The sequence below is a fragment of the Microtus pennsylvanicus genome, chromosome 3 (assembly GCF_037038515.1).
Source record: "Microtus pennsylvanicus isolate mMicPen1 chromosome 3, mMicPen1.hap1, whole genome shotgun sequence".
NCBI classification, from domain to species: Eukaryota; Metazoa; Chordata; class Mammalia; order Rodentia; family Cricetidae; genus Microtus; species Microtus pennsylvanicus.
In genome coordinates this window covers 56,895,113-57,013,592 of record NC_134581.1, presented here as the reverse complement: position 1 = coordinate 57,013,592, position 118,480 = coordinate 56,895,113, and the positions used below count along the sequence as shown (strand labels likewise).

Sequence of the window (118,480 nt, the reverse complement as noted above, 5' to 3'; positions counted from 1 at the left end):
ATGTATGTCTTTAGTCTGTATACTACAGGTATACAGTGCCTGTGGAGGCCAGAAGGGTACAATGGACCATCTGGGACTGGACTTACAGATGGCTATGAGCTGCCACGTGGGTGCTAGGAACAGAAGCCAGGTCCTCTGGAAGGGGAGCCAGTGCTCTTGGAATGGTCTCCGAACAATGACCATTGAGAGAACATGAGGTATGCCTCTTGTCCTGCTGTGACATGCTGTAGCAAGCAGGAGGATCGTGGTGGAAGGGTAAGATGTGGGCTCTGAGGACTATTTTGAGCATGGGTGTTGGCTACTGCAAACTAAATTTAACGTATCTAGAATGGTCAGGGGTTCTGGCTCATTAGTGCTCTGCTTGAAGGAGAGCTTAAGCAAGTGTTCTGATGACCCAGATTTGCTCGTCACACACCCATCTACTAGTGTTAGATCATTATCAGATAGTACCAGAGTGCAAAGGGAGAGAAAATGCGAATGCCTTCTCCAGTGTGCTGAACCGGGGATGGGCCCAAGGGCTGCTCCGTCTCTGCACAGCTCGGCTGGTGTCTGCTCAGTGACCCACCCCACACCTCTGGAACACACACTCTGAGTCTTGTGTTTCCCGCATCTGCTCTGTGTTTTTACTAGGAGTGAAGCAGGTTCCAGTGTCAAGAGAAGTATCTTGCTTGGTTCTGGATGGATTGTTCCTCTGATAGTGGGATGAACAGTTAACAAAAGAACCAGTGGCAGTCATGTGCACCTTTCTTTAGAATGTTAGGGAGCCCCATTCCTGTGTCCAACTGACTGAATGGTTCTACACCCCCCACCCCCGCCTTTTTAAGAAAAGAACAGATTCAAAACCTGGCCTTAAAATTATTACTGTATCTTTGGAACACAAGCTTGCTTGTGTTTTGTCATGGTGGTGATCTGAAAACCTTTGTGTGGGATTACCTTTTGTTATGTGTTCATGTGGGTGCTGCTTTGTGTATATGTATGTCAGAGGACAGCTTGAAGGAGTTTGCTTTTTCCTTCCACCATCTGGGTTCTTGAGATGTGGACTTGTCAGGCTTAACAGCAAACACCTTGACCTATTGAGCCATCCTGCCAGCCTTTTTTTTTGTTTTGTTTTTTGGGTTTTTTGTTTGTTTTTGAGATGGAGTTTCGCCATGTGGCTCAGACTGGCCTTGCTTCAGGCTCCTGAGAGCTGGGATGACAAGTGTGCAGACCCACGTGTGCACTGTCGGTGGCTCACATACCCCTTCCCTTGCCACCAAGAACCTGAGCAGCAGAGGTCAGCTTGCTAACCAGAATCCTCCCTGCTGAGCTTGTGAAAGTGGCGGCCATCATGGCTTTTGTGCTTCTGTTACCGGCCAGGTGGCTTTCGTGCTACAGAGATGTGGGCTCATTAATGCTCAGGTGCTGTGCTTTATGAAGGTAAATGTTGGTGGGAAGAGACATTGATTCAGCCTCAAGTTCAAGGACGTGGACTGTATCAATGGCCCATCCCTGGAAATCTCCAGGCATTCATCATTAGCACAGTTTGGTGGCCTCAAACTTGTCTTTCTGCCCTGCTGAGGCCGAAACAAAGACTTGGGAACCAGCCACCATGGGCTGTGACTGCTGGTGCCAGAACCAGAATGAGCAAGGACGAGGAGGAGTCGGTACTAAGAATGAAGTTTCTTTTCTCCTGGTGCCCAGAGGCAAGCAAGACGAGGTCACAGATGACAGAAGGCCAAGCAGAATGAGAAGAGGTTGGTTGCAGGGAGCCTACACTGCAGTCATTTCCAAACACGGGCCCATTCAGAACCACCTGAGAGGTTCCACCCTGTTCCCGGTGAAGCTGGTGTGTGGTGGGACCTGAAAAGCCTCATTTTTAGCATCTTAGGTGATACTGACACTCCTGGAGCATGCTTTGAGAATCAGGTAAGTAATGCTGGACTCCAGCTAAAAGGAATAACGAATTTGGGCACATAGGTAAGTAAGAACATAAAGATTCTTCCTGTAAGTCATGGCATGAATAGAGGTATAGAAATGAGAGCCCAAACAAGCATGCCGGCAAGTCCCAGGGCAGTCCCATCAGAAAAATGCTGGTGGCAGAGAAGAGTCCGCCTGTACCAGAAGGACTGAGATGCCACAGGCTGCAGGCAGAAAGGGCCTCCACCACGGGTGTACTCCAAGAAGGCTGGCAGCAACCTTGTGCACAGATACCTAATCAGCTGCGTGGAGGGGGAGTCTGGCTGAGCAGCCTCAGACTGTGACTAAGGGTTGTTGCTGTAGACAGATACGGGATAGTAGTCCTTGTGTCACAAGTGTGCCCCTGAATTAAAGGGACACAAATTAGAGTTATGGGACAGCTGTAATAGCCAGTGACCCGGAACTGGATTTTGGGTTACACAAAAGACTCACACTGAAGTAGCACAGTGGAAAGATGCAGAAGGCACAGCACTGAGGCAAAACCCAGAGCCCCTGGGTACACATACCCAGCCACAGGAAGCCAGGGACGGAAGGATACTGCATAGCCCTGCTCGCAGGGGACTTGGCACTTGCGAGGGGTGACAGGCACAGGTAACACACTGTAACAGAGGTCCTGAAAGGCTTCCTGGAGGAGAGCTGAGCTGAGCTGCAAGGCACAGGCACAGCGGGCTGGCCTGTGTGGGTCAGAGGAGCTGCAGTCAAAGGTAGACGGTATGGGAAGGAGGAGCAGCACAGGCAGGCATGGAGACAGGGTGAGGCCGTAGGCCCCACCACTGCTGCACTGGAGTTAGAGCAAGGAGTGGAGAGCTGGGCAGGAACAAAGGTCAAGTATCATAGAATGACCTTAGAATTTGCCGTGGGCAATGTTGGTTTGGGTTTGAAATGCTGGCCCTTAAAGAGCCGTGTGTTAAAGGCTGTCGGGCCCTGTTGGGAACTAGAGGGATATTTGAGATAGGCCTGACCGCACAGTCATGGAGGCCATGCCCTTGCTCTCTCTCTCTTTGCCGCCTTCCATTACAGGCCCACAACAGCAGGGACAAATGACTGTGGGCTGAAAGGTCTGAGACCATGAGCCAAAATGGTGTCACTACTAAGATTATTCTCTCAGGCATTTCATTACAGGACAGTTCTAACATAGGCTGTGTGGATTGTTAGAGCAGACTGGAAACCGCAACAGTCAGGGTGCTGGGGCGGGGTCCAGATCTAGGAGAAGCTGGCATGTAGGGCGGTGGGAGCAGGGGCTGAGCAGGAACTGGGAAGACTCGAGAGCAGATGGAGGTGGGGAGCCCCAAACAATAACTTTTGCCATACAGTTTACAGGGTGATGGTCTGCAATGATCATTTTGTAAATCTGTTTTCTGAATTGTGAGCATGAACAATTGATGGACCAGCAGACCTCTGTCCCCAAGTTGGAAGCTCAGGGCTGATACAGGAGACGCTAGCATTTATGTGGCTGGAAACCCTGAGGCTTGGTGAACTCATGGAAGATCGTCATAAGCACACACATAGTCTGGGAACACCCAAGAACAAAGGAGATGCAAGCTCAGGAAAAAGGCAGATCCAAGGAGAACTAGGAAGGCTCAGGGGGCAGGGCCTTTGCAAAGGGGAGGGTTGTTCAACTGTAACCTCAGAAGTAGGTGAGGGATGAGGCAAAGAAACACAAGGAGCTGCTGAGGGGCTGAAGGATGGGGAAGGTATTTTGGTACATCTCCTGAAGCCTCAGTCGGGACAGAAGCTGACGTCTCATTCTTGTTTTGAATTTAGGATTCAGAATGACATCTTGGGAGTTACAGGATTCCTTGTAATTCTTGTTTTTGGTTTTTCGAGACAGGGTTTCTCTGTAGCTTTGGAGCCTGTCCCGGAACTAGCTCTTGTAGATCAGGCTGGCCTTGAACTCACAGAGATCTTCCTGCCTCTGCCTCCTGAGTCTTGTAATTCTTGTGTGTCTCTGTGAGGATATAGTGGCATGGGGGACACAACGACACTATGGCAGAGGACAGGCTGGGGTAGTAGCCTGCAGTCACTTGCCAAATGCCTTGGTGTAGAGGGGGAATAGAGGGGTATGTATCTGTGGAACTCGTGTCATATCTGAGGGACCCCTGCTGGTCCTGTGTGGTCCCTTGGTGAGGAAGCGAGGGCAGGTATTCCTGGAAGACCATGGCAGTGGGGTCAGGCACAGTGTTGTAGTATTTGCGTTTGCTGAGTTCTGAAGCCCCCAGGACCTCACCGGGGCTCCCTTTTAAGTCTGTCTATCCAGAGACAGCAGCAGGAATAAGACTACTCTCCTGCCCCAGGAGCTTTACAGTGAAAAGTTTATTAGAAGGGCGCTTATAAGAAGAGGGGACACGGCTCTTTAACATTGGGGTACAATGCTGTAAGATACAAAAGTTAGAAAAATCTAAAACACTATAAATACATGCTTTTTACAAAGATACTAAAGGCCTGGATGGCTGAATAGTGACAGCGACCTCAGCCTCCAGGCATCCCCACACGAGAGTCCACACCAGCCCACCTGCCCTGGCAACAGCAAAGGCTTCTGGGATAAAGATGGCTCCGATTTCTATGTGAAGTTTTCAGCGCAGAGGACGTGCTCGCTCTCGAGGGCCTGGGCTTGACTAGAGCGGCCTGTTCGCGCATGCCATCACTTGTTGACCCAGTCTGGTCTGATGTTTGTGGATCAGGAGCCAAAAAAGCCACTGCAGCCTCCATCCGTGTTCAGGGCTGGCTGTGTTCCAGCTCTGCCCGTCGCTGTCCTGGGGGAGAGACCTTCACAACAGTCTTTAAGAAATTAAATACCTATCCATCTGAATGGCTTTAAAGACTTGTTACATAAATATGCAGACAGCAGAATGCTAAACATCACTTTTGTCTTAACACAAGCCAGCTGCAGGGGCTGTTTCGAAGGTGATAGCCATGCATCAACATGTTCCTCTCCGTCCAGTACCCCGTCAGCAATGCACACCTTCATGTTTGACCCGCATCCTGGTGTGTGGCTTCCTGCCCACTTGGGAAGTTGCTGAAAAGAGGCCAAGTGATTGGAACACTGACCACTCATGAGAAATACGAGTGCACTCCAACCAGGCTCCGGCTAATGTAAAGGCACAAACATCTAGCCACTTAGTCACACAGTGAGAAATACAGTGCAGCGCTGTGGCTGTGGCCCTCCTGGTGCAGGCGCCTTTCCAGCCTCTCAGGGACTTAGCCCCAAGCTGCCATTTCTGATTTTTTTCTAAGAATGAAGTCGGATATTTGCCTCTGCCCCAGACAACTCAGGCACATGTGTGACCACACACACTACTTAAAGAAAACCTTTCTGTGGTCAGAGTGAAGACATCAAGCCCTGGAATATATCCCGTCTCTGAGAAGCAGGTAGAAGAGCAAGACCACAGCACCCTGAAGCACCGCGGCTCATTTCAATACATTAACGGGTAGGCAAAGAATCACTGACTATAAAAATAAATACAGCACACTCTCAGGACAGTGGAGAAGTCTGCCAGCAGCCTTGTTCTTCCTAAGAGAGTCCCTGCTGTGCACTCCAGGCTTTTCTCGAGATGCCAGGTCTTCCACAGGCCTCCTGGCAGGTGGCCAGCTGCAATGACATGCCGGCACAGGCCTGTAATCCGCACGGCTGGGCTACCTGCACATGCACCGAGTGAAGTTGGAGGAGCAGGATACAGTTAGCTCCCTGGGCTGCTGAAGAGGAGGATCTCTGCACAGCGCCAGCAGAAACCCGAGGCTGGCACAGCACATGCGGTTAGGGCACCTGAAGGAACCACACTTCAAAGGCCACAGCAGCCAGCTGCACTGCTTTCCTCTTGACTTCCAGCTGTCCTTTAGAAGTGCTGTCCGTGCAAGACAAGATGGAAAGGTAACTTGGGAGGACACTTAGATTACTCGTACCCAAAGGACCTGTATTCTCCACGATGGAGTGGCATTTTCTAGATTCCAAAGCCTTTTATTTTCCAGAATGCAAAGAGTACTTGCCTAGAATTTCTTTGTACATCCTCTAGCGACTGGCCAATAAAGCAAGGGGGCCAAGGAAGTAACCTTTGGCAAGAAGAGAAAATAAAAAGATACTCTCAACTTTGTGCCTCCCAGGAGCAGCAGAGTAGCCGTCCGCTGAGCACTGCAGGCTCCTGTGCATTTCCAGATACAGAGCAGGCTATGGATGGCTCCATTTGTGCTGCGTGGAGCTCTTCTCTGGCCAGGCACCTAGGGAACTGGGCAGCAAGTAGACAAGACAGGTCCCCATGAACCACCGCCTATGGCTTCAGTAGGAGCCATCAGAACATCCTTGTGCTGGGCCTGACTCAGAGCTTGGGTGACATGCAGGCAGTTCCAAGGACTTCCTGTGTCTGAAGCAGCAGTCCACAGACCGTCTCAAGCCTGGCACAGCGTTCACACCCACTGTCTGTGCCCTCTCGGGAGAGGAGGCATTCAGGACTGCCTTTGGGTTCTGTAGCAGCAGCTTGCGGAGGAGGTGTCTGAAGGAGGCTTGGGGAACAGCGTGCCTACTGGAAACATCTTGCCCAGAGCTTCAGAGGCCAAAAGAGTCTGCAGGAGAGACATCAGAATGTGCCCCAAAGTCTCTGAAGCATCAGAAGATTGGTCACATTGGAGGGTGCACTTTCTTCCCTTCTGGAACAAGACAGGACTTCCACAGGAAATCCATACGAAAACGTGGATGGTCATTTCACAACAGAAGCAGCAGCCAAGAAGAAAGTACCAATTGCAGGTAGCGATCCTGTGTGCTGTGTTCTACAAAAGCAGGGAAAGGGGCTCTTTTTCCAGTTGAAGTAATTTATACTCATTTTCTCTGTCATTGCCACTGGGAACAGTGCTCACTGCACAATATCACTGCAGCAGTTTTCGGTGACAGTCCTTTACCAAAGTTGGGGAATCTTACATCCCAGAGTGAAGATGACAGGCCTCTCTGTGCCAAGCCTGCAATTTCCCAAGGTGTAAAATAATTGTAATAGCCCTTTTTCATCTGCCCCTGTCGGATTGCCTAGGGATGTCTTACCTTCTGGTGAATTGGCTTCTGTAAATCTCAGCTTCCAAACCTCAGGGCAAGCAGCAGTTGGTGGGTCCGCTCTGGTCTTCCAGCCAATGTACACACACAGCATTGTCTTTATAAAACAGAAGACATTGCAAAGAGCCTGTGCTAGGTGACTTCATTAATGCAACTGGCTCTGTAAACCAGCACACCATATGCATCCAAATACAGTGCCAGCTTTCAGAGACACATTCAGTGTGGTGCCACCTCGCTCGGACATGCGCTCCACCACTGCCCTCTCCGCTTTCTGGGAACACTTGGACAGCATCCGTATCTGAGAGCACTGTGACAACAACAACTATTCATCCCATCCAGCAGAGCTTCAGCAGGTCCTTCCGAGGGAGAAAGGACAATGAAGAAATGGCTCTCACCAGCTTTTACGCACTGGCATGTTCCCATCTGCATTCTGGGGGCGGGGAGAGTGCCACTGTAGGCCATCCGGTTCACCAGGCACACCCTCTGTGTGGAAGTGGTGGCACAGGGCATGCTCCATTGAAGTTTTTATCCACGGATTCCGAAAGCCAGGATGCTCTTCCAAAGGTACACTCCAGCCCTTGAGAAAGGCACTTCCCTCTTTGACGGTCACATCCCAGCTCTCTGACATTGAACAGGAGTCAGATGGCGACGCACCACCTGCTAGCTCAAGCCACCAGATCAGGAGCCACGATTTGGGCTTCAAACTGGGGCACATATATGCAGACACAGCTGTTCATAAAATCATCCCTGGGAATTTTTTTTGTTTTTTTTTTTTGTGGTTTCAGAAACAGGTTGGTGCCTTAGTTGAGAGAAATTTGTTGTCTTCTTTGACAAAAACAAGTTGGATGGAGTTCTCTTCCAAGGCCATTTTCCCCAAGCCCACCCTCCCCCGCCCACTCCCTCCATTCCCAGTATCTCTAAGACACACTGGAACAGCGGATACTGGGGGAGCCCATCTGGGTGAGGACCTTGTCCAGCCACTGCAAGGGCCCATTCAGGTGCAGCTCGATCCAACAGGGGGTACTGGTCACTGTCTGTCTTCTGTAGAGAGAGGGAAGAGATGGGGAGACTTTAAAATATTCAGAAGGACACATGTACATCAGGACACTGCTTTTTGCCGCCTCAAGCCAGAGATCTTTTCATGCTAGATACTGCCAAGAGGTGTACCAATAATGCAGCCAAGGAGGGCTTTGAGTCAGGTTCTGCTGGAGGGAGAACTGTGACAGGCCCCCATGTATGGCCTGCCTGAATGAAGGTCTCCCTGGCTCCCAGCTCTGCCCCTGGGTAGGTACCCTGCAGCCCCTCCCCAAATCCGGGCCAGCCCCACAGTTGTCACGCCTGTCTGTCTGATGGAGGGTGTTTTCACAAAGTGCTGACAGCCCACATGCTCAGGCCCCAGTGTGCCGCTATAATCCCATCTACAGCTTATTTTGGAAAATCTTACCAGCAGAGCTAGCCGGGGAACAATTACTGGAAAAACCAAGGCACACCACACATTTCTTTTCCTCCAGAGCACTTTGTCTAAATTCAGACTACTTGGTGACGCAGCTCGCAGGCAAGCTCCCAGAAGCCTCCAGTGAGCAAAGGCTATCTGCTGTGGCCACATGCGGGTGCCAGCTGGAGGTGAGGACTGGGATGCAGGCCCACTTACAGCTGCTTTAGAAAACCGGCCTGAAACCTTACTCTGTTTGGCCCACAATGCAGGAGGGCATGTCTGTTCTGGGAAGGGGCCGCACCCGCCACTCGGCTGCTGTGCCATGCTGCCAGGCGGCAGTGACGCAGCGAGCTGTGTAGGACGGGGTGTGCTGCCATGGTACCCTGCATGGTGATACAGTGCCCTAGAGAGGGGCTTCTGCCAGCACATCCAGGGCCACTATCCCGAGAGTCCCCCTCTTTGATCATCAAGTGCTTCGCCTGAATACTTAGGGAGAAGACCTAAGACCTGAAGACCGTGGACCTCCCCAGTTCTCTGCCTTGGGGGATTTTGCTCTAAAGAATTAGTTTTCTAACCTTTCACTCGCATTTCCTAAATGATGTAAATCCTGAACTAAAAGGTTGGCTCAGGCAGTTCTCCAGCCAGACCTCTGGGCCGGGTCATCAGAACATGGCTGGAAGTTCTTCCACAGTCTGACCGTTTGGGTTCTTGCTGGTTGCCCTCTCTGGGTTTCAGATTAAAGGGCCCAAAGTGCTTGGCTCACTGACACCATGAGGCATCCCCAGAAGAACAGCAGCTCTGAGAGCTAAACAGAGAAGGTGGATTTGACCTCCATCCTCTGCTGGGAGTCCGACTTTCCATAAGTCACGCTCATCGGGATTTCATTATGCACGGTGGCCCGGAGCCAGTATCGAAATGGGTTTGGCCAGGGTGCAGAATGACTGCAAAACAACTGATTCCAAACATCTGGAAAAATGGAGAAGGGGCGAGGAACTCGCAAGGCGCTGGCTGCGGCTGATGTGTGGGTACCTCTGTGTCCGTCTGCTTTGGGAGCTGGGGAGGAGGCATGGAACAGAAGGGCATGTGGCCCTGCCTCCGAGAATGCTCCTGTCCACTATGGGGAAAGGAGACTAGATTCTCATTAGCCCAAGTCTAGACGGTCTGAGGGCCTCGTGAGTAGACCAGGTAGGCCTGGCTGTTACTGGTGCTAACTGGAATGTTTTTTTTTTTTGTTGTTGTTCTTTATAAACACTCAAATCTCCTCCTTTGTTGAGTTTAACAGTGATGGAGCCAGTGGTAGTGTCAGGGAGCCAGTCACCCTGAGAGTCTGTCCCCAGAGAGACTGAAAACACAGGAGAGGCCAGGATGGAACATGTCTTTTCCACTTAATGCATGTTCTTATCTCTCTATAGGCTTTAGTTCCCACATCTCTATAAGAACAATTCCAGTGTCCCCACACTGAGCCCAGAAATGCTGAGCCACTATGCCACCCCACTATGCCACCCCACCATGCCACCGTACCTGGCCTCCATACCTGGCCTCCCTGATCCCTGAGGACCTAGGCCAATGGCCTAGAGTTGGCTCCTCCCCAACACCTGCTAAAAGCAGCTCAGTCACTGACCTGTACTCGGCGCCCCAGCCTTTGACGAAGCTCATTCGGATGGTGCACATGCGAGTCAGCTGGTAGACAGCCTCAAAGCCCTGGTTGACAGACTGAGCCAGGAGGGCAGCGAATTCCTGGTTGTTGAAGATCTTCAGGTTGCAGCCTGCCAACCACAGACAGTCAGATACAGCAATCCTGGGCCCGCCCAAGTGACCCGATTCACTCGCCTCAAGTGGCAAACGGTGGCTCCACTTGGTGGCCACCTGCTTTGTGCTCACGTAAGGATGGGCCTTCTCCATTCCTACACTTGATCTGCACACCCCTAGCAGGGAGATGCACATGCAAGGGGCACCAAAGGCTGGCCCACAGATGCCACCTCCTCCCGCTCTGGGGAGCCACATACTAAGAAGGAAGCCTGGAAGTGGGCTTGGATGACACAGGGATCGTCTGGAGAGGCTGAGGCAGGACTCTGGTTCAGAGAGGCAAGGGACCTGAGCCTGGTGGCCAATGCCTTGTGGTGTAGTAGCCACCTGGACACAGGTGCTCCTTCACTGGTATAGCAGCAGGGCATGGGCAGCGAGGTGGGTGTGGGGCCTACTGACACAAGGATGGATACTCTCTCGAGTCGAAAGCACCTTCCTCTAGGCTCCTCCGATGGCCCTGCCTCATGCTGGGGTGGAGGAAGAGAGCTGAGTCACATGGTGACCTCTCCATTCAAGCTTGGGCCAATGTGACAACAACAAAGTACCTAATTCTCTACAATACAGCTAGAAACAGGCACAAATAATACTGAAAATAAACCTTGTTTGAAATCCTGCTGCCCAAATGCCAAGAGAGCATGACCCAGAAAATAAAGGCCAAAGTCCATGCCAGGAACCAGAGAACCAGCAGAGACCCTGTCTGCTGTGTGACTCTGCTGCCTCTCCTTGTGATCTGGTGTGTCTGGTGGGGGTGGGGAGTTGGGTCCTGACTGTCCCTAAGCTGACAGGACACTACCAGAGACCCCTCAGCCTTCAGGGATGGAGGTGGACAGGGTAGGTGGCAGGCTGGGAATACCACCCAGCTTCCACCTCCACCCCTGCATGCTCCCAGGGGGGTGGGTAGAACAAGGCTCAGTCCACACCCATTCTCAGGGCTGCACCCCAGCTGAGCCAACAGACTGAACACCGGACTAACTAGTCGGCCAGCCTTCCGTGGCTTCTTCCCAGCTCTGGGACTTAGATGCGTGGTTCACTCTGAATTCTCTCCCTAGCCTTTCTTCGAGCCCCAGGGGCTACTGGAGAGGAAGAGTGAGTTCAGAGGAGTGAGTGTGCTTTGTGAATGAAACCACAAAAGCTGCCAAAGCAGAGCTCCATTCCTAGCTGAAATTCTCGGCGTTCTTTGGTTTACCTGGCCACAACCCACCACTCCACCATCACCTACTAAGCACAAACGGGAAAAGGAGCTAACTACACATATCCCAAGCAATGGCCCGGACACACAGGCCACGTGCTATATATATGAGGATATATATATATATATGAGGAGTGTTTTGGCTTTCTGCCGTGGTGGAGTCCAAGCCTAGACATTCTTGGGGTCCAGGAGACATCCTCAGAAATCCCTCAACTCCCCAGAATAAACCCCAAACTTCCTCCCTTCACCCAAAGCCCAGAAAGCCTTTTAAACATCTCCTGCCTTACATGGCGCCTCCAGCCAGTATCTCGCCCTTCGTTTCTATGCCCTTGTTGTGGTGTTCTTCCTGCCACTTGCCCTCAAAAACTTTACCCCACCTCTCCTGGCACCTAATGTTTCCTCCAGGATGCCCTCCCCGATTTCTCCCTATCAGCTGCTGGCCTGGGTCTTAGCGCCCTGTGTCACATTCCCCGTCTTCATCTTGAATAGCCTGGGTCTATACAGCTGTGGTGCAGGAGCATCCCTGTCCACTCTTCATCCTGCTCCAGTTCCTGCCACAGACCCTGCGTCTCCTCTGTTTGCTGATGGAAAGACACCAGTGCACACCCGTGGGTGTTGGAGGGTGCCCTGGGTTAGAGATTAGCTAGATAGCACCTCTGATCTCGTGAGCTTCCATGGTACAGGAGGACAGACAGGTACAGAGTGTCAACAATGCAGACACCAATGTGGAGGAAAGGCAAAAAAGCCCCAGGGGCCATGGCCCAAGGCAGCACCTCAGGGGCTTACCTACCTGGGGGGATCTTGCAGACGGTGGCAGGGTGCCAGCCATAGCGCTGGTTGCAGTTGGGTGACTGAACAAAAATCGCGCTGTCACTGAGGCACTCTGCAAAGACCTCCCCTCCAATGTAGTAGAGCCGCACGCCTCTCCCTAGGAAAGTCAAGAGACACTGGGTCAGAGAGACCGACCCACAGGGCAACAAGGCTAGCTGGGGAGGGGGCTGCTCCAGATAAGAGAAGCCCAGAGCCCAGCCCAAAGCCAAGTGGGAGAATGTGACGGGCAGCTCGGGGTTCCTAAAGCAGCTGAAATAGGTGGCAAGGGAAGGAGCCTGTGCCCAGTCCCAGCCTAAGCTCCTGTGTAGAGGACAGTGGTAATCACCTACCTCAGTGGTGACTGCCACAGTGTCTGGTGAGGACAGCTGCTGCCACCCCACTGCTCTAGTCCCACCCCAACAGCGGGCACAGAAGTGCTCTGGTGAAGCTAGGGTGCTACTGAGACATCACCCCTCTCTGGCTCCTTGCCACAGGGCCCTCGCTTCACGTGGTTCCCTAGTGCAACTCTTGCCTTCCCTTCATCACCTAAATCCAACCCAGATGGACAGAAATTAATTTTCAATTGGCTCAGCACTCCAGCGGTTATATAAACATTGAGCTCTGCCCAGTGGGGGATGCCCCCTTATGCTTAGGAGAGGCCCAGAGTGCCAGGAAACAGCTGGACTTGAAGACCAAAGTCCTGTGTGTATGCTCAGGTGACATATCTATACACTGCCTACTCCACACTCCCACCTCCTCTCATCTAGGTCCCATGGCACTCGGTGCTGGGGGCGGGTGTCTCCCCAAGACGCAGCCGTGGGTGTGGGGGCCCATTACCAATGTGCCGTCTCGTGAGCTCCACAGCTGCGTTCCGGTTGACATTGGACAGCAGGCCCAGGCAGAAGCGCTCAGAGTTGGAGGGATCAGTGAAGCCATCCACTGTCATGGATGGCTGTGAGGCGTGGAATGTCTCCCCAACTCGCTGGTTTAGCTCATAGTAGGAGATGGAGCACCAGAAGGCCGGCTCGCAGTAGGTCACTGGCTGTAGGTCTGCAGAGACATGGAGTGTGCCAAGTCAGATGGTACCTACAGAAGCTCTAAAAGACTTTCTCCTCCGTTGCCCCCTCCTCCCAATTTCCATTGCCATACCAGGGACTAAGGTCCTCAGGGTCTGAGGGAGACCCTGCCAGATTCCAAGGGAAGCAGTACTGGGTTCTTTTCTTTTGGGCCTACACATACCCTGCTCCATAGGGTTTAGCCTTCCTGTGAACAGAAGCAGCCTTTGGAGACAGGCTAGCTCAGACACGAAACAGGTCAGGACCAGCCAGCACCAGGTGCAGCACTATGAGCAGCCCTAGGTATGCTCTGGATGTGGTATGGGGCCGTGCCACCTTCAAAAGTCACCTCCTACTCTCTCTTCTGGGATCCTCAGAGGAGCCCACGTCAATCTCTGCCTCCAAAGGGCTTTTGTTTTGGTGCCACTTGGCCTGAGGAGCAGCAGTTTGTTCCTCTGGCATCTGTAATGACATGGCCACAGTGGCCTCACGAGTGCAGCAGCACCTCATGTGTGAACATGCAGACCAGGGTCCGGAACAGGACTGGCCATGTGTCACAGCAGAAACCAGGGCCCATCTTGACGTAGCTGCCAGCTGTTGGGATGACGGGACACAAAGCAGCTCTGAGGATTTTGTTGTTTTTGTGGTTGTACAGCCTCAACTAGGTGCTCCTCAAGGTAAGACTGACCACATGAGGGCCGACTCTCTCCTATGACAGCTGGGGACTGCTTCAAAAGAAGTCAAGTCCTCTCAATAGCCCAGCTTTCCACTGGAGCTCACGAGGCGGCACATTGGTAATGGGCCCCCACACCCACGGCTGCCCTGGGACCAACAGCCCTGCCCCAACCCGCACACCTCTACAGCATGCCGCTGGCAGGGTCCCCTCAGCAGGCTGGCTTCTGCCAGCTCTTCCCTCAGAAGCCTACAGCCTCCTGCAGGACTTCCTGCGAGCTAGGCACCACCCCCAGATGCTCCTCCCACTGTAGCTGCCCTGCTGGCCCTGGGGAGGAGCCTCAAGCCCTGCTCTTCGTGGCCACCCATCTCAGACCTACACCCCCAACCTGGAATATTCTCGTGTTCCTGCAACCACCTGGTGATTGTGTGTGCCTTTGTGAGGGCTAATATCCGTAAGTGACTATCTCACTTGACTGTGAGGTCCTAGAGTCCCCTCTCCTCCGGTGCATGGGGCTCTAGTAAGAAGGGAATAGGGATGGCTCAGCACTGGCCTGAGAATCCTGTCTGCTGAAGTAGAGAGCTGCTGGGACCTGTGCTCAGTATCTCCTAAGTGCCCAGTCAAAAAGAACAGCAGATGCTGTGTTGCCCACAGGGGAGGGCCTGGATGGCCCCTAGTGGTACAGTGGCCAGGATCTCTTGCAGTGCAAAGTAAATGATCCTTGTAAGAGTGAGGCGGGGACATAGCCCCCATCTTCACATAGTGCACACTGCCAGAGCCAGCTGCAGGGTCAGCATGCCCTAAGCTAGGGCAGATGACTGCTTGGGAGAAAGGTGGGCCAGGTATTATGGGATGGTCAAATGCATCCTCAGCCTCCAAGCCACTGGATACTAATAGCATATATTTACCTCATCCTCCCAAGTCCTGACAATAAAAACCATTCCTAGACACTGCCAGATGTGTTCCAGGGGTTGGAAGCACTCCCCACCAAAAAGCCACCACCCTTTATGTTGAACCAGATCTCGGAATAATTCATTCACGCTCCCTGTGTCAGGCTCTGTATCGCCCCTGCCCATGGTCACATCCTCTATGCCACTGGAGCTATTGGTGGATTCCCTGAGCTAACTCTAGTAATAGATGGGCATGCAGCAAGCAGTATAAGGTACCAACAGCGATAATAACCTTGCCTAGGAACCTGGGAACACCCTGGTCCTGTCTTGACCTTCCAGATGCAGATGGGCAAAGCTTCCTCCCCTCCTTCTCTTCTCACGGTGGTTGAGCGGTTGAGCGAGAGGCCGAGGGGAAGGAAGCAGAGGATCAAAGCTACCGTGCAGAGAAGGGGAGCGACGAGACAGGAGCAGCTGTGGCCTGTGCCCCTGGCTCCTGAGGCTGGACTGAGCCACAGCAGCCACGTCCGGTCCTGGCCTTGCTCCACGCTTCCACATTCCAATGAGATAAGCTAGATTCTAAACAATTTAGCCACTAGAATGTGAGCTATGCTGCTTTGGACAATTTGTTAATAAAAGAAAAAGAAAAAATAAAGCCCAGTGCTAGCCAAAGTTTAAAATGGGCAGGTGACCTGTTGGTGCTGCTAGCTGCTACTGCCCAAGGGTCACCTATCTTGAACTGTGTCCCTGGGGACATGACCTTCCACTCTGGTCTGTTTCCTCATTTATATCAAGGATGGTTCTAGAAGATAGCTAAAGCTGGCCGTGTTAGTCCCTGTGTTTCTGCCATGTTTCAACCTAAAGAGGCAACAGCTTTGGCTGATCCAGGTCATCCCTGGCTTCCTTAGTAACGTGTATAACAAAGTCCTCACCCCCAAATTCCAAAGTCATGCTTAGGATTTCATAGGCTTAGTCCAGGCACAAGAGAGCTGGTGTTAAGGTTCCCAGGAACACTGACACCACCGATCCAAACAAAGCCTGGCACCCCCCCCCCCCCAGAGTGTCTGTCATACCTGGAAGAGCAGTGTTCTGGGGAAGGGGAAGCTTCATGGAAGGCGGCCCTTCCAGGCAGATCTATACCCTCTCTCCCCCAAACACCTCTGTGACCCCTCCCTCCAGGCACCCTAAATAACCCAGTAGAGAATCTGGACTCAGATGGACACGCCTTCCGGACTCATAGCAGCTATGTAATGGCACCAGGGCACAACAGCTCAAAGGTTGCCACTTCAAAGGGTGCCTGTCTCTCTGACTCAGTAACAGGGCCAACTAGGGTAGCCCCCTTTTAATTCTCTGCAAGGCTGTGCCTTTGAGTTCCCTCTCTCCCTCCCTCCCCACATATCAGCCCTGGCTTTTTCCTTCAGGCACTTTTGCTACAGCGGGTGTATAGCAAAAAATATAGTTACTATTTCCCCCTGCAATGGTAGCCCTTCCCACCCCCCACAAATCTTTTCTAGAAAAAGTCAGGACTCTGGAGAGACAAGAGCCATGGCTGGTACAAGAATGTGATAGCAGCCACTGACCGCACTCAGCTCGACTATGAGCTTCTTAGAAGATCAAACAAAAAGGGAACAGAGTTGTTAAGGTTTGGGCCTAAAATGTGCCCCCTAGCCTCATACAATTGAATACTTGGTCCCTAGCTGGCGGTGCTGTTTAAGGAGGTTATGAAACCTCTGGGACACAGGGCCAAGCTGGCAGATGTAGGTCCCTGGATGCAGGCCTGGAGGGTTACAGCCTGCCCTGAGTTCTGGTTCCATGCTCTGCTTCCTGATCTACCAAGGTTTGGACAAACTGTGCTTCAAGATCTAGCCAACATGGGCTTAGCTGCTCCAGCCACCATGCCATTCCCTCCCCGAGTGAGAACACCCCAGGTCCCAGAGTCCCCCAATAAGTGCAGAAGTGGTTTACAGAGGCCCTGAAAAGCTACTGTTCAAAGGCCCATCTGGCAGCAAGACTGCAGGAGATTGGGGGCTCCATGGATGACACCCCAAGGAATATATATGGGTTTGCTCTGCCAGACCAAGGCTTCCACACACCTGGGATGTTAGAGGAGACCTTGACTCCATTCAGCCCAGTCCCTGCTAATCTCTTCCCAGAGCGGAGGTGTTGAAGACACGAAACCTCCGCACTAGCCATCAGGGCCGCCACCTCCACCAGCATGGTGTCAGCCAGGCTTCTCGACTGGCATGGGCACTCAGTTCTCCGCTGGCCCCTGGCCAGCCTAACGCATTGGCTGGCTTCAGTTCTGAGCCCCATTCCAAGCTGGCACAGACTCTGTGTTTTGTTTAAGGAAAAGAAAACAGAATAAAACCCAGAAGGCGACACTTGGATTAAGGGGTGCCTATTAAAAACATGTGCAAAAGATTCCAGTCGGCAGAAGCAGAGGAGAGGAGGGGGGGCACGTCAGCTTTCTCCTGAACCTCAGGCAGGCGATGGGTAAAGGTCTGTACGGTGGGTACCACAGTACTTGAGGTCAAAGCAGAGATGTCCTGGCTAGTCTGGGCCCTCCCCACCCATGAAGGGTGACTCTGCCTCAGTCTTGAAGATTCTACCTTCTGACCCCATAGCCCTTCTGGCTGTTTCTTCCTTAGCTGTTTGCTTCCACTGGAGAGTCCATCCCCATCGTATGACCCTGACCTGCAAGGGCCAGTACCGGTGACATGAGACATTCCTCTCATGAAAGTAATTCATGCCCAGCAACTAGAGCATCTCCTGTGCTGGGGGGCGTTGGCCTTCCGTGGCCCCAGCACCTGGGTCCTCACTTCACCCTGCCTCCCAGGTTGAGGCAAAGAGCTAGGACATATGGAGGAAGGAGTAGAAGCTGCTCTGACCTCAGACAAGTTTACTAAGTCAGGCAAACAGCAGGGGCTGAAAACCAGACCCCTGTGGCAGCTGATTTCCTGCCATCCTGTTTGTGTGTGTGTGTGTGTGTGTGTGTGTGTGTGTGTGTGTGTGTGTGAGAGAGAGAGAGAGAGAGAGAGAGAGAGAGAGAGAGAGAGAGAGAGAGAGAGAGAGAGAGAGAGAGAGCGCGAGCGATATGCGCATGTGCCTCAGGACAAACTCAGATGCCAGTCCCCACCTGTCTCCTGTTCAGCTGGCCAGGAGTCTCTTGCTGTAGGAGCGCTGGGAGTGCAGACAAATGCTCCCACATCCAGCATTACATGGGTTCTCGGGGTCTGAACTCAGGTCCTTGTGTGTGCACAGCTATACCTAGCAAGTCCCTTACCCAAGCCTCTGCCTGTGTTTCCATAAGCCACTGAAGGCTGCAGCTGGCCTTTAAGAAGTACTGTGTCTGGCAGCATGAATCCTGCTGGCTTCTCGTCATTCCAGGGGGTGAGGAGGTGAGGGGTGGGGGGAGAGGGGTGAGCTTCGGATCCTGCCACCCAGCCCAGACCTAACCCAGCAGAGGAAGGCTCACCCTGTCATGGGCACTCCTGGAAGCCATTACCACAATAGGCTCAGCTCTCTGTTATGTTGGGCTCTTACAAGGACCTCAGTTTCCTCAGCCCAGGCACACCCTACATGTGTCACTGTGACAGGGAACAACTTACTCACCAGAAGGTCACCTTTCCCTAACCTGCTGCTTCCTTCCCCTGTTTTCCTCAATCTTCCTGACTTAGACACTTGGGAAATTTCAGGTGACCCACCCAGCATGATGTGTCTGAACAGAAACATGCCCAGCCCAGCTCACAGCCCCTGCTCTGCAAAACAAAGGGCCCAGGGGTTCCCCAGGGTCAACCTCTGCGCACCATGCCCGGCTGGGGCTCAGTCCTGCCTTTGGGCCTTGTCTCTCATGTCACTGCACCGCTGATTTTGAGAAGTTCATTCTTCCCCAGACCTGAGCTGGGGCCTGAGCGGGGAAGAAAATGGAAGCCATAACCAGATGTGGTACATTTTCTCTGCATAATAATCTCATAACAAGACCTTTCAAAGACATACCTGTAATCTTGAGATGTCCCCATCTTTTTCTAGAAAGCACCCTGCTGGCTAGAATTACATCAGCTTGATATAAGCTATAGTCGTCTGAGAGAAGAGAACCTCAGCTGAGAAAATGTCTCCAGAAGAGGCTAACCCTGGGGAACCCCTGGGCCCTTTGTTTTGCAGAGCAGGGGCTTTGGGCAAGCCTGTAGTGCATTTTCTTTCTTAGCGATGGGTGTGAGAGGGCCCAGCCCATTGTAGGTGTGACCATCATTGGGCTGGTGGTCCTGGGTTCTCTAAGAAAGCAGGCTCAGCAAGCCATGAGGAATAAACCAAGTTAATGCCCCTACATGGCCTCTGCATCCACTCCTGCCTCCAGGCTCCTGCCCTGTTTGAGTTCCTGTCCTAACTTCCCTCAGTGATGGACTATGATGTGGAAGTATTAGCCAAACAAACCCCTTCTCCCCAATCTGCTGATCATGGTTTCATTGCAGAAATGGTAACCCTAACTAAGACAACACTCTTGGTGTTCTGATCTCCATTCTGCAGTTTGGGGTACCTAGTCACCAATCACAAAGGGTGCGGCTTTTGCTACCTCAACAGCCCCCTTCTGCATGCCCTTCAGCCTGCGGCTCTCCTGCACCACATACCTCTGACTGTTCTGTGACGGTTGCTCCCAAGCTCCTGATGCCCCTCCTCAGCTCTTCTGACATCTCATTTTGCACTCCTGAGAAGTCTCCTCTGCTGTCACTGGCTTTCAGCACCTCTACCTCCTGGCCACTGTGCCCATAACCCTATCCTCCTCCTGGCCTCAGGCTCTTGTCTTCTGTCCCCAGTGTCCCCTTCCGCCTATGTCTCTGGCTCTCTCCTGAGCCAGGGTCCTCTCTCTACCCAATCCACCCACTCCTATGATGTCAGCCAAACCTTCAGTGGCATTCCTGAATGGACTTGCTGGAATGGTCAGTGGGTAAGGGAGAGAAGTACCTAGCAGTCTTTGTGGGAAGGACAGGAGATGGACTGGACCCCTTCCTATGGGCTTCCTGGAGGTCTTGCTATGCTGCTCACCACAGAACTTGGGGGTGGGGGGCTTCACACAGGTAGCGTGTGCTCTCTATCAATGCCTTGGACTAACAGCAAACACAAAGCAATGGTTACAACTTACCTGCCTTGGGCCCCTGCCTCCCAGACTTCCCAGGGAGGTTCCATGGAGCATAGAGACCTCTGGCAGTTCTCTCTAGGCCCATCACACCTCATCAGGGCAGGCTTCCTTATGGTCCCCGTCCTGTGCGCACAGGTCCACAGCCACTTCTTGAAACGGCCTTTCGTATTTCTCTAGCGTGTGAACCTTAGCTTCCCTTAGGACGCCCACCAACTACTTGGGTTTCTTTCTGGTTTTCCTCCAGGAACGCCTCATCAAATTTATAGGCTACATAGTGGTCAGATTTCCTCTATGATGGTGCTCTTAGGATCTCACCACAACCCCTCCAGCACACCCACAACCTCCTGCTGTGAGGGCAGGGAAGCAGAGTGACATTGCATTCAAGACGCAGCTGCACCTTGCCCCTGCCCTTCCTGCTAGCTGATAACCACATTGGTGACTTCCTCGGAGCACACCTGCTCCTCCATCTGCAATGTCCCTCATCTCTCATCTCGTTCTATTTTCCAATGTCCACCTGGCCCAAGGTGAGTCTGGGCTGAGTCTGCCCAGCACATTGCTTATGGCTTCCTCTTGGGCATAGTCCCCGCTTCTATGCCTGCTCCCTCAGCTCCATAGGGAAATACAGGTGTGGTCATGTTGTGACCATGTTTCTAGCATGGCTCTAGACCAGTGGTTCTCAACCCACGGGTCTCAACCCCCTTGGGGGGGGGTGTCAAACAACCCTTTCATGGGGGTCACCTGAGACTATCAGGAAACACCAATATTTATATTACGATTCTTAACAGCAACCAAATTACAGTTATAGAGTAGAAACAAAGATAATTTTATGGCTGGGGGTTACAATATGGCGACTATATTATAGGGCCACAGCATTAGAAGTGTTGAGAATGACTGCCCCGGATCCTAGTATCTACACAGGGTATGAATCGAGGAGGCTCTCCTGAGCTGTGACATGAAAAGTGACCACGCTTCTGCCATGGTTATGAAGACCAGCCTTCAGGGTACCCCGAAGGGCCCCCAGGAAACACTTGTCCCGTCATTATTCTGCCCTGGCTCACCCTCCTCCCAGCCTGCACCCCAGGTCGAAGATTTAAATGCACATGAGGGATCCTAAGTCAGAAAATTCTAGCCTGAGGCTGCTGCCACCGGCAGACTGGTCTGTGACCTTGATGGCTTTCCCAGTGGCACCTGCCTGAACACTTAAGGTGAAATGGCTCCAGAAATAAATCTAAAGCAGCTCATCCCCAAAGCTGGACGCCCCTGATCGGCCTTTAGTGGCATCTAGTCTTGGTTTGTTTTCAATAACTCGGGCCTCCACTATCAAGAATGTGACCTTCCCTCAGCCAAGCTCGAGATTACACTCCAAAGATTTAAACTGTATCTCAAAGTCATGTTTTGCTCCGCCCACCCGTCGGCACTTTTCAAAGACTCTTTACGTGTTTCCCAGTATTCCGAATGAGGAGTTTTCGCCAACATTATCGGCCAAGGTCTTGAAACAAATGGGCACACCAGCCTGTCCAGTGTGCTCTGCTCCAAAGTGTCCCACCATGATCAACTGCTTTTCCTGGGCCAGAGAGCAAGTGCCAGCCTTAACCCCAGCCCTGCCCCGCCCCCAATGAACCCAAACTACAGACCAGAATATCCAAAGCTACCTTTGATAAAAACACAGACATCTCATCTGTTCTGAGCCCTTCTGCCGTTTCTAGCCCCAAGGACTCCTGAAGAGTCTCCCTCCCCTACGCTGGAAGGATTCTGGCAGGCTGGCAGGGTGACCCTCAGAACGCTGACCTGTGTCCAACAGCTGAAGATTGTTGTGGGAACAGTGGGGTCAGCTGATAGAAACATCGTGAGATAGTACAGTGATAATCAAGACTTCCAAATGGAGAAACGCATTTGTAGAGGATCAGACGGGCCATGGCTTCAGTGGCACAGTACACATGTATACACTGCCCCACAAACACCAGACAGACCATGATAAAACAGTTGTGCTGGGCAGTGCGATCGTGGGCACATTGCTTTTCCCCCAAATTCCTTATATGTTGCTGCTTTAATAACAAGTTATTATGAGATGATAAACTCAGCTGAAATCCCACCGTGTGTCTGAAACAAGCTTCTGGGAGCCGGGGGCTGAGTCTGGGCAGCCGCCTGTGGCTTTGCCCCAAGCCACACACATGCGTTTGGCTGGCTGAGGCCCTGTCTCCTGGGCCTGAGGTCTGGGAGATTTCGTTCACTCACGTCTGAATGCCGCCCAGGGGAAACACGAACCCCAGCATAGGCTGTCTTTCCTGACACCACTGATCTCGGGTTTCCCTGTTCTGAGGTGACCCCAGGATCACTGTAACCAGAAACCCCATGGGTTAAGCTGGGCTGGTGGTGACGGAGGGGGTCAGGGCTCACCTTCACTGTCCCTTCCCACTCAGGCAATCAGCTGAGCTACAGCCAGGAGTGGAACGGCCCCCAGCTTACCGATGAATACTCACCCAAGTTATTGTGTGCTGGGGACATCGGATTCGGGGATAGGTTTGGAGAGCCTGCAAGGTGATACGCAGTTGTAAGATGTTGTTGGAGTATTCTACAGTCAAGACAGGATCCCTCACCATGTCATAAGGAAGCCCTGGACCAAACCTTAAGCAACCCAGCCTTGACCTGGCCTCATACACTCCCCGCCACACATCTAGGCAAGCTGCCCTCTCTGTGGAATGGGTGGGTTGAGTAACCAGCCTTAGAGGGCCCCTCCAGCACAGGCTGTGGTGGGCTCGGCTAGGCCAGCACACACACCTGCCCTCAGGGACAGCTGACTATCCTGAGGAAATGAAAGGGTAAAGATACACATTCCTATGCCTCACAGCCCGGTACTGTGGAGGGGCAGCCTTCCTCTCTCCCTCCCACACTGCCCAACTCCACAGTCTAGCTCTAAGGTACCCGAGATCACCTCAGGAAATTCACAGACCCAGCCTCAGAAATCCTGCAACTCAGCAACTGACTTGATACTTTGTGCAAGGCAGGATTCTACCGAATTCACACTTTGATCTTCTCTCTGCCCCAGCTACCAAGAAAATTTACACACGCACGCATGCACGCACATACACACACACCAGTCTTCAAAGAAAGCTAGTGGCGGCCTTTCCACAGGGCCCCATCCTACCCTCCTTTGTTCCCGTGTGCCTTGGAGTGCAGTTACTTATTTATGAATGTCTTGCAGCCTGGCCCCACCCCCTGACATCCACCAGACCTTGAGGCTGAGCCCTGAAGTTGCCTTGAGCTGTCCCTGGGGCTCTTTTATTTCACCCCAACAGAAGAGCTCTGAACTCTGAGGGTAAAGACCAGGTCACAGGCTTTCTCTCCTCCCCTGTGGCAGCACCTGACCCGGTGGAGATAAGAAACAATTCTGGAGGCCATAATGGTGCTTGAAAAGCTTGCTACATATAGCCATAACTTTGGCTGTAGTTTTGGTAAAAATATATTACATTATGGGGCCTTAATTTTTCCCCTGGTACAAAGAAGGGAATAATCATCTATTGAACTATATAAATTAAGTATAAGATGGTTACATTAAAAAAAAAGATTAATGCCAGGATTGGCATACAGGAAACCTTCAATAGTTGTTTCCTATTTTGCAGTAGCTCAAATCATGAAGGTCAAGGTTTTCTGAAAGGGCACATATGCTGCCAGGCAAGACCTGAGGGTGACTTTGGTGACCCTCAGACCAGAGACACCTCCACACCTCACCTGATAGAGAAGACAAGCCCATTAGCAATTGGACTAGGAGCCAAACAGGCTACTTTGAGGAAAACCAAGGGACAAAGAGAGACCTTTGCCCATCCATGCCTAGGTTAGCTGGGTACACAAACCCTGGCCCCCCAGAGCTTTGCATGGAGAAAGAGAGAGAGATAGGAGAGGGGACACGGTATAATGGGACAGAAAGACAATGAAGGGTGCAAGCAGCTTGGAGCCAGTGAAAGCATGCCTGACTAGTCCTTCCCACATACAGACCTCTCTGATTATGTTTGTTTATAATGGTCTTTCTACACACAGGGGGGGGGGGGCTGAGGAGAAGCTCTGCAGCTGGAGGGAGGCTGCCTAGCTGGCTCACTGCCCGTAGCTGCAAGTTTGCAGTGGTCACTTGGCACTGAGTACAGGAAGGTCTCCCGTGCACTCAGCTGGGTCCATGCTGCCAGCCACAGGCCTGGATGGGTATGTCTGGGGGCATGCTTGACCTAAAAGCACAATACCCCCGTGACTGTGCTTCTGCCGCATATGTAACCCTCTTCTACCCTCCTGTGGATTGTGTAAACTCTTGTGGTCTGTGCGTGAGGCAGCCCGCCATCGTGGGAACATCTGCTCTCTCCCTCCTCACCCACCACACAATGCCGAGCAGGTCCCGTGTGGCAGCTGGGGCTCTGTTCAAGAAGCTGCTCGTTTGGAAGCAATTTGGTCCCATAACATATGACACAGGAAACATCTGGGACCGCAGCAAGAGAAAACTCGGCCCAGTCCCTCCCAGCAGGGGCTTGCCAATCTCATTTGTCCACTACATTTGAAAAAAAAATAATAATAACAGTTGCTTCTGGTGTCTTTGCTGGCCACCAGAAAGGGCTGTTCCTCCACGCAGGTTTTCCTCCCTGCTCACCTGCACTGCTCTGGGTGTGGGAGCCCTTCTCCCACCCTCTGCCAGCACCTCACCCACATGGCCAGGCTACACTGTCAGGAAAACAACTTTGTGCCCCTGTGTATCTCCAGTGACGTACGAGGCACACGAGGAGTGCTCTATAGACAGCAGGCAGGCAGGAAAGCAGGGGGGCAGAAGGGAGGGGCAAGTCACTACTACTGACCTGCGTCCATGCTGTGGTTCATCTGGTGGTCACTAGTTTCTCCATCTTCACTCAGGTAGCCAGGGGGTGGGGTTTCTGGGGATTAGAAGGCAGGCAGTCCCATTAGAAAGAATGTAAGGCCTGGCCCTGGCGCTCCATTTGCTGGCCAATATAGCATGCATTCACTTTACCGCTGAGTGCAGAGGGCCTAGAAGAAAGCTGGGCCTCAAGGGCAGGTGTCAGTTCCTGGACTCTGCCATGCTCAGGCCTTTTCCAGCGCTGCCCTCTGCCTCCCAACCTGGATCCTAACACACTGACTCCCAAATCTGAAATGCCTTGCTCTAGGACCACGGTTTAGCTGGCTTGTCCCCATCCTTCAAGGTCAGGTAAAGAAGGGAGGCTTTAGGACATGCCTACTTTACCATCTCTGTCCCCTGGGAGCTGTGGCCTTGAGGCTGTCCCTGTGCAAGCTGGCTGTTCCTGCCACTGTTGTCTCTAGGGGATGTGGCTTAACTCCCCAGTGAGGCTGCCGTTCAGTGGTGGCGCCCTCAATGATCCATTTCTCGGAACTCGACCTCACCTTCCCACCCTGCCTTAGCCCTCCAAGGTCTGCCATCTGATAGGGAGTGGACAGCTTAACCACCCCCCCCCCCGAGACTAGCACTACCTGCAAGGATCTGAGAAGCCAGACAGCTGGCCTCTGCGTGCATGCGTTCTGACCCAAGACACGGGCCACAGCTAACCTCAGCCCAGTAAGCCAACCCAGAGAGCGAAAGCCACATCCAAATTAGAACACTCTAAAAGGAACACAGCTGGATCATTGCCCCAAAAGCAAAAAGTGGCCCTGACTGGCCCTAGCATGGCCAAGCACAGCTTTCCTGGATGCCCAGAGTGCCCGGCAGTGATTCACACATGATCTGCATGTAGATGAGGGGCTTCCAGAAATGCTGGCACCATGACAATGAGGCACATTCTATTTACTGCCTCAACTCCCACTCTGCCCAGTCCAAAGCTCAGGGTACTTACAGGGCCCTCTGCTGCCTCATTCCACACTCTGCAGCCTGTACCCCTCAGGGACCCTGCCTGTATGCCAGCCTTGTGGGCTGGGAGGGAGAGCAGAGACACAGTGTTGCTATTTCCGCTTTCAAAATAAATGATGGCACCGGAGCCCTGCACAAGGGTCACAGGGTCTCCCATGCCAAGAAAAACATCGTTAGGGGAGTTTGGGCCACCGATCATTCCCGGTTGGGATATGGTTCATAATCAGGGCCCACGAGCCTGCTGTACGCACGATGACGTGGAGAGAATGGGGAAATGGCGCCATCCCTGCCTCCTGGCTGCCTGTGCAGCCGCCAATGCCTACCTGGAATATTGCTTTGGGGCTCAATGCCAGCGGGGAAGTTAGTGTTCTCAGGGATGGAATGGCTGTAGTCATCCAGCGGGGGGAACTCGGCCGGGATCTCGGTGTGGCGTGGTACCAACACTGGAGGTAGAACTGTCCCCAAGGAAAACACAACAGAGGTGGGTCAGTGCCAGGACGCTGAAGTCCCAGTCCCTGAGGGCCCCTTAGACCCTCCAGAGTTGGTAGGACGGGGAGGGCAAGGCCACACACACACACATACCTGGTGTCTCTACTCTCTGATAGTGGTAAGGATTTACGCACACTTCATCCTTCTTCATGTTGAAGGCGAACTCACACAGCTCCATGGCCCGTAACTCATGGTGGCTGTGCAGGTCAGGCCATCGCCACAGGCGGCAGTAGATGACGTGGGGGAGCCCCTTCCGATGGGACACCTGCAGCCGGCCATCCAGTGACCTGCCATGGCAGAGAAGGGACAGGAGGTGTCAGTGGTAGAGGCTTGGATTGCTGTCTCCCATCTCCGGCCCCCAACAGCTCCTGGGGAGTTCAAGTTTGCTGGCAGACACTCTCAAGTTCTTTCCTCCCCCACACACAGGGGACCAGGAAATCAAAGCATCACAGCTAACTGTTCTTACTGGACATGTGCCCAGCTCCCAAAAGCAGCAAGGAGGCCCACCAAAGAAAGCCGAGGCTTCCCAGGACAAAAGAAAGGCCTTGCATCCAGCAGACCCCAGAATTCTCCAAGCAAGTATACCTGCCACCAATCTTGCCCTTGTAGAGACGACCACTGGACGGGGTAGAGGCTGCATAGAGGAGGTTGGGTGGCAGGCAGAACGAGTCTGACTGTTCCCCAGAAGCAGCAAATGGCCTCTGAGATGTTTACATGGGCTGTGTTCATGCACATGGATGAAAAAGGCAAATACTGTGATAAGTCTGACTGCGTGTGGCCCACAGGTTGCGGGGCGGCGGGGGGGGGGGGCTAGAGTAATGGAGGTAGGACTGCCTCTTCCATAAGAAGGCTTGTCGTCCTAGGAGCTCCAGGTTAGGGGCATGATGCTTCTAGTAGCTGAGTCAAGCCAGTAGAGGGCCACTGCAAACTGATCCAACAGATTTTATGATGCTTTATAAGAGAGGGGGCTGGGTAGATGTGCCAACCAGAACCAAACAGGGTCCAACCAATCTCCAAGGCACTGGCCTGAAATGGGGAGGGACAAAGGTCAGTGCTGGGCTTGGTCACAGGGACTGGCCGAGAGCTGCTGACTAAGGGCCTGTAGAAGGATGTAATTACCTCCCCACCCCCCTGAGGCCCAGACCAAATAGCCCCTGCAGCTGAAAACAGTAATTACTGAGCCGAACAAGAGAGGACAGCCTGAGACTAGTCCTTGAGGCACAGAAGGAAGTCAGCCGGATGTGCTGCCAGAAGACCTGGAGATGTGGCTCACGCTCCTGACTCTGCAACCCTGGGCACCAGGACTCTCAACTGCTGCATCTGTTATGATGGGGACAGTCTCCCTCTTGCCTGATCTCTACTAGTAACTGCTTTACAAAGCTCCAGCCCATGGTGAGCATTCCTCTCAGTCACTGGTGACTGTGGTCATTCTCTAAGCCAGCCCTAGGCAAAGCGGCTGAGCTGTGGGGTTGACAAAGAGAAAGGGTGAGGGGAAAGTGAAGACATAAAATCCTTCAGCTCTCCTCTCTTTCAAAGCTACTGAATTCCCCCAAAGATAAGGGAAGAGGCCACACTGACTCTTCAGGGTATGACAAAGGCCCTAGCACAGGACTGGCTAGATGGTGAGGTCACCTCTCTGGTGGGAAAGACGAGGACAGGAGAGAAGTGGCAGGAGAAGGACCATGCCAGCAGTGAGGAAGAATGGGCCCGACAGGCCCACCTGGATGGTGGGAGGGGTATCCTCTTGCTTTAAAAGTAACAAAGAGAGCTAGGGAGATGGCCAGCCAGCTGTGTCACAGGCGCGAGAACCGGCGTTCAGTCCTCGGAGCTCAAGGAAAAACAGCTGGCTATGGTAGCACACTGAGGAGGCAGAAACGGCCAGATCGCAAGAGTCTGGTGACCACCCTGCCTCACCTTCCTGATGAGACCCAGGCCAATGTGACCCTGTCTCAAAAAAAAAAAAATAAAAAAAAAACAAAGTGGACAGCAGCCTGACCTCCACAGCCATACACAAACATGTGCATAGGTACTGCACACATCAGCATACCTGCACACACAAACCCATACAAATACATGCATAGAAAATATAGTTCCAAAAAGCAAGAATGCTACCCTCATCAAAGCAATGTGGCAATGCACTCAAAACTGACCAGCATACCCATGGGACCCAAGAAAGGCCATACACAGTCACATATACATGAAGGCTGACTTTCAAAGAAGGGCCAAAGACACACTAGCTGGGAGAGGTGGACCTTTCAGTAGGTGGTGCTGGACCTACTGGAGAGCCACACCAAGAAAAGTGAACTTCAACCTACACCTTACACCTCTGTAGGAATGGAAGGTCAAAGTACAAAACTCAAAACTACAAAACATCAAGTCAAGACAGCCAGATGGTGGTGACATACGCCTTTAATACCAGCACTCAGGAGGCAGAGGCAGGTGACCTCTGTGAGTTCAAGACCTGGTCTACAGAGTGAGTTCCAGGACAGCTAGAGCTGTTACACAGAGAAACTGTCTTGAAAAACAAACAAACAAAAAAATCGAACAACAAAAAAGTCAAGACAAACTTTGTAAGATCTCTGTGACTTGAACAATAACTTCTCGGTTACTACACCAAAAGCACAATCCATTAAAAATCCAAGTTCATATATCGATAACTAGGAAATCAGGGTAGAGGCTCCTGATCTGCAGACTTAAACAAAAATAACAGGTGACATTGGCAAAGACTAAATCTCACAGAGCTTCAGTTTCTAGGGTAAAAAATGCCAAAACAACCGGATCTGGAATTAACAGGTGAATCATCTAGACAGATGTGAGTCTGAGATGACAAGATGTTCTATTTCATTACTAATTAGAAAAGTACCGGGGGCAGGGGACTAAAACTATAAATCTGTACAGTGGATTAAAACTACCAAGGGACTCTCCAGCTGGCTCAGCAGCTGAGAACACTTGCCATTCTTGCGGAGGTCCTGGGTTTGATTCCCAGCACTCATGCAGAGGTTCACAACCACCCATAATTCTAGTTCCCGAGGGTGGTATGCCTTTTCCTTGGGCCATGGAGCACACCATCGTACATAGACATGCGTGCAGGCAAAATCCCACACACGTAAAATAAAACTACATATGATGAGATGCCACCACACAACTATGGGAACAGCTAAATTAAAAGGACTGTGTGTGCCTCTTGGTGGCAACGGTGTGGAGCAACCGGAACTCGTATACATCACTAACGGGAAACAGTGATACAGTGGCTTTGACCATTGGGGAGTTTCCTTCAAAGTCCAACGTAGAAACCTACTATACTAGTTTCTTTTTCAGTTGCTGTGATTAAATAATCTGACATAAATTGTGATGGTCTGTCTAACGGTCAGTTTGACAAATATAGAGTCCCCTTGGGAGATGGGTCTCTATGTATGCCTGTCACAGGGGTATTATCCTGACTGGGTTAACTGAGACGGGAGACCAGCCTGCTAAGGGTAGCACCATTCTCTGGGATGGGATCCTGGACTATTGAGAAGGAAAATGTGAGCGGGGAACAATCTTTATCTCTGTTTTCTTCCTGACCGTGTCTGCACTATGACCAGCTGCCTCAAGCGCCTGCTTCATTGACTTCCCACCGCGATGGTCTGCACCCCACTCCTGGTGCCAGCTTTTGTCTTAGCTAATTAGTGGCTGTAATAAAGTACCTTGACAAAAGCATCCTAAGGAACAAATAGCTTCTTTTGGCTTCCGGAGACCTACAGCCCCTTCACTGCAGAAGAGAAGACAAAGCAACGGGAGCCCGAGGTCAGGTGGTCATATTGTATCTGTACTCAGGAAGCAGAGTGAACAGGAAGTGGGGCTAGGCTATAGGGCCTCAAAACCTACCTCTAGGGACTTACTTCCTCCAGTGGGACTCTCCCTCCTAAAGGTTCCATATCCTTCCAGTGCTGTCAAAGCTTGAGACCAAGCATTCAGACATGTGAGCCTATAGAGTATATTTCATACTCAAGCCACAACACCTACCATAGGATCTACCTATTCTTCTTCTAAGCATTCCCCCAAGAGAAACAAAGCAGTACGCCCACAAATGTACGGACACCTAAGTACTTTGCTACGTCCACAAAGAGGATGACTGACAATATTGGCCTCTGGAGCAATGCATGGATGGATCAAGGTCATGAGTGAAAGGAATTGGGTCGTTCTGTGTATGTAAAATTGTTATTGCTTGGTTTTTTATTTTGACACAGCTGTCACTCTAGCTTTGGTGATGGCAGATACGGTATAGTCCCTGGGCCAATTCAAACTTGTATGATCCTCTTGCCTCAACCTCCTAAGTGCTTGAACTACAGCCATGCATCACCACCATGCCCAGCAAGCTATGCCTGGGAAGGTGAGGCATGCATGCAGAGATGGGAGGGATGGAGTTAGCAAGGGAGACCTTGGCGGGATACAGGCTCTATTTATTATCTTGACTGTGGTGGTATTATGGACAGACACGTGCTGAAATTTACCAAACAGCACACTTTGGGTATGCACAGTTGATTTGTAAATTATACCACAATTCCAAGGGGAGGGGGTCAAAGAAGACTTTGGACTTGCCTAAGCCTGGATTTGCCATTTCTGTGTCCAACAACTCTATAAATTTGAGCAAACCTCAGCCTTCGTATTTTGTCTGAACTAGAAGTACCATTGACAGCCTCTTGAGAGGCCTGGGTGACACTCCATGCAGCCCCGGCGCCGTGAGAACACATCAGACATCAGCAGGTTTCTGCATTAGCACCAAGGCTCCACACTGCCTCACTCCCGTGCATGATGCTAGGCTAAGGAAGGAGCCTAGCTGCTCAGAAGTCAGTCCTTCCTGGCTTGGGTGATCCAGGAGCGTAACAGGAGCAGCCACCATGGGGCTTCCTGTCTCCCTGGTGCCTGTTCCTGGTTCATCTTAGGTGGTCTCCACCAGCACCATGCTGTATGGTTCATAAAGTAAGTCTCCAATGCTCCTGGCTCATTAAATCCAACCTCTTAGACCAGTCCAAAGCAAAGGTGGGACCCTAGAGCCACGCAGTCTGTACCAGGACTGCAGCCAGAGGCCAGCTCTCCTAACTGCAAGGCTCTTGAGCACATGACCACCTAACCAGACTTTCAAGAAGTCATCTGGTCCACATCCCTGCTTCGAAGCCATAAAATCATTATATATATCCATATATCCCAAGATGACAAAGGCATCTCATTCATTCTTCACAGACCATTGTGGCAGCTCCTCTTGATTCAAAGTCTAAGCCGTTCTTTCTCCCTCCCTTTGTCCCTCCCTTTCTCTTTCCCACTCAAAATGCTTACCAAATAGTATGAGTGAACTGGGCGTTCCCGCTGCTGGGTTTAACACAGCTGATGTGTCCAGAACACGCCCTCCCCAGGCATGGCTTGGGGCCCATTAAGTAAATCCAGTAATTAAGTCCCCATTCTGAGCTCATATTGCCACGAGCATGCTCAGTAACAGGAAAGGCTGTCTTCATGGCTAGTTTCTCTCTCTAAAGCAGGCCTTCCTTCCTCCCAGCGGCCCACCGATTGATGAGAAGGCAGACCTGCTCCCCAACTGTGACTGAGTTCTCTTTCCACACCCAGTGTCTTCCTCATGGTTGACCCCCAAACCTCTTAGCATCTCCCTCCAGCTCCCTGGACAGAAGGTTTTAATCTTTAAACATATTCTTCCCCAGCCAAACAATTTCCTGTGGCAGGAAATGAAGCTTCCTCCCATTGGCTCCAAATGAGACCCGTAAAGTGTCCCAAAATGGTGGTGGGAGCCACAGCCAAGGATGTGGACTTGCCAGAGGCTGGAGCCAATGGTGAGGAGGGTGTCGGCCAGAGCGCTGCCTCGGTGAGAGGGCTGGGCTGGGGTCCACCTTAAGCCAATACTACTCCTATCTATGGTCCAGTAGCCATGTGGGGAATGGCAAGGGGTCCCAGGTCAGGGGCAGAACACGCAAATTCCAGAAACATGTCGGTACCTATTCAGCATGGACAGGTGCCAGACCCACCATGTGAGAAGCCAACACGGCAACCCGTCGTGAATCCCTGCTACTGCCGAGCTCAGACCTCCAGGGCCTCGCCTAAAGCCACATAGTTTGTGGAAGGCAGAGGCAGACTCAAGCCTAGACCAGTGCTGAAAACAGAAGTGAAACAAGGGTTGCTCCATCACCCTCAGAAAAACTCACCTCAAACCATTACTAAACTCCAGCCGCGTCTCAGAAACCTGTGCCCTGAGGTGAGACGATCTGAAGGAAGTGCTCGCCTCCCTTCCTCTCTCCCGCGCTCTCATTACTGAACTCTGGCCTCTCACAGGCAAGCATTCTCTTTTTCGTTATCCTGTGGAGCACTAACAGTGACAGTGAGGGAGATCGCTGTTCTGAGCCTTCTCAGGATCCTGCCTCATGTATACGCATCACCAAGAGGCGATGCTGGACAATGCTGGTCACTGGCGACTGTGACATCTGACCCAAGTACCCTGCCCTGTGGCTCTGCAAAGCCTGTCACGGGTATAAATACTGTCTTGTCCCTTGACCTCTCCCAGACATCAGCAGAGGCACTGTGCACTTCCTCCTACTCCCCCGTACCTCTGCGAGCACCATGAAGCACCAGGTGGCTGCTGCCCCATGGCCTGCTGGGGGATTGGCATGGATTCTCACACAGCACTAGCTGACTAATACATTGACTCTGCCACTGACTGGTCTTCTCAGTCAGCTCGCAACACCAATTCCTTCCTCTTCTGAGAGGCTGACAGACTTTCCTATGCTCTACCCCCCTCCCCCCAAGTTCACATACAGCCTGTGGGACTCACCCCCAAACCCTATTCCAACTGCATGATCCAAGCAAGCCTTAGCTATTCCACGGGGACTTATCTTTAGTGTGTGGAGAAAGACTTTCCTCTGGGCCTTCCGGGTTATCTACAAGAAGCACGGACTGACTCTAAAGGTTCCTGTGAAGGTTTTGAACTTGACAAGAGTAGAGCGTTCACCTCACAGCCAAACCTCCACCCCCACCCACCTCATTTTGGTTTACTTCTCACAGTTTCCCCAACACCTGCTAGGCTTTGGTATAAAAAGGAAAAGGCTCTTTGCCATTTTGGATTTGCCAGTGAAAGGCACACCTATCTACCAACTCCCAGGTCATGCCTGTGCCAGCTGGAACACCCATTTGTCTGCACAATGTAATTCCCAGCATGCCTCAGAGCTTCACTAATTTACATGTTTTTCTTGAATTTTGTATTATCTGTGGGTTTATTGTCTCCTCCCCCCCCCCCCACCCCGCTTTCTGGTCCAAAGAGCAAAGCTAAGTGACTTCAAGTTTTGCTTAGATGCTCTCATCAGATAACAGGGGTTGGGGTGGAGGGTGAGATACTGGTGCCTTAAACAGCTCCTTGCATTGGTCTTGGGACTATGGACAATCAGTGTGGGACCTCTCCATAAGTGGCCCTTGGAGTACTCATATCAGAATTTTCCTTCTATGCAAAAGACCGCCCCAGCAATCCTGGGACCCAGCCTAGCTCTCTCAGAAGTGGACCCCACACACAGACCGATCCTCTAGCCCTTGGGCTAGCCTGGGGGTAGGCTCAGGGTACGGCCTTTCAGGAAGAGGGTGGTCAATGGGATCTTTGGTCCTGGCTGTGAATGAAACAAGCCCAGCTTCCCATGTGTGAGCACTTCGGACATGGTGGCCGTGGGATGGAGAAGGAGGGGTGTCGTCACTTCCTGTGTCCTGCACAGCAATCAGCAGCACCCTGGCCTCACAGGAAAATCTAGACATGAGCAGCAGCAGAGGCATCTGCTTCCCCACTCCCCTGGAGAGCCCAGGACTAAGGGCGAGCCTACAGGTGGGCACAGGTGGAGGGAAACAGATGCAATGGAAACCTCAGGGCGGACCTTGTCCCAGCAGTTCTCATGAAATTCAAGGGTCCTAGGTGTGTTGGGATGGGGGCCTTATTCCTGTTTTTAAGTGAAAACCATATATGGTGTGAGGTGACATCCAAAGTCACCAAGAACAAGAGGAAAGCAGAGCCCGCTAACCTCAGCACTACACTGCAGAACCCACTTTCGATGACTGCTAAATAGTGTATTTGAATTGCAGATGACCTCCTTTGACTCTGAGAAAATTGTCCTTGTCCCCTCTCTTCTCCACAAGATGCAGGGTAAAGTTTGGAGAAGAGGAGGGGGGAGAAAGAGGACAGAGAAGGAGGTGGAGAGGCTGATTCATGAGACCTGCTCAGGGTTCTGCTTTTTATAAGCCGGCTTTCCCTCCGAGCCCTATGGCAACAAGCATGCAGCTCTTCCGTGCTGCGGGGACTGCAGACCTTTCTAGCTACGGAGGATGCTGCTAAGAACCAAGCTAATTCTGCTCACTGCAAGCCAAAGGAATGCTGCCAGGCCCCGGGAACCATCCGCATTTTCACTGTGTTGGAAAACTCTGCTGCCTGCACTTGATCCAGAACTGGGACTGAGAATGCTCATTGGTCTTTTAGAGATAACTCACAGAGTACCCAGGATGTTCCAGCCCTTGGCAACCTGGCCGACTCAGTCTCTCTCTCTCTCTCTCTCTCTCTCTCTCTCTCTCTCTCTCTCTCTCTCACACACACACACACACACACACACACACACACACACACACACACACACACACACACACACACCCCACACCCCTTCCAGGCAGGAAGATAGGAGTTCTGAACAGAGGCCTTCAAACAGCCAGATGGACAACCTGTAGAAAGAGAAATGACCACGCCACCCCATCCAAGCTGGCCTCCTGCTCAAACAGTTTCCTGGGCAAAGCCTGAGCTCCCAAAGCAGCCACTACAAAGGCAGAATGACTTTAAGGCAAGGCTCCCTCCCTTGGCTCCAGAACACTCCATTCCTTCCAAAGCTGCCCGTCCCACACTGAGGCCTCCACAGCATCCTATCTGTGGTTCTTCCTGCCCAGTGGCCTCCCGCCAGCCTCTTCTCCTGCATCTTAAAATCCCTACTACCTCCACTATTTATCTTAGCCCTCGTGGCCTCGTGTGATCCAACTTCCTGTCTATCTAGGTCAGGAACTCCTGGCTGGCAAGGAGACCCAGGTGACCTTCCCCTGTACCTGGAAGAGGGGTACTAATGGTTACATCAGAAGTATGTCACAGACATAGTACTTAAACTCTGTGTATGAGCAGCAGGCTGCACTCCATGTCTCAGAACATGTAGAAGATACACACAGATCTTAGGCCATCCTATAGCCAATCGAGTCCAAAGAAACCACAGACACACAACACAGGCTGCCACCAGAAGTGATCTTTCAGCAACAGCTAGTCTGAAACTGTGGAGGAGTGACATGGAGGGCAGCCGAGAAGGACCGGAGGCCGCAGTTCTCTTGACTGGGGAAGCTGACCTGGCAGACAAAGTCACCTGTGGCTAAGGTGCAGATAGACATTGGACAAACTAGCAATGCGGTCAATGCCTGGACCCTGGCAGTCCTGAAAAGCCAGACTCAGGTACCCAGTCACGACAGCCAATCACATGAGTAGCGAGCACAGAGAAAGATTGCTTCCATGTGACCACATTGGGAAGAGGAACAAATTAAGATGTCTTCCAGTGACCTCCCTTCCCCAGTCCATCTTCAGAGACTTAAGCAGCAGCAAGACAGGTACACAGCTAGGCAGCCCCGCTCAGGGTTTGGCCCCACCTGTGACTGATCTACCATCAGCTTCGGGCTCTCCAACAAGGTGGTCGGGCAAGCTGTCACAACAGCATGACAACTCTTCTTTCTCTGGCTGGCACCAGGCTTCAGCCTCTTCCTTCTACCAGCCTGAGACCTCTGGGAAATGTCAGTTCCTCAAGGTCTGCTGTATCAATAGCCTGATCGCCAAGGGAAGGGGCAGAAGTATTTCTTTAGATACCTCCATTCCTGCCAGGATGGTTACAGAGGGCCGTGCAATCATCAACCTACCCGGCATCATCTACTGGACCTTCGTAAGCATCAGACTCAACAGCCTAGAGCGCAGAGCTCTGGGCCAGCATCCTAGGGCAGGAGCAAGGCGCAGGCCCTCCCTAGGAGGAGGGCTCAGTGTTTTCCTTCGGGCTGTGCCACCCACTGAAGCACTAGTCTCGAAGCGTGGGTCATCTAGTTCAAAAAGCAACATGTTCAACTGATCTCCAGGGACTCTACTTTCTAGAACATTATGGCATTCCAAGTACCAGGGAGAGAAACTATTTTGTAGCATTGTAGACTGTAGCTCCCCGAGTCTGCCCCTCAGTGCCTGAGACAGAGAGGAATCAGCCCTAAAGTGGAGCAAACTGGGGCAAAGAGTGAGGACACCTACAGAAAGGCCTTTCTCTCCACTAGACACGAACAGCATATTGACAGGGAAGCTTCGTGACTTCCACCACTCCTACAGGACAAAAGCAAAACCCAAAGAAATCCAAAGTGCAGCAACAGCAACGAAACCTGTCCATCAGCCTGCGTGTAAGAGGCCAAACTAATACTAACCGCTTCCTGGAGCTGAGGCTACCTCATACCAGAAGGGTGAACAGGGTTACCTAGGGCTAGCCTCAAGTCTGGGCTCTTCAATTGATGGGGTGGGTCAGACGAGCTCATAGCCATGGATGGCTTTGGTGGAATCTACTCTGTGTCTGAAACTGAGCAGAAGGGGACCTGTGAGATGTTTCAGAGCTTGGGAACCACGGGACTTTGGAGCGGGGGGGGGGGGGGGGGGGGGGACACATCTCGGCATCACCATAAGGAAAGGAGCCCATGAGTGGATGTCTACCGAAGATAGTTCAGAGGGAGGTCTAATGTTTTCCTTTACTCCAGAGAGCTATGACCTGAAACCATCAAATGTCCCAGAATTGAATACATTGAAGCACCACCACAATGGCTAAGGCCACAAAAACGCAGAGGCCCCTTGCAACCACTCATCCCCATGGACCCTGCTATAAGCCCTTTGTCACTGCAGTCTGTCTCTCAGGAACGCCAGCTGCTTGAGAACAGCCTCTCAGACCCTCTGGCCCTCAAGGATGGGTAACAGTGGATGGGAGTGTTAAACACCAGCTGAGAGAACCACACAGGCTGGGAAGAAAGGGGTGAGTGATGGAGGAAGGTCATTGGTTAAAATAAAAGAAGCTGCTTGGCTCTCATTGGTTAGGAGATAGGTGGGAGGAGTAAACAGAACAGAATGCCGGGAGGAAGAGGAAGTGAGGTCAGACTCGACAGCTCTCCTCTCCAGAGCAGACGCCTTCAGAGAGAGACGCCATGCTCCAGGCTCCTGGGCAGACACATGCGATGAAGCTCTGAACTAGAATCTTCCCGGTAAGACCGGTGCTCACAGATTGTTAGAGATGGGTTGATTGGGATATCAGAATTAGCCAGTAAGGGCTAGAGCTAAGGGCCAAGCAGTGATTAAAAGAATACAGTGTCTGTGTAATTATTTTGGGGCATAAGCTAGCCGGGCAGGCGGCTGGGGGTTGGGGACGCAGCCCCGCCACAGCTCCAATATTACTACAGGTGAGGGGCACCCTCTTTCTTCCTACCCAAGGACTTCCTCCAAACTCCTCCTGAGACAAGTGGGGTGGCAGCTTTATGGGTCAGGAATGGTCCCTTGAAGCACCCCAGTGTATCCCACACTACCCAGTGTTCTGTTACCTGGGCTGAATGGGAGGTGATGTGGGGGAGCTTGTCAACGAATTCTAACCCCGCTGTCCCCATACCCCTTAAGGAGGCAGCTACTGGCTTTTCCTGAAGAGAGAACAGGCCCTGGCATGGAAGCACCTGCTTCTTTAAGGAAGTGCCCTCTGCACACAAAAAACACAGACTTCATGGGAAGAGCAGCAAATACCAGCTCTCCTTGGACTGGACTGACCCCTCTCGGCCTGCGTCGTGAAGAGCCCTCCAACCTCACTACCTGTGACCAGCTGGCTGCCCTCACCACCCTTTACGAGGAGAGCTTGATTATTGGGTCTGTCTCCATTAAAGTACCTACTATGTGCAAAGCACTCAGTGCCTGTGTCTTCCCAACTTCCTTTGCTTGAGATCAAGGACAACAAATAATCCTGTTTTGTTTCCAGCTCTTTTGAAACTAGCTTTCCCTACCTCACCTCCTTAAAGAGATAATCGGAGCAGCTGCTTCACAGAGCGAGCACCACGCCAGGAATTTTATAAATAAAGTAGCTTAAATACATTAATTCGGCAGGACGAGGACCGCGTTTTCCGAAAGAAGATCATGAAGTTGAGAGAGACTCAGCGTCATCCAGAGACCACATGGCGAAGGACAGCAGACAGGAAGCCTCCACTGTTGGTCTGCAGGCAGACATGGTGGGAACACAGGGCTGTGGACCTGGGTTCCAAATCGCGTTTCTCTCCTTGCTACTTGGCGGACACCTTAAGCAAGGTTTCCCATCTCTCTCAGGAAGTTTCCCCGTGGGTAAGAGGGGCCATTTGAGAGACCTCTCGCGCAGGCCCTTCCTTGCCTGAGCAGTGTATGCCGGCATAAAATGCCACAGGTTACTTTTCCCTTGCCTTCTAGAAAATACCATCCAACGGTGAGGATAAGCAGTCGCTCTTGAATGTCAGTTATTCCTCGAACAAGATCAGGGGACGTGAGACTATTCTAGAAACACTGGCATCTGGGGTCAATTTAGTCTTCTTTTTCTTTTTTTAATGGTGCAAGCAGCTATGAGATCAGACTGAAAGGGACACCATGTCCTTCACCGGCTTGCCAAGTTCTGCCACACTTTCTTGAAATTCTCACCTTTTACCAGGCCTGTTGGTACAGGCTTGTAATACCAGACAGCCTCTTGGGAGGCTGAGGCACGGTGATTGGAAGTCTAGAGCCAGCCCAGACAACTCAGTGAGACCCCGTCTCAAAGTTTAAAAAAGTAAAGGCACGGATGGGGGGCTGGGGAAATGGAGATCAGCGGCAGAGCATAGGCCTGTCCTGCGTGAAGCCAGCGCATGGAAACCATGTCTATGTCCTACAGGGTGGCAAGACAAGGCCAGGCGAGGGGTCAGGAGCGAGATCTCAGCAGACTGAGAACGACAGAGATCACAGGTGAGCTCTCGGGCTATGCCACACAGACGGCCAGGTGTCACAATGACGGGGTTTCATGAACCAATCGGCCAACAACGGGGACATGACTTCCTCTGGCTCAGAAAGAGCCACCCAGCCTGGCACTTACCAGACACAGCAGGCAATGAACACATTTCCTCAGTGATTTGACCAAGTGAAAACATGGGGATAAATAAATGCTAAACAAATATTTGGGTTTTTTTCAAAACACAGTTTCAGAAAATTAAAAAAAAAACACTCCTATAGTAAACTCTTTTAAAATGGAAGCAAAACACCCCCAAACTCAAATAAAATAAAAAAATTTAAAGTCCCCAAGTGTCAACATCCATTTTTTAAGAGATTTTATTTTATTTTTAATTATGCATATGACTTTGTTCATACACGAGCGCAGTGTCCACGGAGACCACGAATGGGCATCAGATTCCCTGAAGCTGGAGGTACGGGAGGTTGTAGCTTGTCCTGTGTGTGCTGGGAATCAAACTCTTGTCCTGTTAAAGAGCTGCAAGGGTTCTCAACCAGTGATCCTGCTCTCCAGCCCCGGCTCATCCCTTTGTATCCCTGTGATGAAACGTCACCCAGCCATAGAACAGAATTCACTACTCAACACACAAAACATGGCCAGATCTAAAAGTACGCCAGGTGGAAGAAACCGGACAAAAAGAGAATGTGTCACATGACTCAGCCCCTACAAAGTTTCAGGAGACGCAAGCTAGACGCAGTGACAGGGCACGGGCTACCTGGCAGGCAGTACGGCAACGGAAGGGCGGTGGCACCAAAGGCGGAAGGCTACCGCGAGCAGTTCAGTGTCTTGATTGTTGCGATGGCTTCAGGTGTGTACACGAACATGAAAATCACCACACTGTGCGTTTTAAATGTGTGCCGTTGACTGCATGTCAATCACACCTCAATCTAGGCATCTAAAAGAAAGACTCCCCAAAATTCTGTTGGGGGCCAATGAGAAGCCACATTTTAAAAGGCACAGAACAATCAACGGATTAAGCCACAAGTGCCCCCACCCTTTGCTCACTGCATGGCCAACTCCACAAAGAGCCAGAATTGACCCTCTAGTGATCTGGAGGGAAAGGCATATCCAAGAATAGTGCTGGGGGTCTGAGGATTTCTCTGAGGGATGATCAGGGGTCGGATGCTGTGCTGTCCCTCAACATGAGATGTCCCCTACCGACCCACAGAGCTTCTTCCATGGACGCCACAAACCCTGCTGCACAAGATCTTCGGTTGTTTGAAGGCTGTGCTTTCGAAACCACATGGAACAAGAGTTACTTGGTGCGGCAGATTTTAAACGTCGTAAGAAGCCACGAGCTTCTGCAGTCACTCTGGCCACTGACACCTCAAGCCTGGCCTCTCACTCTAAGCCAACTAGACAGTGCTCTCCTGTACATCAAAAGCCAGGGTCAGCAGCTAAAGAGTTCAAATAACTCCCAGTAGCTGCTGGAAATCTGGCAAAAATAAAACCCGAGGCCTTGGGGAGAGGGTTCGGTAGAGGAAGTGCTTGCCATCCAAGCACGAGGACCCAAGTTCAATCCCCAGAGCCCTGTTTAAAACAGCAAAACCAAGCAACCAAACAAAAAGGCCCAATAATGAGTCACACTTGGCATAGAAGCACCAGGGAGACAGAGGCAGGCAAATGTCTGAGACTCCCCAGACATCCAGCCTGACCTGCTCAGCAAGTTCCAAGCTAAAGGGGGGGGGGGGCCTGTCTCAAACAAAACGAGGGCACCTACAAAATGGCACTGGAGGCTGACCTCTGGCTTCTACACAAAGATGTGCACACATACAAGAGGCACAGGCACACGTGCACATACGTGTGTACACACACACAGGAAAGAAAGAAGTGGAAGATGAGAAGAAGAAAGGCAGGCTCAGAAACCTAAGGTACCTCTTCTGAGTGTAGAGCGTTCTGGGTAAGGAAAGAAAGCCGATGGATTAGCAACCTAGCAACCAGAAGACACAGGGCACAGGTGGGCAGATAGACAAAGTGCAAGAGTGAGAGACTTGGGGACATCTTCATCAAACCCATCCCTTCAAGGCTCAGGGATCTATGCAGAAGAGGAGGTAGAAAGACTTTTAAGAGCCAGAGGTGATGGATGACGCCAAGGAAACAGTGTCTTCCACACACAAAAGAACTGATTGCACATACGAACTCAGAGACTGTGGCAGCACACACAAGACCTGCCCAGGTTCAAACCAAACAAAATCCCAGCCCTGGGAAGGGAGAGTGGACACAAAGTCCTACTCCTAACCAAGAGGCTATTTACGATTGATACCTACTGGGAAAGGAAAAATCCATTTTTTCCAGTAGAGTGTCACTGGGTGTACTAACTACACTCCAGAGCAGGCCCCATGGCCAATATAAAAAGGACTCCATGGTTGTTCTGTGAGTGTATGTGTGTATGTGGTTGTTCATGTCCAGGAGTAGTTGGCCAATATAAAAAGAACTCCATGGTTGTTCTGTGAGTATATGTGTGTATGTGTGCACAGGCATGCCATGCATTTAGTTTGTTTTGATCTTCAGTTTTTGTGTTTTAGGGAAGTTTGCATTTATTTTTAAGAGAGGGGCTCTTATTTTTAAGAGAGGTGGGGATCTGGGAGGAGTTGGGGGAGAAGAAAGAATTTATTCAAAACATTATATGAAAAAAATGAATATAAAAGTAATTAAAAAATAAAAACCACAACCACACAAAGTATAGCCCACCCCATGCAGTGCTGAATGTTGTTCACTTCTCTTCCTCTGCTCCTGACATAACCTCCATGACTTGCAGGGAAGATGTACCTGGCAGGTTCCCTCTGCTTCATTCCAGCCCTTTCCTGATCAGAAGACAATGCCTACCCTGGGGTTTCTGCTTCCTTGCCTGGGCTCCCAAGGGCCTTTGAGGGCTGGAGACCTGGTGGGTCCAGGTTATCCCCTCTCCTGACCTCCTGAGTCTCTTCCTGCTGCCTCCATCCTAGCTATACCCAGAGAGAAACACAGAATCTGAGCCTGCCAGCACGAACAAGACAGGACTCCCCCTAAAGCACCAGGCAGGAAGCCGGAGGAACAGAAGGGCTTTGAATACAACCCATCCAATAAATATTTATTGTACAAATGGCTGACAGGCCGAAGCCAAGCCAGAATGGCCTTTCTCTCCCTCACCTCACCGCCCCGCTAGTGGTCAATCCTGGAGACTTCCGGACGCGTCCCACTGCCGGAAAAGGACACACAGAAAAGACAGCTATCCATTAATTGGTCTGGGCCGGAGGTCAAAAATAGGCAGCAGCCCACAGATGTTTTGTTTGGCCTGTGAGTGTTTTTTTTTTTAATTTTAAATTATTTGCCAACTTTTAAAAGCTGGAAGATTTCATATGTAAACCTAGGCTTTGGTCTCAGAAAATGGAGATCTGGTGAGATGCTGCACCCACTGGCTGATACCCAGTTGCCAGTGCTCCCCACTGGACTTACGATGAACCTCAAGTCACATACCCACTTCTGACAGAGGGCCCCCACTTCCCACCCTCTGCTCATCCTGTAAGCACCGTGGTTTGTAGCGCTTGCTGGGTTCCAAACAGGGAGTCCCCACTCCATATGAACAAAATGGAACCCAAAGAACTGGTAAGGCAGCTGTACACACCAGCTGGTTCACAGCCGTAGGAGTCGCTCTTCCTGCCCTGTGGAACCATCAGTACTACCCTCTTCTCTTCTGTCACTGTTCATCTTGACTGGCAGCTTCACTGGACTTTCAGAACTGCTCAGTAGGCCACTCTGGAATAACTGTAAAGTACATTCCTAGAGAACTTTAACCCAAGAGTGGGCCCCGCCCTGAAAGTGGGTGGTAACCTCTGAGGGGCTGGGGTCCCCAGGTGAACGAAAAGAAAGTGAATGCAATAAGCCTCCCCTCTCTCCCCCATCTTCCTGATTTGATGCAGAACGGCCAGCCACCTCATGCTCTCATACTTCCGCCCCCACAATTCCTGCCATCCTCAGATAAACCCTTCCTTAACTTGCTCTTGTCACGAGGGGGGGGGTACCAAAGAGTGGGGCTGTCACTGTGACAAACCTGACCGTGTGGCCTGTGAGGCGAATGTGCAAAAGTAGGAAGAACGCTAGAGAAGCCCTAAAACACTTTGAACAGAGCAGCATAAGGGGCCATTCTGATGGGAGCGCAAGAGAGCAGAAGGCCAATAAAAATGTAAAAAAAAAAAAAGCTCCTGGGCTTCAAAAGGGAGCAAGGACCTAGAGAACCAGACTAGAGACTATTCATATGGGTTTGAAGAAACCTGCTGTGTTTCATCCATGGCCCACTCACTCAAAGGAAGCTGAATTCAAAAATAACCGGCTAAGTTGTCTGCTGGAGGAAATTTCAAGATAGTATAACATCCAGGCTGTGCTGTGGCTACTGTCCGCAGCCCTTTCTCACACTTAGGGTGAGTGAAAAAAAACCAAAACAGTGTGAAAGAGTTTGGTGAGGAAAGGAACAGAAGCAAACTTAACACTGCGTGCAAGGTGGACACAGCGAGAGAGGCGGAACTCTTAAAAAGGCTGGCACTGTTTATTAGAGAGCCCTCAGTAATGGGAAAATGGGAAAGCCACCCCCAGGACCAGTCCCCAACCATCACAGTTTCTGCTTATGACAATGCAAATGTATTTGAGAGGAGAGACCATGGGCTGAGAATGTTGCTGAACTCTGCATCCTACAAGATTCTTCACAAAGGTCACTGCTATCCAAGCAGGGCTGGCTCCATCTTGAGCTGGGAGCAGAACTTAGTGTCATCTCACTATGGTGTCATAAATGCATGCACTGGAGTTTCAGAAAGCCACTGAAACCAGGCAATACTTGGCAGGGTCAGATTCCTTGAGAGGTGTGACGGGAAGGCCTAAGTTTCAGTGGAGACCCCAGGACACTAAAGATGCCTAGACTGTGGGATGTAGCTGAGGAAAGCTGCAGTCTTCACAGAGAAAGGCAGCCTAAAAAAGTCTGTGTTTGCTTTGGTGAAAGAACTACAGGAGTGTGGTTGCCCAAGTCCAGAGGCAGAGCCCAGATGATTCCACCATGAGCCCCACATGCTGAACATGGAACTACAAAATTCCTTGCCCTGCCCCCATTCCTCCCTTGAAGGATGGGAATATTCACTCTGGGCCACTGTGTATTGCAAATATATAACTTTTTATTATTTTATAGGGGCTCACAGTTAAAAGAGTTTGGACTTTGAACTTGTGAATGTTAGAACTGTTAAAATTTGGGAGACTTTCAGAAATAAGCAAAACACACTTTGCATTCTAGGAGGAACATTAGACTTTAGGGGCCAAGGTAGAAGGTTATGATTTAAAAGTGATATATTTAGGTATGAAGTTGACAAGGGGTGTATTTGCGACAGTTAAACTTGTCAACAGAAGTATGTTTAGAATTATATATAAGACACATCTTTGATCATGCCTATGAGGGTATATCCATAGAGAGAGGGCTGAGACTGGAAAGCCCATCTTGAATGTAGGCAGCACTACCCTATGGGCTTGCGTCTTGGACTGAATAAAAAGGAGAAAGTGAGCTGGGCACCAGCATCCATCACTTTGATTCACAACTACAGAGGGAAGATGACCAACTGCCTCATGTTTCTGCCGCCATGCCTTCCCCAGCATGACGGACTGTATGCCCTTAAACCTTGAGCCAAAATCAACCCTTCCTTCCTTAAGATGCCTTTGTGGGGTCTTCTGTCATGGAAATGAGAACTCCCAAAGGCCCCTCTGGATAGTAAGTTCCAGGGCCTGAGCTCTGCCAGGATTAGACCAGGTGGCTCATGCCAAGGAATATGTGGTCAGAGTCCTCCGCAACTGTGCTGCTCTCTGGGGTTGCACAGCCTGCCAGTCTCCTGATGTCGCCTGGCAGGGTTCTCTCCAAATACCCTAGCTCTAGACAGCCATGCTGAGCCTGTGGCTGTATTGGAGACACGAGCAGGCCCATACATTTGAGATGAGTGAAGGTAAAAGGGGAGACAGAGAGAAAGCAGAGGAAAGAAAAGGGCAAGAAAAAGGAGCAGGAAACAAAGCTGTGCACATCCACACACCACACGAGGGACATGGTGACACACGTCACCAAATCTGTCCCCACTGCCTCCCTCGCTCCCGCCCTCTTCTATCAAACAGTTGTCACTTAGGGAGCAGTTTCTACCCACGCCTACCTCACGCCTGGTGAGTCAGGGTTAAGGGAAAAAAACAAATGGTCCCAACACTTTGGATTTGTTATCCTGTCCAAGGCCTCAGCTGCAGGTGAACTCAGCTTCAGAGGGAATGCCTGAGAAGGTTCATGGAAGGACACAAATAACAGGAAGGGCCTCTCCTATGGAATGTAAATTCTAGCTGCCACCTAGCTCCAGGGCCCTCTATTCTGGCCTGGGGCAATAAGGACTCCTGTTGTTAACACTGAATCCCTGAAGGCTTAAGGACTAGGGAGAGATGATTTCAAGAGGTAGCACAGTAAGGAAACACTCTGCTGCCCTCGGTGAAAGTCTTGGTAAAAGCCAACAGGGGTAAAGCAGGGCAGGTAAACCACCTTTGCTGTCCTGACGCTTTATCGGAACGGCTGACGACACTGGAGTGCACAGTGCATCTGCTGCTTATTTCTTCCCCAGATGCTATAGAAAGACATCCAGTTCTTAGCATCTTTAAGGTTCAAGTGACCTTAAACCCCTAACCTTCTTCTTTTCCAAGATGAGAGCATCTCAGTCAGAATGAGTGTTCAGGTCTCCTTGGGTACCCCAAGCCTGCTTTACTGGGCAGCAGAGACCTCACACAAGTCATGCTCTATGCTAACTGTTTTTTCAACCCAGGGCTTCTAAAGATTATTCTGTAACATGCAGGGGATCTTTTTGAGGTGGGATGGGAGGGCTGTAGTTATTTCAACACTACCAAATTCCACAAAAATGTCAAGACAAAACACTGAAAAGCTAATACTGAGGCCTGATAGATGATAGCCACCAAGCCTGGGGACCTGGGTTCAGTTCCTGGGACCCACACAACTGAAGGAGAAAAGAGACTCCCCACTAAATATTCTCTGACCTCCACCAGTGCATTTTAGCATCCATGTGCAACACACACAGAGAAAAAAATGCAAAACCAACAACAACTAATATTTCACACCTTCCCAGATGAAGTCAACTAACAGCCTTGGACTGAGACCCTCACGCGGTACTTCTCACCCTTTGAAGGAGGGGAGTTTAAAATTTCAGCTGGGTTGTCTCTGGCTGCTGTTCTGTATGCAGATCCCAGCACTGATGCATGAGACATGACCTGTGTGTGCACGTATCCATCTGAAAATATGATGCATGTGCATGTGCGCTGAAAACAGTCCCGGGTCATGCGAGGGTGAAAGAAAGGGGAAAAACAATAGGCGAACAGAACGCCCGGCCCTGAGGAGTGGGGCTGCAGCTGCTGAGCAGGACAGCTCCTTCAGTTCCCCTGGGCACAGCCACCCCAGGGAAGCCCTCAGCAGCAGGGAGGATTCCCCTGAGGACCCTCCCTGCCATGTTGTTAACTAATCTGCATTACCAGAAGGCTTAGCTCTAATGTCCTGCGAGGGAGCAGGGTCCCAGGGGCCAGCAGTATGTATCAAGTCAGGAATAAGGCTTCCACTGCCCACGTATGAGGTTTCCTCCAGGAATAAGGTTTCCTGGCTTCCAAGAGTCTGCACCCCACCCACAGAAAGATAAAGCTTGGAAAATTTTTAATAGCCCTCTGACCAGCAACTCTGAGGACAGATGGGTAAACAAACCCCAAAAGATGTTGTGTACCTGTGAGGGGTTTCTGACTCCCCATCCGCCACAGTTCTTCCTGTGAGAGCCTGGAGCTGCCCTTCTGGAATTCAGCCCCTGGGTGTTTGTACATCTAAAGGGAGGGATTGCCATGAAAAGGCAGCATAGCACTCTCTAGAACCACACTGGACCCTAACAACCTCTGTATTTCCTCTGCTGTGTCAGGGAAGCTCTGGGCACACAATCTGGCAAGTTCTCTACACTCCAAGAAGAAGCAAGACAAATGGGCCAGATGGTTCAGGCCATGAAGGTCTGAAGGCTGAAGCAGGAGGATCACTAAATCAAGTGTCACTTGAGCTAGAGAGCACCTTCAAGACAAGCCTAGGCAAAACTGTCTTTAAAAGTGAAAAGACGGGTAGGGATTAGCTCAGTGGTAGGGTGCTTGCCTAGTATGGGTGAGCTCCTAGGTTCAATCCTCAGTAATACACACACACACACACACACACACACACACACACACACACACACACACGCGTGCGCGTGCACAAGCACGGACATGATAATCTGGTTCCATCCTGGCCTCTTGAACATTCTGACCATATTACCCGGGGGGGAAAAATCAGATGAGAGAAATTAACAACCTCAAACAAGACTGGTAATGGCTAAAATTACACTTCTTAAACATTTGTTGAAAATAAAAAACAGACTGAAGTAGCAGATTTCTTGGCAACATCAAAAACTGAAAAATTGACCAGAGAAAAAATAAATTCCACAAGGGGGAAAAAAAACCTCAACATAAAAATAAAACAGCAGTCACTGAGAGCTACCGCCTGATAGGGACAAAAGGAGCCAAGTCACACAGAGATGGGCACACGAGATGTTACCAAGGACAACAGGATTCCCGTTAAAGAAAATCTCACCCTCCACGCAAAACCCTCTCTTCCTCTAGAGTCCACCATTTGTTCCTCGGGAGGAGGGCAGGGCATAGGCTGCCCAATCCCATCTCCATGTTCCTAGCACAGCCCAAAGATGACATGTCCCTACCCTACAGGACACAGGCAGTCTCTGAAGGGCGGGCAACCAGCCAGCATCCCTCCCCACCCTACACACCCCACCACACACACCCCAGCTCGGGTCCTTGTCCACAGAGAAGGTCTTACTGCCTACTGCCCACGTGGCACATATGCGGTGCACAGCACAGTCGGCTCTCCGCAGGGAGAGCACAGCATCAACTTAAAGTCATTACCACTGTGGGATGGTTTTCCGTTGTTTTTTTTTTGTTTTTTTCTTTTGAGATAACGCCTCACTGTGTAGCCCTGGCTGGCCTAGAACTTGTTGGGCAGACCAGGCTGACCTCAATCTCAGGGATCTGCCTACCTCTGCTTCTTAAGAGTGGGGATCAAAGTCATGAGCTATCCTGTCTAGGGTCAGTGGTTCTCAACAGGAGCCTATAAACCCAGCTCTTCCTAATACCTGGCTCACGGTCTTTGAAAGCAAGTATACACGTGGAGACCTCCACTGCCCACTCCCCACACGATACTTAGTACTACAGGGACTGAGCTACAGTCAAGTTCATCAAGGAAAGAAAAACCTTCAAAACCTTAGCATGGCTGGGAACCAAGGCCACGCTAAAGTTTTGAAGGCATTTACCAGGAAGTAATAAAGACTTGTAAACTCTCAACACCGGTCACCTCACACTCACACTCCAGGGTGACAGGGCACAGCCATTCAGGGGACAGGGCTGCCAAGGCCTTTGCTGTTGCCTTCTAGTAAATGACTCTATGACAACAAAGGCTTAGGATATCAGAGACCAGGGGACAGCAGGGACCACTAAAGCCCAAACAGAGACAGAGTCTCAGCTAATGAACCCAAGGCCAGTTTCCTTCAGAGCAGCAACAGGAGGCTATACCTCAGGAAGGGAGAGGCAGCCTGGGGGATAACCAGTCTGCTTAAAGAAGCTGGGACCTCAGTGGGCAGCAGATGTGGAAGGCGGCAATGTGACGAGTCATTCCGTCACCCGCACTCACAAGAGGGGCACCATTTTACACATAAAACCTAGGGCTAACCATACCAGTCACATACAGGCCAACGCACAGTGGGGCAGCTTGTGGACAGTTGAGCGGTGACAGCTGGAGACCACGGTCTCAGAATCCCTGGGCTCCAGCCCCAGCACCGACCTTTCTGGCTGTGTGACTCAAACCACGCTGTGCACCATCCCTGAATCTTTCTGTTGCCGCATCCAGAAGATCAGAATATTGGGCCGGGAGTGGGGAACAGGTTAGACTTTGAAGTGCTTGCTATGCAACAACGAGACCTGAGTTTGATCTCCAGAGCCTGCTTTAAAAAAGACAAAAGCAGGTGCAGTGTGTGTCCGCCTGTGGTCCCAGCAATAGAAGGAGACAGCTGGATCCTTAGGACTCCCTGGCCTGCCATCCTAACTGAGAATTGACTCAAAATACAAGGGCGGGGGCTAGAGAGATGACTCGGTGGTTAAGAGCACCTGCTGATCTGCAGATAACCCACGTTTAGTTCCCAGCACCCACACGGTGACCCACAACTGTCTGGAAGACCAATGCTAAAGCTCAGATGCCCTCTCCTGGGCTCCAAAGGCACAGGCGCTCACACAGAACATAAATGTACATGTAGGAAAAGCATTCACGTACACAAAATAAGTAAGTAAATCTTTTTTAAAATAAGTAAATCTTTTTTAAAATAAGTAAATCTTTAAAAAAGAGAGAAAAAAAACCCTAGCTGGTACCCAGTGATTCACAGTGAAGCTGTCCTCTGACCTCGTGTTAATACACACACGTGTACGGCCTCATACAAACACGCACATACACACAACATAAAAAGAAGAAAATGAGGAGGCCTCACAGAGCACTGTGAGGTCCCTGCTGGTTTTCGGAGCCTTGTTAGCAGAGTGCTGTCTTCTAGAGAGTGCCTAGTCTGTCTCGTACGTACCCCGAAAGCCACAGGCTAGGGGGAACCAATGCCGCTCCTGTGCCCCCTCCCATCTGCTTCTGTTAAGAGTTTGGCGTGTGCATTCCCTCAAAGGTCCTCCCAGCCCTTTTCTAATTTGTAGTTAATTACAAGGAACCATACTGACATTCATTTTTTTGGGGGGTTCACAAATGGAAAACACTAATGACTTTGTAAATTAATTTCAGATTTCCCCCATCATTTCTGGCAATAAAATCATATTCTGTTTTCCCTCTCATTGTTTTCAGAGGCAAATGGAAACATAGCCCACCCCTAAAAAATACATTAAAAAATTCCAATTAAGTTTTTCTGGAAAACCAACAATATCTTATTGACATCTGGAGCAAACCTTACATCACCGTGAGGAACATCACAGCTGTAAGCTGGGAACCGCCCAAATAGACCAAATGGGATGTGGCTTTCCTCTGGCAAGAGCAGAGAAACATCTAGAAGAAGGGCTTTTCCGATGTTCACGGAAGCTCGGCCAATACTCCCATAAAGACAGCTTATCGCAGACAGCTTCCACACTGGCTAGTGGGGAAGGTCCCCAGACCGCTGGTGGGGCTGTGGCATCCAGCCCTGGTAATCAACTGGATGGGCTGAAGGTGAGCGGGACAGTGATTTAGGTGAAAGCAAGAGCGAGCAGAAGGGCAAGGAAGGGCTGCAGCGCTGCCAGGGAGAAGAGAGCCGCCCCAGCAGACAGCACAGGACATCCCAGAGAGGAGAAGCTTCGTAAAGCGTAAAGCGCTGGGTCAAGAGTGGAGGAAGTACACACAGGGAGGCAGGCTCTGTTCAGCCCCAGAAAGAGTGTACTAGAACAAAGAGAAATCACTGAAGGTTGCCAGGAGTGCTGAATAGGGGTCCTGGCAGCTTACAAAGAGCTGGTCTTTCCTATGAGCCACGCTTCCAGGTCACTCAGAAGGTTAAGTACAGATCCACAAGGGCAACAGCTCAAACCCTATGTGTGTGTCCTCTTCCTAGATACAGGCACAGGAGCAATGCTAGCCATACAGCTAACAGGTAACAACAGGTCCAGTCAAGGAGTTTCCCACAGTGCCCTCTGCTCCTAACCCTGATAGCCTGTACCAGAAGAGAGCGAGGAGCGGGTATTCCAGTGCCCTGCCAGGCCCCTGCAACAAACACTAGCTGGGATGTAACTCGGTGGTAGAGTGCTTGCCTGGCAGGGACCTGGGTGGAGGGAGAAGGGAAAGGAGGGAGGGGTGGGAGAGAGGAAGGCCGGAAGAGGAGGGGGAAGGAGAGAGGAGGGACTAGAAAAGGAAGAGAAGGGAGAAGAAAGGAAGAGAGGAAGGGAGGAGACAGGGAGGAGGCAGGAAGGAGGGAAGGGAGGGGGAACAGGGAAGAACAAGGAAAGAGGAAGGGGAGGAGGAAGAAAAGGGAGGAGGAAAACGGGAAGGAAGAGGAGGAAGAAGAGGAAAGTGAGGGAAGGTGGATGGATGAGAAAGGAAGGGAGAAAAGGAGGAAGACAGAAGAGAGATAGAAGGGGAGAAAGAGAATGAAGAAGTGAAGGAGGAGGGGAGGGAAGGGAAGGAGGAGGAGGGAGGATGAAAGTAGAAGGAAAGAAGAGGGAAAAGTGGGGGGAGAGGAGAGGAGGGCATTCCACTGCTATTAGCTGCTCTGCCTTCAATTTTGTCCGTGAGAAGGGTCTGAGGGTCTGAGAAAGGGTGAGGGCACTCTACAGTATGGATGGGTTAAGTTTTCATCTAAGCAGAAGTAAAATGGTGAACTATCCACAAAGATGCTGGTGAGGGCTGTGGGGACAGAGTCATTCGCCTGGGGAGTGTTTAATTCTCAACATCCACTTCCTGTTCCCAGCAAAGAACACTGCTCCTGCTCCATATAGGAAGGTAAGGTAAGCCTCGCCATCTCCACAACCCTCTCACAGATCCAAAGAAAGGCTCGCTCAGCTAAGACGTCTTCCTGCCAGGCAGTTGCTGTCTCTAAGTGCAGGGCCATTCGTGGGCATCCGTCTGAGAAAGGTTTTTTGCCAGTTGGCGTAGGCTGTTAGTTCCATGAGAGATGACTATTCAAGGTCCTCCAATAGCTGGGGAGGGCTACAGCCGGAGCCTGCTCTGCAGGCAAGGGGAGAGAAGAGAAATGCCTTAAGGGTGTGTGAGGGGAGGGGGTTCTCACCCCATCTCTGTCCCATTAATGCAAAGGTCTTAGGCAGGAAGGCCCTGAGAAAAACATGCAGGCTGACTCCTGAAGAGGAGGTGGCTCGGCCACCCCCGCCCCATTTCACACATGGCAAAATTGAGGGCCAGACCTCTGTGGTCCAGGACACTGTGTCAGGACCGGTATTCAACCCATGGCAGGTGTAGCTGGGGTACAACAACTTAGTCCAGGCTCTGGAGGGGCAGCCAGCGAGTTGTGCAGGCTTCAGAAAGTCACACATCCCTGAGCACCGGTCAGTCCCCCCACCACACACACACACACACACACACACACACACACACACACACACACCCCTCACATTCAAGAGGACTGGGAGGAACCCCTCAACTTGTCTCTGGCCTCACATCCAGACTAATTGTTGTGATGCTTCTTAAAAACCAAGCAGGCACAGCGAAAAGCCCAGAAGCCTGAGAATGTAGCTCAATGCCCAGACTTCCTGTTGGCTGATAGCTGTGCAGAAAGAGAGAGAGAAGGACAAGTGAGTCAAGGCCCTTAGTCCTGAAGCCCCGCCTCTTCCAGTCAGTGGCCATCAGTCCAGCAAGGGTTGGCCACTCTAAGCTTCAGCTTCCCGCACAGTATTAATGGAGTCGCTGTGGGCCGCTGTGAGGCGGAAACACACTGGGACAATGTCTGCGCAGGACACGTTAACAGGCTGATATTCCTGCCCAAAGCACACAGTCATTAAATTCTTGCTGAGTGAGTGGATGGTTGAGTGACCGTGCAAATACACGCGTTCAAGGGCTTGCTCAATCCCGCCTCCCACATTCTTGGAGGTTCTCCAAGCAGAAAGTCCCACCGTTCGGAGTCTCATGAAGCGCTCAACACTCTCAGGTGTCAGGGGAAATACAGCCAGCCTTCCAATGTCTGCCCCTGTCTACTACACCCTCCTCACGACTGCCTCCTGCCCCACCTGTTACCTCTAACCAGCCCAAGGCTGAAGCATCAGGAGCCTTAATCAAATGGAATGCTTTGACCTGCCCACTGACCCAGCCAGCCAACTCGGGCTTGGACCTCTGGAAACAATACTCCAAGCTGCTGATGCCACAGGCTCTCCACCTCTTAGTCCCTAGCCTGGGAAACTGTGTGCAAACTCTCCTCTGTGGAGGGGATATCTGCTTTGGAGTCGGGAGGTCCTGGTCCAGGTCCCAGCTCTTATGTGGCCTTCGGTGATCTCGAGGGTTAAAGGGAATCCCGGAATTGTAGACCTCCACTCCTAGGACACAGGAGACACTCAGCAAAAGTAAGTTTCCTTTCTTCCTTCCTGGAGAAAATAAGAAGTTCCAAATTCCACCATGTTCCTTACCGGCTGTGTAACTCAAACAAGTCACAGCCTCTGGGAACTTCATCGCTACCCTCCAAATAGCAGAGGACGCTAGCTGGCCCCATAGATGCTATGGAGGTACTACTGCAGAGTACAGTGACTCAACGCCACCCCCACCACCAGTCACATGTGGCTACTGAGCCTCAGTTTCTTTGGCTAAGGCCAAAATACTCAAAATGATTCTACAACTCATGATAGATAGATAGATAGATAGATAGATAGATAGATAGATAGATAGATAGATAGATAGATAGATGGATGGATGGATGGATGGATGGATGGATGGATGGATGGATGGATGGATGGATGGATGGATGGATGGATGATGGATGGATGGACGGACGGAAAGACAGACAACCCTGGTCCAGAATGCCTTTCCCCAGATAAACTGCAATGTCTCCTTGAGAGAGGACTCCGGCTGGTTCCTATTTCACTTTCCCTCTGGCCCGAGCACACATCAAGGCACAGAGGAACCTTACAAGAAACTCCAAACACTTCAGAAATGACGAGCAGTCGTTACACACCTGAAGAACGCTCAAGGGCTTTACGCACACCAGCCTTGCCAATCTTCCCAAAACCCCCACAAGGAAATCCTACCCGTTGGAGACTACAGATGAGGAACATGACCGAGATGGGAAGGCTGGAGCACTTGTTCCTGCAGAGGACCCAGATTTGGTTCCCAGCACCCACATGGTGGCTCACAACCATTCAGAACTCCAGTTCCAAGGGATCATATGCCTTTTTCTGACCTCCGCAGGCACCAGGCACAGACGTGGTTTGCATACATATCTACAGGTAAAATACTCATATACATAAAATCTGAAAAAGAAAGAAACCAAGGGGCTAGAGAGATGACCCAGTCAGTTAAGGGCCTGCCACACAGAGTGGGGGCCTGAGTTTGAACGTCTCCAGCTCCCCACATCAGGGCCAGGGGCTGCACTGGGGCAGACATGGGTGGGTGCTTGTCAGCCTAGCTGAATTATATCAGTGTAGCTGAATTAATGTGAATTAATTTCAGTAAGAAAGCCTGTCCTAAACAATATGGGGGAGAGTAAGAATGGAAGATGTCTGACATTCATCTCACCTACACACACATGCACAATACACATACATGCATACACACCTACACACATGCATAATACACATACATGCATACACACCTACACACACATGCATAATACACATACGTACACACCTACACACACATACATGCATACACACCTACACACACATGCACAATACACATACATACATACACATACACACCTACACACACATGCACAATACACATACATACACACATACATAATACACATACATACATACATACACACCTACACACACATGCATAATACACATACATACATACACACCTACACACATGCATAATACACATACATACATACACACCTACACACACATGCATAATACACATACACATGCACCTACACACACATACATACATACACATACATGCATACACACCTACACACATGCATAATACACATACATACATACATACACACCTACACACACATGCATAATACACATACACACGCACCTACACACACATGCATAATACACATACATACACACCTACACACACATGCATAATACACATACATACACAGAGAGAGAGAGAGAGAGAGAGAGAGACAGAGACAGAGACAGAGACAGAGACAGAGACAGAGACAGAGACAGAGACAGACAAGAGTTAATGACTTGGCCAGTGCTATAGAATAGATCAGGAGCAGAAGACTGGGATCCAGACTCGGCTCTGAGTTCTGAGTCTTACCCACATGCTCTTCCGCACAGCCCATTTAACAAGCGGGCAGCCAGTGCACCATTCTCTAACTACACACATCCTAGTAAATCTTCTACCCAGAGAAAGCCAACACCCACCCACCCCCACCAAAAGATTTCCCAGCAGGTCAGGAATAAAGACCGTAAAACAGAGTCCATGGAGAACCGTATCCACGTCCAGCTGGGCCTTGGCTAGTCCAGAACTTGTCAAAGTTCCAAAGCGATGGGGAAGGCAATTTTATTTTATTGCCTTTGAACTTCCTGGCCAGCATACTGGCCAGAACCCAAAGATAGAAAACCTGTGAGGTGTGAGTAGATACACAACCAGCCAATGAGCCACGATCCAATCAACTCTAAGGCAGGCACAAAGGACACGGCTTCCAAGACTAAGACCAAGGATATCATACACAGGACAATGAGAACCTTGCAAAGAAGTCACTGTCAATGGCAGGGGGAGGCTGAGACTGAGCAGCCTGCTGCCCTCTGCAGGTCGCAGCTCCGAGAAGAGCAGGAACAGGTGGCCAGTCACCTGCCTCAAGGAGAGGACCTGCCTGGGGAGGGCCAGGACTGAGGATTAAAGACATGCTTTTTTTAAAGGTGTCCAGCCAGCCAACAGAGAGGGAGGAGGCAGAAAAACAAAACGCCAGTAGACGGTTCCCATTCAACCTCAGACAGGGTAAATATTTGCTCGTCCACTGTGAACTTGGCTCTGAGAGCATCTTCAGCTTGGCTGCCTGGGTTCACACTGGCATCTGGTCTTGATTTGAGGCCCAAGGCAGCCAGTGTTTAGCCCATGGCACAGAGTCCAGTCTCCTGCTTTGTCTGAGAGCTAAATGGATCCCACTGGACGGCAGTGAGAGAACGCCCACCGTAGTGACCCTGTTGCTCACACACAGGCACCAGGCCATGCTGGCAATTGGGGCCGCCCATGAGGACTGTGCTCATCTCTTCCCCAGGGAGCAGCATGGGAGGTACATGGCCTTCAGACCACGATGGAACCACGCCACCACTGGGGCTTATCACACTCTCCACAAACTGAGGGAGACACCAACACACCAACGCACAGTTCCCGAGGGCCTACTGTGTGCCAGATATTGTCCAAAGTTCTCAATGACAGCCGTGGATAAGACAGGGAAGAGCCATCCTTAGGGAGTGGCCATTCGTTCAACACAGAATGGCAAATTACAGTAATTTCATGGCTGCCACAGATTGATTGCCTGGAGGGTTCAGCTCCAAGGGTGGGGCATCAGTCTCTGGTCTACTTGAATACAAGCCCTAACGATCACTACCATTTATATTCAAGATGTATATTCCCAGACTCTGCCCGAAGCCTAAGGAGAAACAAATAAAATCAAATCCCTGCTGCAGCTGCCTGGAGGCAGAAGGTTCCAGAGCCCTGCAAGTCTGGGGTCTGGCCCAATGCCTCGGTTGTACCCCACCATACTCAAGGAGCAACAGGAGGCAAGAATCACAGTCCACGCCTCAGTCTCTGTCAGAACACCTGGCTTAACCCACCTGACAAGATGGAACTAAGCCCCCAGAAGGCCATCAAGGTGACCTGTGCTCACTAAAAAGTGAGTCACGTAAATTCTGACACCAGATCACCATCGAGAGCAGAGCTAGGATGGGAAAGATGAAACCCAAACAGCAGCCCAGGGACTCAGGCTGTCCATCAAAGGTTGTTTCTCAGGGACGACCGCCCCCGCACACTGGCCCTGCCAAGACAGATAACTCTTACTCAAGCAAGTTGCTTAATTCGGCCTGTGTGTGGGTTCCCATGCCATGGTCCCATCCTGTGGGAACCCAGAATGTGGGGCTCCCGCTTAAGTGAGCGGCTGGAATCAATCACCCCACGGCCGCAGCTCTTACCCACATGTTGCTCTTCTGGTCAGCGCCCTTGAGCCGAGCGGTGACCTAAGCCAGCTCAGTGGGCTCTGCAGCAGCCTCTGTCATCCTCCTTCGGTGAGCACAAGGCTCATGTTTCAGGCCATTTGCTCCCTTGGGCATGACTCAGAGGAGTCAGTTGTCTTTAAAAAAATGCTTTTCATATTTCCAATCAAAAATAAATACCACGCACTCTGGAAGCCAGCCATCACAGATGTCTGCAGAACTATAAAAGTGAAAGGCCCAAGGAGGCTGAGAAAGCAGTGGGTCATGCTCCCCTGTGCTGACGGCCTTCACCTACAATGGGCTGGAAGAGCGAGCCTGAAGCCCAGGTCCCAGGCTAGTGCCTGGTGTGACCAGTGACAATAAAGGCCAGGGCACACGCATTTACTAGCACCAGAGTTAGGAAAACAAGGGCCCTTTAGGCTTGTCCCCATGAGAAGACATTGTAGATCTAGGTAGACACCAGAAATGCCAGCTCCCAGAAGACCCCTGCATTCGCACTGACAGCAACAAGCCTCAGCCAAAGTATACAGATGGCACAGGAGCCTCCAGGCTGAGGGTAATGATACACACAAATAGGGTGTTGGGGGAGGGGTGAGGTCTAGCGACAGGGCCTGGGTCTGCACTGTGCACAGAGGTGTTACCAGTTATCCACCCACAGCCGCTCACCAAGTTTACTTCTGATGACTCTGCCTCCCTTCACTCCGCCTCTGTGCCCTCTGGCTTCCCTGGTGGGTGCCCACAAGAGCCCATTGTGGTGACACAGTCATGGTGACACACGATCTGGGAAAGGCTTGGCTAGGTGACTGAGGCTGAGTTACAGCCTCACATCTAGGCTGCCTGCATTCTCCGCTATACCGACAGGCTAGGAGTGACGTGGGAGCTAGGCACATGAATGCGATGGACTCCAGCTTCTCAGGTTACAGTGAGCAAACTAATCAGAGATTACATCATACTCAGGAGAAAATGGTATAGCCGAGAGATGTATAAACACGGGGTTTTTGACTCTGACAGCAGAGTGTAGAGTCATTTGTAGGCAATGGTTGCTCTCCGTCTCCCTCAGTGAAAAAGCTTGTGGCTTCATTTGTGCTCCGGCTACTTGATGGTCAGTGGAAGCCAGCACCCCTGTTTCCAAAACTCACACAATGAGGCTCCAGATCACTAGGGAACACTCTCTACCATAATAAAAAATATAACAAATATGAAAAAGGGTAATAGCCACGGACTATCATTCTCAAGTTTTGCGTGCTGTGTAGGATTATACTACTCTGCTTTTATCCTACTGGAGAGTAGGGTTTTTTTCACGCCCACATCACCTGATATGTGAGTGCAAGATAGTATGCTATGACAGCCGTGACATCACTGCTCAGTGCTAGGAATTTCTTCAGCTCCATTATAATCTTCGGGGACGGCTGTCACACATACAGCCTGCTGTTGACCAAACATCATGATGTAGCGCTTTTCAGTGACCACCTCATGGTCTGACTTGTCCCTCAACTCCTTGCTAGTCAGTGAGCACCAATCACCCTGATTCCGAGTCTTCCAAAATGAAGTTTCTGAATCTTAAAGACCAGGCCCCGGGTTCCTACATTTGTCCAAGTCAGGGCATCTGGCCACCAGCCTCCCTGGCTGTCCTTGACTGACTCTTTCCCAGGCTCGTCAAATGCCCTCACTTGGGGGCACCGAGCAGTGAGGTTTTCAAGGCCACATGGAAACCAGAACTGTACACAGCACTTTCTACTCCGGCATTCGCAGGCAAGGCTCTGAGGCTCCATGGGGCTTGCTGGCTGAGCAGCCTAGCCTACCCCAAGAGTATGACTGGGTAGAGAGAAACGTATCTCACTATCCCAGCAACAACTAGGCCCTTTCTTTTCTGAATTCACTGTGAAAATATTTCTAGAATATACCCGTCTAAATTTTTCTCAATAAGTTTATGTTTTTTCTGAAGGTAATAGAGTCTTAGATTCTCTCTCTCTCCCTCCCTCCATTTCTGCCTGTATATGTGCACACACGTGCACATGGTGTGTATGTTCCTATTTGTGCATGGGTGTATATTAGCACGCATGTGCACGTTGAGAACGGAGGCCAGAGGCCAACTTCAAGTGTTGTTCCTCAGGAGCCAACCACCTTGTCTTTTAAACAGGGTTTCTGGGGCTGGAGGGATGGCTCAGTAATTATGAGCAATGGGTGCTTTTCCAGAAGACCCAGGTTCAATTCTCAGTAGCCACTTGATGACTCACTACTGTCCTCAACTCCAGTTCCAGGGGATCCGATGCCCCTTCTGGCTTTGTGGGCGCCAGCCATGCACACAGGGGGTAGACTTACAAATATGTAGGCAAAACACCCATACATATAATTAAAAAATAATCCTTACAAAATAAAACAGGACAGGATGTTTTTTAGTGGCCTGGAGCTTGCTTCATAGACTAGACTGGCTAGTGGGAGCCCAGGAATCCACCCGACTCTGCCCCCCAGCACTGAGATTACTGAGATTACAAGTGTCCACCCAGCTTCCATATTCCCATTATGGAGTAGAGCAATTATTCTAAACCTTCCTAATGTTGTGACCCTTTAAATAGTTCCTCATGTTGTGATGACCCCCAAACATAAAATTATTTTCGTTGCTACCTTATAACTGCAATTTTGCTACTGCTATGAATCACAGTATAAATATCTGATATGGAGGATATCTGATATGAGACCCCTGTGAAAGGGTCGTTTGACCCCCCCAAAGTGGTTGAGTCCATGCCTGGTTAAGAACCACTGGAATAGAGGCTCTAGAGACTGATGCGAACACACAGGCGCTTTGGGAAGATCCTGAGAGCTGTTGGAGGCAGCTGGGGAGCCGACAGCCTTTTGTGTCCTTTCACTAATGTTCTTAGCAGCAGATAAGAGCCTCTACCAGACCACACTCTGGAGACTGAACTCAGGTCCTCACCCCTGTGCAGGAAGAGCCTTACCAGCGAAGCAATCCCCCTGCCGGGGATAATAGATTAGTTTATCCCCCCCGCCCCGAGATTATCAATCCTCTGTTCCTTGAGCCCAGGATGAAGGGAATATTTTCACTGCAAGCCTCGAGTCACCCGGCACCCTGGACAGCCACTGGCCTCAGCTTCTGTCTGTCACAGGACACAACCTCTAAACAAAGCAGACAAGAGCCTAGCCACCATTTCAGCTGTACCTACAGTGTACCTACAAGCTGGAAAATGGGGTGCACTCTCTCCTCTTTTTTTTCCAGGCTTGTTGGACACCATGGATGCTATTCCTGTCATACTGTCTCATAAGCGGTGGGACCCTCTAAGAGTCTGCTACCCAAGAAGTCCAAGAACTACAGCAGAAACATACCCGGCCCCATTCTTTAGGGCTCTCCAGGGAAAGCTCAACCTAACCACCCCACTTTGGGGTACAGCACTGTGCATCGGAGGTGGTGCCATGAAATGACTGCTGGATGAGGGAGAGGTGACAACAGCATTATGACCATGGTCACACAGATATCCTGCAACAAGTGCTTACAAAATGCCAGGAATTGGGCCGATCTCTGAAACACAGAGGATTTAGCCCTCCAAACCAACTCACAGGGTGTGTCATTCCAGAAATGAAAAAAGAGGTCTAGAAGGCCAAAGTCACCACTGGCAGTCTTGTGACCTCCTCTTCATAGAGCAGGGTCTGGACTGTGAGCTGCACAGCCCCCAAAGCTCTGTTCCCTTCCTCAGATTATGAGAGAGACCCCAGTCTGAAAGCAGCCACTGGAATCCTTGGGACCTGAGTGGACAAGACCTGCCGTCCTGTCCTGCTTCCTTCAGGAATGTTCTCATCAGCAAGTAAAAGAACTCGAGTATAGCTGCCCCTGACTGAGCATAGCCATCTCGTGCCCCAGCTCTCCTCCTCCACATACCCTCCCATGACTTCCAGGAGCCGCCTGCCCATCTATGTCAGGACAGAGGCAGAAGACACACACTCAGAGGGAGCAGGGAACTAAAGAGTCTTTAGAGTTCAGAGGCAGGCTGGTGACTGGGGCCGGAAGTGCCCTAGGGCCCTTGCTGGCAGCCAAACTGCATCACAGGCTGACAGGAAACAGGAGAAGACAGTACTGAAGCCGCGTGGAAATCCCCACTGGGCTCCACGCCGGGCTGTGACTCAGAGTCCTAGGCAGCCAGAGAGCTCCCCTCCCACCCCAGCCCCCCAGGCAGGGTGGAGAGGCAGCCGCAGGAAGTAGGTCACTGCATCTACACACCAAGATGCAGGGGCTTGACATCCACCAAGCTACAGACACTGAGATGCGGGGCACAAATGAAGGGCATGAATCTGGGGATCCTTGGTCTTGTTGCGACCCCAAGATGCACCGTTCTAAAGGAAGCACTGTGTCAGCAGCTGCAGGGACCCACCCCTCTTTTCAGGCCTGCTCTCAAGGGGCAATGTAAAGGATGAGTCCGACCCCTCAGATGCCAGGCAATTCCACTACCCAGAGTAGAGCCCTCTTATCCCCTAGGCTGGGCTAGCTGGCTCCCAGATCCTTGGGGCATCTCCTAGGAGATTCTGCCCAATGACAGTTACCGTCCTAATCAGGTCCTCTCCCAGGCCTCCCATTTAGTCACAATGGCTGTGTGTCACAGAGGCCACGCCTTTCGTTTCCAAAAAGGAAACAAAGGGGCTCAAAAACAGAAACAAAATGTGTTATGAGACTGCATGACAAGGCAGGGGCTCGCGCCACCAGAAACTCCTCCCCATCTCCAAACACATCCTCCGACACATTAAAGAGTTCCAGGTCCCTAAAGTGCCCAGCATCCCACAAGGGCTCCTGACTGAGAGTACCATTTTTTTTGTTTTGCCTTTTTAATTTTTTTTCGAGACAGGGCCCCCACTGTGTAGCCCTAGCTGTCCTGGAACTCACTATGTACACCAGGCTGGTCTCAAAGTCACAGAGATCCACCTGCCTCTGCCTCCTAAGTGCCTGGGGAAAAGGCTTGTACCATCATATCTATAAAAATAAAAGTAAAACCTCAGCATTGGGCTGGCAGGATGGCTCAGTGGGTAAGGACAGCTGCCCTATTGTCACCTAGTGGCCTCTGTGTTATCTTGAAGTCTTACCATGCTGGGTCTCCTATGATTATCAGCCTGTTACCTCTGACCTCACTTCTGACCTCCAGGAGCTCTATGTGTATCCACTCAAGGCCAGATGCCCCCCACCTTTTTAACCTCAGAGAACACCCTGGTGAATCAGAGGCAGGCCAGACCTCACCTGGCAGGAGATCCTGAGGTACTGGGACACTGGCGAAAGGGTTGAGCCTCAAAGGCCGGCTCATGACAGCAGCACTATTAGCCCAGGGAGTGGGGTGCTTATTATAACCTGGTACCCACAGATACAATGCTGAGAACAAAAACCTCTCTCTTATTGGTTTTGTTTTGAGATGGAGCATTATTGTACAGACCTATCTATGCTGGAACTTGTGACCTCTTACATGCTCTGTCTGTCTGGTCCCACACCTGACAGCCAGCTGTTTTCACAGCTGTATGCCAACCCACACCAGGTGACAGATGCCTAGGAAAATGCAATCTTTCTGACCAGAGCTCTGTTTGGTGTTTTTGTGATCATGGTTGATTCCTTTTTTTCCACCCAAATTTTAGTTGAGCATGACATGGGAACAGACCTGAGTCTGTTGAGCCCAGTTCTCTACATATATCCATCAATATCCATCAATAGGACATTGTTTTGTTGGCAATCATCAAACCCAGAATGGCCATTTGTCACCAAAAGGCACCTTAGAGCCTTTATCTTGTTGTGGTAAGGTGCACTAATGGTGAGATTGTCTCTATAGGAGCTCCATCACACTGTCATGACCACGCCTACTGGTATATGGGATCTCCTACTCCCTCTAGGCCGGTAGCCTGGCCCCTGGCTAACCCAACCTAAGCATGCTAAAGAATGAGTTCCAGACACTTCCTTGGGAACCTCAAGCATAAATGAACCCCCACCTGCATACAATGCTATTTCAGACAAGGTTCCATGAGTCCCGGGCTGTCCTCAAACTTGGGTACATAAGGAGCCAAGGAAGACATGAACTTCTGATCCTCCTGCCTCCACCTCCTGAGTTCTGGCATTACTGACGTGTGCCACCATGCCCAATTTTTGTGGCCCTGGGAGCTGGACCCAGGGCTTTGTGTATGCTAGGCAGTATCATCCCAGACAAAAGTATCACTAAAACAGCATCCAGCACATTGCCAGGTCTATGGATGCTGATACAAGATTTCCATAGAGAAAGTTCTCCCCCAGGGCTTGGAGAGCTTCCTAGCAGGAGGCAGGATATGGGCATAGAACCTCAGTCTCTCTCCCTGGTCCACCTGCTCAAAGTCCATGGGTGATCGGGAGGCTATGCAGAGAGAATGGCACAGTGTGAGGCTTGGGGTGCTGCTTTGGGGTGTGATATTGCTGGACCAGCAAGGTGGCTCAGTGGGTAAAAGTGCCTTCTATCAAGCCTGAGTTCCATCCCCAGGACCCACGAGGGAGAAGGGCAGGAAAAACCTATTCCTCTTCAGGCTGACCTCTGACTTCTACACAAACACCTGCACACATTTGCACATAGGGATAAACATAATTTTTTAAAAAGGTGGGGGGCTTGTTGTTGTTTTTGTTTTAATGAAAGAGATGGGCTTACTGCTCTTGCAAAGAACAGACTTGGTTCCCAGCACCCATATCGGATGACTCATAGCCACCTGGAACTCCAGCTCCAAGGGATACGATGCCCTCTTCTGGCCTCTGTGGGTACTGAATGGATATGGTACATATACAGACACATAGGTACACATACATACATAAGTAAAAATCTTTTTAAATGAATGAGTTGAACTTTTGAGAGCTAGGATCCTGCTGGTTCTCACATCCAGCTCTTTCCGACCTTCCCAGTCTTACGTTAGGATAACTTGGGGTCACCACCACCTGAGTGAGAAGAATATCATCTTGGAAGAATATCTGGCTTGAAGTCAAAAGATCCAGATCTGTCTGCAGTTGGGCCTTTCGACTTGTGATTCTCTATAAACACTGTGCCCTCCAAAGAGACTATTATTTTCCCCTGGAACCCATCAACCAGCCCATTCATAGCCCCAGTTCTCAGAGGGTGGGCAGAGATGCATGGAGACGGATGCCAGTCTGACTGCCGGGAGGTGGAAAGCCCAAGCAGACAGAACTGGGTGTAGTCCAGAATGGCTTCCTGGAGGAAGTGAGCCTGGGGATTTCCAGGCAGCTCACAAGCTTTATCAAGATAAACAACCCTGACATAGGCGACAAGCCATGTGTCCTGTCACAAGGTTTGACAACCATTACATAGCGAGCTGGCTGGCTTCCTGGTGGCCGAGAAGCTACCTAGTCCCAGCTTCCTAAACACAAGTCCATGTCCTGCTTGCCTAACACCAAAGGTAATCGTTTCCTGGGGCCGAGAATTCCAACCGCTCCCGAGAATGCTCCCCCATGTCCCGCAGCACCTACTGGGACCAGACAGATCTGAAGGCATTCCCCAGTAGCGGGTGCTTTATTCTGAGTTCACCACAGCACTCACTGTCAAAATTTACCTGCTATGAATAATGTCCTGAAGACCCGTGACCATTCCACTAGCCTGGCACCCGTTATGTCACATCACAGACATGCCCATGGCAATGCCCATGACACTCTACAAGATGCATGTGTTGGGCCATTTTTATTAACTTGATCCCAACCTAGGTATCCCTGGAAGAGGGAGTTTCAACTGAGGAATCTCCTCCATCACACTGACCTAGGGCCACTTCTATAGGCATTTCCTTAACTGCAAACTAATGTAGGAAGACCAGGCCCACTATGGGCAGTGCAGTCCCTAGGCAGATGGTCCTCAGCTGTCTAAGAAAGGTAACTGAACAAGACAGGAGAACAAGCCAGTACCAAGTGTTCCTCTGCGGTCTCTGCTTTAGTTCCCACCTTGACTTCCCTTCCCCGCAATCTGTAAGGTGTAATAAACCCTTCGCCCCAGGTTGACATAGTCAGTGTTTCATCGGTGGCAAGAGAAAACAAACTAGAACAATGGGGTTTACTGTTGGGCCTACTGTAGCCAGAGTGGATGGAAAAGCCCAAGACCTGCGACTGAGGCCACATGGCTAACCTATAACCCTTATAGAAGCGGAACACTTCGAAGTACCTTGCAAGGCCAGCTGTGGACTTGCACTCTAAGGCAACACCCTCCGTGATGCCTGTGCCCCCGCTGTGGGCACAGAGCCACACAGCCATGCTGTGCTTGCGTGGCTTCACTGCTGCTGGGCCCGGGTTGACCTGGAGGCTACTCTTGGGCCCTGTGGATCCCTGCCATGCTCAGGCCCCAGGACCTGAGAATGCTCTGGGACCCAAGAGAGACTCAGAAAAGGCCTCCTGGGGTATAACTCGATTGGCAGAGAGCTTGGTCAGTGTGCACAAAGCCTTGGGTTGGTCACCAGCAGCACAGAAAACAGAATGTAATGATGCACTCCTCTAACCCCAGCACTCAGCAGGATCAGGAGTTCAAAGGCCAGCCTTGACTACATAGCGAGTTTCAAATCAGCATGGACTACATGAGAGCCTGTCTCAAAACATAAAAAAAAAAAAAAAAAAAAATGAAACGGAAAGACCCACCAGACTAAATGGAACAGGAAACAAGAGAGAAGGATGCTCAAGATCCTGAAGTCCTATTTTCTGGTGACTCCTCGTCCCGTGCTATGGCTCCAACCCAGTGTCTCTCACCAGGCTCCCTGTCTTGCTGTCACTCCGTTCCTGCAGTCTGCCATGCCACTCCCAGAGACCCTCCTCCTCGCTCACCGCTGTAAGCAGCCCCCAGCACCACTCAGCGGTCAATAACAGCAAGGCCTGTGAGTGAACAGCAGATCTGATGGCTGCCACCCATCACTCTAGCAGGGAGGCTAGCCAGATGTCACCATCCCCCAGGGAACTGTGGTTTCAAGGTCACATGTCCCTCTCTGGGCTGGGGGACATCCTTCGAGATGATGACAGAAGTGTCCTCAGGGGACAGGGACACTCATTCCTTGCTAGATTTGTGTGTCAACCAGAAGAAAACTCAGAGGTCTGCCCAGTGCTCTGAGGGCAGAGGCCAGACAGCTCGCTTGCTCAGCACATTTCTGTAAGAAGCAAGGCTGTGTGTACCGTGTGACTTTCCTCTCGGACCCCTGTTCTGAGAACACCACTCAGTGCTGGAGAGACACAGCGAAACCTGTGGGCGAGACGTGACTTGCGTGGGAGAATGGGTGACTTTCCTACAGTTGCGTCCTCTGAGTGACACCGAGCTAAGGTGTCCTACGGGCATTCGTCAGGGTTCCAGGAAGCCCAGACTTGCCGTTGTTACCTCACACCCATGCTCAGTGAAGGACCGAGACAAGAGCACAGGCCCAGGACAGCTTCCTGCATGGCCCTTGACAATGGACTCCCTGTGGGGACAGGGGTTAATGACACCTGCTCTGCCTTTTACACAGGGCTATGGCCAGGCTCCACGGAAATGGGTGTGAGCGCGCAGTCACCAGCTGTGGAGTTATTATGAGACTCTGCCAGCAGAACGTGTCAGGCCCCACATGGGGGCAGCTTTGGTCAACAGCCTCAAACATGGAAGAGACTCTACCTACCCATCCTAAAGTCCCCAGCAAGGACGAATTCTGGCTCCTCACAGGACACAGCTCAGTTAGTTGGCACAAAGCCCTGGGATCTGTCCCAGGAACACAAGCCAGGGCAGGGGCCATGGTGTGCTGCCTGCCATTCTAGCACTTGGGAGGTAAAGGCAGGAGGATCAGGATTTCAAGGTCATCCTCAGCTATATTTTAAGTTCATGGCTAGCCTGGGGTACATGACAGACTAGGATTTCTTGTTTGTTTTTTGTTGTTGTTTAAAAAAAAAAAGAGGCCAGCCAATGAGTCCATGGATTCCAACCAAAAGACTCAAAGTTAGATTCTTTACTGAGGTCACACTTTTCTTCATGTCACTAGCCCTGTGACAGACCCACATTCTATCCATTTCCTCAATTGACAATGGTGAAATAATGATACGCCCCCAAGCCCCGCTAAAGATCTATCATCCTATCTCCTAAGGATGAAAAGAAGATGCTACTGAGAAACAGCGAAGCCCTGTTTACTGGGGACTGGGCCACCCACGATGACAGATGTAGTGAGTTAAAGGCTGCTTGTTCCCTGCCCCCCGGAGGCCTGTCTGGGTGGCCTCTCAGCCAAGTGCCATGCCCGTGCCAAGCACAACCAGAGGTGGCAGTAGCCCCAAATCCATGAGAAGTTGGCTAGCTTGGGCCAGGACCTCCCTCACACACGCTGGCTTTTTCCATAAGGTAGGGAAAGAGCAAAGCATGGCAAAGAGCCACACTGATGACCCTCCAGTGCAGGGGGGGGGGGGCGACAGACAGGCAGAGCAAGTCACCACTGTCCCAGGACAAAGGCGCACACACCCAGCTGACAGTGTGCCCACTGCTCAAGGTAAGAAGTCACTAAAGCGCAAGGAAAGGCAAGGTTGCCACTTGTACCTCCAACTGGTCCCAACTGGTCTCAGTTAGCCTCCACCTGAAGACGGAAACAGATAGAGAGGTATCTGTCTAAACTGTAGAATTTAGGAAAGATACTTTTTTTTATTATGTGTATCTGTGTGGAGTTGTATGTTTGTGTATGTGCTTGTATGAGGTACTTTTTAGCATTTGTGTCTATGTGTGTACTTGGGTTCATGTATTTGTATGCTTGTATATGTGCGCTTATGCATGTTGGTGTGAGTGAGGGCATATATATACCACTGTGCATGTGTACAGCTCAGGGGACAGCCTCGAGTGTGGCGCTCACCTTCCACCTTCCTTGAGACAGGGTCTTGTGCTGTTGGCCACTGCTCATTCAGCTGCCCTACAAGCATCGAGGGATGCTTGAGTCTGCCTTCACGGTCACCGCAGAAATGCTGGGATGACAGATGTGTGTCCAGTCTCGGCTGAACGCTGTTCTGGGGACCTGGCTCAAGTCCTCACCTGTGGCAAAGCACTGTCTTGAGCCACCTCCCTACGCTAAATGCTTAGGTTGTTCTGTGCCCTGTCCTAAGCAATATGGGGCACATGCGGGAAATAAGATAGGGTCCCAGAGCTGTCAATCTAGAGGGGTAGAGCTAAGAAAAACATAGCAATCGGTGTTTAAGAAGGTCTGAGTCCAGATCTACAGGAGAACTCTTGAATCATCTGATTCCTCCCTAGAGGGAAACCTTTTCTAAAATTCTGAACAGGTATGTATAACTAATCACAAGTCACATTTCCATTTTACCTTTGGCTACTAGGAAGCTCAAAGCCAAATGTAAGGACCTTCTCCAATAATCCCACGAAACATTACTGTAGCACTGAGTGCTAACTTCTCGGGTGTCACCTTTTCTCCCTAGTTCTCTCCTTCCTTTGACTACACTATATATGTGTGTATGTGTGTATACATATATTTATATAAACACACATATACACATACTACATTTTTAAAGAGTTTTGGCAATTTTTGTGTATCTGGAACAGGTAGGTTAAGAAAACATACTTAGGGATTTGGGAGAGCACTTGTTGCTCAATTATGAAGACCTGAATTTGAATCCCCAGTACCCCAGAAAACCAAAAGCTAGGCATGGCCATGGGCTCACCTGGAACCCCAGCACTGGCAGAGACAGGTGGATTCGAGGAGTTCACTGGCTGGCCGGCCACTGAGGCAGAAACAGTGCGATCCCAGTTTAAAGAGAGGGAAAGAGAGAGAGACTCAGTGTCTTGCTCTAGCCTCCATGTGTATGCTCTCACATACGTACACACATACACACACGCCACACGGCAAAACAATGAAATAAAATGCTGCACATACATGAATACACCAAAGTAAAAAAGTTATATATAGAGAGAGAAAAAAGTAGATAGCTAGCTAGATATATACATATACATACATATATATATATATATACACACCACACAGGAGGGGTGTGTGTGTGTGTGTGTGTGTGTGTAAAACATACATATACATGCATACACATATATTTTAAAGTTGATCAGTACTATGAAGCTACAATTATTGAGACTGGTGGAGGCTGTGGATCACTGAGGTACCTGAGTGTCCAGAAATCAACTCCAGCATTTGCTGTCAACTGACTTTCAACCCAGGGGCCAAGATAATTGAGTGGGCAAAGAATCATCTTCCTCAAGCACCTGAGCAACTAAATAGACACTTTTCAGAAAGAAGCCGAGTTCTGGCACGGCACATTACACAGGGACAAGGCTAAGATGTAAGAGCTGAGTCAGAAACCTCTGGGGAACGAATCTTGGCGACTTGTGCTCCCAAGAGCATGGCTAGAAATGTGAAAACAATTTTATCTTCATTTTATCCAAATCTCTGTGTGTCAAAGCTTACCAGGGAACTGGAAGAGAAAATCCACAAAATGAAGGGAAATGATGGATAGACACAGGGCCCCGAACACACAGGGCTCCGGAGCATCAACAGACAGACCCATTTAAAGTGGGCAGCAGTGAGAATTGCCCAGCACTTCAGCCATCAGGAAATGCAGATGAGAACGGCTATAGGATTCGACCTCACACACACACTAGGCTGGCTAAAATAAGAGACAGACAACAGCAAGTGCCAGCGAGTCTGGAGAGACTGAAACTCTCACACAATCCTGATGGCACAAAAAAAAATGTAAATGCCGAGTAACAAAAGATCCCGTCAGTCCACTACTTGGTATCTTCTGAGGATAAATGAGAACACATTAAAAAAGAAAAAAAAAGCTAGACACATGATCATTACAGCCTTATTCATTAAAGCCAAAAGAGAAAAACCAACTCAGACTGCAGAACGGACAAATCAAAGGTGCTCTCTCTATGTCCCAGAGAACTATTTAGGCATATAAAAGGTCGAAGGGCTGGTGAGGCCTGCTGCAGCATGCTACAACAAAGAAGCCGGCCAGAAAGAGCACATATTGCTGAAGTCCATCTATATACACCATTCAGAAATGGCAAAGCCACAGAAAGAAGATGAAGTTCCCAAAGCCAAGGACAGGGGTGGGGGCATCTTCGGGGGTAAGCGTTCTTTCTGTGGTGATAAAATGCTCTAGAATCATCCACGCTGGTGGTTTGTACAGACTCATTAGCACATGAACGCCACGCTCTGAGAGCGTTTTTCTGGGAGGTGGGGTATGTCAGTAAAGCTGTCATTTTTTAAAACCTTGTGTGCACGTGTGTACATGTTCATTTGAACGCAGGCACATGTGTGCCAAGGTAATCGTCCAGAGGTCAGACGGCACCCTGAGTGCAGGTGCCTTGTTTGAGATGGTCTTTTGTTGTTTGGTGCTGCCTATGCCAGGCTACCTGGCCTGTGAGTTTGCAGGGACTGTTCTGTCTGGCTCCACCTCTAATTTCACTTTGATTATATGTGAACATTGCATCTGTCTGTACATGGATGGGTTTGACGTATATGAACTCAGGTCCACACCTGTGACATAAGGGTCATGAGTTTGAGGCCAACCTGGGTTGGATAGCAAGACCTAGACTCAGAAAAGCAGAAGCCCATGGTACCAACACCCCACAGGGAACCCCGTAAGGGAACGGTTCTTCTAGGGCTGCTCTTGCGAGCATGAACACCACACTAAGGGATGAACGGATGAGTGACAGCTTGTTTTCCAAGAAGCTGAGATGGGTCCCCCTCTGACTGCCCTGCCAGAGCTGTGGTTTCATGTGTGGAGGAGGAGCCGGCCGTGTTGAGCCACGCTGATGGCAGCCCTGCTTCCTGTGGGGCCACGGCCTGCTGACATCACTGAGCGGCTGAGAGTACTCAAGGGGCATTTGATGTCGCAACTGCAGGCAGCACGCAGGGTCATGCGAAGTTCAGAGCTGGGTTTTCTCAGTCCATTGACTTTTACTCATCCTGTCCATGAAGCATGGTTTTTTTCTTTCCTCCTCTTCCCTGTCCTTCTTTGTGTACATGTTTTAATTATCCCGTAGCTCCCGGCTTCATTTTCTCACCCATGCAAAGGCATTCTACCTACTGCAGAGGATCCCGGCCCTGTGTACCTGCCCCTTCCTCTCCCCCCTCCACCACTCTGACCAGAGGTCAGAGTCCCAGGAAAGAGATGAGGAGACTTCACGTACTCAAGAGCCCAAGGCTGCCAGAAGTCCCTGGGGCTGACCCTGCCTCCACCCACTTTACAGATAAGGGTCAGGGGTCCCAGGCACTTGCCCTAGGTCACCCAGCTTCCATTGGAATAAAATGACTCCATTTTTCAAAACTGCTACCACAAAACAGTTTTTTTTCCCCCTCCAGGCAAGCCTCCAACAGGAAAATCAGTCCCCACGTGCAAAGAATTCACAATGGAAATCGTGTCTTACCCGTAAAAAAGGCTCGGGAAAGTTCTAACAGCCAAGCAGTCAAGTCTCCCAAATGACATGCACCCGCCTTTCCTTCAACAAACAATCACCCAGCTATTCTTCTTGAGCAGACGCCTTGAAGGTGAACAAGAAATCAGTCCCCTTGCTGAGGATGGGACCAGCCAACCCAGAGATCTCAGAAGTCAGTTTCCAAAGTGCTGTGCAGGGCTGGGGAGATGGCTCTGCTGGTAAGGCGCCTGCCACACAATCGTGAGGTCCTGAGTTCAATCCCCAGCAACTACATAAAAAGCCAGGTGTGGCAATTAGAGCCTTTAAATCCAGCACTAGGGAGACAGACACCAGGGACCACTGGAGTTTTCTGGCAAGCACACACGTGTAAGCGTGTAAGCGTACAGAAGGCAGTGCCTTGGTCTATGTGGTATTTATTAAGTTCTTTTCCCCTTAGCATGGGTTTTTCTCAACCTCAGGGTCACTCGCATCTCCATAATTCCAGTTTTCTTTCTCCAACTGAAGCCTGACTATCTTTGTCATCCTATGAAGTCACTGACCACAAAACAGGACACAAGAGCTCAAACACTGGATTTTAGAACCAGAGCCTCATGAGAAACAGAGCTTGCAGAGGGCAGGGACCTCCCCGAGATCTAGATGAGAGACAGGAATGGCTGACCTGGGCCAGCCTCCCACACAGAGGTCAGTCTACCACGTCCAGCCTGTGAAGGACTTCCTGTCTGGGACTAAGAAGAAAGACCACACGCATTATTTTAATACACTGTGGTACATGCCAAGATCCAGGCGTGCTGGTAGACAGAGGGGACACAGAGGCAGGATGCTAAGTGGTGACAGCAGAGTGGAGGACATCCGGTCCCCTGCTGGAACCAAGGAGGGGCATTTTGGAGGCAGCTGGCTGAGTGGTACTCCAGGCTGCTCACCACAAAGCGGAGGTGAGAACAGGCTAGAAGGGGTGTCGGGGGAGCAGGGTTCAGCATCCATAGAGAAGTGTTCTTGGCCCCTTTGGACACAGTGGCTATTTTGAGCTTTGTCAGTTTTTACAGACCTCTCTTAGAAGGTCCTTGACATCATTCACCCCCCAGACTTACAGAAAATCGGAATTTGAGTCTGGGTGGAAAGTCATTCATCAGGGCCACCAAGGGTCAGGTCAAGTGACAGTTGACACAGACACAGATACAGCGCGCAGGGCCAGAAGCCAAGGGATAGGGTCTGGGCTGGGAAGGGCTGAACAAGTCCTTTACAGAGATCACCCCAAGAGATGGGATGTGCCTCAGTTGCTTGCTTACCATGTGCAAACCCCTGGGTTTGACCCCCAGCAGCATATGAACTGAACAAAATAGAGCGTGCCTGTATCCCCAGCACTTGAGAGGTGGAGGCAGGAGGATCAGAAATTCAAAGTTAACCTTGATTTTATATTTGGTTTAAGGCTAGCCTGAACCATATGAAACCCTGCTCAGAACAACTGGGGCATGGCGGGGGCAGGATGACAAGGCATAGAAGAGGCTTCCTCATGTAGAAAGGACAGTCATCAGTGGTGTGAACCGGTCGCTGACATGCCCTAGCAGTGCTCAGAGGTGGCTCGCCATCAGGGACATGGAGGCCATGACCTGAGGGCTTCAGGGAAAGCAAGTGTGCAGAGGACACCATGCCCCTTCCTCTGGCACCTGGGAAACCAGAGGTCCCCTATCTCATCTTCAGCAAAAGGACAGAGTACATAGACCATGTGACTAGGTTGGTAGGCCAGCACGCCTCTGTATTCGAGAGTCTAAAAGACCAGCACCCTCCACCCAGATGGCACGCCCCTCTCCTGGCCCATCAGAGCCACTGTGCCTACCTTTCCCACCGCTTTGTCATGCATCTGGCATCTGGCGCAAAGGCCATCTGGCTACTCTGAGGGAGCTCAGTGAGAATCTGAGTCACCATAACCTGTTCCTCTTAAATCCACATGGTAAACACACCAGGCGCTGCACTGGGCACGGGGCAAGGGGGAGGAGGTGACTAAGGCTTACAGAACCCTCGCTGGGGCCATGGAAACCAAGCTTCTGGAGAAAGGGCTGACTTGACCCACCGGAGAAACCCCTGAAGGGTTTTAAAGCCCAGAGGAGCGATCTGTTCTGATACCATCATTATGCATCCCCTGGGGTAATAAACACTATGTCATTAGCACCATTAACACCGCAGTGTGAATTAGGTAATGAGATGAAGTGTCACCTTGCAAAAGACTGAGATGGGGACTGATAAAGTTTTGATGCCAGGGGAAAGGAAGCCAGAAAGAGGCAGGCTTAGTGTCTGATCAATGGGGAGGAGGGGACAAAGACCCAAGGAACCTGTTACAGCAGGGTAAGCATCCTACACATATGATCTGTGCCTGTGAATACTGATTGTTCCCAGGGGAGGAAAGACAGGAAACAACCCTTCAGGTCTGCAACTGCAAGCTCTGGTAAGACCTGAAGGAAAGGAATGAGCTTCTGGGATGCAATAAAGGCAGCAATCCCATTGGCTACCAAAGAACTTCCCTCACCCCCTACACCAGCCACTTCTCAGCATCCCAGACTCGCTGTGCCCCAGCCGGGGGATGCCATGATCTCATTACCCCTCTACCTGAAGTCCCTTCCACAGGACAGGGGCAGCTCACTCAAGGCAGCTGGCAGCCATGGCAGAGCACCTCGGCCAACCTTCTGGTTTTCTAAGGAGCAGAGACTCAGGGAAACCAAGTGTCTTTCTTAATGTCACTCAGCAAAACAGAGGCAAAAATCCAGGTCGGGACTCTTCCTTTGCAGTCCTGGCGATAAGGTCCAAGTTGGCAGAGGCCCCTGACAGACCACGCCCCCTTGATCAGGAGGGTAACTCGGTTTCCACACTGAAGCCCTAGAGCAGCATCACCCTGAAGCAAGACCAGAAGTTCTGCAAAGTTTGTTTCGCAGTTGGCCACCCGTCTATCCTTCCTGCGCCTGGAAAGTAGGGGTTCGTGTCTAATGCTGGGCCCCAAGGCTCCTCCCAGGAGTGCTCACAGCAAATCCCAACTCTGACAGAAACAGGTTCTGTCACATGATAGGGGTTACAAGTTCATTTGGTCTCTGAGAAGGGAAGAGGGTGGGTGACGCCCGTGGAGGAAGTACTTTCTGGTGTGACAATGACCATCGAGGAAACAAGAAAGCGAGATAGCAGGAGTACAGTGATCCAGTATAAACCTGGCCACTTGTGCCAGATCCCTCGCCAAAGTCATCTGCCCTCCGCCACCTGCCATGACGAACGGGATTAATGGGAAAATGGTTGGCGGGAGGACACTGCCCACAGTGCACATGGATGCTCACAGTGTCTGCGCAATGGAGAAGTGTCCCCTGTAGAAACAGAGGGTAAGAGGTCCGCATACTTCTGAACCGGGACCCAGGATGGGTGGCATGACCCACTGAAGACACATCAAAAGACAAGCCTTTGTTTGTCCCATTGGTTGGCTTTCCAGATTATATATCTCAAGCTAGCTTTGAACTATGAACTCAAAGCAATCCTCCTGCCTCAGTCTCCCAGGTGCTGGTATTACAGTCATGAACCACCAGGCTTGATTTGGTTTTGTTTTAGTTTGGTCTGGTTTGAGACAAGGGTCTTACTCTGACTTGGAATTCAGGATCCTCAAGGGCTGGAATTACAGGTACGCCCCGCCTCACCCAACAGGACCCTCTCTTCTTCTCTGATGAGGCATAATGGTTAGCACGCCTCACCTCCCCAAGGGTGCTGTCACTCAGTGTGCACACAGGCACCTGCCCACTCCCACGAGAATGGGAAACCATGAGCTCATTCATTCACCAAACTCTCCCAGAACAAGGAAGTACCACGCACTGTGCTAGCAGCAATACCCACGCCTGCCCTGCCTGCCCGCCCTGGGTGACACTGTGGGCTGTTAGAGGCGGGGGAGGGTGGGGGCGAGCAGTCTGAAGTCGGATCTTATCTACTTTCCTGCCTTTGAACATTGCCACAACAAACCCAGCAGGCCAGGCTCTTTGAAAAGCAGGGCCTGTTACACACAGCTCAGCCCTGGCCCTGGCCCTGGCCCCCTTCCTTCCTCCAGGTCTGTCTCCCTTCTGTACAGTCACCTCCAACAGCCTGAATGTCAACACCTTGGCAAAGGTGAAGCTACTCACACCTGAAACACAGCACAAGGCCTCACTGATCAGCCCACACTGAGGATTTACTGAGGTCCAGGTACAAGCTAGACACAAAGAAAGGGGTACGTACACTGCGGCCCCTCACATTGGTTACTGGAAGTGACAGGGTGCCACAGCCTCCCCAGAGGGATTATCAGGTAACAAAAACTCTCATTGTCAGCTTGGCTCTGGCCTAGCGATGTCGAATAGATGCCTAGGAAAACCACACAGGAGTGAAGAACAGACACTGGGCCTCCACGCACAGACAGTGCAAAAGCCACCAGCATCCCAGGTGAGCTGCTGAGATGGAAGCCCCCAGCAGGGAATGGACTTCTGAGTTCCTATTCCTGGGCCAGTAGCACCCCCAGGCTCCCACTTGTTCCACTTGTTCTGGGTACCCTAAGCCATCACCAACCCCAGGTCAGGTCACAGGTACAGACAGCTGGAACCCTAACTCACATCTGCACAAGGCTCTGCTGTTTCCTCAGACTCTCTCCCATCCCCAGCCCTGTTTCCTAGCCACAGCAACCTGGACTTCCCTGAGTCGTGGGAGGGAGGCAGGGAGTGGAGAGCGGAGCAGGCCGAGACAGGGCTCCTGAACGGAGGAGGCCAGCCGTCAGAACTGGGCGGATGAATGACACACGGGCAAGCTACCTTCGTGGAGAAGGGCCAAGTTAATACATTCAAAAAATACTTACGGACCTCTGTGCCCCAGGCAGGAAGTGACTCAGCAGACATTCTGAGAAAGGAAAGGTGGCCAGAGAGAGCTGGGGGTAACCAAGGCAAAGGGGATGGAACCATTCTGGGTACGAAAGAAGTAAAGAAGGGTGCAGACAGGACCGGGATGCAGCCTGAGAGACGTGAAGGGTAATGAATGTGCCTGCAGGTGCACAGAACATGCCCAGGGCGGGGCGTGGGGGGGGGGCGACGACCAGGGTGAGTCCTGGAAGGAGTGACAGATCTAGACAGTGCTAGGGGCCTCTGTATCAGGCTGGGAACAGGTTAAGTTCAGGTCCTCCCAGCCACTTCCATCTGTCCCTGCTCTGGACCAACCAAGGCCGTGGAGAAACCCAGATTCACACTTGTGTAACAGACTCCAGGGCTCGCTCTCCACTCGCATCTGTCCACAACCACCAGTCAGCACCAGCCCTGACCAGCACCCCAGGCAGACCCCAAATTCCTGCAGCTGAGGAAGGCCCTGAATGTCCACAAACATCCCACTGGTTTAGAGAGGGTGACTGGGCCGCCTCACTTTGAAAAGAGCGGTCTTTGGATATTGTAAGTGGTTTTCACACATTTCTGAGCAAGGGTGTGGTGGCTGAGTGTGTGAACAACACATTTCAAAAGGGAAAAAACGGTGGTTCCTTCTGACTCACACTACTCTCCTGGCTCTTTGTGGCACAAGCTCCAATGCGTGTCTCCAGCGCATGTGCACGTGCGCGCACACACACACCGATTAGCATGGCAGAGCTAGAGGACCCTAAGGTCAATGCCACTCACTTGCAATACAATCACCTCCCAGATGACCCATGAGAATGCAACTAAGCCAGTCTCTGGCCGTACCACCCTGAGTGCACCTAATCTCGGGTTCATCCGCTATAACTAAGCAGGGGCCAGCCTGGTTAGTACTTGGATGGGAGAATATGATTGATCCGGAAGCCTTGAAAAGAAGGAGCTGAGGAGCTTTCACTACTACCTTCAACAGAGCAGGCACCGCAGACCCTGCGGACTCAGGGGCAGAATGGATCCCAAGCACTCCGAGTCTAGTTTCCCCTGAGAAGACCGACATAAATCATGGCACTCTGGACCTTCTTACAACCTCCCCCATCCCCCCCTCGGTTCCACCATCCCACAGGTAAGAAAGCCTTCCGAGGCCATCACCTCACATCAGCTCCAGGTGTGTGGCCGGCATGCTGTTCACCCTCAGAGTAAGACAGCTAGGCTTGGGTATGAGAGGTAGCGTCCTCAAAGTGCCAGGGCTAAGAAGGCTCGGCCTTGTCACTCCTTGTCCCTGGATCATACTTCAGTAAACTTCCCTGGAATAATGAAATTTCCGAGATCCTGGAACCTCCTATTGATTCTTCTAAAGATTAAGTAGACATTCAGTTCAACGCCAGCTCAGTCTCTTCAGATGATACCATCACAACTATGGCCATTGTCACCAACCGGGGCAGCATGTCAAAGCTGCTCCTGAGAGGGCAGAGCCACACGGGGCTGGTTCAGTTTGAAGTCCTCTCCTGACACAGTGGCATAAACAGAGTTCACTGACTCCCATGCATGTTACTGTAAACAGATTCATCCACCCTGCACCAGGGCCACAGAGGTCTCACAGAAGTGAGTAGTAACTGGGCCCTAGAAAGGCCTGTTTCCTGTCATGTTTGTAGTCAAAAAGAAAAGAGCAGGGCTGAGGAAATGGTTTGGTGAGTCAAGAGTCGACTGCGCAAGCACAAGAACCTGAGTTCAATTCCCCAGGATCCATGGAAAACAAGTGGGCGTGGTAGCAAGCAGTCATGATGGCAATACTGAGAAAGAGACAAGAGAAACTGGAGCTCAGCAGGTGCCAGCCTAGGCAATCGGCATGTTCCAAGTAAAAGTGTCTGTCTCCTCCAAAAAGCAAAGTGGAGAACTAACTGAAGATGACATCTGAGGATGATCTCCGGCCTTCATGGGTACCTTTGCACACATGCACACACACGCGCATGCGTGTGCAGCAACAGCAGACCATAGAGATGTCCCATTATAGCCTATGCACACATTCATACATAATCAGTTCCTTTGTTCAGCACCAAAACTGAGCAGTGCTGCTAGAATTATTCTAGAACATTCATGCGGACACAGGCCAGGATCTCCAGAGCCAATCCAGGGCATAGTCTCCACTGGCAAAGGCAATATCCCCAGCATTCTAGGAAGTCATAAACCAATTATAACAAATGTGCCCAGCAATGTAAAAACAAAACCTCCACTTCGCCCCCTGTGGTATTCCCAGTGCAGACTGAAGCTAGAACCCAAAGATCAACTCCAGCACCTTCCTCTGGCCTTGGGCAAGTCACTAGCCCTCCCTGATCTCTGGTTCCTCATAAAGGTAGGCCTGAACAGAACTCAGTACATACACACAACCCCTTCTTCCTTTAGCAACACACCTGTCACTAACCAAGGCATCAGAAGGATACCAGGAGAGGAATGTGTTTGGTCTGGGTAGAGAGATGATAGATAAAAAGCTAACGTTCTGGAACTTGAGACAGGGTTTCTCTGTGTAACAGCTCTGGCTGTCCTGGAACTTGCTCTGTAGACCAGGCTGGTCTCAGACTCAGAGATCTGCCTGCCTCTGCCTCTTGAGTGCTGGGATTAAAGGCGTGCACCACCACCGGGCTTCTGAAGCTTTAACATACACAGTTTAAGTGGTGTTTAGCTCATTTGCAATGTTGTCAATAATGACCACTTGTTTGCACTTGCAGGGTAGGCACACTACCCCTGCCCAGAGCAGTCACTCCACAGGCCTCCACCTCAGGTCGTGTAACCATCCACCTGCTTCAAACCTGGATACCCTGTGTGCACAGAATCACTCAATAACAGCTGTGAGGAGTCCGGCTTCTTTCTCGGCCCATTTTCAAGGTACACCACAATACAGCAAGTGCTCTTTGCTTCTTAACTGAAAACATTTTATGGGATATGTTTGGGTTTTTGGTTTATGTTTTGTTTTGAGATAGAGTCTCACAGAGCCAAGGATGGCCTCAAACTCATTATGTAGATGGAGACAACCTTGAACTTCTGATCCTTCAGCCTCCATCTCCCAAGTGCTGGGATGAGATGTGCCTGGTTTAAATGGCCCTGGGGATGCTGCCCAGGGCTTAACACATGCTAGGCAAGCAATCTACCCACTAAGTCACATTCCCGGCCCCTAAATATCCTTTTCAGTCAGTAAGTAGATCATCTGCAAACTTTAGAACTACTAATTACTAGAAAAAATTAAAGTGAGGGTGAGGGTTCATTGGCTTGGTCCAGCATCAGTATTATATCTCAGGGCATATTCCACCTGCAATCACATCTCATTGGAAGTCACCGCCTGGGGTCCTGTTCAAGTCCTAACCTCCATGCAGGTGAATGGAGCCTCTTCCTGCACACGAGTCTTACCCTCCTCCCAGTTCTCGGCCAGTATGACTCGAGGCAGAAGGCATCCCTGTGTAATACCAACCATACGTACAAACATACAGGGACCAGCAGGGCCCCTCTGCCAGCCATGACTGCACATGAAATTAACCAAAATAAAAATACTATGGGGGCAGGGGGCTCTGATTCATTTGCAAAATGGCTGGCAACAGGATTTTTGTTGTTGTTGTTGTTTTGTTTTGAATGGGTTTCCTGGCCTCTCTCAGACAGTGTCTCAGCAGCTTAGGCAGCTGTGTGAGCCAAAAGCTCATCCCCGGCAATGGAAGTTAGGAACTGAGGGTGGGTTTCCCTTCCCTGCAATGAATGTGCCTAATCTATCAGCAACCCGTGCCCCAAGTCCTCGCCCCTGCTTTCCAGTCACTTCTGGCTTGTGGTCCCAGTTCACTCTGAGGAACTCAGAAGTCACACCTACTCTCTCCAGGCAAGACTGAGAATGGAAAGGACATGGGCCTTGGAGCAGAGGAGCTGGGAATGTGCAGTGGTGTGCAGCTTCCCCGAGGAACATAAAGTCCACATCTGTCAATATTTCAAAATGTTAGCCCCCCTAGAGCCTAAACTCCCTCTACACCGGTCTTCTCGGAGACAAGCACACCTCTATCCCACTGTACACCCACAGTCCCCCCCCCCCCCGCCCCCTGGGTACACATCGGTGCCTACTTCTACCTGGTCTATGGGGGCTACCGAGGCCTCTCACTGCCACAGCCATCCTCCCCGGCACTCTGTGGCCGGTTCTCCCAACTCCCGAAGCTTGTTTTCTTTAATTAGCTCACTGTGGCAGGAGAAAAACGCTGCCCCACCCTCGAAATGAGAGACTGAGGCCTCAAATGTACTCTGTGGTCTGCCTCTGGGCTGCCGGGCCTGAGCCAGGCAGAAAGAGGCCTGCTTGGGAGGCCAGCAGGAAGAAACCCCCGCTACTCACTCTGGCCTCTCCCTTCCCACAGCTGACGCTGGCCATGCAACCGCAGGGCTGCTCCCTTCCTGAGGCCCCAAAACCTGCCATTGTGGCTCCAGCCAGGGGACAAAGCCAAACCCCATCAGCTTTCTCTCTTCCTTCCTCCCTTCCTCCCTTCCTAACCTGACAGGGGAAGTTGGATGGTACAGGATCTAGTCCTCCTCACCTCACAGATGCTACAAATAATTTGAAATACCACAGTTCCCTGCATTGGTACTCAGGGTATTTTTTTTTTCATCAGTAGGCTTTATTATGACATTTTCATACATTTTGTTTTGTTTTGTTTTGTTTTTTCGAGACAGAGTTTCTCTGTAGCTTTGGTGCCTGTCCTGGAATTAGCTCTTGTAGACCAGGCTGGCCTCAAACTCACAGAGATCCACCTGCCTCTGCTCCCAAGTGCTGGGATTAAAGGCATGAGCCACCACTGCCTGGCTACATACTTTGCTTTTAAAACTACTTTTGAATATTAACATGCACACATATGGGGGGTGTCCACATACACGTGTGCACATGTATGTTGATGCCAGAGGTCAGTATCAGGTATGGCGAACACTTCACCATCCAAGCCATTCCTCCCCCCCACAGACCTCATTCTTCATCCCTCTCCCCATCCCAATTCCCCCACAGCCTTTCACATTCAGATTTCGACACAGCATCTCAGCTAAAACCTCATCCCAGAAGACGGGCCTACCCCATCCTCACTTCTCTTCACAGATAAAGAAACAGGGGCTTTCCTGAGGAATGGACAGCTGAAGGGCACGTGACTGGCAGGGACAGAGGCTGAGGGAATGAGGACCTAGATCTTCAAATCCCAACTGTTACAGCAAAAGGACAACTTGAAGAGCTGTTGAGGGGGCTGGGGCTGCATCCCTCAGGACAGATACCATCTCTGAAGTTAAAGCTCGGAGCTGGGGCTCTGAGGGGACCCCAGTGCGATCTGTGTCCTCCCAGCCTTCGTCTCCATGACCACTGCAAGCATTTCTGTGACACCACAGCTGGGGCCTGGTGCCCTTCCCTGCACTTACCTCATCCTCAACACCACACTAGGCAGCAGTTACCATTGTCTTCATTTTACAGATGGGGAAACTGAGGCTCCGGGAGAATTCAATGACCTGTCCCAGAATAGGCAACCAGTGAGAGAAGGAGCCATCCGATCCAAGGAATTCGGCCTCCATGTGGCCCACGCTCCTAAAAGCCACAGAACAGCAGACCTGTCCTGATGAAGTGACCCACCCAGGGAGCCCACGCTGGGGCTGGGACTCAAACCAGAGCTGTTCTCAGCTTCCTTCTGCCCAGGCTTCCACACTAGACAGTGCAAAAGCTCCTGAAAGTGAATGTACAATACCCCCAAAATGCCTTCCCCAAGGGCACGTGGGTAACCTTTGAAATTCTCAGCTGTGAGGACACCATCACCACTGGACAGCAGTGCTCGTTTGCCTACGAGCTGTCTTTCAGTTCAACTAACCTGTGAGCAGAGCCAGGACCCAGCAAGGGCCTGTGTGCACAAGACCAGCCCGGGACCTCACTGTGTGTTTCCTAGCAGAGAGTCCATGAGCTGGGCCTGGTGACACCTGCCCAACATCCCAGCACTCAGAGGCTGAGGCAGGAGAATCACCAGAAGGATCCAGGCTAGACTGGGGCAAAAAATAGTGAATTCCAAGCTACGAACACACACAAAATTCAAAAAAAAAAAAAATTTAAAAAACTGGAAAACCTGCCACCCAAGACACTAAAATAAAGCTTTTTCTCCTTTTCAATTTACCATTCACCAGGACGTGTGATCTTGTGTGATGTTGATTTTACATGAGCGTGTAACTATAGAATCACTGTATGCAGAAATAATATTTTACCCCTGCATTTGCCCAGGGTCAACCTTAGTTCGCCATTTTCTCCTTCACATCAGCCAGTGAACACAGTTCCCTGAAGAGCCACAGGAAGGGAGTTCTTGTGAGGAAAGGCCCTTAGGGCAGCCCTGTCCTTCCTCTTCCTCCTCACTCTCACTTTCAGAGTAAGTTGTTGGCTAATGGTGGGAAGAAATATGAGGGAGGAGACAGGCTTGCCAGGTCAGCGAGTATCCCAGAGGTGACTCGAAGTCTTTTCTTTTCCGCTCCAGAACAAACTCTGGTTTAAGCGCTACAGGTCCAGGCACAGTTGTGACGTTTTACCTAGCACTCCGCTCCAATCCCCCGCACTGTGCATCTGCCTGAATCCTGTGCTCACGAGATGTGGCAGAAAGAACTTTGTGTTCCTTTCCCTTCCCGGTTCTGCGGCTCACTGACCATCCCCTCACAGAACATTAATTCAAATAAAATAATCACCAGGAAGAGGTGGAAGATGGTGACCACAGGGCACTGAACCAAGCAGGCCTGCAGCTGCCCACGACAGCCCATACGGCTGGTCACGCCTGCTAGAACACACGAAAGTTGCACTCTCCGGCTGGCAAAGCAGCCTGTCTCTGACACTGACAACCTGAGTTTGGTCCCTGGGACCCACAAGGTGGAGAGAGAGAACCAATCCCACCAAGTTGTCCTCTGATCTCCACATGCTGGCCTCGGCATACCCCCACACACGCACACGCTCAGCACACACACAAGACTAAGTCTCACAGCTGCCCTTTACTGACTGGTCTAGCGTGTATGTGTGTCCAGCTCACACCTGCATGTGCCCTGTAATAACTATGAAGCCTAACCCAAAACTTACATGAATTCACTTAAAGCAACATGAGGCCCTTGGCGCGAGGTTCTTTGCGTGACTTCTGTGTGTAACTCAACTGTGTCTGTCCCTGGTGTAAGCTTTACAAACAACAAGGTCAGGTCATAGTGTCAGAAGTTTGGACACTCAGAAGATTGTCCACCTCAGAGGCCCAAGTCTGAGAAATGCTAGCTAAGACCTCAAACACTGAAAGGGGAGAAAGACTTGGCCATAGGAGAAGGGACTGGCTTGGCTACTTCAGTACCTGCGGACTGGGAGACCTCATGGGCCTTCTTTACCCTGGCTGAGGCTGACACACTGTCAGGTAACCTGCTCGCCTACCCAGCTAAAGTAGTCACATTGGGGAGCATGGAGATGCTGGCTCAGTGGTGCACTGCATGCTCTGTAAGGACCCAGGTTTAGTTCCCAGCTCACAGCTATCTGCACTCCAGTTCCAGGAGATAGGACATCCCTTCTAGCCTCAGCAGGCACCAGGCATAGACATGGTACACACACACACACTCTCTGCAGACACTCATAAAAATAGATACCTTTAAAATACAGACAGATGTGTGAGCCAAGTGTCCACTCACATCTAATCATCAGCGAAGGATGGAAGGATGGGACCAGCTACTTCCTGGCTTGTGAGCAAGGTGACAGATACAAGCTAAATGTGTGTGCATTAACTTCCTTATCACAGCCCTAAAACACACTTACCTGTTGGAGGGAAGATAGCCTCAGAGAAGTGACATGACTTGCCCATGGCCTTCCCAGAGAGCTAGCTTCAGGGTGACTATCACCTCCATCCCCGCCACCAAGCCTCTCCCGCATGCAGTACCTCAGGCTTGGGCTATCCGTATGGTCAAAACACACATGTACTTAACTGCAGAGAAAATGACAGTGACTCTGAGTCCACATGCTGTGGCCGACCGAGGCAGCCACAACCTGCTGGGATTTAAATAAAACGTTCAAGCACGAGTCCCTGAGATCGCAATAAGGGATGCAGTCACCTCCCTGCCTGCATTAGTGTAGCCTGTGCGGCAGATCTCGGGTAATTATGAGCTCCCGATGGTCGCGGCTGCATGAGAAGTAACGTGTGTTTATTAAGTTCAAGGCCCTGCTTCTAACGTGGTTATTTAGAGTCATTAGGACCTGCTGGAGCAGGCCCCTGACTCCACGCTATCGCACTGCCGCACCCCGCCACAGCCCTCTCCGCAGGGCAGCAATTTTGAGCCAAGCGTGAGGATTCTGTGCTGAGTCGGCCTTAGAAGGCAGCCAGGTAAATACCTGTACCTTGTGTAGGAGCAGCAGCTGAGGGGACAGGGCCTGCAGACCCCAGGGGCAGGGTGAGCAGGAACCAGTTAGTCTCTTCTTCACCACTAATCGCAATGTCACCTCCGACTGCAACCCAGATAAGTGCCAAGGTCTGAAGCTGCAAGTCCAAGCCTGTCCAGGGCTCAGGCTGGATTTTCTAGGCCCATTCCCCATGGGCCACGGTGCAGGCGGCCTCAGAAGGTTCTGGTGCCCAAAGCTTTGCCAAAGGACGGATGGGCAAGAGCTTGGAACACTGTAGGGGAGGTGCTTGAACAGCTGAGGACCAGAAATAACGTGACTGGGGCCGGATTCTTTGCCGGACTCACCCCAGGTGAACTGTTTGCCATCTCTGAGCCGTGCGGTCCTCAGTCACTGAGGAAGGCTCCGGACAGGCAAGGCACTAACCAGCCTCACTGAAGCGTACACTGCGTACTAGTCAGGCCTCGCATGGGTCCCAGCGGCTGTGGGAGTCAAGAAGACAGTCACAAGTAGCTTCCTGACGTTCTATGGGGAACCAGCTCCAACCGGCCTTGCCAAACTCATCGTCCCAACATATAGCACGCGTCAGCAGAGTATCTACAGTTCCACTTCCCCTTCTTAGCAGCAGCCACACAGCACATGGCTCAGAAGCACAGTGGCCTTTGTCTGCCTCTGGGGACCGGGCTAGCTCACATCCTTCCTCCCACACCATGGAAGCCTCTGCTGTTTCTTGTCAAAGACACTCTGCTTGACAGGATTTGAGCGGTAGGCCTGCAGGACCACGAGGGAGGGGAGGGGGAGGAGGAAGTCAGCTCAGGGCCTTCCCTGGTGAGCACCTACACTGGGCAAGGCTGGAAGTACACAGAGATGCCCAGGCTAGTCACAGACTCAGGAGGAGTATGTGGGGGCCAGTCGTGGGTGGGGTTGACAGCAGTTTCTTGTCAAATGTCCCTCCTGATCCACACCATGGCCAGGACGGGGACGGAGCAGAGGTCTGACAGAGAAGGCCAGGGCAGTTCTGGAAGCTCTGTCAGCATGCCTTAGGGAGAAGGGTGCCTGGAAACCCTACTTTGGGAATTAGCATCAGAGTAACAACATTAACAACAAAAGTGGGGGGGGGGAACAGCCTAATTATGTGTGAGCACCCCAGCATGGGCTCAGCTTCCCATGGCTTGGAGGTCAGCCGCTATGACCATACTTCCTTCTTCCTTCAACACAGCACTGGGCAACCCCAGCATAGATGAAGCATCATGTCTATCACCAAGTGTGATCCTTGCTGTCTTTAAAAATTATGTGCATGTGTGTATGAGTGTGTACACATGTATGTGTGTGGGTGTGTGCATCTGTGCACATGCATGGAGGCTGACTAACCTCTTCTCACTCTCCATCTACTCCTTTGAGGCAGGGTCTCTCTCTGAACCCAAGGCTGGTGTTTTCTCTACTAGATTGGAAGCCAACAAGCCCCAACCACTTTCTTGCCTCTCTCCCCTCGGAGTTGGGGTTATAAATATAGACAGGACACACAGTTTGTGAGATCCCTGCTGGGATCCGACCCCGGTCCTCATGGTTACACTGTGTTCTCCATCTCTAAACCATCTCCCCAGCCTCTGGTTTGCCACATTTAGCTGACAAAAGAGGAAAGATAAACTCCATCCGAGGCTATCCGAAAGGCAGTCTTGACCTGGGAGGTGTGTGGCTCTGCAACCATTCTGTCGGCCACAGTGCATTGCTCTGGGGAGAGCCCCGACCACCAGCACCTTCGGTTTCCACCCTGCAGCCTCATCTCTAACTGAGCTTCTCAAACAATCCCCTGAGGGACTGAAGACGCAGGTGGCTGGGCTCCACCCCAGAAGCTGCTTTTCCAGCCAGTGTCCCCAAGATGCTGATGCTAGCCAGGGACCATGCTTTGAGAACTGCCCACACAAACAGCAGGGACTGGTTGGATTAACTGTGGGACACCTATCTGATGCAACAGCATGGAAATTCAAAAACCACAGGAAAGCAAGGGAAAGGGGGAGGGGAGCCTAGAACTTCAGGCCTGTACCTTAAGCCGGCCTTAGTTCTATTTGCTCTCTGATCCCTCCCTTATTTCTTTATACTCTGTTTGTCTGTCCAGGGCTGGTCCCTGACCTTCTGGACCCTGCGTGGAAGCGTGGAGGGGGAGGGGTAAAGAAGTCAAGAGGCTTCTCTGACCCGGGCCTTCCTTTCTAGCATTATCTCCAGAAAGGCCCACGGTGAACCTGACCCTGAGCACTGGGAACACCTCTTAGCTTTGTCCTTCCAGCTAAAAGGTGGCAGTGGCCTCCCACTGAGCTCTGGGTCACCTTGCCTCCCTTGTTTGGCTCTCGGCTCCTTTCTCGCCTGTGTAGCCAAAGTCCCGTATTAAATTCCCTTTGTGGTAGTACACAGCACAGTTCCCACTTCCTAGTTAAGACTCCGAATAACACAATCTACCTACTAGTTACGGCAATCTAGAAACACTTATACAAGTGGAGGGGCCTGGAAGACCGCAAGTAAGAATTTAAAGATGCAAAATGATAAAAAGCATTCTTACCCAAAATATCATTAATATCTGAAACTGGTGCCAAGTACAAAGCAAAAGGGATGGCAAGAAAAAGGCTGGGAAGGTAAGAATCCATGACAACAAGAAAAGACAACCCAGGTCTGTACTTTCAATTCTTAAAACACCTTATTTTGTTGAAACCATGGCCACAGCCACAATGACACCAGAGGTTTCTCCTGAAAGTACCTGGTGGTTATCCAGAGGTGAGTGACTCACTTGCTGAAGAGGTCACACAAGTATCACGCTGGGCCCTTAGCTGCTGGGGAGAGCAGGTGACCAGCTGAGACCCCGAACCCACCCCTTCTAGCTGGAGACGGGGTCAGGTTCTGGTCTGGAGGGCAGTCTGGATGCCCCTGCAGACAGGGTGCCTCGTGATTTGCTGGGATGTGAGGGTAACGGAAGGGGCTGGGTGGCAGAGCACCTGTGGCACACACGTGCAAGGAGCCGGTTCATTTCCCAGAAGGGGACAACAACCATGGTGACAGAGCCCAGCCAGGGTACAGAGAACCAGGAAGCAAGCGGGAGAGAGATTTCTAGCTCTTCTCCCACAGGCATAAATTAACACCAGAAGGAGCTAGACTGAACTGGGCATGAAGTGCACATTTGTAATCCCAACACATGGAAAACTGAGGCAGGCTAGCCGGGACTACAGAGTGACCTGTCTCAAAGAAGGAAGGAAGGAAGGAAGGAAGGAAGGAAGGAAGGAAGGAAGGAAGGAAGGAAGGAAGGAAGGAAGGAAGGAAGGAGCAGGAGAAAAATGACTCTGGAAAGCTGTCCTCTGATCCAAGCGCACCCATGCACACACTTGATCCAACAGAGTGGTGAGAGGAGGACACACTTGATCCAACAGAGTGGTGAGAGGAGGACACGCCCTCTGACACTATACCGTTGGAGCATGACCTACCGCTATAAAAAGGGTCCTTCCCCCTCAGCCCCAGCTGATTTGCCAGAGGAGCTTAGGGGCTAGGGTTTAAGGAGGAGGCCTGCAGCAGAGAGCCTTGAGGGCTGCCAGGCAAACGTGCATCTTTCTTCAAAGTCCTGAGTGGAACCATTCAGCTCCTGGGTCACACTTGACATTAAGCACAAGAAGAAAACCAGGCTCGACAAACCCAGCCCACATCGGACTCTAAGCCAGCAGCAGCAGCAAACACTGCTCAGTACTGCTAGTTCCTTACCTGCTCTCCCAGCCCATATACCCACCCCATGCTGCTAACTGGTTTTACCCTGCAGGACTCTGACTGCTCTGGGAGGTGACCATTGGCTAGACTGCCAGCTACCAAGAAAATGTAGTTAGTATTCTGCAGCTACGTCTTCCAGGGTCAAACATCCAGGAACAAGAGAAAGGCTTAAAACATTCACAATCCTCTTACAAAGATGAGCAAAGGCTCCTCTCCGGGTTCCAGAAGCAGAAAAATCACCGCTGAGAGAGGGTTCTTCGATGGAGCTGCCTGTAGATTGTGCAGGGAGCGCCAGGAACGCAGCTTTGGGGTGCTGTCACTCACGCTAGGATGCTCTTGTCAGTGGCGATGTGGCTGCCTAGACGGCCCATACTCCTGCCAGTGATCCTGGTAACTCACCAGATCAGCAAGCTGGAGTTGGACAGACTCACCTTTGGTCTATCTGTGCTCACCCTACCTGGGGTGAGTGAAAGCAAATGCCCCAGGGGAAAAAAATCTTTTGACATTGGACCTTATGTAAAAACTGAGCAATGAAAAACCAGGCATAGGAGTCAAAGACCTATCCCTAACTTTGACTTTCCTATTAATTCACTGCCTGATCTTGTACACCCCTCACCCCGGACTCAGTTTCCCCATCTGTCACCAACAGAGTTTAACTGCACAACTGGAGTCATTTCTGAACAAGGAAATGAACAGGGTAAGGCCCATCCTGTACCACAGATGTCTTCATAGATTCTGAGGGAGGGTGAGCGTGGAAGGGGGCACACGACTAACTCCAGTGCCCTCAGATACCTAGCGGCACAGCTGGGTGTCCGTCCCACCCCACCCATACTAGGCATGGTTTCTTCCCTGCTCCCCGGGGGGAGACCTGAAGTCCCCCCTGTGGGGCTTGCTGCCATCTCTTCAGGGTGGATGCTTCACTAACATTCGTTCTCCTCTGCCTCTGCCCAGGCTCCTGCATGGGCAGAGTGCATACAGTCAGCCATGCAGAAGAGGACAGCCCTCAGTGGCTGCAGAGGAGTAAAGGGACAAAGTAAACTACTGATAGTGGCTTGCACCACGACCCTTTTATCCAAAGCCCCAAGACAGGGACAAACACCTACCCTGCCCCCCCCCCCATCTGCTCTAGCACCTACTTCCAGGGACCGCTGAGATGACAAGAAGGAATCACATGTGGAAGGCGACGCCAGAGACCATCATGAAAACGAGAAAGTGGAGCTACCCCCCCTAGTCCAGTGACAGCCGTGAAAGGAGAATCTGTGGTTCTCTAAGACAGAATACACACATCAGGTACGTTTCTAAGGCAATGGCGCCATCAAAGAAAAGTAGACCTGAAGGGAGTAGCCATGGAACCTGCTCCTCCACTCAGTACAAACTGTCCCTGCTCACTTACAAGTTAGGAACAAGACACTTGCCCCACTCCCATCAGGGCCATGAAGACATGACGCAAGAGGCCAGTGTATGGCACACCATAAGGTAGGCTCACTGCTGCCCTAGTCCAGCCCCACCCCTCCAAGGGTGGGGGCAACTGACCAGCCCAGTCAGAAGAGAGCCCGGCTCCTCCAGTTCCCAATCACAGAGATGATCATAGAGAAAAAAAGGAAGAAAAGGATCGGATTGCACCTTTGGAAAACTACAAAGCATACAGTGGCCTCCTGGAGAGCAGCCTGGGTAAGGGTGAGGCTTAGGGTTTCCAGAGTGTGTTCCTCTCCAAGTCTGGGCTCCCAGCTTGCATCTTTAGAACAGCGTAAAAGCAGCAACGCGTCCCCGAGTCCCACGCGTAGGCTCTGAAAAGATTCACCCTGCTGGAGAAAGCTGCCAGCAGCACAATTCACACCGGGGTCTCCACAGGTTCACGTGTTGGGGCCCTCCCTTCCGGGCTCACTGAACAAGCTCTGTTTGAGAAAAGTCACCCTGACAAAGGTCAGAGGTGAGCACCACCTCAGCCAGGAAGCTGTTCCTTTCTTGCAGAACACAGCCACTCCCTCCAGCTGGGACAAAGAGCAAGGGTGCCCTCCCATTCATCCCCCTTCATTCAGAGACAACATTTGAAAAAAAAAAGTCTTCCTGGCAGGTCAAAACTAAAAGTGGCCTGGAAGGCAGCAAGCCCTTGGTGTCTTCTCATCTCTGCCCCACCCCCTCCCCTGAACACAGGGTCCCTGAATGGTCCTGCTACCTCTGTGGGTTTCTCTCCCCAGCCTTGCTTGCTCGCTTCCTTCTTCCTCCTGTTTGCGCACCTGCGGTGGCACACCTGGCCCCAGCGCAGCCCAGCTCTCACTTCACTGGTTTGTGTCCATGGCGGGCTACCCCCAGTCCCTGCTCACCCACCTGTTTCCCCTATCTAACCCTCAGAGCTGAAGAACAACAACCAATAGCCACTTAGCCCAAGCCAACACCACACCCATCCTCAAACACAGGCCCCAGGACCACAGGTTGGGGTTCCTACAACCGACAGAAGCAAAAACGGGAACCCAGAAAAACCAGGCCTGGGTCAGAGCTACATATGTATCTACATATGTAGCTACATATTCCTTTAGCCAGCAAAGGTGATCACTGGGGCTAAGCCAACGAATGTACAGCCTCTCCCTCCACCTTGAGGTTTTGATTTTGATTCTTCCCCATGAACTGGGAAAACGGCTGGAGCTGTTAATCAGCTGGGCTATAGCAATGCCAAGAGCTCTGTACCACAGGCTGCAAAGGGTAGCTTGCTCAACCGGATTCAGGCAGAGCTGGCCTCAGAGCATGCAATCTCAAAGCACGGACCATAAACACAAAATTAAAAGGTAAAGTAAAAAGGGCGGAGATGTTTACTGGAAACTTTAGTTCTGCTGCCCAGAAAATATGGGCTTTTTTTAACACACACACACACATATATATATAAAACGCCTCTGCTGCCCACCTTTAAAAATATGTACTTTGTTCTATATGTGGCTTCCTTATCTGCCCCCATTACATTCAGCTCATGACCGGGAAACCTGAAATAGTCACCCACATAGAATGACAGCCTTGGGCAACACCGGGGATGAACGAAACATAAGCAGCATTTACAGTTCATCACCAACTAGTTCAAAGAACAAACCGAAGCTTCCCGGCACACAGAGAATTAATCCCACCAGGGAAAACGATTCCTGAAGCCAGGGAAAGTGCTTGGAAACAAAACCGCATGTTAAAGCTGACGGCCAACGAGGTGCCCACCAGGGCAGCTTCCAGACACAGAGCATCATACCTACCAGGAGGCAGAAGTTGGGCCGTGTGTGTCACCTTCTAGCTCAGGTACCATCGCTCCATGTCCCTGTCCCCACCCAGGATCCATGGGTTCCTAGTCCCCAGGGTATTCACTGTGTGACTCTGGGACAGGAAGCCCTCATGATTGCTGGTTGACAGCCACATGCTAAAACTTGCAGGGCCACGCTAAGCTCTTCGAGGACAAGGACCACACTCTCCATTTCTCCAAGCACCTTGTTCGCCTTGACAGATTTCTCCATCCTCTGAATGAGCGACGGTCTAACCTGCCCTAATTGCCAACACCTGTATCTCCAAGGCTATCTTCTGCCAAGCTCCTAGTCTACCCACTCAGCTCTTGAGAACCTTAAAGGTTAATACAAACCGACACATTTTCTTACCTCCTGTGACTCATGCCACACCGACTGAATACTCATCTTTGCCTTCCTCCCACCAAACAAGCCTGCTCCTTTATCTGGACCAGAGATTCCAACCCAGCCGCCCTCTACCCTACTCGTGCCCTATCAGGTTTCTCAGGCTGCTTTAGCAGGAGCTGCTTTCCACCAAAGACAGGAACCCTTTAGCCAAAGCCCCAGGGAACATCATCCATTACTCCTTCATCCTTCCACAGCTCCCAGAATCCACCAGGGCACAGCCAAGGATCGGGCACGGAGGGGTGCCAGCACTGGCAGAGGCCTCGTTCTCGTGAACCAAGTGTGGGTGTGTGTCACGGCCTGTTTAATCCATTCCTTCTCCACCCCGGCCCCACCCCCACCCCCAACTCCTCTGTGTTTTCTGAGCAGAAATAACCAGCTGCAGATGGTTCCACTACTTCAAAGTTCTTGAGAAACCTCCAGCCCAAGAGATGCTAGGAGAACTGGGCTGCCAGCTGATGACCAAATCTGCACTTCCAGACCCAGGATGCCTCTCTTCTCAGTGCGCGTGCTTTATTTTTGTAGCCAACCGCTATCACTTTCCACCCAGAATACACATGCCCGTCACACCAAACCACAGCTTTACATAAGCACTTACAGCTGGGGCTCTCGGCCCTGGCTACACACCACAGTCACCTGGGAAAATTCAAAGGCAGTGCTGCCGTTCTGACTCGCGGCAATTCGGAACCCAGTGGTCTGAGGATCAGAAGGTTTGTAGGCAGCCGGGACAGTTAGCACTGACTGTCAACTTCATGAGATCTAGCATCACCCAGCAGACAGACCACTGAGCACACCTGTGAGGGAGTGTCTACATTCGGTTAACTGAAGTCGGAAGACCCACAATAACTCAGTGGTATCTCACGGGCTGGGAGCCCAGACTCTGAGAAAACCAGGTGAACACAATCATTCATATCTCTCTCTCTCTCTGTCTCTCTCTCTGTCTCTCTCTCTCTGTCTCTCTCTCTCTGTCTCTCTCTCTCTGTCTCTCTCTCTCTCTCTCATGCTTCTGCCACCAGGCCTTCCTGGCCACGACAGACTGAACCCTCAAACCATGAAGCAGAACAGACCCTGCTTTCCTTACATTGCTTCTTGCCATGCATTTCATCTCAGCAATGAGCCAGTAACTAAGACAGCAGCCAAGGCAAAAAAAAAAAAAACCCTCCAGTGGTCCAAACTACCAAATGTGAGTCACTAGGAACCAAGAGTCTCAACACCACACAGTACTTTGAACCCCAAACTTCTTTCCATCCTGTCTTCAACTATGGGCCCCAATTTCTAGTCCCAGAGAGATTACAGTGTGATTCTGAAACTCCCAAAATGAGTAACTATCATTTCTTTGAATGCAAGTACAAGAATTTGACCTTGAAGGCAGAAGAAACTTGAAAGCCCTGCACCTTCAGCTGGGGAAGCAAAGTGACTCAGCCAGGGCCACAAAGCTGCTACACAAGAGCCAAGTCTCTAAGTCCCTGTCCGGCTAGCACAAAGGGACAGAAGAAAGTAGAAGGGACAGGTGGGTTGTGTACTTCCTGGATGCCTTTCACGGTCACCCTCTGGGTGCTGAATCAAAAGGCTTCACCTCACCCACTTAAGAAGCCTGAAGGCAAAGGTAGTGAAACCCCTGAAACTGTTGTCACCACCTGGAGTCCTCAGACGTGGCCCTGTGGCTGACCGAGGAAAGTCATTAGCAGAATGGGTCTCAGCCAGTTTCAAAAGGGTGCTCTTTGAAGCCGCGGCCACACCAAGAGACCGAAGCCAGCAGTGGACTCAGGGATGGGAGAAAGCCGACTGTTGGTTTCACATTCTCTAACCAACCTGCGAACGCGGTCCCCTTCCTTCCTGTGTTTCTACAGCAGGGCAGTTGCGGTGCAGCTGGTGCCTTGAAGCACAGGAAACCGGAGCCTGGAGACGAATTCCTTTTAGCTTGTGGCCTGGTTTCTTCTACCCTGGCACAGATATCCAGGTGAGGCTCTGCGAAGGCAAGGTGTTTATGGATGTGCGGGCGACTTTCTTTATCAATCTGACAAGAGCTAGATTCATTCTGGAGGAGGGAATCTCAACTGAGAAAAACGCTCCCTCCAGGCTGGTGGGCAAACCTGTGACGCATCTTCTTGATTGATGATTGATGTGGGCGGGCCCAGACCGCTGGTGGTCTCCGGTGCTAGAAGAAAGCAGGCTAAGCAAGCCAAGAGCTGCAAGCCAGTAAGTGGCACCACTGTACAGCCTCTGCATCAGCTCCTACATCCAGTTCCTGCCTTGAGATCTGCTCTGACGTGCCTCAGTGACGGACTGTGATATGGGAGTATAAGCCGGAATAAACGCTTTCCTCCCCACCTTGCTCTTGGTTACAGTGTTTTATCAGAGCAATAGAAATCCTAACTAAAACAATGGCTTTCCAACTCACGGATCCATCTGCAGCTCCCAAGAGTCCCCATCAATACCACTGATGATAGCAGGTTGGTAAATAATAGAATAAAGCATGGCTGTGGTACAGTCAGTCAAATAAGGCTGCTAACGAATGGGGAATTCTCCCAGGAAAATGTATTATAGAGGAAGGCAAGAAGCCAGGACCGCCATGGACCTCCTGAGAGTCTCTTTCAAGCTCTGTCATTCTGTAGGTGAGAAGAGCAGCAAGCAGGATGCCAAGGTGACCTTTCCAGGGTCACAGAGCCCAAGCCCACCAGTAGGTCAAGGGACATCAGCATTACTAGAGAAGCATGACACGAGAATTGCAGGTCCTGTTTTCATTCTGTCCGAGGCCTGTGATCTCCATGACCGCCCACTTGCTATGGAACTATGGATGATTTTGATCCCCCTGCCTCCACTGCCAATGCTGGGATGACAGGTGTGAGCCTTTACCTCCAGATATCACAGGCTCTTTGCGTTTCAGCTTGTCTGTTCCACTCTCTTCAGGCTTACTTAGCTGAACGTGGGGGCGCCCATGCACCCGAGCAGGTGGTGGACAGAGAAACAGTACCCACTCAGCTTCAGATGTGGCACAGGTGTTTGGAGGACGATGCCAAGACAGCAGCCAGAGCTGAGGCCCTGGAGCTCGGAAGGACTGCAGGCCTGGAAGCCATCCCCACAGTGGTTGTGAAGGAACCCCGGAGAGAGAAGTGTGATTTCGGATTCTGACTAAGCCTAGCTGGGCAGGACGATGCCAGCAGATGGTTCCATTTTTTCCCATCACTGAAGTTACAGTAGATAGGGGGAGGAGGAAACGAAGGGGGGAAGGGGCAAAGGATGACATTCAAACAGATCTCTGGAGCAAAGCCCTTCTGTGCACAGCGCTATTCCATCTTCCTTCTGCTGTAACCACTTCCCACACAAACCCCAGCAAGGCAACCGTGCAGCCCACAAGGGCCATGCAACTACAACTAACTTCCTGCTCATCAACAGGCAACGGCAAGCATCTGAAGCTGATGGTCCACGGCGTGGTTACATCAAAGGTTGGGGGCCCCAGACACAGCTCCCCATATGCCACTGCACCGTGTGTGGTCAACCTGCACCAGTAACTTCAGAACCAGGGCTTACAAAACAAAAGCGGTCTCACACCGGGATAACCTAGCTGGGATCCACGGTGACGGTCACCTGGCCACTGCTCTTGGGAACCTGAGAATTTTCAAGGGAAACAGTTCTTCGGGTCCCAGGCCCACGTTCAAAGGTCCATCTCTATGTCAGAGTCTGCAGTGTGACAACTGAGCTTCTGCATGCCACCCTAGCAACTCCACTTGTGGGGTCAGTAATGGTAACTCTTTTTAAACCATCGAAGGGACTGGGGTAAATAACTCCGTGGATGGGATGTATGTTGCACAAGCAGGAGGGCCTGAGTTCAAATCCCCACCATCCACATGAAGACGCAGGCACAGTGGCACACCTGTAATCCTTGTGCTGGGAGGTAGAAACGGGTGGATCTTAGAGGGTGGGGTAGGTCAGTCAATCGAGGGACCTGGCGAAGTCCAGGTCCAGTGAGAGGCTGTGTCTTAAAAGAATAAAGAGCAACAGAGGAAGATACCAGCCTCCAGCCTCCACAGGCGCATACAGACAGACAGCACTCGCTCACAGCTGCATGTGCTCGTGCGCGCACACACACACACACACACACACACACACACACACACAAAGGGGGGGGGGGAGAGCGCGCCCAAACAGCGATTCAGTCAAGCAAGAAAAAGAGAGGCATCTTGAAACATCTTGAATTAGCTTTAAGATACTCCCTGGGGTCCCAACTTATCACAACTCCTAGATCAATATGAAAATAAAAGGTGAAGGCTTGGGACAGGGACAGGTTGTTTGCAGCTGACCTCGAGACCACCTCCACTGTGAAAAGATTGGAGGCATTCTGCTACAGAGGGCTCTGCCATGTGTGATGGTAGGAACTCTGCTTTGACCAACGCAACACTTACAGGTTTCCATCGCCAAGAGTATGGTTTTAGGAGATGGCACAGAGCAACCTGGAGACACGTGGGACGCTGCTAGCTTAGAGCATGACTGGCTAGCCTAACTGTGAGTGACTCCGAAGCAGGAACCAATCCTCAGGAACCTCTAGACAACTCCCTCCCCGGGGAAGGAGCTTTGGGCATGGTACCTGCCCCCACTGCAAATGCTAAGGCAGGCTTTATCTTCCCTCAGAGGAAAAGGAGAAGCTGAGCAACAGGTGAAGACAGATATCTGAACTGCCTTAGGGGACCTGGCTTTGGGTCACAAAAAAAAAAAAAAAGCATAGCCCTTGGGCACAGTCTTCAGAGGTGAGAGATCCCTCTGGTCCTCCTTTCTGTCTTGTCTCCTAAGACCCAACTAAAGCCTTCAATCTTCTCAGGATGCCGTCAGCTGCCTGCTAGGTGCTCTGAGTACCAGAGTGCATCTCCCCCTTGACTGCAAAAACAGGCGATGGGACCAAGCACCTAAGTTCTTGCCCGTGCTGTCCACAGGAAGCACACACACACAGATGAGCCTGGGAGTCCACTCAAGGAGACTACGAGTCAACAAGTTTTAACTAAGAAGTACCTAGCGGAGAGCTGAAGAGATGGCTCAGCAGTTGAGAGCACTGCCTGTTCTCCCAGCGGGCCCTGGCTTGGCTGTCAGCACCCACATGGCAGCTCTCAGATGTATGTAACTCTAAGATCTGACACCCTCACACAGACATGCATGCAAGCAAAACACCAATGCATGTAAAATAAATAAATTATTATAAAGAAGAAAGAAGAAAAAAGAAAGAAGTAGTAGTAGTACTTAGCAGGCCTGGTGTGGTGGCACAGCCTTTGATCCAGTGCTACGGAGGCAGAGGCAGGTAGATCTCTGCAAGTTCAAGTCCAGCCTGGTCTACAAAGTGAGTTCCAGGACAGCCAGGGCCATTAATGCCACACTAAGTGCCCTAGTGTATCCAAAGAGCTTGTTGACAATCCACTGTTGCTGCCACTAACTGTATGTAACATGACAGAGGCTTAATGACACATCTGGATTCCTTCCAGGATAGAGGCCCCTGGGGAGAGGCTCCTGGGGCTGTACATGTTTAAAGAAAATGATGTTCTCAACAGCTGTGTCCATCTGTGAACCAACACAAGACGATGCGATTCAAGGCCAGTGAGCTGAGGATGGCAGGCAGGGTGGAAGGACGAAGGCTCCTGAGTCCATCTGAGGACTGAACCTCACACCGGTGTGGAAGGGACAATGAGGCACTATACCTCCGAAGTTGTTCATGGGGTTTAGGACAGCTTCAGCCAAAAGCATACAGCAGGCCTGGCTGCATGGCAGAGTGGCGGATGGAGCAGAGGGAACGGGGGGGGGGGGGGGGGGGCCCTGGGCTAACTGCAGGCTCTAAGAACAAGTGCCAAGGGCCTCAGCTTAATATTCGCATATCAGTTTAGCCTCATCGGAAGGGCTCTTCCCTGTGCCAATTCTCCAACGAGCATAAGTAGTTACTATTCTGTGCCTCCACTCACTCCATACATGTGTCTGCAGGTGACTGAGAGAGAAAATCCAAATCGTTACATCTATGAGATGCCACAGAGCCACTGAGGGAGACAATGGGCACCTCAGAACTCACTGATGTTCTCCAATCAAGTGCTGACATCTTGTTTTTCTCATCCTATTACTGTCCCCTGTCCCCTGGGCTGTATTCCTATGAACTTAGACATGGGGGGCCGGGGGCTTGCCTGTGCAACGGTTTAAGAGTTAAGAGAATTCAAGGCTCTCCATAGTTGACCAGCAGGAAGATGAGCTTCAGACAATGGCAAAGGCAAATGCTGAGGAGGGAGGGGAGGGGAGGGGAGGGGAGGGGAGAGGAGGGGAGGGCAGGGAAGGGGAGGGGAGGGTGAGGAGTGGGGGAAGCCATGCTTTCCTACTGCTTGAACTCTACAGTACTCCCCTGGCACAGGCATCCATTACTCTGGGCACGTGCTCGACCCACAAGCCTGGCAACAGTGCATGTGCTGAGCTCAAAGAGAAAGAAAAGGCAAGCTTGGTGTTATTTTAATTCCTTCCTCGGCACCTTCCAAAATTCTGTAGCAGAAGGATGAGCCACTAAACTTCCGCCACTCCCAGCCAATAAACAGCAGTTTTAAAGCTCAGCTAACATGGAGCAGGGATGCCCTGTGTCCCCATAGACAACTCTGCTCCAGACCACTGAATGCCATTCCAGGGGCAGGAGGCCTCGTGGCAAGAAGCCCTGGGTTTGTAAAGGGCCTGGTAAGAGACACCCCTACTTCTGACCTCTCTATAATCCCCAAACTCCACCCCTTCCTCCTCTTGCCTCCATCCAGTCAGTATCACCCTAACTCAGCCAGTCCTGCCCTAGCACTGACCTCACCACATCGGGTTAGAGTCTGGGCCCGCTTCATAATACCTAAAGTTACCTACTTCAGGACCTCAGACCAGTCCCTTCCCCAGGCAGCACCTGATTACTTTAGAGTCACTCTGAGCAATAGCATGGGAACCGGCTGGTTCTCCCAGTGACTGTGGGGTACCACAGTCACTGGTGCAGAGGTGTGTGACTCAGGATGGCCACTCACTCAGATAAAACTACTATCTGGCTGTAATTATTAATGGCATAACCACAGTATGCTCTTAGAAATACCCAGAGGGGCCCAAAGAGATGACTCAACTCCTAGGGAGCACTTGCTGCTCTTGCAGAGGACACAGGTTCAGTTCCCAGCGCTCACACTGGGGGCCCACAACCATCTGTAACTCCAGTTCCAGGGGATCTGGTGCCCTCGTCTGACCCGCAGGCACCAGCAATGCATTTGATATACAGATCATGCAGGCAAAACACCCATACACATACAATAAAAAATTTTTAAATCACTTTTTTTTAAAAAAAAAAAAAAAGAAGAAATATCCAAAGTGGTTTGATGTATCACCCCAATTCTAAAAGGATGCATAAACCCATTTTCTGCCCATCCCTTTTCTTTCTTAAGGACTCTGGCTTTGATTTTCTCATTTGCAAACAATGCTAAAGTCTTATGGCTTTTCCCATCAGGATGCATAGGATGTTCCTCCTTGGTGACCGGGGGATAGAGGGCAGACAGCAGCAGTGATACTACTTAGATCTGACATGTCCCCACAGGCTCCTGTGTCTGGACACCTGCTCCCTTTCCCGGCTGGGGTGCAGTGTGACGAGGTTATAGACCTGGCTGGTGGGTGAGATCACTGCAGAGTGGGCCTTTGCGGACAACAGCCTGGCCCCGCTTCTGCTGTGCACCATGCTTCCTGGTTCGCCAAGGCATCAACAAGCTGAGCTGCAAGCTCCTCCACCACAGCCCAAGCTGCCCATGCCACCTATCTTCTCCACACGGAGGACCACATCCTTGACACAAACACCCTCGGTCTTCCCTAATGCTGCTTCTATCACAGCAACAAGAAAATGGCAGTCACAAGGGGGCGAGTCTCAGACACCCTAATTCCAAATCCTGCCTCAGCCTCCCCTACGTGAACACCAGGTCTCACTCATCCAGAGTGCTGAGACAAAGAGAGCCGGTGGCTGAGTCCTCACACCGGCAGCCAGCCCGTAGCCTGCGCTCTGTCCGTACACCACACAACAGAATAAGCTCACGGGAGATCGGGACGCCTGCACTAACAAGCCAACCATCCTCTGACAGGAACAAGAGCGACAGCTCAGCAGCTCTCTAAGATCAAGGCACAGGTGCCCACGGGCCCTGAGTTTAGACTCTCTTCAAGGTGCACGCTGCTCGTGGTTCCCTGCGGTCCCCATGAGAATCTGGGTGTGAACTTGGAAACCTGAAGCACTGTGCATGACAAAGTTGTGGGAGGTGACACGGCCTAACATGTTACTTCTCGCAAATGGCTCCACACAGAATACACGAATCTCTTTCATAAGCCTACGGCAGAAGCCCTGTCTCTCTCTGCTCAGTAGGACAGGGAGGCATTGGCACACAGTTACCGGTACCTTATGTGGAGAATCTGATATTCAAACGCAGGGCACCTCAGAGTTATGGGTGGCTCTGGACTCACCTGGATTTCTAGCAATGTCACACACTCACCAAGAAAAGAAAAGGAAAGGAAAAAGTCCGTGGACACAAAAGCTTATCTAAAAAAGACAAAACTAATCAACCCAGATTAGCAGCAATAGCAAGGGACTCACAACCGATAAGGTGAATTGTAGGTACTGTCCAGATATGCGATGGGATTTCTGTTTTTTCTTAGTGATAAAGGGAAATACTTGTTTAAACAAGTATTTTACTCTCTTGTTTTTTGTTTGCTTAGTGTATTTATTTTGTGTTTGGGTGTGTGTGCAGGCACAGGTATAGAGGTCAGATGATAGGAGTTGGCTTTCTCCCTCCCCCGTGTAGGTCTCTAGGGATCGAACTCAGGTCCTGAGTCTTAGCAGCAAGCATACCCCCACACCCCGCAGCTGAAATATCTCACCGCCCCCGCTCACATTTTTTTTTTAAACCAGGGCCTTCCTATGAAGTCCAGGTTGGCCTGGATCTCCTGGGTACCAGGCTTGTAGCTGGGCACCACCAGGCCTCGATTATCAGACACACTCATTAGGAGACAGCGCCTGTTTCTGATACACTGATAACATTCTGAGTCTACTGGGCAGTGTAGCAACGCTGGCTGGCTGCAGTGTGCTCTGGAATCGGAAACCTGGACTAGATAGCCAATAAATGTGGCATACCGGCCAGAGGCAGTCAGCTTAAAGGCTATGCACCAGGCCTAGGGAGCCACAGAGGGACCGTGCTCCTGCCTTACAGCTTTTGTGTAGGGAGCCTGGGCATCCACAGAGCCAGGAACATTCCCCCTCATTTCCCAAGGAACCCATGACATGAGTCATGGCTGATTACCTGAACGCTCACTCTGGAGCCTCCTGGCTGAACAAGGCGTCTTTGCTACTGACGGGCAAAACACTATTTCAACCTGCTCCAGACATAGCCTAGAGCTGTCCACATGGCGGTGTAAGGATTATGTCTCTGACCTGGATAACTAGGGCAGTAAACCTGCTGTTACTGGCCTCGAGGCCTGGGAAGAAAAGCAGGCGGGCAGTGGCTTTAGACACACACCATTCCTCTGCTCTAAAATCTGGACTTTACAGAGCAGGGCCCAGACGCGCCGAGCTTGGCTGACCCAAGCGCTTGGCACCAGCCTTCCCAACTCCTCTGGCCACTCCCACTTCCTTGCTCTAGCCACCCTGAGCTGCCCTGCCTTTCCCAGACACTGGCCCTCTCCTCGCTGTCTGGCCTGAACTCCAAGCCCAGGACACATCCATGAAGGCCCAGCTAGAGCATTTACCTCTTCTGCGAAACCTTCTGGTACTCGGAGGATGGCTGCTCTCCCTCTGGGCTCCTAAATAGCACTCTGCGGCCTTAAACAGACTGTTTCCCCTCGAGGGCCCTCGGTAGTTTTACTGGTCCTTATGTCCCTTTTGGCTTCTGGACAGTTCCCAGACAGGATTTCATTTCTGTGATCTGTGAGGCCCAACACGAAGTCAGTTCTCTAAAATTAAATGCACACTTAGGAGCCAGGCTCCCTGTTTGCTCTCAAGCCAGCCAGAGCCATGGGCAGCATTTTGCCCGCCTCAGCCTGAGTTCCAGGTGAGAAAACTCAAGTCCTGGCAATTTCTCCATAGTCCCCGTCACAGTGGGATGGGCCTAATCAAGCCATTTTACTGATCACCTGGTACTAACAGGCCTGCTACTAACACAGGTGGGCCTGTGTGCTGTACAGCATCCTCCAACGAGACAGCACAAGGAACAAACTAGACCAGACTGTCCAGGCAATCCAACCTTGGGAAACACCTTAGCATAACCCAGAGGTCCAGGTGGGAATTTAGGACTCTCTGACACCTTAGTTCCCAACGTGGAGACCCAGGAGAGCTAGCCCTGGGTCCCTCTGGAGATATCCTACACTTTAGATGTCTCATGTCCGCTGTGGCTATGTTCCATGCCACATCTCCCATTCCAGACAATTCTTTACCTAGGTCCCTGGCACCTTGTCTCCCATGTCCGTGCCTCTCAGAACACGGGCGGTCTGTGGTAGATCTGCCCTTAGACGATGGACCTGGGAGAGCAGCTGCGGGCATAACACAGGCCAGGCCTGCCCCTTGGCACGGCAGCTGCTCTGTCCCGTGAGGAAGAGCCTAACAGGAGGGCTGAACCTGGTTCGCTAAAGCCTGAGTTCCTTCTCCTCTGCTCCAGATGCAGTCAAAGGCCCCATGGCCCATGTCCAGGTCAGTCTGGAGCCACTAGCTTCTGGTAACAGCCAAGTCAGCTGCTGAGGTGAACTTCAGGAGGCCAGCCTTCCAGCCCTGCCCCCAAGAAAACACCAGCAACAATAAACATCAAGCACTTACAGGCAGCTATCAGGGACAAGCCTGTGAGTCACAGGGCTCTGCTTGGGGAGCTCGCCCATCCCCCACCCAGGAGCACTGATTCATCGAAGTTTGTTTTCGACGCTATTATTTTTAGTCAGGCAAACAATGCTTTAAACTGCCATAGAGAACGGGGGAGGGGAAGAGAGGGTCGCTGAAGAACATCAGCTACTTTTCTAATAGTCTACCAAGGCCTAAGCCAACAACCGGCACTTCTAGGCACTCTAGGGGTACAGGCATAGGGGTACATGAACTGCCATTTCTTCCCGAGGGTGACCTCTGAGACCAGGGATCTCCAGGCTCCCCTGCTGATGCCATCACCAAATTTCCTTCTTGAAAAAGAAAGAGAGCATTTACTGAGCACCTACGAGGCACAGTGAGCCACATACATGGGCTGGGTGTTTGCCCCCATCTTATCTTAGACATTATTTCATGTGAGGCTGGTGGTCCTTTTTTCCCCATCTTGTCAAATGGGAAAGTTGAAGTAGGTACATCCAGAGCATAGGTTCTATGCTGTCCTTTTCTCTGCTTTGTTTTTAACGTTCTGGCTGCTTCTCCTGCTCCACGGGTGATTTAAGACAAACGTTAGGAAACAGAGAAGGGGCCACCATACTTTGAGAGGTGCGGGGCCTCTACAGTCAGAGTCCAGGCAACCTAAAAATTTACACTCATGAGGCTTTGGAGCAGAGAGAGATCCAGTGTTCAGCCTCAGCACTCTGTAACTGGGGGTGGGGGCGGGGGAGACAGAAAGAAAAGGAAAGGGAAGGGAAGGGAAGGGAAGGGAAGGGAAGGGAAGGGAAGGGAAGGGAAGGGAAGGGAAGGGAAGGGAAGGGAAGGGAAAGGAAAGGAAAGGAAAGGAAAGGAAAGGAAAGGAAAGGAAAGGAAAGGAAAGGAAAGGAAAGGAAAGGGAAGGGAAGGGAGCTCTTTCTGGATCCATTACTCCACATTTGGGTTCAGCCCAGAGGTGATTTTTTAAGGAAAAAATGCCTTTTGGCATTTTTGAGCTGTGACAGCATCAAAACAGACCTTTAAAAAACACACACCCAAAAAGCATTACTATTGTTAAAAGCTTTAAAACACACACACAACAACAACAACAACAACAACAACATAGGGGCCCCTCTGAGCCATGACAAACTGGCTCCGCAATGGGCAATACAAGGCCTGGCAGAGAGAGCAAGCAGAGGCTAACGCGTTTCCAAGGCAAACCTGTGTGCTGCTTTCTAAACAGTACTCGCCCCAAACAAACGCCCAGCAGAGCCCAGCAGAGAGAGCACGGAGAACTTGCCAGATCTGAGTGGGGAAAGCCTTGGGACACAGAGAAAGAACAAACTCAGAGGAACTCGTTTTCCATTTCCTAGATGGGGTTCAAATTTGTACCCTCCCTGCTCACACAATGGTGGGGGGGCAATGTTTGTCTCAGTACAGACACTGGAAAATAAACAGAGGATGCTTCCGGGGTAAACACTGGCATGAGCAAACATTTCCACAGGTGTCTTCTAGAATGCCCACCTCTTGTCGTTAACCTTTTTTAGGCATCTCTGGTCATTAGTGTAAGTCAACTTCCTGCTCCAAGAATAGCCAAAAATAGCAACAAAGGCAGGCAAACTGCGCCCTGCATCTGAAGACGCACAGTCTCCCGGCTTCACTCTATGGTTGGGTATTTTTACATGCCTTTATAGCTCAGATTTACCGATGTAGACCCAAGTAGCAAGGAACCAGAAAGGGCAAGTAGAGAAGATAACCAAAATTAAAGATTGAATTATAGAGCTGTTTTTTCACTTTTGTAAATTAATTGGAACCGGACCGATAGAGTCTTGGAATAATAATTAAAGAAGATTCATGATTCAATTAATGAACTAGCTGTATGCCAAAAGAAAGAACTTCTAAAACAGGGCTAGTGAGATGGGTAACTGGTGCATAACACCAAGCATGACGACCTAGTTCGTTCCTCCAGGAATCTGCACGGGAGTAGAGAACCGATAAGTAGTCCTCTGACCTTCACTCCGGCACCTACGGCACGTGTGACCCCTCCATACACAACACAAAGACAACGCAATTCTAAAATGCCTTCAGAAACTCCTAGGATGCTTACATAAAAATCAAATCAGAGTCCTGAGATCCCTCCACCAGAGCTTGTCTACCTAGACAACCTGCCGCCTGAGAACACGAGAAACAAGAAAAATTGAGTGACCTGCCCCAGGTAACACAGCAAATCAAGGGAAAGGTCCAGAACCACCCGTGTCTGCCATGCCCACTTGCCAAACAACCTGTGACCAAGCGCATTAAGTTTTCTTCGATAGCATTTGTGCAGCCTGCTAAACAAACTTTCAGCCCGGTCCAGAATTAGCCAAACTTCTTCATTAATAGGCTTCCACTGTGTTTTCTGTTTAAACTGAGTCTCTCTGTCAAAACATTGTGTAGCAGTGCGCTACTGTGGCAGGCAGCTGTTGGCAGCAGGGGCTCAGATCCACCACAGAGGACAGAGGCGCTTGTCCTGCAGATATGTTATTTCTCACACTGTTAATTAAGTCAACACAGAATAATGTGTGCTTTCTCTCTCTCCTCCCCCCCCCCCCCAAGAGCACGCACGCGCACACGCACACATCACACACACACACACAGAGTCAGCTTTGTCAGGAGTTAATACATCTCAGAGTTTGAGGGGATTGGTTTCTTAGCACCAAGCAAAGGTTATTTACAAATTAGCTAAAGATAAACACACACAACGGTCTTACAACTCCCAAGAAGCCACATTTAACCAGCTGGCAAATGGGAAGCTGCGGACCGGAAGGAAGGAGCTGGCCTTCTTCCTTATCATGTACCTGTCACCCAGTGCGGGGAATGAGCACCTGGCAGGTGCGCCGAAAGAAAACAGAACAATAAACTGGACAAGGTCTTCTAGAATCTTCTCTGTTCTAGAAACCACACTCCTGGACTGAGGAGAGATCTCAGGAAGCAAAGGCGTTTGTCACCAAGCCCGACAACCCGAATTTGATCTCCAGGTCCCACTTGGTAAAAGGAAACAACTGATTCTCCCAACTGTTCTCTGATACACCCATGCATGCCTGGGCACATGGGTACCTCATGCACAAATACATAAACAAAGGATCCCCATGGCAACGTACTACTGTTTCTAGGAACTACTGTGGGGAAAAGCTGGTCCCCTCCAACCCACACCAGCTTCAGGTTCCTCCCTGGGCCACATACACAGCAGGATCCTTCCCCCAGGTCTCAGCCCAAGAGCAACCTTCCAGCCAGCAAAACAACACTATTAGACATGGACTAGGGATAACAAGTGGGGCCATTTTCTTGTTTTTGGTTTTAACCAGCTGTCACAGTTAATCTTGATTGTCAAGTTGATGAGATTTGGAATCACTATGGAAACAAACCTCTGGATGTGTCTATAAGGGAATAATCCCTCAGTTGGGTTCACTGAGGTGAGAGGACCCACTCTAACTGTGGCATCAGGTGTCCTGGACTAAAGAGAAAGGAGAAATGAAGGGGGCCCCTGCATTCAGCTCTCTCTGCTTCCTGACTGTGGATGCCATGTCATCAGCCACTCCAAGCTCCTATTTCCCCTCCATGGTGGCTTTCCCACCACGATGAATTATCCCCTGAAACTGCGAGCCAAAATAAGCCCTTCCTCCCTTCAGCTGCTTTTTGTGGGAGTATTTGTGCAGTACCAAGAAAGACCGCTAATGTATCAGTCAGTCCAGCAGAGGAGATAAGATCAGAAGTTAACTAGCTACCCATGGCCCTGCTGCTTTGGGACTCTGACTCTTAAGAGGGGGCTTGTAGAAGCTGAAGATCTAGGGGGAATACCATAACAAAATAAAATCTCATTTCAAACGAGTAAGCCCTGACCAGTCCTATTTATTCCACAAAGAGGCACATGAAGAATAATTGCTGTACAGAGCACAAAATGGCATTAAAATCTCCTAATAAATTAATGAGTGGAAATTAATAAGTCATTCAGTCCATTAAATTGTGTTAATTTTACTTCCATTGTAATACAGCAGCAATCACAAATTTACATTATTAAGCCAATATTTATTTTTCAAAAACTCATTTTAATTAGATTCCTGATATGATAAGCTCAAACCTAATTCTCTCCATTTTCATCAACTTCTTGCATTTCTCATCAAAACTAAATGATGGCTCCACTCATCATTTTTTTTTCTATCATGAAAATGGTCATTTAAATGTTTATGTCCAGGGCCTTCAAGATGGCTCCGCAGGTAAATTCTCTGGCCATGCACCTGACGGCCTGAGTTCAAGGTGTGGAGCCCCTGGTAAGAGGAGAAAACTCCCAGAAGTTGTCCTCTGAGCTTCACACATGAGCTATGGTATGCAGGTATCCTCACTCAGCGCTCACACACAAACATAAACATTTTCAGAGGCTGGAAAGATAGCTAGGCTGCTGTGGCAGAAGATGGGAGTTAGGCTCCCAGCAGCAGGTTGGTTGGCTCACACTGCCTGCAACTCCATCTGGGGGAGAGAGGTGACGCTCCCTTCTGGTCTCTGGGGACACTGCACTGACATGCATATACACACATGCACATAAACAAAGTAGCTTCAAGTGTTTATATCCTTGCAAAGACTGCTTAAAGCTGGTCTACTAAAAGTTCCATTGTCTTTTCAGAAGCTGGGGTTCACATCCTGTGGCTAGCGTGTCATTTAGGGACACGAAAAGCCAAGTTGCACCAAAAGGAAAGGCTAAGCACTCACAGTCATCTGCTAGAGTCCCTGATCCCAGGAAGGAAACCTGAATTTCAGGTTTACAACACTAAGTTGTCTTTTACTTCAAAGAGAAAACACTTTAAACTTGGGTCCTAGGCAGTACTCAGCCCACAAGCACGGCTGTGCAGGTGACAGGTAAGAGATTCACGGCATCTGTCTGCTTGGCAAAAGTCAGAAGATGAAGATGTCATTCAAGACACAGGGCCTCGGGTCCCAACACACACACACACACACACATACACACACACACACGAAGTGCTTCAAGGGAATTGGGTAGAACTGAAGATCACACATAATGTTAGGCAAACACCAGTCTGAGACAGACATAGCACACTTTCTCTCATTTGCAGAATCTAGAGTTTTCCTTCTTTTAAGTAAGTACAAGATGAAAGAGAAGAGGGTCTACAAGGAAACCAGTGGGGAACAGGAGATCAGGGAGGGTAATGGGAGATAAATATGAGCAAAATACAAGACTTGAAAATGTCATAGTGAAATCTAGTTTGTACAACAAATAGACATTAATAATAATAATAAAGACAAGACCAGTTCCCATGGGCTTCCTGCAGTCAGTCCAGACTCCTCAGACCATGATCCCAACTTCACACACCTGCTCCCAACACAGAACACTGTGGAGCCCTCAACCGCCCTGGGAGCCCTGCATCTTGGGGTAGGAAGACTGAGCTCCAGGAATACAAGTGCCCAGGCACTGCCATCTCGAAAGGCCCTTGATAAGTAATTGAATAAGTTCCCATCAATGTGTGCTAAGGAAAGAAGACAAAACACACACATCTCCCCAGCACATTTGCAAACTCTTCTGGTCCCTCCTCTAACCCCGATTTCACAAGTGCAGACAGGAGGGCTCTGAAACCTGCTCGTCCCGAACCCATTCAAGTAGCAAAAGGCAGGTTCTGGACTGGCGAGATGTCTCAGGAAATAAAGATGATTGCCACCAAGCCTGGTGACCTGAGCTCCATATCCGGAACTCACATAGTGGAAGGAGAAAACCAACCCCTGCAAGCTGTCCTCTGGTTTCCCCCACACACAAACACACAAATACATTAATACAATAAAAATGATTTTAAAATGGCAGACCCAGAACCTGAATTCTAGGGAGGCTGAGGTTTATCTTTCCCCTGAGGAAACAGGTGGCTGTCACTGTTTACTATTCTACAGCTGTGGCTTCACATTTAAAATATTTATCATAAGCATCTTCCCCACCCCACCTCACCATTCTCCAAAAGTCCCTCTATCTTTTCAAATGTATCTCTGCATCCTTCCCCAGGAGAACTTAGAACACTGACTCAGAGACTAAAGGGCATGGGTCTGGTTAATATCACCTCATACACAAAAACAAGGCCTGATCACAGATGGAGAGTAAAATGTTGTCTGCAACATATATGGGTCCCAACATCCAGCCCCAAGCTGCGAGGGTCAAATTTCCCCCCCAACCAGAGAATGCTAAATGACACTTGGGTCAGCCCTCTAGTCAGCTAGCTCCCCTGTGTCCTGCAGCCCCTATCGGATGGGCTGCCTGGACGGCAGCTGGGAGTAGGCTTGCTGCCTGCCGATGGTTTACAGAGGGTGGAGGCCTCAGGTGCAGAGACCTACAGGGCATCATCTATAGCCTTGGTGTTTGTCCGCAGAAGCCTGAGAAAGCTGCGGTACAGGTGGAGATACTTTTCCTCTCTCCACCAGTTGAGGGTAGCCGAGCAACATTCCTAAGGGCCCCAGGAGGAGGTCACACTACAAAGGGGGTGAACAAAGAGGTAGGAGATGCTCCCTCTGAGACCTACTTCACTTCTCCAATTTTCTCTGGGCTTGATGCTCTGTTGTAAGAGAGCCTAAGATAACTTTCTAAACCAGCAATATCTTTAGCATGGTCCAGCTGGAAACAACTCACTGAGCCATGGACCACACACCGTAGTGTGAGCTGCGGTTGCCTGCGGGGAAAGGAGGCTAAGGTGCCCCTGCTGCTGAGCGCGCTCTCAGAGGCAGATGCTTCACCTACCCGTGTAGGAACTGGAGAGGAGGACACCTGTGGCTCCTCTCAGGCTTTCAAGCAGTGGACTGCTGGTGTGGAACTCACCCAAGCTCTGCCCCACGCCTGTCAGATCTGAGATGCCCTGCTCTCCCCTTTGTGGCGTAAGATCAAATTCCTACACCTCATCCCTCCAGATTGTATCACTCCAGCTCTCCGGGTCATTCAAATCGCCTAAAGCTGGGGGAACCAACCTGGCATGTGGCAGACAGCGACCACAGCCAAACGGTGCCTCTGCTGCTCAAGATGTCCACTCCATATCTCAGACTGAGAGTCGTCAAAGCCGGGCTCCAGATTTGACAGAATGTGCTGAAGCACCCAGTGTCCCCGCCTCCTGCCCCACACGAAGCGGGTGACTAAGTCACACACTTTCCTTTGTCTACTTTCCAAAGCCCTAGTTCTCAAAGACAGCAATGTGACAAGCAACACGCAACCCTGGGGCTTAGCAGCCACCGGGATAGTGCTAGCATGAAGCCAGCTAGTCGCCTCCCCAAGCCGTGGCCTTTAGCTTTCTGCCCATGGCCAAAACAGCAGCAGCTGTTGCCAAGGGAGACAGCGTGACCCAGAGGCGTGGGCACAAAATCCAGGGATGGAAATCCACCTTTGTCTGGATCCACCCAAGCAACTGGGGCTCTCTAGTTGAGAAGAGAGGAAAGAAAACAATCCCAGAGCTAGGAGTGTGTAGGTCAGGAGCAGAGGGCTTGCCTAACACGTCAGAAGCCTTAGGTTCAATCCTCAGTGCAACCAAAGAACCAACCAACCAAAACCCTGCTTCCACACCCCACCTTCTAGGTGCACGCTGAAGATGCCTAGCCCTAGAAGGTCCAGGTGGTGTGAGGGTGGTCAGCCTGAACTCTCAGAAGCACACAAACCTCCAACTGTCCCGGGCTGGGAAGGGCTGCAAGGGAAAGCAAGGTCAGAAGGCAAATGCAGGCTAAGGAAAACAGCCTCTCCTCTAAGATGCCACCAGCCCAAAGATTAATCGAGAACCCTCCAGATGGAGCTCCACTGCCCACCCCGGATAAGGATGCTTCTGGTTCCCAGGGTCCAAAAGAGCCTGGGGAAAAGGGTATGCTAGACCCAGTCTTAAGTTTTCCCTCTCTCCTGTGAAGTTCCATCTGGTTCAAAGTCAAAATCATTTTAGACCTGGTTGCCGTTTCTGTTTCCCAGCTCTGCCTTCTCCCCGGCCTTCGCCGGGCCATTTGACCGTGCCTTGTTCACTATGAAACACCCTACACAGCTGTTTCGTAAATGATATCACTCTGAGGGGGGGCTCAAATCATAAAGCAATCGGTCTGGGTGCACCCGGGCATATTAGGAAAAGGCCATTTCTCAGGATCTGACAGAGACCTGAGACTCAACCATCCCACTTTATCAAAAGGCTAAAGAAGAATGAAGAACCGAACCGGAGCTAAAACCCAGGTGCCTCTGACCACCACACCCCCACCACCTCCCCTAAAGCCAGCTGGCAGAGGCTCACAGGCCAAGTGTTCTTCCCAGACTGCCTTCCCTCCCCCTTTGTTGATAGGATCCACCCACCCAGGTTTGGGGGTTGGTTTTGTGTTGTGTTTTTTTTTTTTTAAACTATTTTTTAGGCAGGCATTCCCACCATATGTGGTGTTTATTTTCAGGGAAGGCTGACCCTGGGTTTCTGTGGACAGATGTTGCTTTGTGTCTTACTGTCAGGGCTGGCAGCACATACACAGCTGCCTTGAGCAGGTGGCCAAGGATGGAGGCCACCCTGGCCCAGAAGGACGATGACCTCTCTGTCTTAGGCCATGGGAGCTATCTCTCCATTTCTCTGCAGCCTAGGACAAACCTCCACCCCCACCACCAAACATTCCCACCTGTCCCTCCTCTGGAATCAATCTTTAAAGGTGTCTTGAGAAGTGGAGACAGAAGGCTAAGGTGCCCTCACCCCAATTTCCAGGCGCGGTTATGCTCTGGGGAGGCCCTGGGAGTGAAGTCACTGACCCCTTCCATCAGCCATCTGTGAACTCCCGCCGGACTCCTCTAGCCCGACGGGAAGGATAAAGGAGGTCAGGACAGATGGCAAAGCGTTTTGGGAAAAGAGGGCTCTACAGGAATGCAGGGACGATGGGAGGCCAGCTCTGGGGTGTTTTGTTGTCTGTCTGGAGCTGCCTGCTCGGTTCTCGGCACCCGCAAACTCTCGATTAAAACGATGGCAAAAAAGGCAGGGGTGGGGTGAGAAGAGGGAATGCCCCTACTTTCTGCCACTTGTTTCTCCCGCTTCAAAGTCGGTGCTTTGCTCTGCAACTAAGTGCGTGCGTGCATGCGTGCACAGGGGGTGGGAGGCTGGCACAACCAAATCTAAAAATACTCGATAAAAATGCTAATCCCAAGGCAAAGAAAGAGCGAAGAAGGAATCTGTCAATCAGCGGGCTCCCGCTCCTCACCCACAGCTGTACCGACTGCATTCCTGTAGAGGAAGAAAAGTGGGGGAACAGAGCTGAAGAAAAAAGAAAGGGACACACGCCACCACCTCCACGAGCGCGGGGCGGGAGGCGGCGGCGGAGGAGGGGCTCGGCCGGCAGAGCCGAACAAAGCGGGGCCTCTACTTGGAGCCCAAAGCACGGAGAGTGGGGGGCCAAGCTCAGCAGCACCCCTGCTGCCCGGAGGCGGCTAGCGATCTTTGAGGTCTGGATGCCAGAGTGCCGCATGGAAGCCTGGGCTCTGAGCCTGGGCAAATCCGAAGAAGGTTTTGTTTGGGGTCCCTCCACCCACTGCCTGTCCCCTACACTAACGCGCGCGCACACACGCATACCCCCTCCCTCTCCACCCAGGCCGCCCTAGGGGGCTGGGCCGGCGCGCCCCGCTGCTCCGGACCCCCACCTGGGGATGGTAATGCACTTGGTGTTCACGTTCTGCGTGGTGATGGCCTTCTCCAGCTCGTCCAGCTGCCCGGTCTTCTTGAGCTTCTTCACCAAGCTCTTGACCGCCTTCTCACACCACTTCTCCTCCTGCCCATTCTGCTCGCCCTTCTTCCAGCCCAGCAGGCGCTTCACGATCGGGGGGGTGAAGGGCAGGATGGACGACATGGCTGGCACGGGAGGGTCACCGGCGCCCCCGGCGGGACTGGGCGCACTGGGGACGCCGGGGGCGCACAGGGGCAGCTCGGCCCGCGCCGCGCCCGAAACTTCGCGTCTAACTCTGCAGAACTTGCCCCGGCTTCTGGGCCGGGGCCGCGGCGCTGCAGCTGCGGGGATCAGGAGCACTACGGCGCCCGAGCAGCTCCACGAGGACCGACGAATTGACGGGCAGGCCCCGGGCGCGCGGGGCGGAGGCGGCGGCCGCGAGACTCGGAGTGGCAGTAGAAAGTTTGGGTTTCCGCACGGGGTAGCTGTTTGGGTGCCGCCTCCGGGAAGGAAAGTCCAACCCCCAGCCAAACTTGCTGGCCTGGCTGGCTCTGGTGAGAAGATCCCTCCGCCTCTGCAGCCCTCCTCCTTCTGCTCCTCCTCCTCCCCTGCGATCGCCTCCTCGCAGGGCCGGCCAGAGCCGTGCTGCCGCGCTCCCGGCTCCTCTCCCGCCCGCTCCCAAGTCTACGTTTCACGCAGCTCCGCGTGCAGCCTCCTTCCCAGCGCTGTCGCCGCCCCCTCGCCGCCGGGGCTCCCCGCTCCTCCCCCGCGCCCTGCTCCGGGGAGGACCCACGGCCTTCCCCGCCCCGCGCCGCCAAGCGCGCCCACGTGGGCCACCGGGCACGGCGGCCGTCACCTCTGCCAAGTGCCGCGGGACCGGACTCCTGGGGACTCGCCGCCCTCAAAACGCTCAGAGGCAGTTGCAGGGACTAGAGAGGGTTAGACTCGCAGGGAACAGGCGTGTGCCCCCTAGGGCTCGCTGCTCTCGGGAAAGGACCCGAACACGAAGAGGGGTTCTGTTCCAAGCCCAGGAAGCCGGGACGCTCTGAACTCTCTCAGTGGCCCGGGTTGTTTTGCTTTGGTTTGGTGTTTTTTGTTTTGTTTTTGTTTTCCTGCTGGGTGAGATCTGACCGGCTAACTGCCCCGAGACTGCGGAGGAGGGAGTTGGGAAGAGGGAGAAGGAGACTTAAAAGTGGAGTTAGAGACCCCAGTGACAACTTGAACAATAGCTGAAGCCAGGGGTCCCTTGGGCCTAGTGAACCAATCTCTTTGCAGAAAACGGGCCTCAAAGACATCTGTTGAATTCCTGAAGGAATGAATGGGGGCGCTTTAGGATTTATCTTTGGGGGAGGGGGAGAATTAACATTACAGGGTGTTACTGAAATTCGACGCCAAACAAGCAAGAGAGCTTCGTTAACAAAACAGTGGACTCGCACAAAGTGGAGCGAGCCGAGAGGATTCTGGAAATTAATTAAAAATTAGCCTAGATGAGAGGCCAGTAGAACCTGACTTTGGGTAGCCCTGGGGCTTTCCCCCCAACTAGCGGAAATCAGGGCTGACTGCCCATGGGTCCCTCCACCGGTTTGGGGGCGTTACAGCAGGCCCTCAGGTCTTTTACCCCGTTGCCGCCTCCCCATCAGGTTAGCCCAGTAGCTAAAGCTATGCTTGTTTTAAACGTTGGGAAACCCCTCCACCACCTCCCGTGGTGAGAAAGAAGTTTATTTGCAAACCAAGAGCCGGTGGGAGTTACAAAGCCCTGTGAGGTGTGGCCAATCCCACAAAGTCAGCCTAGAAGCTGCAGGGGCTCCCAGCTCTGTTACCGAGGATGCCCCACCAGCAGCCACAGCTCGTCAGAGACTGTGGTTTTCTAGGCCTCCCCTTCCACCTCCCGGAGGCCGAGTCCTAAATGGAGGATCCCTGAGACCCAGAGAACCTTAACAAGCCAGTTCCTGCCCTCCTGTTAGATCGTGGCTGTGGCCTTCCTCTTCCACCCGACTTCCCAGCCCTTATCAAGAGACTGGAAAGGTAGGGTGTCTTAACTGCTGTCTTCTACCCAGACAGTCCTGCGTCTGCCCTCCAAGTCCACGCCCATATTTGCCTGGAAGGCATGACCCTGAGGAAGGGAGCCAAGATTTAAACTCAGGTTTTTGTTTTGTTTTGTTTTGTTTTTGAGGTCTTGCTCTTGGGCCTGGAGTTGCAAAGGGCGTCTTTGACACAATTTGCAAAACAAAAGCTCTTCTCACAGGTGCCTAATTATGAGATTGCCAGAAATGTTCCCAGGCCCATTCCTCTCCACCTCCTGTCCAAGATCGGAGTGGACCCACGCCAGAGGCCCGTGTTGATACCACGCAGCCAGGGAAGCTGGGTTCTGTCAGATCCTGCTTCTGTCTCTCCAGCACTTCCTTGTCACAAGTCTGCTGCTTGTTGGGAAATTACAATGGAAGAGGAAGAAGGTCCTAGGGCACAAGATGCTCACAGACCAGAGAAGCACCAAGAGATAGGGATGAAGGTGTGCTTAGTAGAACAGAAAGGGATCTACCAATCATCTTCCAGTCAAGTTCAGCAAACCAAGGCAGTTTAGCCTTCGTGAGGCAGCCAGGTCAAGTCCAAGGTGTTGAGGCTCCGTCCCTGATTGTTGGCTCTTGACCCTTCATCTTGCTGAGCCTCCAGTCTCTCGCCGGGACAATGTGGTGAATCTAGAAAGTAAGTTAGAAGCCTTAGGATTGTTCTCCAGGACAGGTCCCTCGCCCACAGGGGAAGCCACATCTAAGCGAAGCTATTTGCACCCTGGAGAAAAGGAGGGAGCCTGAGGAGAGAGAAAAGCTGCAGAGAGAAGGGGAGAGAAGAGGAGTCAGCTGTGTGGAAGAACCTTTAAGTCACTGAGGCTCCAGAAGGGACCATTACCCACCCATTCATTTCTCTGAGGGAAGAAAATAAGTAGACAGACACACCTGTGCGACTGAACAAGCGTCTGTGACAAGGACCACCTGAGTTGCAAGAAAACTACTGTACCTACCTGCACATCTGAGAGCGCCCTTCCTCCCTCTCTTCCTCCCTCCCTCCCTTCCCTTCTTTCTTTCCTTTCTTTCTTTTCTAGCTGTCCTGGAACTCACTCAATAAATGAGGTGGTCTCTGACTCAGAGATCTTCCTGCCTCTGCCTCCTGAGCACTGGGATTTTTTCCCTCAAGTCTCCCTGTGAGAACATTTGGAGCACAAGGCCAGTTCCACAAAGCTCTGAACAAGGGGGAGAAATAGCCCCTCCTCCTGTGGGCACTGAATAGGTGAGGGCTCAGGATTGGCTACGACTTCAGCTGGCACCTAGTCTCCTGGGATCCAGCCAGGCCTGACATGCAGACTTTGTCCTTGTCCTTGGGAGGGAAACATTAGCCCAGTTAATTTTTCATCACGGTGAGTGCAAAGTTCAGCAGAGGCAGGAGAGGGGGTGGAGGCAGCTCCGACTCCTTAGAAATAGACAGCACACTCAGGTCAGAGCCAGGGACACCCGCATGCTACAGTGTACATGGTGTGGTTCCTGGGAATCGTGCAAAGAAGCGCACACCTGATCGCAGGCAAGATCATTAATCCACAGGCGGTGAACCTAGAAAAAGTGCAGGCGTGTTCTGCCTCCATTTCACACAGAAAGGTGACACCCGGTGAAGGCACGCGGACAAACCAGGGCTGGAATTTTCATCAGAGGACCTCACCCTGCAATTGGTGGTCTACAGGTGGTAGCTCTTTGTAGCTCCTCCCACAGGTGACCCTCTTAGAACCCCCCCCCCAAAAAAACTCAGCTCAACATGGAGCTCTATGTCCAGCTGAGAACCATACACAGGCATGGCACATACCCCGCCCCCATAAATGAATATACATACACAAATAAGTAAATGTAATTTTCATTTTAAAGAAAAACACTTTTCCGAATGAAATCAATAAATTAATGGTATGATGCTATTTTGTAAAATATAAAATGACCATATGCACATTGCCACCAAGAATATGAAATGGTGTTATCTTTGTGGAGAACAACATAATAATTATTCAAAAAAATCAATGCATAACTACCATAGGGTCCAGCGATTTCACCTATAGGTGCATGTACGTCCACGCGCACTGAAAGCTGGGATCCAAAGAGAGCATCTTCACACTAACATTCACACCAATCTTTTTCACAATACCCAAAGCTGGAAACCCCATAAATGTCTATGAGTGGATAGACAAAGTGTAGTCTGAACACACGGGGATTTATTCAGCTTTAAAAAGAAACACTGAAGCTGGGCGGTGGTGCCGCATGCCTTTAATCCCAGCACTCGGGAGGCAGAGACAGGCGGATCTTTGTGAGTTCGAGGCCAGCCTGGTCTACAAGAGCTAGTTCCAGGACAGGCTCCAAAGCTACAGAGAAACCCTGTCTCGAAAAACCAAAAACAAAACAAAAAAAAAAAAACACTGATTTGTGTTGTGACGCAGATGAGCCTTGCAAACTCCATTCCAGGTGAAATAAGTGCATCACAAAATGACTAACAAGGTGTGATTCATGTTTGCAGAGATAGAAAGCAGGTGGTGTTTGCTAGGAGCTAAGAGGAAGAGGCAGAAATACTCTGAGTTAATGGGCATAGACCTTTGAGTGGGGAAGTGGATGGTGGTGAGGGTCACTCAACAGTATAGCTGTGGACAACACTCAGAACTGGTATGAGGGTCATCAACAGTATAGCTGTGGACAACACTCAGAACTGGTGTGAGGGTCACTAAACAGTGTAGCTGTGGACAACACTCAGAACTGGTGTGAGGGTCACTCAACAGTATAGCTGTGGACAACACTCAGAACTGGTGTGAGGGTCATCAACAGTATAGCTGTGGACAACACTCAGAACTGGTGTGAGGGTCATCAACAGTATAGCTGTAAACACTCAGAACTGGTGGTGAGGGTCATCAACAGTATAGCTGTGGACAACACTCAGAACTGGTGTGAGGGTCATCAACAGTATAGCTGTGGACAACACTCAGAACTGGTGTGAGGGTCATCAACAGTGTAACTGTGGACAACACTCAGAACTGGTGGTGAGGGTCATCAACAGTGTAACTGTGGACAACACTCAGAACTGGTGTGAGGGTCATCAACAGTATAGCTGTGGACAACACTCAGAACTGGTGTGAGGGTCATCAACAGTATAACTGTGGACAACACTCAGAACTGGTGTGAGGGTCATCAACAGTATAACTGTAAACACTCAGAACTGGTGTGAGGGTCATCAACAGTATAACTGTAAACACTCAGAACTGGTGTGAGGGTCATCAACAGTATAACTGTGGACAACACTCAGAACTGGTGTGAGGGTCATCAACAGTATAGCTGTGTACAACACTCAGAACTGGTGTGAGGGTCATCAACAGTATAGCTGTGGACAACACTCAGAACTGGTGTGAGGGTCACTCAACAGTATAGCTGTGGACAACACTCAGAACTGGTGTGAGGGTCATCAACAGTATAGCTGTGGACAACACTCAGAACTGGTGTGAGGGTCATCAACAGTATAACTGTAAACACTCAGAACTGGTGTGAGGGTCATCAACAGTATAACTGTAAACACTCAGAACTGGTGTGAGGGTCATCAACAGTATAACTGTGGACAACACTCAGAACTGGGTAACGTGGGGTAGTCAAGATGGCTCAGCAGCTAAGAGT

At 51.1% G+C, this 118,480-nt stretch overlaps 1 protein-coding gene across 7 annotated transcripts; it reads right to left on the bottom strand.

Annotated features, from left to right (window-relative positions):
* Positions 1–4,250: 4,250 nt before the first annotated feature.
* Smad3 (SMAD family member 3) lies at positions 4,251–113,476 on the bottom strand. 7 transcript variants are annotated; one of them, XR_012910001.1, is made up of 10 exons: positions 112,777–113,133; positions 26,411–26,604; positions 26,152–26,283; positions 24,810–24,884; positions 22,458–22,508; positions 13,066–13,278; positions 12,209–12,346; positions 10,045–10,189; positions 6,980–8,029; positions 4,251–6,714 (listed from the first exon to the last, which is right to left on the bottom strand). XR_012910001.1 is itself a non-coding variant. In XM_075965548.1 (9 exons), exons 1-9 carry the CDS (start codon positions 112,980–112,982, stop codon positions 7,906–7,908), a joined length of 1,278 nt encoding a protein of 425 aa, XP_075821663.1. In that variant the 5' UTR covers positions 112,983–113,476; the 3' UTR covers positions 4,251–7,905. The 7 variants fall into 7 exon arrangements, 6 of the variants coding, with proteins under 6 accessions (XP_075821663.1, XP_075821669.1, XP_075821664.1 ...); XM_075965548.1 differs by having other exon boundaries at positions 4,251–8,029; positions 112,777–113,476; XM_075965554.1 differs by lacking the exon at positions 112,777–113,133 and adding an exon at positions 90,288–90,459 and having other exon boundaries at positions 4,251–8,029.
* Positions 113,477–118,480: the final 5,004 nt, after the last annotated feature.

What these genes read in the sequence shown, in the direction of transcription:
- Smad3 (XM_075965548.1), bottom strand. Translation starts at nt 112,982, where the DNA reads ATGTCGTCCATCCTGCCCTTCACCCCCCCGATCGTGAAGCGCCTGCTG. An exon ending in GCTCACGAGACGGCACATTG is followed by an intron (nt 12,347 to 13,065) that starts GTAATGGGCCCC and finishes TGACTTTCCTAG; the next exon opens with GGAGAGGCGTGCGGCTCTAC. An exon ending in CGTCTGCAAGATCCCCCCAG is followed by an intron (nt 10,190 to 12,208) that starts GTAGGTAAGCCC and finishes TGTGGTTGGCAG; the next exon opens with GCTGCAACCTGAAGATCTTC.